At 37.1% G+C, this 138,814-nt stretch overlaps 14 protein-coding genes across 18 annotated transcripts; 5 read left to right on the top strand and 9 right to left on the bottom strand.

Annotated features, from left to right (window-relative positions):
- Positions 1 to 14,800: 14,800 nt before the first annotated feature.
- On the top strand, positions 14,801 to 25,162 carry LOC116202729 (protein ENHANCED DISEASE RESISTANCE 2-like). Its single transcript, XM_031534337.1, has 22 exons — positions 14,801 to 15,541; positions 15,793 to 15,867; positions 16,427 to 16,480; positions 18,234 to 18,299; positions 18,537 to 18,640; positions 19,212 to 19,279; positions 19,395 to 19,511; positions 19,595 to 19,635; positions 19,800 to 19,900; positions 20,467 to 20,562; positions 21,374 to 21,438; positions 21,581 to 21,652; positions 21,750 to 21,905; positions 22,566 to 22,801; positions 22,905 to 22,944; positions 23,025 to 23,179; positions 23,274 to 23,375; positions 23,696 to 23,740; positions 23,835 to 23,975; positions 24,468 to 24,563; positions 24,663 to 24,764; positions 24,851 to 25,162. The coding sequence occupies exons 1-22, from the start codon at positions 15,404 to 15,406 to the stop codon at positions 24,956 to 24,958; spliced, it is 2,178 nt and encodes a 725-aa protein (XP_031390197.1). The 5' UTR covers positions 14,801 to 15,403; the 3' UTR covers positions 24,959 to 25,162.
- A 241-nt stretch (positions 25,163 to 25,403) lies between these two features.
- Positions 25,404 to 27,214, bottom strand: LOC116202730 (anthocyanin 3'-O-beta-glucosyltransferase-like). The gene has a single exon (XM_031534338.1). The coding sequence runs from the start codon at positions 26,972 to 26,974 to the stop codon at positions 25,490 to 25,492; it is 1,485 nt and encodes a 494-aa protein (XP_031390198.1). The 5' UTR covers positions 26,975 to 27,214; the 3' UTR covers positions 25,404 to 25,489.
- A 4,279-nt stretch (positions 27,215 to 31,493) lies between these two features.
- On the top strand, positions 31,494 to 33,335 carry LOC116202776 (UDP-glycosyltransferase 73B5-like). Its single transcript, XM_031534387.1, has one exon. The coding sequence runs from the start codon at positions 31,650 to 31,652 to the stop codon at positions 33,204 to 33,206; it is 1,557 nt and encodes a 518-aa protein (XP_031390247.1). The 5' UTR covers positions 31,494 to 31,649; the 3' UTR covers positions 33,207 to 33,335.
- A 201-nt stretch (positions 33,336 to 33,536) lies between these two features.
- On the bottom strand, positions 33,537 to 35,277 carry LOC116202777 (scopoletin glucosyltransferase-like). The gene has a single exon (XM_031534388.1). The coding sequence runs from the start codon at positions 35,193 to 35,195 to the stop codon at positions 33,771 to 33,773; it is 1,425 nt and encodes a 474-aa protein (XP_031390248.1). The 5' UTR covers positions 35,196 to 35,277; the 3' UTR covers positions 33,537 to 33,770.
- Positions 35,278 to 39,220: 3,943 nt separating this feature from the next.
- On the bottom strand, positions 39,221 to 42,831 carry LOC116202215. Of its 3 annotated transcripts, none has more exons than XM_031533662.1 (10): positions 42,716 to 42,831; positions 42,459 to 42,595; positions 41,513 to 41,671; positions 40,943 to 40,990; positions 40,791 to 40,830; positions 40,492 to 40,592; positions 40,182 to 40,374; positions 39,949 to 40,047; positions 39,707 to 39,824; positions 39,221 to 39,596 (listed from the first exon to the last, which is right to left on the bottom strand). In XM_031533662.1, exons 2-10 carry the CDS (start codon positions 42,531 to 42,533, stop codon positions 39,476 to 39,478), a joined length of 954 nt encoding a protein of 317 aa, XP_031389522.1. In that variant the 5' UTR covers positions 42,534 to 42,595; positions 42,716 to 42,831; the 3' UTR covers positions 39,221 to 39,475. The 3 variants fall into 3 exon arrangements, with proteins under 3 accessions (XP_031389522.1, XP_031389523.1, XP_031389521.1); XM_031533663.1 differs by having other exon boundaries at positions 42,459 to 42,598; positions 42,716 to 42,731; XM_031533661.1 differs by lacking the exon at positions 42,716 to 42,831 and having other exon boundaries at positions 42,459 to 42,694.
- A 269-nt stretch (positions 42,832 to 43,100) lies between these two features.
- Positions 43,101 to 47,518, bottom strand: LOC116202875 (bifunctional pinoresinol-lariciresinol reductase 2-like). Its single transcript, XM_031534510.1, has 6 exons — positions 47,271 to 47,518; positions 46,304 to 46,431; positions 44,920 to 45,265; positions 44,572 to 44,812; positions 43,798 to 44,001; positions 43,101 to 43,529 (listed from the first exon to the last, which is right to left on the bottom strand). The coding sequence occupies exons 3-6, from the start codon at positions 45,250 to 45,252 to the stop codon at positions 43,354 to 43,356; spliced, it is 954 nt and encodes a 317-aa protein (XP_031390370.1). The 5' UTR covers positions 45,253 to 45,265; positions 46,304 to 46,431; positions 47,271 to 47,518; the 3' UTR covers positions 43,101 to 43,353.
- A 10,860-nt stretch (positions 47,519 to 58,378) lies between these two features.
- LOC116202336 (isoflavone reductase homolog) lies at positions 58,379 to 64,155 on the top strand. Its single transcript, XM_031533860.1, has 4 exons — positions 58,379 to 58,797; positions 63,071 to 63,311; positions 63,410 to 63,613; positions 63,801 to 64,155. Exons 1-4 carry the CDS (start codon positions 58,468 to 58,470, stop codon positions 63,962 to 63,964), a joined length of 939 nt encoding a protein of 312 aa, XP_031389720.1. The 5' UTR covers positions 58,379 to 58,467; the 3' UTR covers positions 63,965 to 64,155.
- Positions 64,156 to 64,918: 763 nt separating this feature from the next.
- Positions 64,919 to 68,827, bottom strand: LOC116204970. Its single transcript, XM_031537370.1, has 2 exons — positions 68,115 to 68,827; positions 64,919 to 66,544 (listed from the first exon to the last, which is right to left on the bottom strand). Exons 1-2 carry the CDS (start codon positions 68,441 to 68,443, stop codon positions 65,272 to 65,274), a joined length of 1,602 nt encoding a protein of 533 aa, XP_031393230.1. The 5' UTR covers positions 68,444 to 68,827; the 3' UTR covers positions 64,919 to 65,271.
- A 19,079-nt stretch (positions 68,828 to 87,906) lies between these two features.
- On the top strand, positions 87,907 to 94,480 carry LOC116205361 (CSC1-like protein At1g32090). 3 transcript variants are annotated; one of them, XM_031537942.1, is made up of 11 exons: positions 87,907 to 88,405; positions 88,977 to 89,129; positions 89,710 to 89,845; positions 90,058 to 90,159; positions 90,285 to 90,404; positions 90,519 to 90,599; positions 90,683 to 91,023; positions 91,488 to 91,733; positions 91,915 to 92,239; positions 92,874 to 93,107; positions 93,728 to 94,480. In XM_031537942.1, the coding sequence occupies exons 1-11, from the start codon at positions 88,092 to 88,094 to the stop codon at positions 94,085 to 94,087; spliced, it is 2,412 nt and encodes an 803-aa protein (XP_031393802.1). In that variant the 5' UTR covers positions 87,907 to 88,091; the 3' UTR covers positions 94,088 to 94,480. The 3 variants fall into 3 exon arrangements, with proteins under 3 accessions (XP_031393802.1, XP_031393803.1, XP_031393804.1); XM_031537943.1 differs by having other exon boundaries at positions 88,281 to 88,415; XM_031537944.1 differs by lacking the exon at positions 87,907 to 88,405 and having other exon boundaries at positions 88,777 to 89,129; positions 89,727 to 89,845.
- Positions 94,481 to 94,984: 504 nt separating this feature from the next.
- Positions 94,985 to 98,007, top strand: LOC116204434 (plastidal glycolate/glycerate translocator 1, chloroplastic-like). The gene is made up of 8 exons (XM_031536504.1): positions 94,985 to 95,431; positions 95,507 to 95,822; positions 96,249 to 96,510; positions 96,621 to 96,736; positions 96,814 to 96,923; positions 97,009 to 97,186; positions 97,359 to 97,488; positions 97,698 to 98,007. The coding sequence occupies exons 1-8, from the start codon at positions 95,096 to 95,098 to the stop codon at positions 97,843 to 97,845; spliced, it is 1,596 nt and encodes a 531-aa protein (XP_031392364.1). The 5' UTR covers positions 94,985 to 95,095; the 3' UTR covers positions 97,846 to 98,007.
- Positions 98,008 to 98,192: 185 nt separating this feature from the next.
- LOC116204435 (phosphoribulokinase, chloroplastic-like) lies at positions 98,193 to 101,146 on the bottom strand. The gene is made up of 5 exons (XM_031536505.1): positions 100,419 to 101,146; positions 99,340 to 99,424; positions 99,158 to 99,242; positions 98,825 to 99,069; positions 98,193 to 98,649 (listed from the first exon to the last, which is right to left on the bottom strand). Exons 1-5 carry the CDS (start codon positions 100,964 to 100,966, stop codon positions 98,398 to 98,400), a joined length of 1,215 nt encoding a protein of 404 aa, XP_031392365.1. The 5' UTR covers positions 100,967 to 101,146; the 3' UTR covers positions 98,193 to 98,397.
- Positions 101,147 to 103,576: 2,430 nt separating this feature from the next.
- Positions 103,577 to 109,200, bottom strand: LOC116205349 (geraniol 8-hydroxylase-like). The gene is made up of 2 exons (XM_031537929.1): positions 108,230 to 109,200; positions 103,577 to 104,386 (listed from the first exon to the last, which is right to left on the bottom strand). Exons 1-2 carry the CDS (start codon positions 109,109 to 109,111, stop codon positions 103,781 to 103,783), a joined length of 1,488 nt encoding a protein of 495 aa, XP_031393789.1. The 5' UTR covers positions 109,112 to 109,200; the 3' UTR covers positions 103,577 to 103,780.
- Positions 109,201 to 114,239: 5,039 nt separating this feature from the next.
- LOC116203311 (geraniol 8-hydroxylase-like) lies at positions 114,240 to 117,422 on the bottom strand. Its single transcript, XM_031534999.1, has 2 exons — positions 116,508 to 117,422; positions 114,240 to 115,010 (listed from the first exon to the last, which is right to left on the bottom strand). The coding sequence occupies exons 1-2, from the start codon at positions 117,384 to 117,386 to the stop codon at positions 114,405 to 114,407; spliced, it is 1,485 nt and encodes a 494-aa protein (XP_031390859.1). The 5' UTR covers positions 117,387 to 117,422; the 3' UTR covers positions 114,240 to 114,404.
- Positions 117,423 to 130,143: 12,721 nt separating this feature from the next.
- On the bottom strand, positions 130,144 to 131,910 carry LOC116202976 (geraniol 8-hydroxylase-like). Its single transcript, XM_031534612.1, has 2 exons — positions 130,990 to 131,910; positions 130,144 to 130,873 (listed from the first exon to the last, which is right to left on the bottom strand). The coding sequence occupies exons 1-2, from the start codon at positions 131,875 to 131,877 to the stop codon at positions 130,274 to 130,276; spliced, it is 1,488 nt and encodes a 495-aa protein (XP_031390472.1). The 5' UTR covers positions 131,878 to 131,910; the 3' UTR covers positions 130,144 to 130,273.
- Between the last annotated feature and the right edge of the window lie 6,904 nt (positions 131,911 to 138,814).

Genomic DNA, 138,814 nt, shown 5'->3' with positions numbered 1-138,814 from the left:
AAGTTGCCCGATCTATCCATGGCTGTCGACCGAAATCGTTGGCTTTCACCTGAGTTTGTTGAAGAACTTGTAGATAGACTTGGATCTGGTGAAACCCGCAAGAAATCTGAGTTGGGAGGAGAATCGGAGGAAAAATTTGGACCTTTCTCCCCCTGAAGTGGACGGTGGACTTAGATCTTTTTCTTCCCCTGAAATGGATGATGGACTTAGACCCATGTCACTTGCAAATGGGCCCCCGAACACTGCCTTGATGGGCCGTGAAATCTCCATTGTCTGGTGGTAGGGGTGACAATTCGTGTCGTGTCGTGTTTATTCGTATTTATATGTGTCTTATTTGTCATCGAAGTCATAACCCGTACACGATACGATTATTAAACGAGTCAGGTTTTGGAAACCCATACACGACACGTTTATATCCGTGTCAACCCATTTAAATCCGTTTATCAAAACGTGTCATAATAAGTACACGTATACACGACACGATTATAAACGTTATCCAGACACGTTAACACAATTTGTTTATCTGATCAACTCAGTTACCCGGATACATTAACACGACATATTTATCCGATTAACTCGTTTTTCCGAACACGTTAACACAACATGTGTTGGATTGCGTGAAAGAAATGAAAGGAAATTAGGTTAGGGGCTTAGGAAGTTAGGATTACATAAGGATATTTTGGTAAATCCAAATACGTAAACGGGTTAACGGGTTACATGATTATAGTAACACGATTAAACATGTCTCGATAAATAGGTTTAATCGTGTATAATTGGGTTATACGGGTTCAACCCGATAAGACGCGCTTATTAACCGTATTTAAACGGGTTGGACCCGTTTAGACCGATTATCAAAAATGTCCAATCCAAACCCGTTTAACTCAGTGTCGTATCCGTGTCGTGTTATCATGTCGTGTAAAATATTGTCAGCCCTATTTGGTGGATTGGTTACTTGTCCTGTCTAGCTTTCTTCATTCAGCTCCATATTTCCCATAGGTGGATTGGTTACTTGTCCTGTCTGGCCTTCTTCATTCGGCTCCATATTTCCCATAGGTTCCCCCCAATTAACTAACTGTTGAGTACCCAATTCCAATTCAATTGAAACACTTTGATCTTTGCTAAATTTCCATTGGGCTTATACGGGTTTGGACTCATTTCCACTTAAAAGCTCAAGCTGATAAATTGTGGTATCTAAGTCTTATAAAAACCAATGGTTGTACTTTCATCTTTTCCATGTGGGATTTTATAATTATTAACACCCGCCCTCTCATGTAACGTGTGGTCTATTTCTGCCTACTCGTTGTCACGTGCCCTTAAACACTCGCCCTCAACAAATGACCTTGAGCCGGGCTCATCTTTCGTGCTCGGGCGAAGGAGAACTAACATGAGGCGCTCTTTTGGCTGCTCACGATATTGGGTCGCCGTAATGTGAGCCCACGTGAACACGCAGAAACGTAACCCGCTCTGATACCATATTAAATTTCCATTGGGTTTATATGGGCTTGGGTTCATTTTCACTTAAAAGCTCAAACTGATAAGTGGTGGTATCTAAGTCTCATATAAACCAATGGTTGTTCTTTCATCTTTTCCAGGTGGGATTTTGTAATTCTTAACATCATTACAACATATTATGCACACAATGCATTACTTTTGCTTCAGTTTCTCAAAAACTATGGACATATGAAACAAAGGGAAAAAGAAGAAAAGAACGAAACTTCTTTGAGCTGAAGAAGTCATCCTCATCGCCCTCCATATCCCTAAAGCTTCTCTTATTTCTTGCAACATTTACACACAAAAATTGAAGTCCATTCAAGCACGGAATAGAAAGGACTGAACTTCAATGGCCCAATTGTACTCATCAAATTACAGAATGAAAACCTGAAAGTTGAGCACTGGTGGCCCCCGAGAAGTCGCCCCCCCCCCCCCCCCACCTCGCCCCAAAAATCGTCGTCCTGGAGCAAGGATGCGCCATCAAGAATTAGCGCGAAAAAAAATTTACGAATTTGAAGGAGAGTAGAGAAACTCACATCGTCGAGATGATTGTGAGAAGCCATTTGAATCGGATTACAACCCTAGCAAGAAAGCATCTGATAGATACCCACTCTTAGCATAGAAAGCATGTACCTATTTACTGCTTCTAATTGACGCCAAACTAGAATTAACTTTCAGAATACCTGAATGAGAGTGAAGAAGCATCTTCCCGCGACTAGACCAATTGGGAGCGACCATCAGATCGAAGAACTAGGCGCTAGAAAACGAAAACCTACAAAAAACGAAATTTTACCTTGGCGGAGCGTAGGAGATGCTCTGGCTTGGAGCAGGGGACGGAGCAGAAGGCCGAAATTTAGAAGAGAGTGCGAGAGATAGAAGATGGAGACACTTGGGTTGGATTGGAGCTCAGCTCAGAGAAATCGAACAAGGGGAATGGAGAGAAGAGGCAGAGCGAAGAGAGTGAGAACGACTGGGGAGGCAGATGGGTTATAGTTTCAGACTTTTAATATATCTTTTAAATTAGTAATCTGGGTACCGGTTTCGGTTCTGAGTACCCTATATGCAATAACCAGAATCGGAACCGATTTTCACCGGTTTCTCATTTTAATACCTGAATCATATCCTATTTTTAATATGAACTACTCGGACTCTGCCCTAACAGGTAGGTTTTGACTAGTTCTGAGTATATCCGGTATCTGTGCACATCCCTACTTGGAGATACATAACTCGATGGCTACTGTTCATTTTGTGGATGCATGTCGAATTTGGTGTAGTAGTTATTCAACGGGCATTTCTTATGCATTTAATTCAATACCAATAAAAAAATCAATATGAATCGATTCAAACGGTTTAACGCTCGTTCTCCTTAAATAAAGTTTCGGATTTTAATATTTTGAACGGAGAAAATTTATAATTAGAAAAGTTTTACTCTTTAGTGAGCAGTAGGTCGAATTGAATTAGTCAGAGTTTATTAGTCTTTCGGATATTATAGTGCACACTGAAAAAATTTAATACTAACAAGATAAAAGCATTTATTCGACTGTAGGCTTGCTAAGGGCTAGAGGCTGCTTTATGCTGTTTATGAAGATTTAATCCAGGCCCATCCCAGGCCCACGATCGTGCATATGAATATGATATGGTCCTCCATGTTTTTATGTGCAACATAGCCATTTTGTTCTCATATAACTACGAGGATGACGGACCCAATCACATTAACAGTTAGCACAAGTACGAGTTCGTAATTCTCCTTCATGTGTGACTGCTTGTTAATAGACCGTTCGAATAAAGGGGGTGAATGTCGAATCTCTCGCAGCACACCCACATTTTTGTTTGCTCGTGAAATTTCAAATGCGGATGTGGGTCCTCGCAGATTATATTACATCTTAGGCCATTGGATTATTCCCGCTGTTGACAATGATCCAATGATTTTGATTACGGATTTTGATATTCCGGCTACCATGGAACTTCCACCATTAATGGTCAATTATGTGGTTGACTTTCACCATCAGCAATCATGGCTGGATTGAGGGGAGCAAAATGTCAACTTCTTCGATGGCTCCAAAAAATAAAAAAAAACAAGATATAAATAAAACACTAAAAGAAAAAAAGAGAAAAAGAGAGAAGGGTTTGTGAGGGGGCACCCCTCGATCTTGATTCTTGATAAGACCCCCTGATTATGGGCTGATTGGCAATTTATGCTCAATAAAGACCAGACATCACCAACCAAACTCGGGTAAACTACACTGGCCGTATAAAAATGTACTAAATGTAACATTATGGTATAAAAAGAATTTTTTGCTACAATTTAGTACAAATTCTTTCAATTTGGTTACAATAACGTGCATTCCGTCAATTAGAAACTGACGCCGTTATTATTTTTTTTTTCGATGTAGCATGGTACGTGTATTTAACACATCCGATGTAGCCAAATAATACAATAAAATATTATTTTTAAAATTTTAATTAAAATAAATAAAAAATTAAAATAGAAAATCCTCCATCCCTTTTTCTTTCTCCCATTGCCTTCCCCCTCTCTCTCCTTTCTCTTTTGCCATATTCTCTCTATGCCGGTGCCGAAGTTGTTGTCAGAGCCCTCCCCTCTCCTTTGCTCAGATCGCCGTTGTCAGAGCCCTCACTCTCCTCTTCTCCCGTTTCCGTCTTCTTCTTTTCTTTTGAATCTCAACTGTATCTGTGACCTGATCTCCCGTTTCCATCTTTCATTCTAAATAGCCTCTTCAACACCATTGCAAACACCCCTTCCATAGCAATCGAGATCTTCTTCGACTGCATCATTGAAACCGGCTTCCTTCAAGATGATTTTTTTCCTTCTATCTCAAAGAAAGGTGAATTACTCTGGTGTTTGAAATGTTGGGGATTTGCTAGTTTTCGGTGTAAGAGTAGCCACGAACAGGGAGAGAGTGTGAGTAGAGAGAGACAAATGAGAGAGAGAGAGAGAGAGAGAGAGAGAGAGAGAGAGTGTGGATAGAGAGGAAAGAGAGTAGGCAGAGAGAGAGAGATTCGCGAGTGAGAGAATTTGGGGAGATTTTATTTTATTTTATTTTAAATATATTTTTCTGCATTTTTATTATTTTTCAGTATTTTTTATTTAAAATTTTCATAATTTATATTATCATTAATGATATGGCGCCCTATAATTAGTTACATGTGACAAAAGTGATAATTAGTATCTACCACATCAATAATAGCTGACGCCATAAAGAAAAAGTTAACATAATGCATTACACTGAAACAATTCTGAAAATCGATGTACAAAATTGTAGCAAAAAATTCTTTTTGTACTATAGTGCTACATTTAACAAACTTTTTGTACTACATGAGTAATTTACCTTCCCAACTCACCACAAGAATTTAAACTCTCTCCCTCCCTCCAAAAAAAATTCATCCACCAATATGGTCAGTTTGTTGTACCATTGTTCAGTGTAGTTGTCATTTGGTAAGAGAGAGCTTTTGGCAGTGACGTGTTTGGAGGATATCAATGAAAATGTGGATAATTAAGATTACGGTATTGGATTGAGCCAAATAAAGATGAGACTGCTTCATCTTGATTTGACCGGACTTCTCCAGTGTCATTCTATATATTATTGAGAACTTCATCTTATTTTATTGTGGTCATTATATGTTTTTATTACAGTGAAGACTGATGGACTTAATATAATAAAAAAAAAATTTATTATTAATAAAAGGGTAAGAGTAGTCCCATTAAGTATCGAACCTGCAACCTCTTAACTAAGAAGCGAAAGCGTGCGCCACTGCATTATACCCTCTTTGATTGATCACTATATGTTCAAATCTTCGTTTCGACAAAAGACAAGGTGTACATGTATAGTCTATGAATTACAATGATACTTTCATAAACTAGCAAAAAAAAAATCAATTTTTTGAAGAAAGAGAATATAAGTTTGTATCCGCTAGAAGGGGAAATAATCTTAAATGTTTCATTTCAAAGTTGCGAGGGTAATGTTTGATGCAGAATGAGGTATGTTCGATGCAAAATGAGCTTATACATTCAAAGAGTAAAGGAATCTTTTGCAAATATATATAAATTGACTTTGAAATCTCTCTTCCATTTTTTTTCCCCCTTCGAAGTGGACATTTGTTCTATTTTTGTATTGTAGCTTCCAGTTGGTCGGATTCACTCAGCATCAGATCCACCAATCATTTGGATCCCAATTCCACCCATTGAAATTAGGCATATGAGAGAAAGGGGTGTAGTGTAACGGCTAATACTCTCGCTTGGTAACGTAGAGGTTTCGGATTTGATTCTTATCAATGAGACTACCTGTGCCTCTTTATTTAGATTTTTTTTTTATTTTCTTATATTAGGCCATAAATTTCTTTTTGTAACCGAAAAAAAATTACACATACGAAAGAGCCCACTGATTTTTTTCATTTTCTATCCGAAATTGGACCCATTCATGAAGATTGAAAAGTTACTTTCACTAACATAGAACTTATTCAGTGAGTTCCAAACGACGCCTTCAAACTGAAAATAGATACTGCGGTAGAAATGGTGGAGTACACAATGTTGTGTCAAAAGCCTTGGCAACAAAATCGCCTAACTCGGCCACTCATCCACTTTTCGGGACTACCATGCCAAATTGTACGTACATGTGATACGCACTTGACGTAATTAGTGGGTTCGCGTAAATGAATGCCTACAACATGACCTCAAGGAGATTTTAACTTTGGTAACTTTTGTTAATAAATATCCACTTAACTAACATCTTGAACCTGTTAAGATTACGTTATTTATTATTGTTTTTGAATTCATCATTTAACCTCCCATTTCAGACTTGCAACTATCTATCACTGTATCCGACATGGATGATTAATCTTTGAGGTTTCTTACTATCCACCTAACAAATATCGTAAGATACTCATAGAAAAAAATATATATCGTAAGTTGGATTTTAAAAATTGGCTTTTCTATGGTGTTCTTTTTTTTTTGTAAGTAAAATAGTGTGCAACAATGATATTAACCTTGTCATCCCCGCTGCGCAATGTTCGGACTCTCGTATTCAACCGCGAGCATATTAGACAAACTGAACAACCAACGCAAGCACTAGCTGGTATTCTCAAATCCAAGTGAATAGCGCACAAGTTATATTCCAAGACCAAGTTTTCTCTGGTGTTCTTAGCTATGAGATATAGAGCTCATTAACCTTCTTTTTTCTTTGGGAAAAGTACAAAAATTTCATTGTAGTTTGAGTTTGGAACAAATTAGATCCAATAGCTTTTTATAGACAAATAACATTTTGTGGTCTACTTCGCGAGACATAATCGACCTCACCATTAATTTTTTCATCACTTTTGATTCTCAAACTTTTCTTTTTGCCATTATTACACTCAAACTTTCAATTTTTTCAATTTGATCCTAAAATAAAAAAAATAAAAAGGAAGGGTTGGGGTTGGGGTTAGCGCCGCCGGTCGACGACTGCGGCCCTTCCATCGAGGTCACCTGCACCTATAAAGGATGCCAGCTACCATGGAGGTGGGGTCAGGGTCGCGATTGGCGCCCCCCACGCCAGAATCCATCGGAATCTCGATTTTGAGATCCCCGATCAATTCAAGAGTTGGGGCAACCAATCGGCGACCCCGACCCTACCCTCAAGGTTTCCAACATCCTCTGTAGGTGTCGGCAACCTTGGTGATGGGGTTGGGGTTGCCGACCGGCGGCCCAAGCTCCTTCCTTTTTTTTTTCCTCGAATTTTAGAATCAAATTGCAAAAAAGTTAAAAGTTTGAGAGTAATAATGACAAAAAAAAAGTTTAAAGACCAAAATTGACAAAAAAATCAACAGTAATGTCCATTATATTTCACGAAATAAACCTATTGTCTCTCGAAAAATTACATAATTCAATTTATCATAATCTCAAATCACAATGAGTATTTGTATTTTTTTATAGGTCTTCTTTCCTTTTGATAGGTAACCTGCCGCCAATGTGACTGATTGGACAATATAAATATATTAATATAGATATATATTTTTTCATTTATAAGACTCAATAATAATTTGTGAGCAATAATTTGTTCCATCCTAATCGGAAGATTCTATATTTAATATTTATGTAGGATTATCCATATCTCTTTATTAGATATATTTTATAATTTGTATTTCATTACACTAAACCCATGATCTCCCTTGTGAACGAAAAAAATAATTTATTTCCTAAGAATTGCGCATTTATTTTCTTTCAAAGATGGGATTTTCTTTTTCTTTTTTTTTTTAAAGGATTTATGGGAAGTGTTCATGTCAGTCCTAGCGAGTCATTGGCGGGGGCAGCTGATGTTGCAATTGTCTCTCGCGCATTCACAAGTTATATTCCAACCATGTGAACGATTTATACTTTAATTCTTTCCCCGCAGAGAAATAAATATTTGATCATAACCATGTATATATTTTTATTGTGAAATAAAATGTCTAATTTGAGGCATAATTATAACAAGATTCACTGAATTTGGATTCGCGGTACATCCTGACCAATTTGCTAAGTGGCCACCGCCCAAGCTGCTTCAAGCACGAGTTGGGAGACTTCTGCCCCTTCACATATCGGAGTTTGGGCTCCAATAACCCTATAAATCATTGCGCTTCCGATTGACCTGGTTATTGTCATATAACAAGCTAAACGTCACATTTATTTTTCATCTATCCTAAGTACACGTGATATATACATATACATTGATAAATCACCAATAAAAAGGATAATTGATGATTACACCAGATAAGTAATCCTTTATAAACGGTTTCATGTCTTGTGCCCTAAGCATCTGTGTGTCAAAGGTAAAAGAGAGCTCTCGACTTTTAACTTGATACGTGACGTTTCTCGAGTCAGTAAGTATTACTTTTAACTTGATACGTGACGTTACTTTACTTGACACCTGTCTTAGGTTGATTCATAAATCCTAATGTTGCCTTCTAAATACATTTTCTATTTTTTTTTCTAATATTGACCTTGAGGTAGCAGATTCGATTCCTAGTAAAACTAATCGTGCCCGTTTATTAATTATTAAGATTTATTTACATATGAATTTTTTTTTTTTTGCATTCGTGCACTCTAATAGTCACCGAAAAGATGAAAGAATGAGATTTTATTTATCCAACTAGAAGATTAAAATAGCTCTGAGAAAATGAAAAAGGACATACGCTTCACTGAATGAGTTTTAAATTATATAAATAAATTTAGACCCACAGTGACGCAAGCCATTCTAATTTCAGTATTATATGAACAAAGTAGTGGTTACCAAGAAAAGGAGCAATGGTATGAAAAATTAGTAAAACGTACGTGCCTTGATTTCTTACAATAAAAAATGTAATTCCCCTTAACATATCTTTATTGTATATCACATGGTATCTGATGACATCGGTTAGTATTAAGATGAAGTACTTCATCTATTATTGTAAAAGAATTTCATGATTATATTAGTTCTTAAATTAATAGACTTTATGCTTTACTTGTAAATCGGCTAATATTATACTAAACAAATTTATAGCAAGCTGGAGGCCGAAGACTTATGATTAAAACTTGGGACTGGAACATGTAATTTGCAGAAAGATAACAATTGTACAAAAGGAAGAAAAAAAAATCGAAGTAGGAATATGTGAATGTAATCAATCATTTCCCATTTTATTCTCCTATTATTTTGATATTTTCTGGAAGTGAGGGGAGGACGAGATTAGCCGCCTTTGGAACGTGGGATAATCATCATCACATCCCGAAGGATTCCCATTCACACACACACATGTATGAAAGTAAAATAAGAGGTGGACCTCACCATATGGCATTACAATATTCCGTTTCTGAATGAAATTTTCTCAGTATTTTAAATTTTTAAAATTTTCAATTATCTTTGATTATAAAATTAACAATAAATAAATAATATTTCATTTAAAAAATAAAAAACCATAGGATGTTACGATAATTTCCAATTGAAGGCAATATGAATTTTCTAAATGGACTTTTTAAGTTTTTTTAAAATTTTTAATTTTCGCAATTATTTTTAATAAAAAGTATTTTTTAAAAGATAACTCATCTTAAAATTTAATATCTTAATTTCCTTAATTTTGATAATTTATATATTATTTAATAATATTGAAATTTTTAATAAGAAAGTTAATATTTTATCCAATATGACCTCAAAACGATCTGTTTCTAAATGTAATTTCTTGGTTTTTGTGTTTTTTAAAATTTCAAATTATACTTAATTATAAAATTAACAACAAAATCTTCTAAAATAATATTACATTTAATAAAACCAAAAATTCTTTTGGATAATACGTGATCTCTGTTGAATGCAATATGAATTCTTTAAATGTAACGTTCAAGGTTTTTAAAAAAATTTAACTTTCGGAATTATTTTTAAGAAAAAATATTTTTTAAAAGATATCTCATCTTAAAAGATGATTTCATGATTTTTTAAATTTTTATAATCTATATATTATTTAATAATCTTGAATTTTTTAAAATAAAAAATAATATTTGATGACATAAATATTAACATCAAAATAAGTATGTATTATTATATATTCATACATAATATAGATATATTAATATGTGGTTATGTGGACAACTTTTAGTATATATAATAAGAAAAAATATATATGAATGACATTTTTTTTATAGATGTCCATTTTTTAAAAATAGATTAGATAATATTTTGTAGATACATGCAAAATTTTCTAGATTTTTAAAATATTTTTTTATTTTCTTAATTATTTTTAATAAAAAATATTTAAATTTCTTCATTTCTTTAATTTTTATAATATGTATAAGGTAATGTATTTGAAATAAATGAGAAGATTTTATTATATGTATAGATATTATTTAATAATCTCAAATTTTTTAAAATAAAAATTAATATTTCATAAATAAATGTTAACATCAAAATAAGTATATATATTAGTATATATTCATACATAATATAAAATATGTCAATATATGGTTATGTGGACAACTTTTAGTATATATAGTAAGAAAAGGTATACATGAATTATATATTTGCAGATATCTATTTTTAAAAATAGATTATATAATATTTATAAATATATATAAATTATATTTTCTTTTTAAAAAAATCAGATTTATTCATCGTAAAGAAAAAAATCAGATTATATTTTATCCATATTTTGTATGATAGTTATAAATATGAATCACACACATAAATATGAGCTTGTTTAGCTCACAAAGATTACGTCTACAACTTAAAGCGAGTTCTCGAAACTATGTCTCTTTCTAGATGTAAGTGAGTTAATTAAATTTATACTTTGATTTTTCTTTCATTTTTATTGAAAATTTTCATTCTTTTATTTATTTTTCTAATTTTTTGCTTTTTTCATTTTTTTAAGATTGGTCATGTAAGTTTTGTCTCTCAAAAAGTATGATATCCTTTCTATCACTAAACGCAAATGTTATTTATTTATTTATTTATTTTTGTTTTATTTTTTATTCTGCAAGCAAATTTTCTTTTTTCTTTTTTATTATAATTTTTCAAAAAAAAATTGATATAATTATCACGTGCAACGCATGGGCTTCACGGCTAGTATATATATATTTAGAAAAGAAAAATAAAGAAAGAGAAAGGGGGAATTGTATAAGTCAATGGATCTTAAGATATGGAGAACAAATATGGGGATTTAACGAGGGCCATCATATGGAGGCTTTCATTCTTACTCCATTTGGAATTTTGAACATAATTTCCTCATCAATGTTTTCAGTTTTTGGCTATATACGGCAAGCCCACAAAAAAAGATACGTTGCTGTCAATTAGCATCAGCAATAGAGTAGAGACCGGGGCAGTGAATGGTGCTGCTACTTTCAATGAGAGCCCCACAAAATAATTAAGGGTGCGTTTGTTTTTTGAAAATTATTTAACTCAACTTTACTAATTTTTAATTCAACATCACAATTATTACTTTTTTTTCATTTTTAATTTTTTTTAATCATTTAATTCAATTTTTAATATTAAATTTTATCAACTATTCATTACTTTTTCACAATTTAACAACACAATCATTATTTTCTCTCAATTATTTATTACTTTTTCACACTTTTTCTCATAATTCAACAATACAATCATTACAAACCAATTAAAACCAAAACTCAACTCAGCTCAACTCTAAATCCAAATGCACTCTAAGTCTTACTATATTACGAATGAAAAAGAGTAAAAAAAAAAGTAGGGAAAATTATTATTTTGGTCATGTACATTGCATCACTTTTCTGTCCTAGTCGTATATCTATTATTTTTTATATTTTCGTCCTTTACCTTTTGTTACTTTTCTATTGTTATCCTTTCGTTACTTAGGTTGTTAATATTGTTGACATGGAATTCGACTGGATGCCCATGTCAGACATCCTAACACAGGGATTTCTATCTTCAATTTAAAGCGTAAATCATGAAAATAAAATTAATTATAATGGAAGAAAGAAAAAAAATCAAAATAAATAAATAAGCCAATTGAAGCCATTGCCCCATCTACCCATCTTATTCAGCGGCTCGACCAAAAAAAAAATCGACAATAGGCCTCTGCTGGGGAGCACAAGTAAACAACAGATGGCGACCCAAATCAGACTTTGAATTGCCATCTTGGCCACAACAGGCCCGATATGACTTCAACCTTCACCGAATACAACTTTTCCCTTTCCACCCATCTCGTCTATCTTCACAGAAGGTTAATTTAATTTCTTAAGACTTGTTTGATCAATCGTGTATTCTTCACGAGTTTAATGTAATCAGGGTTTGAGGTTGTTTGATTGCTTGAAATCCTTTCATTGTGAGCTTCAATTTCACAAGTTTGATGAATTGTTTACTTGCCTGAAAGTCCTCTGATTGTGAGCTTCAATTTGGAAGGACCAAACGAAAAGCCAGTCAGGGAACAAATGAGAAGCCCAATTGTTCTAGCAACCAAAAGCAATATCATGATCAAGGTGCTCACAACACCCAACCTCATGAGAAGAGGACGGCCATGTCGCTGGAGTTATTTTCAACTTGGCTTACATTTTATGTTTTTTTTTATATATATTTTTTTCTTTACATGATTTTCCTTTTATTTAATGAGATGAGACATTCCTATGTCACAATGTTTGATGTAAGCATCCAATCGACTTCCACGTCAGCAATATTAACAATGTAAGTAACGAAAAGATGACAATAGAAAAATAGCAAAAAGTAAAGGACGAAAATAAAGAAAATAATAAAAATAGGACTAAAATAGAAAAGCGATGTAAGGTAGAGGATCAAAACAATACTTTTCCCGAAAAAGAAAGATAGTTGGGGTAATATTTTTTATTCCTAAAATGCGAATCACAAAATAAAATTATTAATTTAATAGATTATCAGAAATTAAAATAATAATTTAATTAAATCATGTTTTATTGACTACGAAAAAAACTTCTCCCTCTTCTTCTATACCCCATTTTTGTGTATGCTAGTTTTTTTCTTTTTCTCTGCTGTACTAGGCAGTAGGCATTTCCTTTGTCCCTATGGAAAAATTAAAAAGAAATTCAAGAATTTATAAGAGATTGTGTACTTCAATCTATTGGCTCGAGTTTTTGAGTTGATGATAAACCCAATCGCTTATAAATCCAGTGAAACTTTACCTTATGACAAAAAAAAATCTCTCTCCCCTCTGTTCTCTCCTCTTTCTCTCCTCTCACCGTTCCCTCCATCTTTTTTGTTCCTCCTCAACATTTCTTTTATTGATTAATTTTATTATTTAATATTAAAATTAATAAACAATCTTCTTTTAACATTTATATAATATTGAAAAGCCTGAATAAATACCGCTGATTACCAAAAAATATTGAAAAGAATGACCAAAAAGAAAATCGTGCTTATCACAGGTAGAGAGTATGTATATTTCATCATCAACATTGGATATGTATTAATTACCCATTACTGAGCCTCAGGTCACCATTAGCTTGGGCTGTTTGTGAGGACATGCTATGCGCAGAAAGTGTCCAAGAATTGTTTCCCATACTTAATATTTTTTTCTCGATAATTTCTGGTGTTTGGTATAACTTCCACGACTTGAAAACATTTATTTTTAACAAGAAAAATCTTCTAAGTTAAAATTTGAAAAATAGTTTATTCATATTTTTATGTCATTGTACTAAAATATACTAAATGAGTATAAAAATAATGCATCGGATCGAAGTGACATATGTAAAAGGATAATCATATCTCATGGACGGCGCAAAAGAAATAGATGACGTAGGGGAACATGCAAAATTGGTCTGGAAGTATATTAATATTATAATATATACGCTAATCTCATCTAATATTCTCTCTTATTAGTTACTCCTCTAATCTAAAACGATGCGGACGATTTGCTTATACGGAAGCTGGCATGAACATAATCTCACCATTATTGAATAATTTATATATTATTTTAAAAGAATCTTCCTAAAAGAATATCCTAGAATTTTGTTGATTTCACCATAATTAACATCAAATTAAATTCTAGAAATTGTTGGCCCGCCAAGCCAAGAAGAGGAACCACGAGCCCAAGTCATAACCTCCCCCTAATTATTAATCAACGCGATTTCATTTGATATTCTATATTAGGAAGCTGGACATTATCAATAGATCATTAATCGTTTAGGTGAGCATTAGGAAATTTTGTTGTGAATAATTAACAACACAATCAATTACGTTCCCCCGTAAATTCCAAAATGTTATTTTAACCGCAGGTTAGTCTCATACCCGACCATGATGGCTACTTACTCATATCTTGGCTAAAATTAAATTAAATTAACTATAATTAATTCACAAATTACAAGAAAGAAGAAAAAAAATATTGAGTTGAAGTTTTGTGAATGAAAAAAAATTCATATTAAGAGATTTTTATCACTTTATGAGCTGACCCGTCTTGAACTGGAGTTAAGGTATGTTGGACTTTTAAATACACATCAAATAAAGAAAGAAGAAAAAAAAATATTTGTCCATCACTCAAAATTTAGTAAAATATTTAAAAATTGCATGGTATGACACAATCTTTGTTGTTCGTGTTAAGTATGGCATGACATGATTTTTCTCTCAAATTTGATGATTTTGCTGACATTCATGGAATAATCGCGGGTGCTCATTAATATTATCTTAGTTGGTGTTATTTTTCTAAGGAATAGAATTAAAAATAAATCAAATATTAAAAAAAAAAGTACAGGACGCCACCTCCGTTCAAAATTTTCAATGATGGCGTTCACATTTACCAGCCAATGGGAATACGCCACGTCAGAAGATCCTGGGGAACCACCGCCTCTTCCACCGTCGTGGGATCGCTCGACTGAGTCAGTCAGGATCTCCCATCAGTCGAAGCTGTCGTCTGAACCCCGAGCACTACGTCGTCGTTTCTGGGCGGTTCCCTAACCTCGCCGTGTCCGGCGCTTCCCTTCTCATCTCATCTCCCCACCTCGTCCTCTCCTCCTTCAAAACTCAAATTTCTCAACAAAAAAAAGAAAAAAGGAAAGGGGGCAATTCATAAAGGCACCGCTTTTATGTAATGGAAAGCTCATTTTTCTCCCCGGAGCTGAATCCTTCTCAGCAGAGTTGAATCTTCGCACAGTCCTTTGTCTCCTTCTGTCTCTCTCTCTCTCTCTCTGCTCTGCTCTGTCCTACGTGAACAGCCGGCCGGTGGTGCTGCCGGAATCCATGCACGAACCGCGGACTGGATCGCAATGCTGAGTTCGTGACCTGAGCTGCTGGAAACTCCCGATCGAGCTCCCGAGCAATGAGACGCGGAATCCATGCCGCAGATTCGCCAATTATGAACGATCAGGTCACTTAGGTCCCGCTGATCTCTCGGAAGCGAGGATTTCCGCCGATCTTGGCTTCCAGAGCGCCGGCTGTCTCGAAGTTAGCTTTGTTGTCGTGATTTCTCTGATTTCGTGGTAGAGATGTCGAAGGTAGAATATGAAGGGTGGATGGTCCGGTACGGCCGTCGGAAAATCGGCCGGTCCTTTATTCATATGAGATACTTTGTGCTCGAGTCGCGGTTGCTGGCTTATTACAAGAAGAAGCCTCAGAACAATCAGGTTCGGTTCTGTCATGCTTCCAAATTCCGAATCTCCGTGCCTCGCAGTTCACAATTTCGTTTTGCACTTATTCTTTTTCATTTTCTGTCAAATATCTCCTTGTTTTACTTGATAAGTAATAGAAATCTAATTCTGGATTGTTGCTTACTATGGTTGGTCTTCATCGCTTCTTTCTTTCTGGTTTTTTTTTTGGCTGCTGATTTTTCATGAGAATCAAGTCTGAGCTAGAAGTGTTTCTCTGTGCCTGATAGGTCCCAATCAAGACCTTGGTGATTGATGGCAACTGTAGAGTGGAGGATCGTGGCTTGAAGACCCATCATGGACATGTAAGTGGGTCGTACTGTTCTTGGAGTTGTCATTCTCAGTTCCTTGTTATCCCACTTGAGTTGCTTCAGAAAATTATCAATGTTGGTGGATAGTCCAGTGTATGGTTTGATGATATAGATTTCAGTAACCATGCTCGTTTGTGTGAAGTTGGCCTGCTGAACTCTGATGATTAATTATTTTGATTTTGATGTTAAGGAGGATAACCAGAGTGATGTTCATTTTATATAATCTCTTAACTTTCAACTGGTTACGAATAATGAATTCCTTCCCAAGATGACAAATTTCATCTCTCTTGTGCGATTATAATTTATGACTGAATCTAAGACTATTATATTATGTTCAGCTGGACTTTTTGTTGAGCTAAAAGATAAGCTTTTAGCATGGTGGAGCTGGGAAGAAATTAGTGAAGTCAAATAACATCTTTTTATGCCCCACTAGATCATCTGGGCCTTCTCATTACTTATCACGCATTCAATGATTAATGATGCTTGCTTTTTTATCACTACACATTTCTACTTATTTATTTCTTATTTTACTCATAGAGTCTTTTGCTCACAGATGGTTTATGTATTGTCTGTTTACAACAAGAAGGACAAGTACCATCGGATAACGGTATGCCCCTTTTCTTTTCAGCTTTCTGTTTGCGTGTTCTCTTTCGATAGCCATAATCATCAGCAGAGAGAATTTTCCTTGTGAATAGATATGAGATTGCTGACTGAGAGTTCAAATTGTGGAAGAAGTCAAAATCAATTTTCAAATTTTTTTGTTTCTCCAGAAATATCTGGAGTTAGAGTTACTAGTAGGACTATAATTATGGCTTGAATTGAAAGAGTACTACGCTGAGCACAAAAAATAAGGGTTTATGAGTTAATGCCATAGTGGGTGTGAAGTCATCTTGGACTTGTGAGATGAGACCTCAAATGTTTGTAGTGTTTTAATAAATTCTGAAAGGTTTTGCGGAGCTTAAGGGTAGTTTTTCTCAAAATTGAAGTTGTAATTGATGTGCTTTATTGAAACTAGTCATTGGACCTATATATTTCATCATCTTTGTTTTAATCTTTGCAAATCTCCAATTTTATGCAATTTTTTTTCCACACGGTGTCTAAATTCTTGTGTGTAAGATATCCTATAAGCTAATCTAGACACCTCAATGGAATGATATATGAATGGAATCTACTAGATAAGGTTTTGTTGAATCCAAATCCTAATGTCATTCCGGGGGAGATTCAAGTTTTGATTACAAATGATAATTTTTGTTTTTGGTGAATGAAGAAAAATTATGTAATAAAAGTCAAGGCCACCCAATTGAGTTAGCTCTAGTAAATACTTTATTTATATAAATAGAAAAGTACAAAAAATTGATGCATTTGTACAATATTGTAAAATCAAGCCATTGCATATATTGAAACTTTTGGTCAATGAGTTTTTCCTTCTTTTTTTTTCTTTTTTTTTCTAGGAAGACTTTTTGTAACTTTGTTTAAGATTCTAAGAAAATTTTCAAGTTCCTAAAAAGCATTACATTATCAAGAAAATAAAAATGTATTTCTAGAGTCTAGTGTTGAGCTGGGCAGTGACATTTGATGGAAGAGAGTTAGTTTTAAGGTTGTACTGCTCCCGTTTCCTGCGAAGTATTCCCAAGCTCAAGCTTGGCTAGCCTTGAGGATATCAAACTTGATCTTAAACTTGAGCTTATGCTTTGTTGGATCACTCATTATAAGGTTTAGAACCAGGTATTCAAAAGGTAGGGGAAGATTTTGGGATTTTGCAGATTAAATTGAAGCAAAGGAATGAGATGGAGAAGAGTAGATGAATTTGTGTGAGTAGCGCGTGCCCCCATAACTATTTGGGTGGAACTTGCTTGTTGAGGAACGCAGTGTTTACTTTAAGGAAGCTTGATTAGGCCTATGGGCTATTGAGCTAATTATTGTTAAGGTTGGCTCGAGTATTTATCAAGTTGATTCCTAATATCTCATCATAGCAGGCCTGTCCATCTCCCTCGGCAAAACTTTATCATCCTCAAAAGTACTCTAGGCTTTATATATGTTATGTATGTATTGGTCTTTATTGCTTTTTTTGCTTTTCTTTTGCTAGGTTATTGATGTGCTTCTAATGTCAAGTTTATGTGCTTTATCACACACGCGCAGATATATATATATATATATATACATATATATATATAAATATACATATACTATCTTTTTAGAGTATCATAAGCTGCCCTTAAAGTCGATAACCTACAATATAGCTGTGGACCTGCGCAAATTGTGATCATGAACTTGTGTTAGTTGTGGAATCCAATGCAGTCCCTAATGCATTTTTTTTAATATAGTTTTGCTAAGATTATCCCTATGTGTGGTTTTCCCAGATGGCAGCATTTAACATCCCTGAGGCATTGATATGGAAGGAAAAAATTGAGTCTGTGATCGATCAGGTTTGTCTCCTGTATATTAAAGACATGTCTCGTCTCTTCTTTTCATGAAGCTTAACCCTAGATGTTGCCTGTTCATAGTGTCTTGAGTTCACTTTATCTTCTGAATGGAAACATACTCCTTCAAGTCCTTCCATAACAGTAGTGACGTCAAGCTGAACATTTATGCTGTCCTCATCTTGTCGTAGATCTGGTCTGATGTTTTGTTTCATGGATTCACTTCTTTTGTGCTCTTCACAGCATCAGGAAGCACAAGTACCGAACGGTAATAAGTTTGTTTCTTTTGAATACAAATCTGGGATGGACAATGGCAGGACAGGTTCGTCATCAGATCGTGAAAGTCAGTAAGTTATCAGTTTCCACTTTCTTGTTAGCTGGCCTTGTGTGAGTTAATTATGTTGATGCCTGTACTTTGACAGTTCTAATTATTACTTTTTTTTTCCTTTAATATGGAAAAGTTTGTCGAGTCATTCTTTTTCCGTACCACTGAGAATAATATTGTGATGATCACAACACTAAAAGAAATAATTATTGTTCCTCACCTGCTACTCCCTCCCTCTTCTCCTCTTCTCCTCTTCTGGAATTTAACTGTTGTTTGGGGAAAGAAAAATGGGTAGAGATGCAAAAGATATTGAAGTGAGGTGTTCAAATATTAGGATTGAAAGGTCAGGGACATGATAAGCTCAGTGCCCAGGATCAAAGGTGGAGTCACGCTGCGGGTGAATTTTTCGCTGTCTGGTTTGTTGCATGATTGGATTGGCTGTTTCTTTTCCATTGGTTTCTTAAACAGCTTATCTAGTTCACTTAAGTCTTCTCTCTAAATTTCATAGAAGTAGTCATGCAACTAGTCTTGTCTATGATCCACTATGATATTAAGTTCTTTTGGTCCATGATAAGAATTGTTTGCATTATCAGGAATAGTGCCCAGGAGGAGGAAGATGAACGTCATCAAAATCTGTTACGGCGGACCACAATTGGAAATGGTTCTTCAAATCTCTCTGCTGAATGTTTTCCTTTCATCTTTTCAGTTTGGACTGCTGAATATTTAATTATCACTACTCATTTTGCTCATTAAATATTCTGCTTTGTCAATGATAGGTCCTCCTGATTCAGTACTTGACTGGACACGAGATTTCGATGTAGACTTGTCACATCAAAGTAATGCCAACCAAGCATTTTCTAAAAAGCATTGGCGGCTTTTGCAGTGTCAAAATGGTAATTTTAGATTATGCATCATTCTATATATTATGGCAGATGATGATAAATCTAGTTTGCTCATTTTATCTGTCTACTGACAGGTCTTCGTATTTTTGAAGAGCTTCTTGAAGTTGACTACCTTGTATGTTTTTATCTCTTGTTTTCTTCCATACACACCTGTGATATTTAAGGTTGATTTTTCACTGATGTATCTATTTATTTATTTTTTAATATATGTATGCATTTTCTTTTTTAATTCTTTCAGCTGGTTTGCAAGCAAGTTCATTTGTAATCCATTTTGTGCAGCCAAGGAGCTGTAGTAGAGCAATGAAGGCTGTTGGAGTTGTGGAAGCTACTTGTGAAGAAATATTTCAGCTTGTCATGAGCATGGATGGCACACGGTTTGAGTAGGTGTTTTCCTTTTTCAACTATTTCTTATAAGAGTGGTCCCCGTTCTTGTGACATTGTGAAAAGATGAAAACATCCCTTTTGTTCTTGAGTAGGTAATTTTTTCTTCAGGAAGTATTTATATTTGCTAATTTGAGTGCATATGGTTATGGATTTTTAGGGTTTTATGGAGTTAACTATGGTTACATCTACAAGACATTTATGCATCTTTTATTCTATCACCGCAGTTTATGATAAAATGATGCTTTTCATGTGCTGTGTTAGTCGTACTAGATTTTCCAACCCTTAAAAGTGCTTTTCAGTAATGGCTTTATGATTGAAGTTACAGCTTTTAATGTAGTCATATCAGCCCAATGATCTTTGAGATATTAGTTAGGCATCAATTGCTCGAGTTAACTTTCAAACTCGATGTAGGTAGTGACAATGTCAATTCTGCACCTAAAGGAATTTCATTCCAGTGTCCAATATGGAAAGCTTGTGCTTTTAGAGTGTCCTTCAGACTCGGATGCAACATTCTCTCTCTTCCACACATCTCTGATATGTCTCAGACCAATCTGTCTTGTAGGTGGGATTGCAGTTTCCAGTATGGTAGCTTGGTTGAGGAGGTGGATGGACATACAGCAATACTTTACCATAGGCTTCAGCTCGACTGGTTTCCAATGTAATTTCTATTTAGTTACTGAACCCCTCCTATTCCGCTAATATTGGAATTTTCCAAATATCAGTGCTATTGTTGGCTTGGCTTTGAAATGTGAATCCCTTTCCCTTAATTTTTTCTTACTCTATTAAAGCATGACATATTCATATTCATGTTTTCCCCCCAACTTGTGCTTGCATTGATAGGTGCAAGATGACCAAGTTTTGTTAAGATAACCAAATGGTCAGAATTAAGTTGACGAGATGGAAGATAATGTGTTGGATAAGCTGTACTTGCATGAGCTAGCTGACATTGTTCAACATTCGTAACTGTCACAGAACTTCTTTTAGACGGATTATGCCACTTGGGCTGCTTTGTCCATAGGCATAGAATTTTGTTAGCTATAGGATTTTTTGGATAATATGCAACAAATTATATTTCTACTTTTATATGAGCACCCTCATTGGACATTGTAAAGTGTGAAATACTACATGTTGTCAATGATTTATTGAATGAGTTTACAATTTTGTGTGGAGAAAATTGCTACTAATGCATTAAAAATTATGTTGTGTGCTCTTTCAGGCTAAATGTTTGGTATGCTGAATATTAGTTTCACTAATTTATTTGAAGCCATGTCACTGAGATCACAAACTTGTCCTTGTGACTGGACTTGTTAGTTGATGGCATGCTGTAATATATCTCCCATTGTTTATAAGAGTGATCTTGCAAACTAGTGTTGCCTCTTACCCGTGTGCTTTCTTCCTTGGGCTCTTGGAGACTGATTTCAAATGTATGATCCATATAACAGAAACCAACCACACCAATATTTTTGCAGGTTTGTATGGCCACGGGATCTTTGCTATGTCCGTTACTGGCGCCGAAACGATGATGGAAGTTATGGTAATATTTTAAATACCGTTTCTTGCAAAGAGGTCCTTTATGTTGATACACTGTGGCAACAGGAGTGCTTGATGGTCTTGTGCAATGAGTTTGCAGAATGCCAGCTTTTCTTTTCATGACTTGTTTTGCTGGTTTTCTGCAGTTGTACTATTTCGTTCTAGAGAACATGAAAATTGTGGCCCACAACCTGGATATGTTCGGGCACACGTTGAGAGTAAGTAATTCATTGGCGGCCACAAATTAGTGTGCAAAGCATAACAGTGACAATCGAGCAAAGCAGAACACTTACAGTTAAGTGGTCTTATCATCAGGTGGAGGATTCAATATTGCCCCTCTAAAATCTCGAAATGGAAGGTCTAGATCACAGGTGCAGCATCTTATGCAGATTGATTTGAAAGGATGGGGTATAGGTTATTTTCCATCATTTCAGCAGCACTGTCTCCTACAGATGTTGAATAGTGTTGCCGGTTAGTTCCAACTTTTATTCTTTCCACCGTTAAATTGGATTTTTCATGATAAATGTGTTTATTTTAGAGGCTGTGAGATATACATTTATTTCTTCATTCAAACATCCTTTCCCTCTGTTTGCTTAAATTAAAGTCTTCTTAAATGAAGGACCAGCAGTCATCTTTGAACAAGTGACTGCTGGAAGCAGAAAATTGTGTCAACAAATAAAAGGTCTGCTTCAATGAAGGACCATTCAGTAAGCAGCAGCAGAGCCATTTATATGACTGTTGCTTACTAAAAGAAAAAAGAATTAATAAAACAGTGGATGTGTGCGCGACATCTTGAGGAGGCTCTATTAATGGATTCATCTTCATTCTTTAGTTTTTCTCAGTAAATCGGGATCCCTTGTCAGTCTTATGATTATGAAATTTTCTGAAGCTGTTTCAACTACACTAATTAGACCACTGAAGCTTCTCATAGATCAATTTAATTAACTTTCCAAATAGTTGCATGATGAATTTGGAATTGGAAGTCCTCATTTATCTTAACATTGTTGCAAGTGATAAAATCTGCAAGTTCCAAGAGATCATTTGGCCTTCTCATGTGGACTTAGCACATCTTAAAGGATAACTTTCATCATTATCTTCTTCCTGATTCTTTATTTCTTCCTTCCCATGTAGGGCTGCGTGAGTGGTTTGCCCAGACTGATGAAAGAAGTACTGCTCCAAGAATCCCAGTTATGGTTAATATGACTTCAGCCTCAATTTCATCTAATAGGGCTCTGAAACTTAATGGCTCTGCTGTTCCTCCTGGTCCTTCTCTTCAACAAATGACTGCTGGAAGCAGGAATTCTGTCATGATGGATGAAGAATCTGATGAGGATGAAGAATATCAAATTCCTGAATCAGATCAAGAGGTAGCCCTGGGCCTACTTTGTTCTGCATTCTGTCATTACCATTTGTAGGCAGCGCTTTTTATGCAACTGAAAATAAACTCATCATCTTTTGTTATTATTTCAGGCTTTCATCACTCCACCTGAAAATGAAGTTAAGAAATTTGGTAAGTCGTCTATTTTTATTCCTTTCCAGAGGAACTTGACCATGAAGCAAAAAGCTCTGACTTCTTTTCTTGAATTAAAGCTCTGGAGGAAGAGCATGTGGAGCATATTGATTTGTCATGCTTCTCTGGAAATTTACGGCGTGATGATCGTGATAATGCTCGTGACTGTTGGAAAATTTCTGACGGGAACAACTTCAGAGTTCGTAGCAAGCAGTTCTGCTATGACAAGTCAAAGGTCATTAATTATCTTCTTTTCATTTCCCTTTTTTCCCCCTCTTTTGCTCCCACTCATTCTGCTTTTCTAATATTTGGTTTTTCTTTTCGGATAGATTCCAGCGGGGAAACCTTTAATGGATCTCGTTGCTGTTGATTGGTTCAAGGATACAAAGAGAATGGACCACGTTGCCAGACGGAAAGGATGTGCAGCGCAGGCAAGAATTTTCTAATGTTCATATATAAGTCATACTACGGCTCATAATTCTCCTTTTTAGCTGCTGAAGGTTGATATTGTTGCTCTTTCCTTGCCCTTTGAAAGACAGAGAGCTGTTATTATTGTAAAGATCCATCAATAGTACTTATTTAGGGGGGGGGGGGGGGGGGGGGGGGGGGGGGATGATTTGATGACTACTCTTGCCTGTTCCCTTCATTTCCTAACCACATGAAGTGAGATTTAGATTTTCAGTTGACATATCCTCAATCTAATTTTATGATGCATAATCTCACTGACTCCTTTTGGCCCATGCCTAAATAGGTTGCTGCGGAAAAGGGATTTTTCTCTCTGGTTGTGAATTTGCAAGTAAGTGGCTTTCATAATTTTTGCCTTAGATGAATGTTCTATACAAATGCGTGTATGTTAACCAACTGTTATAAAATTCTTGTTCTTTGCACAGGTGCCTGGATCTACTCACTATAGTATGGTATTTTATTTTGTAATGAAAGAATTGGTAACTGGATCTCTTCTTCAATGTTTTGTCAATGGTGATGATGAGTTCCGCAATAGTAGGCTAAAGCTCATCCCTTCAGTTCCTAAGGTATTTCTTTGGCAGTTGGAATATCTTGAGTTTTTATGAGGATTTATATGTTGCTGCTTATCATACTAATGAAATCTAAGGGTATGTTGGAATCTATTTTCGGTCAAAAAGTTCTCAAGTCGTGTGTTTCAAAAATTGTTTAAAAAGGGTCTTTATCTCCATGCATTTCCAAAATAGTTCTGGGAACTACTGCTGACAGGAATGGTGATTTGTAACAGAAGTTGGCAATCAGAGATTCTAGGCAGCAACAGTTTGGTGAAAATGTGGAAATTGTATTTGTTTAGATTGGAAATATATTTTCAGAAAACGATTGCTTAAATAGTTGGAGAAACTTTCCTTTTCTTTTTCCTGGTATATGGAAAATGGAAAACTAATTGGAAGTTCGTCTGCAGGAACCCTGTAACTGGCTGTCCGTTGATAGCTCACCCTTTGATCAATAGCAATTATTCCTTTTACTATACATGTATTTTTAAACTCTGAACTGATGTGTAGGGTTCATGGATTGTGCGTCAAAGTGTTGGAAGCACCCCTTGTCTGTTGGGAAAGGCTGTTGATTGCAACTACATTCGGTGTCGTAATTACTTGGAAGTAATTACCTCGTACCCCTTTTCCTTCATTGGCCCTTTCCTCAGGTTGGTTGCATCTCTCTTCACAGTTTCTAACGAAGTTCTTTCTTTCTTTCTGCAGATTGATGTTGACATTGGTTCTTCTACGGTCGCTAATGGAGTCCTGGGGCTCGTAATTGGTGTGATTACAACATTGGTCGTTGATATGGCTTTTCTTGTACAGGTATCTTTTACACTTCCATCACCAAAACCTGAACTCTGTTTCGGCTACCTCATTCAGGACCGCCTTAATGTGATTGCATGTTTCAGGCTAATACCACTGATGAATTGCCCGAACGGTTGATTGGGGCTGTGCGGGTTTCTCACTTGGAGCTTTCATCGGCTATTGTTCCCGAGCTTCCCACTGAATCACCTTGACCCGATTTCTGATTTTTGCTTCGATTTGTTTGGTGGTATATAGATAGATGTATTCATTCCTGAGTTCACCTTCATTTGCAAGTGGGATTTTCCTTCCAAGTACAAATGAATTAGTTGATATTTGCTTCATGTTCACATTAACTCTCATTTGAGCTTTTGAGTAGTCAAATTCTCCGATTATTCCATATACCTTCCTTTTGAGAATTCTGTCGGCTACAGCTCAATTTCCATATCTAATTCCTTATCATCTTTGATGATGATTGCAGTCTGAAAATGCAAGAAATTTGCACGGCCTGAAGTTTCAAACGGAGGGCTAGCTCCAGTTTTATTGTGGTTCTCACATAATTGGGTTAAATCGTACGCTCTACCGTGGTTAAGCTCTCAACCAAATTCGATGTTATGGCGAATAGTTAATTTTTAGTCACCATTGATGAAGCATTGTTAATGATGAGAAAATGAGGACTTTGATACTCAAATGGAAATCCATTAGTAATGAGAGCAGATCTTGATGAAGACATATATAATAATCTTCTAGCATTTTCTTAGGATGAGATCCCTTACGAAAGATTCCATAGAAGCAACCGAGCTCTCAGGAAATCCTTTCTCAAACTTGCCTCTGAGTTCCAGCGACCTCCTCCTTATATCCTCATCGCCGATAACCTTGTCGATCCCCTTCCCGACATTGCCTTTCTTCACCATCCCTTCTGGGTAGGCCTCAGACACCATCGTCCCGACCCGAAGATAGTTCACCACCAACTTGGCATTGTAGTACTGATCCCCTCTGATCGGCCAGGCCAGGATCGGGACCCCTCTCACGATGGCTTCCACCGTGGAGTTCCACCCACAGTGAGACACAAATCCTCCCGTGGACGGGTGGCTCAGTATCAGTAGCTGCGGGGCCCAACCATGCACGACCAACCCTCTCTCGCCGACCCTGCTGTCTAGCCCGTGGGGGAAGTACGTGCTATCGGGCTTGCCCGGGCTCGACTTCCGCTGGATGACCCATATGAAAGGGCGTGCGGACTCCTCCAGTGCACTGGCCAATTCCGGGTACTCCTCAGGGGAAGGGCTGACCTCGCTCCCGAAGGACACGAGGATGACCGATCTAGGCGGCTGTTTGTCCAACCAGCTGATGATCTCATCATCGGTGTAGTTAGACTCTCTATTGGGCCGGATCCCCCTTTCCCGGAGCAATGACTCCGCGGACTGCCAGTACTGGTCGGGCAGGAGCGGGCCAACGCCCCATATGGGTTTACCAGTCAGGTTAGCCATGTAGTCCATGAATGGACGTTCGAGATCATCGCACGTGTTGACGAGGATAGCCGCCGCACTCTTCACTTCCTCCACCCACGGGGCGGGCCCACCCGGAAATGGCGGGCCGCCCATCATTTTTGGCTTACCGCCGCCCATCTCCTCCGGTGGTCCTCCTCCTCTGCCTCCGCTGCCGCCACCGCGGGGAGGCCCGGTCATCCAGTGCCGCCTCTGTTTGAGGTCCGAGTAGGACAGCACCATTCCCTCGGGCAGACCGGGCAGGGCACGGACCTCACCGGGCCTCATGTCATCGGGCCGGACCACCCACGCAGCGTGCTGCACCGCTGCCCAGCAGGCCCCGGAGGTGATGAACGTCACAGTTGGGATCCCGAACTTCGCGAACACCTCCTGAGCCCGGTACATAATGTGGTCGATGATTGCACAAGCCGGACGGGCCGAGTCGGGGCCGTATCGGGCCAGGAAAGCCTCGATGGCCCGGGCCATGACGACGCCGTGCTGCTGGCGGTCCAGAGGCAATCCTTGCGGGTCCGATTCTGGTGAAAGTGGGACCGACCCCGACTTAACGTCCAGGATGCGGAAGAGCGGGGATCGGAGGAGGGAGGATGGGACGGAGGAGGTGACGTCGGAGTCGACGAGAAGGGTTATGTTGACGGAGTACCTCGAGAGGAGGTGTTTGCAGAGCTCCATGCAGGGGAAGAGGTGGCCCTGCGCATTCTTGGGCACCACCAGAATCTCGCCGGACATGCTTACGAAGAAAGGGGACGGACGGACGGACGGATGGATGGATGCAGTCGAGACGGGCCGGGCTTTATTATAGATTCGATTTGAGTTGATTGAAGACGAGGAGAAGAGCGGGGCGAGAGGAGAAGACTGATCCTAAGATGTTTTGGTTGGCGGGGGAGTGACTGAGTGTGGACTGTTTGGTGGAAGAAGGCGACGGGAAAGTCGAAAGGAAAAGTAACGGTTTTCCGATTGGTCGGTGTAATGGGGAATGGGAACCCATTGTCAATCCTTAGATCATTGGTATCTACACCTACATGCAAATGCAAATGCAAATGCAGTGCAAATGCAATGCTGTGTATCGGAAGTGATTTTTTTTTTTAAAAAAAAATTATAAGTGAAGTCCATTAATACAATGAAATAGAAAGTTAAATAAATATAAAGAAACAGAAGTAGTTTTATTACCGCAAATTGAGTATGAAAATTTTTGATTATCAATTAAGGGTGTGCCCCTGTCAATGATGATAGATATTTGTCATCCGTATTCAAGAGCAATTTTATGATATGCATATGCATGAGTCGTAAAGCGCCAGCGTTGGATGGTGATCACAATGAGTGGTGATGTGGTTACCAACCCGACGTCACCCCACTCGTCAGAGGAGTAGACTGCCGACATTATTATTAATTATTAAATGGGAGTTCCCGAAGGGATGGGTGGTGGGGTCTCTGCCTTGTCTTTTCATATCCGCATCTCGCCAAATCTTTTATCCTCTGATGTCCGATGACTAATTTTTTCAGGCGAGATGGGCGTCACCTCTCGGGTCACTGAGCATTCAACAATGAACAGACTCCTGTTAATTGGGATATCATATTTCCTTTACTTTTAGTAAAGAGACATCCTGGGCATCACGTAAAACATATTTATTTAATAAAAATGCTAAATTCTTCTATAAAAATATGCATAAAAATTCTTCTAATACACTTGTAAGTCAATATGATTATAACTCATAGTAGTCTCATACCATCTATATATATATATATATATATATATATATATATATATATATATAATATAATTGCTGGAGAGTATGGCATTGCATGCCATTTCTTCAAAATTTTGAAATTAGAATTTCTCATTCACCAACTCTTCGATTGCTAAATATTTTCACAACTTTCACCAAAAAGATTATTATTATTATTATTATTATTATTATTAAATGCATATATAACTTTCATTAAATTGGATAATTACTAAGATGTTTTTATATCTATATATATTATATCAAAAATCGTGATTCTAAAAATAAAATTTTATAAGTTAAAAATCGAAAATTTTCAAAATTTTGAATTAAAACTTCATTACTAGAAGTCATTTTAATTTAGGATTTTTTTTAAAAAAAAAGTTGTTTGAATCGATTCAATTTTAACTTCTTAACACTAGGTAATATAGTTGTACTTTTAAGCTATAGTTTAATTTAAAAATAAGAGTCAACAAGTACCATTACTAGCTAACGAACTAAGAATAGATCCCATGCAACTCGAGCCTTATAGGCTAGTTATGAGTAATTAGGAGCAACTTTTAGAAGGACGGTTTGGAGAGTATAGCAAAACTGTTTATTTAACTACATAATAGTGTAACTCTATTTGTTAAATTACTCATCCAATTTTTACTAAGAAAGAACAACAGTAATTATAAATCTAACTGATACTTGCACATTACGTGGCAACCTCTTTATTCATTTTATATATCTAAAATCTATAATCAACGCCCGTGACACAAATGAATTTTAAATACTATAACTTTTGAGTAGAGACTAGAGAAGTGAAGATTCATGATGAGAAACAAATACTTACTCCAATTTATATGAAAATGGGAAAAGTATATATAGAGGGAGTAGATGAACTTGTAATATGTATGGTGCATACCAATAAGAGATATCGTGTAGGCTTACGGACAAATTAAAGCTACCAAAAAATGATGTATTATTTTTCATGTCTTCATTAATAATACATTTTGTATACCTATTATAGATATTTAGTTTTGACTCCTAGTATCGTACAATATGAGGCCTCGATTCATGTAATAATACTCCGCCACATCATCAGTTTTACAAGTTTAGGAGCCTCTCAATGATGGTTTCTTATATTCCAACACTTAGTTTTTAAGCTTCAAAAAGTAACTAAAAATATAAAGTGAGAATTAAGCATGAGTTTATTGGTGCTTTAGGGTTAGAGACATCGCTAATTGTGCATTGTCCCATGTTTGAAACTCACCCTTCAACTTTTCTCATATATATTATTCTTTTCCTTTTTATGTTTTATTTTTTTCCTTTTTTTTTGATAGATTAACGGGGCCTAAGCCCAGTACAAAAGAAGAAAAACCTGGGAACGACAAAGGTGGGGTATGGATACCCTAACTATCATTATTTTCCTTTTTTTGTTGCATGTTAGGTTCATCTTTTCGTCCCTTCTTCTACTTTTTGTTATCAATACATTCTCTCTTTTTTTTTTTTCATTTTCACATATGCCCTCATTATAAATAAAACTACCAAACTGAATATTATCATTAGGTAATTTACTGAAAGTTAGACAGCTTTCATATTAGAGATATATAGAGTTGTATAAAAGTAAGTAAATGTCTATTCTGTTATTAAATTCAACATATTTTATATTCTTTTCTTTTCAATATAGTTTTTAATTAAGTATTAATATCACATTTTCCTATATAAGGAGTCCTTGAATGTTGTATGTCTAAATCGATAAATGACTCAATATATAATTTCTTCATATTTTTTGGGTAAAGTTCTTATGGTATAACAAAGTTGCTAAAGCCATACGGCATAGCAAAGTATTTTATGAGAAAACCATGTGATACTATTAGAATTTTTTTCTCTTTTTTATTTTCAAATTTGAATAAGGTTATATACATTCTCATTACGAGAATGGGCCATTCGAGCGTATCTAAATAGATATTATGTTTACATATGGATCCCTACGTCGTTACATTCCATTTAGGATTAGGAATAGCATAATCGGACCCGCTTTTTAAATATCTCTCCTTATTTGGGTTGTGACCCTATTCAACTCTTTTGGCTTCTATTGAATCGAGAAATATGTATGATTGTCCATCTTTTTTATTTGATATAATATTAATATATGTAAGGCATCATCCGGATAATTCAAATCGAAACAATTGGATGTCTGACTTGGGCCTATATGACATGACCGATCAATATAAATACTCCAATACTCCACCTTTGTCATATATTCCATACATCACACTAGATAGATAACATATTCATGGAATACGATTGTCTAAATGTTGATTTGGTGCATTTTCATCGAATGGGCCCTCACGTTACACGATACTAGGGAGCGTCCTCCATTCAATTTAGAAGAGCCTTCTACAAAGGCTATTCCAGGCATCCTCATTGACTAACTCTTCGTGTCTCCGTTATTTATTATGGACATGAATTTTCACGATTAGTAATTAGTTTTGCATTTTCCTTTGAAAACCCGATAAAAAAATATTAATAAAAAGTAAATTTATATTGTCTTGAGTTCATGATCATATAGATGATAAATTCCCTATAATCAATTTTTAGTTCATGTTTTGTATGATCTGAACATGCTTAAATAAGTCTTCAAAGATAATCTTACTGGAATTGGATTTTAGCGGATTGTAAAATATTCGAGATAAAAAATAATTATAAAAGTAAATTTATGTTATTTTTAGTTCATGGTCATCTAGATGGTAAATCACCTATCACCAATTCTTAGTTTATGTTTTGCATGATCTGAACATACTTTTATAAGTACATAAAAATACTCTTATTGGAATTGTGTTTTAGTGAATTGTTAAAAATTCGAGATGAAAAATGATTATAAAAGTAAATTTATGTTGTGTTTAGTTCAAAATTCGAACAACCATCGGTGCCAATTGGTTAGGTCTGAAAGTATCTTATATCGTAATAAATTCTTCAGAATTATCGAGAATTTTTTTTAAAATTTTTCAAACAAATCTCATAATTATATTTCACTACATTAAGTAATATGGATGAATATTCCAAATTGATTGAATATAACATAAATAAAATGTGTAACTCCTTTAAAATGAATTTTTTAAAACATTAAGAGTGTGTTTGAATTCGCAACAATTTTCAACTCGACTCAACTCAATTCTACTTATTTTCAATTCAACATCACAATCATTACTTTTTTTATTTTTTAAATATTTTTAACCATTCAATTCAATTTTTAATATTAAATTCTCTAAACTATTCATTACTTTTTTATAATTCAATAATACAATCATTACGTAATCATTATTTTCTCTTAATTATTTATTATTTTTTCACAATTTTTCTCATAATTCAACAATACAATCATTACAAACCAATTAAAATCAAAACTCAACTCAACTCAACTCTCAATCCAAATACACCCTAAAAATATAAACAAACTCTGGTTCTTTCTACCCACATACATCCACCTAACAGTCAACCGTTGCCCGTCCGTTACAAACACAAAATCTACACTAACAAATGAACTTGCACTCTCTCCATTCCTAATCCTTCCCGATTAAGTTTCTTCTTCTTCCCTAAAACACTTCATTTGAAACAGAGCACTGCAAAGGCAGGGCAGAGGCACCGAGAGAAGGAAAGACATAACAGCTGCAAGCAACGCATAGCCAATAACAATGGCGTTGGAAATCTTGGTGGTCCCATTCTTCGGGCAGGGCCATCTCCTGCCCTCCATGGAGCTCTGCAAGCATTTCGCCTCCCGTAACTTCAGGGCCGTCCTCGTCATCTCCTCCAACCTCTCCTCCTCCGTCCCCTCCTCCCTCCGCTCCCTCCCCCTCGTCGAGGTCGTCGAGATCCCCTCTTCCCCTACTCCTCCTCCTCCTCCTCCGCCTTCACAGCCCGGCTCCGGCGACCTCATGGCCCAACACCGCAACCACCACTCCCAGATGGCCCAGCGCCTTGAATCCGTCCTCTCAGCCCGTGCTTCCGCACCAAACTCCATCCCGATTGCCTGCGCCGTGACCGATGTCATGATGAGCTGGACCGCCGAGATTTTCCAGAAGTTCCGGATCCCGCTGGTTGGGTTCTTCACTTCCGGCGCGTGCTCCGCCGCGATGGAGTTCGCCCAGTGGAAAGCCGGTGTGGACGGCCTCAAGCCCGGGGAGACCCGGCTCCTCCCGGGGCTGCCCGAGGAGATGGCTCTCACGGAGTTTGATCTAAAGAGGCGCCCCCACGGGCCTCCACACCTCCGCAACGGTGGCGGCGGCCCGGGCGGAGGAGGCGCGCCTGGTGGTGGTGGGTTCCCATTTGCCCCACCGCCTGGCAGGCCGGGTCCGAAGTTCATGGGTCCGCCTAAACCGGGCCAGGAGCCCCCGTGGGTCGACGATGTTGCGGACTCGGTTGCGCTTTTGTTCAACACATGCGACGATCTCGAGGGCCCATTCATCGAATACCTCGCTGACCGGGTTGGCAAGCCGGTCTGGGGCGTGGGCCCGCTTCTTCCGGAGCAGTACTGGAGGTCGGCTGGTTCTCTCCTCCACGACCGGGAGATCAGGACCAACAGGAAGTCAAGCATCACCGAGGATGAGGTGATCCAGTGGCTCGATTCGAAGCCCAGTGGCTCAGTCCTGTACGTCTCATTCGGTAGTGAGGTCGGCCCAACGATGGAGGAGTACCCCCAGCTAGCCCAAGCCCTCGAGGAATCCTCCTCGCCCTTCATCTGGGTGATTCAGCCAGGCTCGGGAAGGGGAGGCCCGCCCCGCACGTTCCTCGGTGGCAAACCCGATTCAGACCCAGACAAAGAGGGATACTTCCCGCACGGCCTGAAGGAAAAGGTTGGCGACAGAGGCCTAATCATAAGGGGGTGGGCACCGCAGCTGCTGATACTTAGCCACCCATCCACCGGCGGGTTCCTGTCCCACTGCGGGTGGAACTCCACGGTGGAGGCGATCGGCCGCGGGGTACCATTCTTGACATGGCCGATCAGGGGCGATCAGTACCACAATGCAAAGCTGGTCGTGGCCCATCTCAGAATGGGGCACGTGATATTGGACGACATGTCTCTGCCAATGAAGAAGGATGATATAGTGAAGGGTATTGAGAGGCTGATGGGCGACGAGGGTGTGAAAGAGCGCGCAGCACAGCTCGGGAAGAGGTTCGAGGGTGGTTTTCCGGCAAGCTCGGCGGCGGGTTTGGATGCATTTGCAGAATTTATCCGTCAGAAGACAAAATAGAAAATGAAAGCTAAGCTTTGGCTTCATATATGTTCAGGAAGATCATATTATCTAAACTCTGTGTTGCTGCTGAGAGCTAAAGAGGATTTGTTCACTTACACTGTTATCAGACAACATTTTTTGCTGATCTTCGTTTGTCCATTTTTCTCAAATTCTCTAATTAAATTTCCCGAAAAGAAAGATCGTACTATGTCTTAAACATCACTAAGCCAAGTATGTTGGACGAAGCTATTGCCTGTACTGGTGCAATCCAAAAACGTTTACCGTGATCTCTAGACTAATACTCGTTCGACGATCTTCAGTTCTTGAATTCAGAAACAATAGCCTTTTTCGAGAATTCCTTATACTTGACTAGCTCCTCGAGCACCATTCTTAGAATATAAATCTCAGCGTATACACAGTCACTATGGTCTCTTGGGGGTACAATTCTCACGACCGTCCGTGATCAAGGAACATGTCGACTTACGACAAAGGTCTCATCAACGATTCCAAACCTCCATTAACTTACAACACTCGAATATTACTTATACATACAATCCTCATATATCTCTTATCGTCTACAGATTAATAATGCTTATCCATTTTCTGAGAAACAATGAATTCCCCAAATGCATCCAGAGCGGCCATTGAACTTGCAGGGAATCCACTCCTGAAACTAGCCTTGAGCTGAGCTGCCCTCCGATGAATCTCTCCATCCCCCATCAGCCTCTCGATCCCCTTCGCTATGTCATCTTTCCTCACGATTTCTGATAGGTCATTCGCCACCCGATACCCGACCTTCAGGTGATTTACCACGAGCTTCGCATTGAAGTGCTGATCGCCCCTTATTGGCCAGGCCAGGATTGGGACCCCCCGCCCTAGTGCCTCTGCGGTCGAGTTCCACCCGCAGTGCGATAGGAATCCTCCGGTCGATTGGTGGCTCAGTATCAGCAGCTGTGGGGCCCATCCGCTTATCACCAGGCCCCGGTCCCCCACCTTGGTATCCAGCCCATGGGGAAAGTACCCCGACGTGCCGGACTTGGACTGGACAGCCCAGATGAATGGCTGGCCTGACTCCTCCAGAGCGCCCGCCAGCTCGGGATACTCCTCCATCGAGGGGGTCAGCTCGCTCCCGAAGGCCACATAGAGGACCGATCCGCTCGGCTTGCTATCCAGCCACTGGATCACCTCCTCCTCACTGTAGTTAGACGGGCGGGAGTGCTGCCTGATCTCGCGGTCTCGGACGAGCGTATCAGAGCTCTTCCAGAACTGCTCCGGCAGCAGCGGGCCCACGCCCCACGCGGGTATCCCCATCTGGGCCTCCATGTACTCCAGGAATGGCCGCTCCAGGATGTCGCAAGTGTTGAACATCAGCGCGACCGAGCCCTCCACCTGTGGGACCCATGGAGGCCTAACCCCGGGCACAGGTCCTCCGCCTCCGCCTCCGCCTCCACCAGGCGGCTTCGGGCCTCCCCCACCACCTCGGGGTGGACCTCCTGGCTTGCGCTTCAGATCCCAGTAAGTGATCGCCATCTCCTCCGATAAACCCGGGATGGAACGGGATTCTCCGGGTCGGAGATCGCCGGCCTGGGCCTTCCAAGCGCCCCACTCCATGGCGGCCGCGCACGCCCCGAAGGTGAAGAACCCGACGACCGGGATCCCGTACTTCAAGAAGGATTCCTTGGTCCAGCCCATCGGGAAGTCGACGATGGCGCAGAGGGCACGGGGCGACTCCGGGTCACTGGACCGGGCCGAGAGGTGGGCGAGGAGTTCTTGGTTGGCCTGCTGGGGGGCGGAGGGGTCGGGGGGGCCCATAGGTGGGGAGGAGATCTGGGCGACGGAGACGAGGGGATGGGAGGAGAAAGAGGAAGGGATGGTGGAGAAGAGGTTGGAGGAGACGACGAGGGTGGCGTGGTAATCGCGGGAGATGAGGTGCCTGCAGAGCTCCAAGCAGGGTTGGACGTGGCCCTGACCGTAGGCGGTGACGACAAAGATCTCGCCCGACGGCATCGTTGATCCCCGAATTGGTTAGGAAGGGTCTGATGTGTGCCCAGAGGAGTGAAGCTCCCCCTCCGTAATTATAGAAGAAGAGGAACGCCAGTAAGAGGAAGAAGACAAAAGCATGTGCGACTTCAATACACTCAGTTTGGGATCAATTTGATTTCAGTTCAATCCATTTCAATTTTATTTATTTTTCCGTTTAAAGAGAGGTTTAATACTATAAAATATGAATGCGTTTGTTTTTTAAAAAATTTTCAACTCAACTCAACTCAATTTCACTTATCTTTAATTCAACAACACAATTATTATTTTTTTTAAAATTTTTTTTAATTTTTAAATTATTCAATTAAATTTTTAATATTAAATTCTCTCAACTATTTATTATTTTTTCACAATTTAACAATATAATCATTACTTTAATCATTATTTTCTCTCAACTATTCATTACTTTTTCACATTTTTCTCATAATTCAACAATACAATTATTACAAACCAATTAAAACCAAAACTCAACTCAACTCAACTCTAAATCCAAACGCACTCATAAATTTTAATAATTAATGAAGAGGTAAGCCTCATCGTGAATATCAAAACTAAAATTTGGTTACCGAGTGAAAAGATACATCACTACGCTATATCTTTTTTAATTAATTCATTTGAATTTTAACTGATACCAATTTGTAGTGACCACCCATAAATGGTAAATTGGTGCTCCTGTCAAAGGAAATGAAAAGGCATGGTTTATCAAAGTACTGAAAGGGGTTTGATGTTGGCTGCTTCCCTTTTAAAGGACAATCTATACACCTAGTATGATGAAATATAATTTTAATCAAGAGAGAGAATAGTACAGTGGTGCACCTCTCGTCTGGTGAACAAGAGGTCTCAGATTCGATATTTAGTGGGATTACCCGTGTCCCTTTATTAGATATTTATGATTTCTATTTCAATGTACTAAGCCAATGAACATCCCTTATAATTAAAAAAATGTAATTTTAATATAAATTAATTGATAAAGTGGTAAAAGTAGTTTCACTTCGAAAATTAAATTTGAAACATTTTAATTATTAAACGAGATAATATGTTATTGCTCCACATTCACTTTCTCGATTCTGATCTTTATAATCCCATTGACATGTCTCCGTCTCCCCCTTTGTGCTGGCATACGGTGGCAACGGTGCCATGGTTATCAACCGTAAATACAACAAACTGAGTTTCAAGTCGAGGAGTTAGTAGTGTTTATTTGAAACTTTTATTCAGTGTTGAAAACTTAAAGACTTAGGTTGTATTTAAGTACTGAAATTTTAAACACTTACTAAAATAAGTACTTAAATTAAATGATACAATATAATGCGCTTGGTTGAATAAATAAGCAAGAACTAAAATTCTTTAATAATATATTTAAGTAGTAGCCTAATATTTTGACACAATAGTTTTATATTTTATGATTTTGTAAAAATTAGAAAAATGAATAAAAAAGTCAGATCATGATCGATTTGATAGCAAAGTGTGGGAGGAGCGACAAGGCTCGATTCTCGGTCATCATTGCCCCAATTGAGGTCACCGGCAACCCCAGAAGCTGTCGGCAACCTCGATAGGGCTGTAAGGGCTGGGATTGGAGCCCCAACTGCTCCAATTTCCCATCTTCTCTTCGATTCGAAGAGAGACAAGTGAAGTTCGGGACGAACGAAGATAGAGAGAGATGAGAGATTACAGGCAGTGAAGGCCTCGATCGGGGCCACCGTCTTCACAAACGAGGTTGCTGAAGACATATGGGTCCTTGGTGACCTCGTTTGGGCCGATCTTGATGGGGATCGAGGCCTCCACCGCCTCTTCAGCCTAGCTGCCCGTTCTTGTCTCCCTTAACCATTCATTGTTTATCCCCAAATGAATCAATTTGCAAATTGGAAAAAATTGGAGGCAGCATTGCAAAATGAGAAAAATTGTCTAATCTGCTGAGCGAATAAGTAGGTTCTCAATTACTCAATCATTAAGTACATTTTGGATTAAATCTATTAAGTTAAAGTATTTTTTGGTATTCATCAAACTAGTTAAATCATATTAAATGTTGAAAATTTAATTTAAACACTTCATTATCAAAGACACCTTACAATTTCAAGTGTCTAAGAAAATGAGCAGTTAATGAATTAAGTGAATTTTATTTGGTGATATAATTAGTAAAGATTTTAAAATTTTTGATATCTTTGTTTGATGTCCCAAGGTTTTTTTTTTAACAACTTTGACCTAACAATTTAATTTTTCAAAAAATTTTAAAAATTTTAAAGTAAAAAGTAAAAAGTAAAAGGTTGGATGATCTGCTAATAAGAGGGAATGGGTTGCAGTGGTTAGCGGTGAGCCACCACATCTCATATCTCCTTCCTACTCTCTCTCTTCGAAGAGAGAGAGAGACCTTGCTAGGGTTGTCGTGGCAAGCCGATGAGCCACCACGGCTTGGCACCTTTGCTGCAGTCATATCACAACTCCTCTATATCCTTTCTTTTCGTGCAAATGAGAAATTTTTTGCAATTATTCCAAAATTGAGGTTTAGCGGTGCAAATAAGTAAAAATCATATTTTTGTTGAGCGGATCCATCCAAAAATAAGTAGGTTTATATATTTATTGAATTATTAAGGCTTTGTTTGGTTTTTGAGTAAAGTATCGTACTTAACCTAACTCAACTCTATTTTTCACAAATTCAACAACATAATTATTACTTTTTAACATTTTATTCTAATTTAATAATAAATTATCTCACATACTTTTTTTTAACCATTTTTATTATCAATATTTTAATAATAAAATTTTCATCTATTTTAACATCTATATATAATAATTTTTTAATAATAAAATTGTCAACTACTTTAATATCTATATATACATTTTTACACATCAATATATCTATCAACACTTACAATCATTGCACAAAATCAAATTGAGTTGGATCATTATCCAATTCGAAAACCAAACACAAGCTAAGTGCTTTCTTGACATAGTCTAATGAGTTAAGTCATTTTTTTTTTGTATTTATCAAGCAAATTTGATTAACTGTTTAAGTGTTTAACTGGAGTAAACAAGCACATGCTTACTATCACACTTTTTTTTTTTTGCTAACCCGGGGTGTCCGGGCTTCGCCCGACTAATCCCCGGGGCTCCGTGAACCCCCGGCGACGCACGGAGCGGGTAATCACGCCAAAGGCGCTTCGGTGGCCCCAAGGGGATTGGAACCCGGGTCTCGGAGCAAACTTGGGTGCTCATTAACCATTAGGCCAAATCCCTTGGGGTTATGCTTACTATCACACTATTATCATCTCTGGAGTCCATAACACTAGATATATTTGTAGTGTTAAAACAATGCATAATCGGCAGTCGGACACTATTATCCGGTACTTGAATCGCTCTTTAGGAAGTAAGTGTGAATGTAATCTTGTTTTGTTCGTGCGACATCTTCGGATCATTGGACCCTTTGTATCTTTTCTGGGAGTAATAATGTGAATTGTGACATCCTTCCTTTCGTCACTCTTTTTTGTCTTCTCACAAATGTGTTTTGATGGTTATTCCTTCCTTAAGGCAGGGGAGTCAACTAATTCCGACCACATAGGGCGTGCAATGTAGAAGTTTATCCTACTTACGTAATGGGCTTGGATCAACCCTTTTGCAATTATTTTTCTTTTCCAAAATATATAGGATAAATATCGTAAATCACGTACTTTTTTTTTTCACATTTAACACGTAGTTTCAAAATTTCTATAAAATCATAACATTTATTTTTCAATAAAATCATAACTTGGTCTTACTCTGCCAAGCTTTTCTAGCGCGGGACGGACTCCCCTGTGATCTAACTATTTTTATTTCCTTGCTATTTAGTCTGGTTTCTCAAAATGATCGAAAATTGACTAGGAACAATGGAGACTTGAGGACGTTTTTTACACTATCCTACAAGAGTAAATTTCAATTTGCTCACTTCCGCGGCTTTTGGAAAGTGAAACTGCCGTATATGAATAATTCAGTCTGCTTAGGATACTATCGGGCAAACTTGCTGGTGAAAGACTGAACATAAGATGACCTTCTAAGGACAAAGGTCTCTCTGATATTTTACGGTATGCTATACAATAAGTATAATGGATGAGGGCTCAGTATCACACAGTACATGAGAGACTGTTCTGGGCCTTGCACTTAGGCACCGTAATTGTGGGAAATCGAAAAACTTACTTCTCCGACAAGGCGCTGGTTCTCGAGAAAAACTCTGGTCAAGTCAGTTTCTCTACACTTCAAATCAGGTGCACACCGGAACTTCAAGCTGATGGTAGAATATTCAGGGCAACTTCTTTTAGTGATGGCATCGTTTCCTGCTGATGCAGAGTCACGTATCTATTGCCGAGCCTCCTAAGGACTTTCCAAGGGCCAGGATAGCATCTAAAAGATTGACCAAAGGGGAAAAAACAATCACTTCATCTGCATTAAATTGAATAAAAGAATCCCAGCTTCTAGCAACTTGAACCAAATTGTTCCTTGTGCTGTCAAACCTGAAGAGAGTCCCTCCTTTCATTCCCTTAAAATTGTGAATGTAGTAGACCGTCTCCATCTTCGGGAAGAGTGTCTTTGTGAGTGCTGCCAGCTTCGGATAAAAGAACGACGGATAGTCTTTGGGCAGAATATTAAGGAATCAGCTTGAACTTCAAGAACAAACATGGTGTATTTTTCAAGCGAACAGTTCCTATTCCGAGCACTTTTTAGAAACGGGGACACATAGATGGGAAAAGGATACACCCCGACCTTATACGGTCAAGCTCCCCGTTGAATATGATAAGCTTCCGGTCAGTATTCACAACAGCATCCTTATAGAGCTCCTCGACCACGATCATCTCTGGAATGGATCGCACATTAGAACCCCAGCATAAAACTATACTGAGTGATTTCTTCTTTCAAATTCTTCTCCTTTTTCTGGCCTAGTCTACTGAGTGCATATTTATAAATAAGACAAGATCCTCGCAGCTCTACCATTAACATTAAAGTATGGGTAGGCAACAAGGAACAGCTCATCTTCAGGCTTCACCCGGTCCGTCATTTTTACTTTCTCAACAAAACCAAAGTCTTCGAAAAACGATGGTTTTGTTAGGTAATCCAACTTAAGTGAAGCTCCTTCAAAGGCCGATTTTCTCGCAAACTTGACTTCGTTGGCCTCAGGAAAAAACTGAAATGTTCGGATAAAATGTTTTGATAAGAATGATTTTTAGCCCTATGTTATTATCCATCGTCATAAAAGCAACAGAAATAGAAAATAATGAACTTGCAAGCAAAGTTCACTTACGATTCTTGTTCGTGTAATCTTCTCTGGTTCTACCAACTGGTCACAAAATTCACGGATCAACTGCATGCTTCCTGTCATTTCTATTCCCCCTTCACCATCACCTAGAAACATACGGACACCAATCAAGCTTATATTGTGATAATTCCAACTCCCACTCGGAGACAACTTTGACGCCTTTGACCTTTATAGTTCGCATTAGAACAAACTCTCTTGGAACAGTCACCTTTATAAACAAAAGCACACATGTGATGTACAGGTAGGCACAAAAGGATAGTGCAGATTGCAAAACTAGAGTGAACCTGGTACGGAGCCTAGTCCAGATGTTGGAAACTCAATTTCCTGTAAGTCGAAGTTGATATTAATTCATTTGACATATGCTCAAGTTGACAAGTATAATTTCATTTTATCCTGATCATCTCGAGATCCTACAAAACGCAAAACAAGAACTCACCATCAATTGCTTGTTGTCCTTTAGAGCCAATGCGGTCGCTGTTGTAGCCTGTCCTTGGATACATTAGCGAAGTAGAAGTAAAGTTTGGAATCAAAAATTCCATCTTAGAAGTAGATACAGCAGCGCTTTTAGCACAAAGAAATTTCCTCTGTATAGATGCTATTAAATAAATGAAAACGGGGGTGGATCTTGCAAGGCAAGCATTTTGTTGAAATAAGAAATTAACAAACTTAAACAGTCGACACATAGGTTTAGAGCTCAGGTTTTTTTTGGATAAGTGGTGGATTAGAACTCGGGATTAAAGATCTGTAACAGCTCATTTCCACCCCCTTTAACCCCCTTTAACATGAATTTTATCATTATCCAGTACCCACGAGATGTGGAGTCTAAAATATGAAATTCTGAATGAAAGAGCACCACTGATCTTTTGATCGATTGAAAAAATATCAAATTATAAGCCGCTGACATCCTTTAGAAAGCTTATGCCTTTGGATCGGCGAGCTAATAGAAAGAGTCAAGTAACAATTGGTTGAAGCCAGGCACACGGTGATAGAAAAACAACATGCTTACTTGTTCGAGTAACTCGTCATAGTCACTTGGGAATGGGGCATCGAGTTCGACGGAGCTCCTCGCATTCTTTGATGCTGAACTTGGCTCCGGTCGTCTTAGTATAAGATCTACCCCGGTGGACTTTCTCCCCTTCGTCCAAAGACTTGTGCACCGAACAAACTAAACAAGGAGAAGTTCTTTTGTTAGCAATTGTGAAGCAGCAGGGGGATGCTCGAGAATAGTTTCGATCTTTCACAACAGGGGCATTAAACCTCAAAATGTCATAGCAGATCACTTCTGACCAAAACTGGGAAATTAAAAGATTCTTTTCTCTTGCATTTGGCAGATAGAGAAATACCATTACTAGTTCCTAGAGGAAACACAATCTCAATGAGGATGGAAATGAGATGGCAAGCAATCGCCGAATAAAATGATCTGTTTTGTATGGCAATATTCCTTACTTCCTTGTATTCATTCCACTGAACCAAATGCAGCGTAATGTGTATTTAGTTACAGTGGAATAGTACGAAACGGAATGTCCTTCAAGTATATATAGTCAATAAGCACAATGGAGGACTAGACATTAGACAAGGCACAAAGATGACAAACCTGTCGACAAGAATGTGAATTGCCAGGCGGGTTGTTAGAAGGAACAGAAGAAAAGTGAAACAAAAATTTGAACAGATAAATGAAGTGTAGAGAGGTGAAAGTTCATCGGTCCCTCTTGCCTATCCATGCTGATGTTCAAGCTTGAAATTCAGACGGGGCATTGGATTAAAGCCAAAATCAACATCAACAACATTGTACCCGGTCTCAGCCTTATCTTCCATCAAATTCCACAAGCTATTCAGCCACAAAGAAACCAAGGACAACTGGTGGCTTGAAAGAACAGTGAGGAGCATAACTTTTACTTAGGGGAAGCAAAACGATAAACCAAAGAAGAGAAAAAGAAATAACAGAGACCGACCTCTCTGGAAGAGGAAGGAGGAGGGCTAGCAATCGGGAGGGCTGAAGCCAATGGAGGGGCTTTGGATAATGGCATTCTCCCTCCCTCGTTCTTGCACCACTCTGCTACTTCCTTCCCCTGCTTCTGCTGCTCTACTTCTTCTTGATTCTCCGACCAGAGAGAGAGAGATTTATTTATTTATTTATTTATTCAGATCATAAGAGGCTTACAAATCCAGTACAATAATAGAAAATTAAACGAAATAAAGAAGCACATACATCTTATTAAAAAGAATTGAACTCGAGATCTTTTGATCTGGTCTCGAATCGGCGTCTTGGTGAGAAAGAGAATCCTTTATGTGGCATGGAAAAACTTTGGGCCCATCTTTTAGGGACCACTTGATTTTTAGTTTAGAAAAATATGACCCTTGTGTAGTATATATATATGTGCACCCCCAGAACTTTGCGTTTTCCTCTTAGGGAGCAGATTCTCCGTCACGACTAGATAAAAGCCTCAGTTAGCACCACCAACATATATGTAGCCTCGGTGAACAATTGAGAAGCAAAGCAGATCCATCCGTATGCTAGAATATACGATACACCATGTATGTATAAGGGGGACAAGTCGAATTAATATGATTGTATATGTACTGATTTATTCCACTAATGTTGAACTTTGTATATATAATATATATGTAACTGATCTTTACAGTAGGTTAATTAAACCCCGCACACCGTACCCCAACAATAAATATTTGCACGCTATTTCTTGGAACGTAAAACATAACTGATCTTTACAGTAGGTTAATTAAACCCCGCACACCGTACCCCAACAATAAATATTTGCACGTTATTTCTTGGAACGTCAAACAAAACGAGAGCTTGATAATGATCACATTGGCTGCTTGGTGCATTGATCATAAATAGAAATATATGTAGCGCTTCATGTATTGCTCCACCGTAGTATAGTTGACGTCGGGATATAGCTCGCAGGCTTCTACTCCGCCTTCTCCAATCTCGAAATTTGCCAGGCAACCCTCATAGCAAACATGGTAGTAGTGCACCAGACCCACTTGCTCTGCATAATCTTGCCCTGATAATTCCATCATCAATCAACCAACCAACCAAAAACAAAGGCCAAAACAGAAACAATCAGCGAAGAAGAACACATATTATAGGCACTTGATTCAAATTATTAATTAGTTGGACACATCGAAGTTATATATTGTGATACTAACACTTACTGTTAGTATCATATATGTATACATATATATATGGATTCATAAAGATGTCTCCTTTGTATTATCTTCCATCTTATCCAAAAAAAAAAGATTTTTTTTTATTTATTTATTTTTATTTACCTTTCATGAGAGCAAGAAAGTCTTCCGCAGAAATGGAGGACTTCTTGAGCTCTTTCCCGATTAGTTTTTCCCAAATCTTGACAACTTCTCCTTGTGAGAGGATATTCTGAGGTGGACGAATGTACACGGTCTTGTTGAGAGTCCGAGGGTCATCTATGCTCCTGATCGTATACATTGCTATATCATCCTCATCAACATAAATTGCTGCACGAATTCAACACCAGAAGTTACGATGGTTTAATTAATGCAAGCCCTCAACCATTTATAGGTGTCAGATACGAAGGAGTACACTTTCCTCAAGATAGGTATAGTGAAAATTGAGACTGGCGACAGATTATATATACATTTTACATGGAGATTAGATATTAAAGCTGCCAAGAGGCAGATGAATTTGTTGCGTGTCGCATTACGAACAACTTGCCATTGATTAATAAACAGTGAACCCGTACATCGGGATTAGGGATTACCTGAAACTCTTATACCACTTGATGATTCCCATGTCCAGTACGTGTAAACCTTGCTAGTTATGCGATTTCGCCTTATCATGTCTATTTGTATTGTTTCCCTTTTCCCTCAAATTAAGCAAGAAAAACTCTTCGAAAGGTATGGCTGTTATAGTCATATCCACATTTCGTGTGCAAAGACATTATACTTTTAATCTATCCCTTTGCTTCTGTTCTTCTAAAAGAATTTACTAGAAACACCTCGCAGAACAAATTCGGAGACGTTTTACTTTTCCATGTTCTCCTAATATTGCAAAAGGATCCCTTATACCTTTCTGGTTACCATCGCCCAGTAACATGACGGAGTCCCTGGAGGGAAGGATGTGGCCGGGCTGGCACAGGCCCCCGAGGAAGTAACCAGCGAAGCAGTTCGCAGACACGTAAGTGTGAGGAATCCGTGCTTCCTCTATTGCTTTCCTGACGACCATTTTGTCGTCGAACGTCACTCTGCCTGGTTCCATCGCATTCTCCATCCTCGCGGGGTCCGTCCCGAACTCAGAGGGCAGGAATCTCTGCATGCGCAATCCATAACAGATGTTACTCAAGCCTAGCTACCTTGTTCAGGATACAAACTCGTGTACAAAAGATGTCTGGCGACATGGTTTTATTGATCGCTAACCTTGACGTTACCAGCTTCCTTAATAGCATCCACGAGCTTAAGCTGGAGTAGGATGTGGTGGCTCCTAATGTGCACGCCGGAGATCGCACAGATGACGACATCCACCAGCTTGACAGCCTCCACGAGGCTCCTATGGTCTTCGAAAGAACCAGTCACTAGCTGAGCCCCCTGTTGCTTTAACTCCAACAGCAACTGAACTTTCTCAATGTCCACACCAATCTCAGGCCTGTGAAGGATGTAGGTCTCGTGCCCCTGGGCCAAGCTTGCCCTCACCAGCCTCTTCCCCAGGTACCCGGTTCCGCCAACCACCAGTACCCTGCTCTTTATCGTCATTGTCGTCTGTCTCCTGGATGATCAAGTATTGGCTAGTGATCCTATTGTATATACATATGAAGGAGATAGAGCGGGCCCTCAGAGGCGTTCCCTAGGATAACTAACGTTGGTGAGTCTTAGAATCCACCCAGGCAGGGGGATTTTGCTTCTGTGTGAGAATTGCAGCAACGTACAACTAGCTTTGTAGGCAATCTTTGTCTAGTGTTGAATATATATGTATACCTATGATATATAGAAAAAATCGATTTTTCTACCATATGCCTTTAATACATACGATAAGAATTTCTCACTTACTATGAATGTGTTTATCAATTTTAGAAGGATATAAATGCTCGTTTTAAATGGTACAAACATGCTAAACAGAGTTGTGATTTTAGAAAATTCACCTTAATTATTAGTTCTTATCCTATGTCTTTTTCTCTTTTTTTTTTTTTTGGGTTAAGTTATCTTATGTCCCTAGGGCATGGGTTAGAAAAATCCTATAAAAATAAAAAATATATATAGATAAATATATATTTTTTGGCTAGAGTGGAGGCACAGCACTGTAGAATAAAATGTGTGTATATATTTAATTAAGGGTTGTTGCTTTGTTTTAAATTCAAGGCAGCATTCTAAAATGTTTTCTTCCAATGGGAAAATATATAATATGGAACAAATTGGGCGGATGAACACGGCGTACTAAGATTGCGTTTTTGGGAGTATACTCAACTGAGGCTTCTCAACCACTTATGTACTATTTTTAATTATACCATTAGATATTCGGAAGTCTGATAGATCCTAACTAATCTAAATTTGAACTAAGTCGACTCATTAAGGTGTATCTATTTATTCACAAGTTGAAATGTAAATCTTATTTAAGTGAAATAAATGTCGAACTATTTGAATCAATCTATGTTAATAAACTACTTACCTACTATTTTTAAAGCATTCTTTTTTTCCTTAGTGCGAAGTGCTCACTTTTTTTTTTTTGGCTCACTTTGTTCATAAAACTTAAGATCAATACCGAGAAACATTTCTAAAGCAAAATTAGTGCTAATTTTGGGGAACTTACCATGCGTTGCATAAACGATTCGTGAAAGTCCCATGACCGTTTGATCAAACATAGGATCCCCTTCAGGATGTCAACCCAACGACCACTGATGATCATCCATTACACGGATGGTAACTGTTTCCTCTGATCTGGATATTAAAAAAATAATTTAGGTTGAACTCGATGACAAGGGAGGTTATTTCTCCCCCTTTAATGGATGGTAACTGTTTCCTCCGATCTGGATATTAAAATAATAATTTAGGTTTAACTTGATGACAAGGGAGGTTATTTCTCCCCCCTTTCTTTGTCGGTGTACGCAATCGCCCTTTTCATTGTCTATTATATATATACACACATATAACTTGGCGTGAAGCAGTTCCACCAATTAAAAAAAATTATAATACAAATTAAAAAGAAAAATTACTTGAAGACTTAAAAAATGAAATAAAAATAATAAAATAAACAATATTCGCATTTAGTGGTAGACGAACTCACTTTTTGAGAGCTTACATATATGGGCAATTATACTTTTCAATATATAAAACTCATATCACCAATCTTAAAAAAATATAAAAAAAGAGTAAAAAATTAAAGAAAAATCTTCAACAAAAATGAGGAAAAAATCAAAATATAAATTTAATCAACTGAGAGACAATTTCAAGAGCTCGCATTTAACTGTAGACGTATTCTTTACGAGCTGCATAGGTTCCTATTTATATATATGATAATTTATATTTATAACTATCATATAAAATAAAATATAATCTGATTTGTTTCCTTTTTTTGGCGAACAAATCTAATTTTTTTTAAAAGAAAAGGAATTTTAACACTAAATCTTCCATGATTTGATACTTTTTTTAGATCTATCTCATGATTTAAAATTTACTTAAAAAAGTCCAGAGTTTACATATTGTTTTAAATCTATCCCCACGTCACTTTTTTCGGAGACTTTGGGTGATCCATGTATGCGGAGCTATATAAAACTCACATTTCGAGGACGAACCCATGAACATGTGCGATGAGGAAAGGCATAAACGGTTGCATGTGTAGGCCGTGGGGAGAAGCATCCAGCGGCGGCGCTATAGTGTTGATTGGTGGTCACGTGTAGTGGGGCGACATCTGTGAACTACGTTGGTGGTCACAGCAGTGACAAGGGAGGAGACAAGATGGGCGGCGAAGGCCGAATGGCCTGACGGGGAACAGGCGGGAGGCGAAGTCGTGGGATGAGTGATGGAAGGATTCCATTAAAGGAGCGAAGCGAAGCAATGGATTGGAGAGACAGGGGTAGAACTGGAATTTTAAAAGTGTCAGACTGATGTCAGTCTGAAGTTGCATTTTTTTTAATTGTGGGGAGATTTTTAAACTATTAGATAAATGTAAGAAAAATGTCAAATCAATGGGTATATGATGTCATTGACCCAAAACAAAATATAATTTATATGTATCTATAAATATAATCTAATCTATTAATAAATATCTGCAAAAATATATAATTCATATATATATATATATTTTACTATATATATTAAAGGTTATGTACATAATCATATAGTAACTTATTTTATATTATCCAAATTGAATTTCCGGATATCATGATTCACATCGAATAAAAACTTATTTTATATTATTATGAACATATACTAATATATACTTATTTTGATATTAATTTTTATTTATGAAATATTAATTTTTATTTTAAAAAATTGAGATTATTAAATAATATCTATAAATATAATAAAATCTTCTCATTTATTTCACATATATTATGTTGTATAGATTATAAAAATTAAAGAAATCAAGAAATTGGATTTTCCATATATATTTATAAAACAATATAATTCATAAATACATTTTCTTATTATATATACTAAAAGTTATCCACATAATCAAATATTAATATATCTATTTATATTACATATGAATATATAATAATATATATATTTGTTTTGATGTTAATATTTTTCTGATGAAATATTATTTTTCATTTTAAAAAATTCAAGATTATTAATTAAATATGTAGATTATAAAAATTTTAAAAAATCAAGAAATTGTATTCCATGATGAGATATCTTTTAAAAAATATTTTATATTAAAAATAATTCCGAAAATTAATAAATTTTTAAAAACTAAGAAAGTTTCTTTTAGAAAATTCATATTGTATTTAATGGAGATCACAGTATTATTCAAAAGATTTTATGGTAATTTTAATTTTATTAAATAAAATATTATTTTAGAAGATTTTGTTGCTAATTTTATAGTTGAGTATAATTTAAAAATTCAAAAACTCAAAAAATCAAAAAAATTCATTCAGAAACGAAGCGTTTTAAGGCCATTTAGGATGAAATATTTTCTTTCCTATTAAAAAATTTAAGATTATTAAATAATTATAAATTGTAAAAATTAAAGAAATCAAGAAATGAGTTTTTATGATGAGATATCTTTTAAAAAATAATTTTTTATTTAAAAAATTCAAAAAATTAAGAAATTTTAAGAAACTAGAAAGTCCATTTAGAAAATTCATATTGCCTTGAATTGGAGATCACCATAATATATAAAAGATTTTTTTTGGTATTTTGAATTTTTTAAATGGAATATTATTTCAGAAGATTTTGTTACTAATTTTATAATCAAAGATAATTTAAAATTTTAAAAATTCAAAAAAATCAATAAAATTTCATTTAGAAATAGAGCGTTCTGAGACCACCTGAGTGTGCCCACCTTCTACCTTACTTTTATATATATATATATATGTATATATTCATAAATTCAATATATCTTGATTTATCCAAGTTTTAATTCTATAGCAAAACTCACAATATGAATTTTTGTATTAATAAAATTTGAACCTTAATCCTTATTTAAGAGAAATAGATATTGAAACTTTTTTTTTTTTGGGTAAACGGATCAACCTCCATATTAATTTGAGCAATTGATGATTCGATTCGCTTTCTTCGACCATTCTTATTTCTTAATTTGTCCCTCTATTTTGTCCTTGTTATCTTTATTTCCCTTTCCTCTGCATTCTTGTGTTTTACTGCCCATCCACCCGTTTTCTTTTTCTCCCGGAAAAGAAAAAGTTGAGTTGAGTTTTAATTTTAATTGAATTGTAATGATTATGTTGTTGAATTATGAGAAAAATGTGAAAAAATAAATATATAATTAAGAGAAAATGATGATTGTGTAATGATATTGTTGTTGAATTGTTGAACAATAATGAATAGTTGAGAGAATTTAATATTAAAAATTGAATTGAATATAATAGAGTTGTATATGAGTTTATATATTGAGCCCATATTTTTGAATTGAAAGAATTAATTTTTATTATGTAGTGAGTAAAATTAAAGTTAAAATTAAAAATTTTAAATTAGATCTTAAAATTTAACGGATGTCACTTCTTTCATCTCATTCTTTTTTAGAAGAAATTAGACCCGTGACGGCACTACGTGTCAGATTGTTAGAAAAAATCTAAAAAATAGAAAGTGATATGGAGAGAAAGGGGTGAGAGTGGAGAGAAAACATAAAAATTTTGAAAAAAAAGTGAGAGGAAGAGATGAGAGTGGAGAGAGAAGACATGAAAGGGGAGAGAGATAAGGGGGAGAAAAAATAGAAATTTAAGAGGTGAGTAGGTAGTTTGTAAAGTTATTTTATTATTTTAATCCTAAATGGACAGCTTTTATTTAATTTGAATATATCTGTGAGAAAAATGGGAAAGTAAAAGTTAGTCAAAATTTATTTTCTACTTTCTGAGTATTATAGAGATATATATATAGAAATTTATAGACCTTTTCTTCCAGTTCTTTCTCTCTCAAATCTCTCCTCTATGATCTTTCTTGACGTAATTCACAATATATTAGATTGAACAATGCATATATTATCCTACCGAAAAAATGCATATATTACATTTAAGTAAATTAGGTGTAATTTTTCAAATGAATTACTTGCGTTGTTTTTACATAATTTACTCGAGTTACAAATGAATTATTTGAACTTTTTTTTTCACAAATTACTGATATATATATCGTATATGCATTTAAACTAATATTTAATAGATGGTAAAATTTTCATCTTCGATAGCCACATTAAAAGGTCAAATCATTTCATCTTTATCCTCTCCTCTCCTCATCTTTCCATCATCTTTTTGTCACATCCAATCTTCTTTGTTGGCTTTTATCTCTCGGAAGATAATTGAAATCGAGTGCATTTTAATTGTATATCTATAATCCACGCTCCTCCTCTCTTTTTTTCCCCTTTCCTTTTACGGCTTACGTTCATTCCATCATCTTTCTTCATTCCATAGTCAATAAGTACATCATTTTTCAAGTTGAACCGCGGTATAGGGAATTCAAAATATCAGTTAGAAAATTCAAATACCGGTTGTAATGGCCACTAAGCTGATATGCAGCCGTTACAACCACTACGCAGAAAAAAATGGAGTCTTGACAAATATATTTGTCTTAATGGTTATAAACCTAATCAATACTATTATATCTCGGCCATCACGGTCATCGCGGGCCATTATTCAATTCCTTCCGGATGACGGTGCGGTGGTTCTGGCGCAGAGCTCCAGTCCATATAGACCCATTAATTAGAAGGACATGGTCGATCTGATTCCCGTGGCCAGCTGATCAGAAACTCCTGAACTGCTCCAACTGGCAAGACCGGGTTCAGAGAGAGGACCTGCATAGACTGGCTTAGCGAGTCGAGTCGATCTTGATGGTTGATCGCCCCTTTCACCGCCTAGAAAATTATCTTTGATAATAGGCAGAGACTGGAGAAATCTCAGGTCAAGATCGTCATCTTAGGAATCTAACGCTCCTTTGTGAAATGCTGCCAGGGAACGTAGAAGATGATGACTCTTAAAACATCTTTGATGGTGAAACTAAATCTCACATATGTGTTCAGCTTTAAAATACATAAAATAAATATGTTTCCACATCCACTTCCATTTAAATTTTTTATTTTATTAATTTTGTTTATTTCGTTTTTTTACTTGCTTGCTTATTTTAGGAGATGAATTTTATTATTTGAATGAAGTTAAACTTATCTTATTCAATGTAACTCCTTAATATGCATATATATGTAACTCGACAATAATAACATACCATGTGAATCAAAATGACGCTATGATCGTCGGAAGGACATTTGAATGCATGCCTCTCCCCTGGCGTAAGTTTACAGCAAAATTCTTATATTTATATATAATTTTATATTTTGTGAAACATACATTATTTTTTCACAATCTTATTATCGAGTCTCAGAATAGTTATTGCAGACCATTCGAGGAATGAGCTATATCCTACAATACCAAACTTGCCCCTCAATCTCATATATATATATATATATATATATAAATTTAACTTACTCTCAGAAAATTCTTCCGTGCATGTAATGTCGGTCGCTTTCCACATAAGCTTATTAGATTCACAAAATTCTTTCATTCGTGCCCCTGGCTCGCGGTTAATTATCTCTTCGAGTCTCCCCATTAATATAAACTTATCTTTTTTCAATTTTTTTCCAAATCTCAATAATATATTTTCAATTTTATTATATATTCTCAATGAGAGTTTTACAATTTATTCAGAGATACTAATTAATGTAACTATTCTCAATGTTTTTATTTATTTATATTCTAATATTTAATATTATAAAATTAATAATATTAACAATATCAATAAAGGTTTGTGCAATGTGCGGATTATATAACTAGTTTCTTTTCAATTTTAGTGCTCATCACGACCTATCCTCTTGTTTATTTGGCATGTTGGTCCCAATATACCCAATAAATAAATAATTAATTAACTAAAAACCAAGAAAATATATAAGAATCAAAATTAGCAAGAGAGAAAGTGACTATAGCGTAGTAACGCACTCATTCATCTATTAACCAATAAGTTGAAGGTTCAATTATTATTTCACATCGTGGGGCTACTCCTTTATTAGCTATTAACATTTATATATATTTCATTATATTAGACTCATGAACATCTATCGTAATCGAAAAAATTAATTAGTGAGAACCATACAAATAAATAAAATATTAATTGCAGAGTCCCACAAAATTATATAATTTTTTTTGGGGAATCAAAATTACAAAATTATATAATTAACAACATCATGCTATTCTATTCGATGCATCAATTATGGAGGTAATATATGTATGTTACGTGAAAGGGACAGGCCTAGCACGCCTTATTCATCAGCCAATTTTATATGTCCATTCGTGTCTCATCAGATACCATGCATTATGCGTAGCATTAATGTTCTTCTCACCAACCATTTAATGAGCTGTGGCGTACGAGAATGTGCCGTTGGTCACGTTGATCAATCCCGGGCTCCCCAAAACGACGATGTAACCGATCGCTAGTTAAATTATCATTGAACTACCATTCATGCCGGGCAACTTCGATAATTGCGCCGCCAACTTTGACAATTGTGTCGCCTCTGCCTCAGTCAAGGCTTCCTGAATTTCTCATGACTCTTCTGGTGAACTTAGATCCGGTCAATCTGGTATCGCCATGGTCCGATCTAAGGTCCTTTCTATGTGTAATCTCATATCTAGAAATCTAATGAATTCTGATTAATTCAATTCGAGTTGGGTCGATTCATTAAAAGGTAAAATTTAACTAGACCTATACTTATAAATTTGTGAATTTCTATTTAATTTTTTCGTGTGGGATAATATGTCTCAAGAGCTCTCATATCTCGAAATCTAATAGATTCTGATTAATTCAATTCGAATCATGTCGATCCATTAAAAGGTAAAATTATTTTAATTATGAATTTTCTTATTTACAAAACTCGAATGCGAAATCTTATTTAAGAGAAAAAGTATCAAATCGCTTGATCCTACCTAATGTTGATCGGATTTAACCTTTTTTAGCTCAAGATTTGGAAATGAGCCAAATCCTCGCCGCCTTTATTCTTCCTTTCTTGTTTTAAAAATCATTTTTCATTTTTAGAAACTATGAGAATTGAGAAATATTACGTACACCAAAAGGAACATATTGCACCGAATTAGCTGCCCCTAGGGCTGCAAAAAGAAAAGAAAACTAGATTAAATTAAAAGAGAGTGTGGAGCAGTAACGTATGTCATCGTATGTTAATTTAAAGGTCGCAGGTTCGATACTTAACAGACTATTCATGTACATTTATTAGTTATTTAAATTTTCTCTTTCATTATAATATGTTTTGGGCCTCCTTTATAATAGAAAAAAAATTGGATTATTGATTAAAACATCTCAAACTTTTCATATTTTAACGATTTTAGTACGATTTTTTTCATGAAAAATCTCAAATTATTGATTTGATGATAATGTTAGCATGATGTCAATATCTCCATTAGTTTTAACCAAAATCGCTGACGTGTACTTGAGGTTGCCGTATGACTCACGGTGATTGGTCGAGTGTATCCCAAAAGTTTTTTAATAAAAAATTATTATGAAAAAAAATATAGAAAAAAGAGAGGAAGGGGAGTGCTGGCTGGTGGTGGGAGCCTGGCCGCTGGCCACCAACCCCTCCAATTCGAGGCCCCATCAACTCGTTCCGAATAAAGAAAAGATACTAGGTTCAGAATTTTTCAAAGAAAAATTGATTTTAGGGCGGTTACAATTTATAAGTTAAAAAATCGCAGTTAACCATTTCACCTTGGATTATAAATACACACATAATTTTCTAGATATGTATGTGATGTAATAGGATATTTTTCTAGAAATAAGAAAGGGCGAAGCAAAATCCCTTGTTTTTTCTTCAAACGAGTAGAGTTTCGTTTTTCAACTGTGAACCGCCTTGATCGTCATTTAAGTCGATGATTAAGCATGGTTTTCCACATTGTTGACTATTAACGCAACTACTGTAAGGTTTTTCAAGTGCTGGAGCTCGAAGTTAGTTCTGAAAGTTTACTTTTACTTTTCCTTCTTTTTTTTTCCTGACTTGTAGAATTTTGATTGTATGAGTTTTTCTTTAGGGCCGTTATTGAGCTGTGGATGACATTTGGGGTTTGCTATTTTAGATATTGAGTTATAACTTTTTCAATATCGGCACTTCTTCATTAATTGAATCGAAAAACTGATCCTAATTTAGAATGGTTTTATTCTTATAACATGGTTCCAAACTTTTTGAATACAGGCACGATTTGATTAATTGAATCGAAAAACTGATCCTATTTCGGGATGATTTTATTCTTATAACACGGTTCCGACTTCGGTTATGTTTAGCAAAAATTATGTCTGAATATTCATAACAAATATGGTTCATGCTGAAAATCATATGAAATTGTCCCCTGCCACATCAGCAGCGTAAAAAATGGTGAGCGTCCTATCTTAAAGGAGAATAAATTGTTGTCATTTTACTAAATTATAGAGAATGTCACGTAATAATTTTACCCCCTACCCATTTATACTATTATAAAAAGCCAAAAACTCTCATTCTGTCTCCTTTTCAACTCTTCATAATATTGTTTTCACTTGAATTTCAATTTTTATTGGCCACTAAATTAAGGTTATTATGGTAATTAACCAACAAATAACTATCCAGCCCCGCTATCCATCTCCCCCTCTCTCTTCCCACTACCCTCATCCCTCTTTTTAGGCTTGATTTGGAAGTGTTATTGTTGAAACAAAGTGCTAAAATATTAATTTCTGAAAAATAAGTATTGATTTGAGAATAGGTAAAATTATTTTGGAGGTAAAATTTGAAACTGTCAAAATTTATATATATATATATATATGGATTATTAGGTCAGATATCACACGGTATCACTCGTTTCTCAAATCTATCCCATGATTTAAAAATTATTCAGAAAGGCTGGTTTATATCTGGTTTTAAATCTATCATGACGTTAATTTCTCCGTCAACATCTAATGATGTTGCTGACATGAAACGTAAGTGAGCTCATTTTTGTCACTGTGACCCTTTATCCATGATAGATTTGAGGAAAAATTAAAATCATGTGATAGGTTTGGAGCCTACTTACGTTTCATTAACGGATAAATTAACGGAGGGATAGATTTGGAACAATATATAAACCATAGACCTTTTTTGAATGTTTAAAGTATGAGATAGATTTGAAAAAATGGTAAAATCATGGGATATATGGCGTAATAACCCATATATATATATATACACATATATATATATATATAAGCCGAGGCACGCTTATGAAGAGCTGCCACGACTCCATTTTTTTAAAGCCCTCAACTCATGATTTATCGACTTGTGAAGTACTCAGTTAATTTAATTTATAAAGAGAAGATTCATGTATTTATTAATTACTTAACTGAAAATTGCCATCTCAATTTCATTTAAATGAATTTTTACTATATTTTATTCGTATTGTATTCAATGAATCTTGGATATTTGTCTATATTATTTGTATGGAATGATATACAGATAAATAAACTTTTGAAAAGTAAAATATTTTCAGGATAATTAAAAAGAATTTCTTGATACATGAGATATAATTTCAAGTTCGATATACTAAATATTCTGTAAATATTGTGTATCTCTTCGTTTGTGTGTCTTTCATGATTAATGGAAGATTACGAAGCCAGATTTGCAGCCATAAAGAATGAGAGATGAGGAAGATATCGACACGCAAAGAACATGAGGAACATGGGGGTCATGGAGTTGTAGGCCTGGAAACTGTTGGGCAGGTTAGAAGAGGGAGATAGAGTTTCAATAGGCTTATTATATTGAAAATCAACAAAATCATGGTTTTAAAATAATTCTCCAAACACTATTTTGCTTAAAAATTAACAACAAAAAAAAGTCACTTATGAAACCGCCATGGCACTCTCAAACGATAGTCCCTTCTCACAATCATACATAAAAGAACTGTTTTTTTTTATCTTAAATTGTTATCATACAATTTTTATTAAATTATTGAGCATTTTGATTATATCATTACTAATAGTTATGTTGTTATTTCAAAAATGCAGAGTATCTAATATAGCGTAGCGCGTAGAGCGGGCACGATCTCTAATATGTTATAATCCAAAGGCAATTTATAATATTTTCTCTTTTCTTTTCGACGAGATCAATCCCAATATTTTTCATTCCATCCAATCAAATAAAAAATAAATAAATAAAAACTCAGTCAAAATTTCAATCTTTTTTTCCTCCAGTGATTCCTACCACGCTTCAAGACCCATTCCAGCATACCAACAAAAGTTCTAGAAGCAACGGAAATTTTTGGTGAGCTGGTGTGATCATGTGAGCCGCTGGAGTTCCGACATTTGGAAGAAGAGAACAGCGTTTCAGTCAAGGAAACCCACGAGGCTCCGTTCCGTTTACGATTACGTAATTAGAATTCGATGATTTGTGTAGGATGTCAGATTAATTAGCACAACAGATGCATCACCTAAACATCTAGAAGCAAATGCCCGTTAAATACTGTGCAATCAAGCCATAAAATATGGCCAAATAACAAAAAAATAAAAGACAAATAATTAATTACGCTACCCTGCCAACTATTAATTGCTAGTTGTTCTCACCGCCGATTTTTCAGTTAATATAAGAACAACAAAAACTATATAAAAAAAGTACCTAAAAAAAAGAGTCCCAATGATAAGAATTGAATCCAAAATCTCAAGGTTTTGAGTTGTTGATTTATACCGCAACACTAAATCTTATTTCTTACATTTCTAAGTCGGAGATAAATCCCCGTTGCATCTCACCAGTTACCGACAATGATGCATGATAGAAGCCCAAGTTAAATTAGTTACATAACATGGTTCAGATTTTTCAAAGATATAAAGGAACCCACAAATTTTCAAAAACCACACGTAAAGCAAATTAATGATTTTCACCAAATTATGCCAGACACGTCACAGCAAAATTTTACTTTCTCTATATCAAAGACATTGTAGCGTAGTGATACATACTTTCATCTAATAATCAAGAGATTTCACGTTCTACATTTGTCGTGAAATTACTTGTGCTCCTTTATTAATTATTAGGATTTCTATATATTTTATTATACTAAATTCATGAACCTATCTTGTAATCAAAAAATGAGAAATGGTATACTGCAGCAATGCATGTTTTTGCATGTTAATCAAGATGTTTTTGGTTCGATACTCAATATGAGATTATCGGTATCCCTTTTATTAACTATTATAATTTATATTTCAATATACTGAATCTAAAAATGTCCTTTATAAAAAAAATATTTTTTATCATTATTATTTTTTTGCAATTATTTCACGTCCCTTTTACATACTTTTCCAACGGAACTTTTCATGATCGTCATTTGCTCCTGATAAATTGAGATGATATGGAAGTTTTACTCCCTACGAATAATCTTCAACTGGAAGCTATGAAAAGACTCGAGTATAATGCGAATGATAGCGCAGACATAAATATCGCATGGACATTTGTTGAGCTTCCAAATATCAGGACATATACCAAAAAATATCACTTGGACAAAAAGAAAAAAAATATTGACACTAGTCATAAAAAAAATGTGCATAGCATTTTTTTTTCTTTTTGGGTCACTGAGATGACTGATGTGTCTACAATAATGAAATAGAAAGTTAAGAAAAGAGGTTCAGAAAATTCTCATAACGAGAATCAAATTCAAAGCCTCTAGAATATGCGGCATGAACATGTGCTACTATTACGACCCCTTTCTCTATATGCAATAGCATCTTTACTGCTATAGCTCTCAGTCGTAACCACACGTATGCATACATCGACCCCAGCATGAACTCTTTCGATGCCACTGGTCGCTAAACTAAAATTTCCATGGGTCCAATCAAGAGTTTCTTGGTTAGGGATTGCCCCTATGATCCACCTTCAGTCCATCCTTTATTTCTGCTCAATCAAAGGATCCCATAATTTATTTGAGATATGTGGATCAATGGCTAGTTAATTTCTCTCATGGGTTTATAAGGAAAAATTTGTTAGTTGTGACGAAAAATGCATGCCAACGACAAAAAAGAGAATTGTTGACTCCTTAGGGCACCAACCAAAGAGTAACTTCTAAGCCTAAATAGTGTATATATATATTTCTATATATATATATATATATATATATATATTTCTATATATGGGACTCATGGCGTCGTACGTCACATCCTCGACAAAAACCCTCAGATAACCCGCAGTAAAATTACTAAAGGGTTATATATAGGAGAGAGCCAGAGCGAGCTCAGAGCAAGTAAACAACCATATATCATCATTTATCAATGGCTAAGAGTAAGGTATTGGTGGTTGGGGGCACGGGGTACATCGGACGGAGGATCGTTAAGGCGAGCCTGGAGCAGGGCTACCCGACCTATGTCCTCCAACGCCCTGAGATCGGCCTCGACGTCGACAAAGTCCAGATCCTGCTGTCGTTCAAGAAGCAAGGGGCACGTCTTGTCGAAGGATCGTTCTCTGATATCCAGAGCCTCATAGAGGTGGTCAAGCAGGTCGATGTGGTCATCTGCACCATGTCGGGGGTCCATTTCCGCAGCCACAATATTCTGCTCCAGCTCAAATTGGTCGAGGCCATCAAAGCAGCGGGAAACGTCAAGGTACGGGGTTCGTATCTCTTGGAGAAGATATCGATACGTTATTAATTTTTGCACTTGGGAGTAATATGCATGGCTTAACATCGAGAGGTAACAAGAAACCAAAAGTTTTCGAGAAAGATAAGACCTGGTAACTTGAGTACAGCCTTTGGACTGTTCGTCAACGAGGAGCACGGCATACTTAACATGTCTGATTGGATATGGCATTGGTCCAAAGCGGTTATTTATCGATAACGAACGAAATGAATTTTGTCAAGGAATAGGAGATTGTTGAACTCGTATAAAGCATTAAATGTTTCCTTTCATTCCCCCCCCGGCAATAACATCAAACTTAAAATTAAAAACTTTATCTTTAATAGAGCCATCAGTTCAAACTAGAATCGGAGTTTATTAAATTTCCGGATAACATAATACATTTCGAAAAAATCAATTGATCAATTATTGAAGATTAATGAATTCAAGAATTGTTGGATAAATGAAAGAAACTTTTGTGATATATTTTTGTATGTTGTAGAATTTTCATAAGATTTCTACATCTAAAAGAGAATGAATTATCCGGGTAGACCCTCACGTAAGCATAAGATTTCCACGTCAACAGGGTACCGGTACCTCCTAGCAATCACCATTTTATTTCAATTTATTACTGAAATATGAATAATGCGGCAGGCACCTAGTTTGACCTATCTTCTCGTTCATCAACTCTTATTTACATACCTAATATAGGGATTTGACTTTAGAGCAAAATGATAGGGCAAACGATGTCTTATTTGAAGAGAATAAATATTTTATCATAGAAATTTGATTCTCGGGACGTCTATCATGCTTTTAGGTAGACGAATGCAACTGTGCCCTTATGTCATGGGGCCTATGTTTTTTTATAGTAAGACTCCTTCCCACATCACATCACATCTCACCGACAAATTATCTCAATTTGACGTCGGGGATGTGTTTATTATTTTATCTTGCTATAAAGGCCACTCTCTCTCTCTCTTTTTCTTTTTTTCTTTTTTTCGGGTGGAAGAGGAGGTCGAAGCTTAGAGTAACATATAGTCTCCGACCTTGTCAATCCGTACAGGATAGACGAGTCTCAATATATGAACCTCTAGAACGTCCGACATAATAGAGTTATCCACCTTCATATATGGCGGGAGGTCAAATATATAATATACCACGAGTTCCTGACATCTATCTCTTGCCATATCTCGCTAAGGCATGTTATCAACCAAGTTGGCTTCATAATAACTATGCATTATGCAAAATAAAGATTGAAATCTTCCTGCAATCAGATATAAACAATATAAGTATATTATGAAGTATAAACTAAGGATGTAGTGTTTACTCAATGCTTTGAGAATTATAGAGATTTAGTTATATGTACATTCAAATTACAAGTATAGATGTATTTTAATGGTCTCATCCCTTTGCCTTTTCAAGATTGTACTCATGCCACATAATATTTGTGAAAATGAGCTCCACTACATTAATAAAGAACTAGGGAAGAATAGCCAAACCTCCCCCAACCACCTTTCTCTTTTTCACCCGCTAATGATGTCTTTTTCTCACAAGTCCCCTTAACTACGCGTACCTTCCGCTCTCCATTAGAAACTTCTATTCACTTCCATTACTTTGATTTTTATTAATTTTTTATTAAATATAATATGCGTTTTATTTTATGCCAAAATATCTTATTTAGTTAAAATCATAATCTTTGTAATGAATAGTACATCCTCTGCCGGATCAGGGGTTCAGTAATTAGACAAAATACCAGTCCTCATGTGTTTTCTTCTTTTTATTTTTTTCGGTAATAAGGGAGACACACAAGTTTAATACAATAAATAAAAATAAATTGAAATAAAAAATATATAAATCTCACAAGTGAAGATCGAACCTAAGACCTCTTGATTTTAGGGGGCGCCTTATGCCACTATATTAATATCCATTTCCAATTCTCTTCTTTTTTTTAATCTAGCCATTAATTTTCAGATATTCTTCTAAATTTTTTCTTTAATTTAATTGTCAATGTCATTCTATTGTCAATTACTTGCCCGCGAAGATGAACAGAAGAGATTTTGGTGTTACATCCAATTTGACTAATTTATAGATGTAATCGAGTGACACCAACCTATATCTATGTTGCTGGCCTACAAAGATGATACGATCAATTAATTAATTGAAAACACAGAGAGAGAGAGAGAGAGAGAGAGAGAGAGAGAGAGAGAGAGAGAGAAACCATTGCCGTTGCTCATCCGATTGTTTCGTGGAGCAATAATTAGATTACGCGATGTTAATTATATTTTTCTATTCAGGCATTCTATCTATAATGTATTCCACAATTGAATAGAGGCATGGCAGCATGTGGTGATATGAGCATGACATGTGCGAACCATTTTCGTTTCTTATTTGTATCCCTTTACTTATATATCTTTCTGATTTTCATCTACATTGTTTAAATAATTTCATTTTTTATGCTCTTCCATAATATATGTCCTCTAAAGTAACTTTGAGAATATCACTTCTAATAAATTATAATATTTATATATTGTTATATTTATAAATATTAATTTTACCATAGCTTTAAACATATGTGTATCTATTTAGATGTGAGGTTTGAGTGAATTACCAAGAATTGCCCTTATTATTCCTTAAAAAACTTGATAATTCTCACGAAAAGCAACATATAAATAATCAATCAATTAATTAATTAAAAAAATGCCAACTATATCTCTGATTCCACTCCCATATGTCTCTGATTCTCCTTCTCTCCTTCCTTTTGCATATGATATATATTTTTTTCTATTACAAAATAAACTCATCAGTTTGAAACAATAAAATAAAAATTTTAATCTAGCTAATAAACGAGTACGGATAGTCTTACAACGAATATCAAATCTAAAATATTTTGATTGTTAGTGAAGGGATGCATATTACTATACAGTTTGTACGTAGACCACTATTACACTATATTTGGTTTCATTAAGCAAGGGAAGGGGAGGGGAGAGAGCTAGATGGAACGAACACCACCTGCATTCTAGAAATGTATAAGTTATGCGTAGTAGGATGTTAATTTACTTTGTTCAGTATATAGAATACTAGCACTGATATTCATTCATTGTTTTAGTTATTTTTATTAGTAGAATTGGTTGCATAAATTAACATATGTACTAACAAAATCAAGTGTTGAAATAATTTTTGACTCGCAAAAACATGCGGCTTCTTTACCTAGTAATTAGTAACTTGTGGGAGTTGTAAAGAGATTTATCATTATTACAAATTGGAGGAGTTAGTCCGGGTAATATTTATTTTTCAATATTACCCATAATAAAATGAGATAAAAAAATTAAAATTAGTTCGTACATACTAAATCAGATGGAAGTTACGAATAAATTAGTTCATTCATACTATCTTTTTTTTTTTTGTTATAAGAGAGGTCCGTCGACTTGTGTGTGTACGTATGACGGGAATAATTGGGTTTGGTACTTCAAGAGGCCGGTTCTATTTGCTGGTAGACCTAATAGCCAAATGCTTTGTACCGTTTGGGCCTAATCCTCTGATGCTTTTTAGGCGGATAACGGGGATTGGGACATAGCCCACACACCTATCAGGCGGAAATGATGAGAAATTTGTAGACTGAACTGAACTCTTTTTTCTTTTTCTTTTTCTTTTTAAAGATAAACGAGGCAAAAGTGTAAGACAAATTAAAAATGACTAAGCTGGGTATAATTACTGCCTTCCAGATTATTAGTAGTCATATTAATTTTAACCCTACGTAGCAATCCCGCTGTTAACCTCTGGAACATAATTTAATATAACTTGGTAGTTAAGTAATTGAACAAAAAGAACTATGTTTTGTGTTGGTTGGATCTACTAATTGAAGGGATTTGGATACGCTCAAATCCTTGCCTGAAGAAGAGGTGACCCGATGAAGAAGTTTCGATAAAATTCCTAGACATAATTAGATATTATTGCATTTTTTAAAATTTTTTGGGTGAATATATTATTGCACATTAATCACGTGTTTAGTACTCATACACTTAACTCGAGGAAGATGTCTCAAACACGTGCTTAGTGCTCAATTACTCCTTGTAATTTTATCGGTGCTTTCTCGGCGTCATTCATGAAAAGCTCGCTTGAAAGTAATCTTGAATATTGATTCTGTGGAAAGATGTTTTAAATTTAATGTTTAGAAAAAAAAATTATAATCGAAGAAAAGAAAAGGATCGAGTAAAAACTCTCGATGGCCCCTGTTAATTTGTTATATACTTTTTACACATTGCAGCGGTTCCTGCCCTCAGAGTTTGGGATGGACCCAGCTAGAATGGAGCATGCGCTCGAGCCGGGACGGGTCACGTTCGATGAGAAGATGATTGTGAGGAGGGCAATTGAAGAGGCTAACATCCCGCATACATACGTCTCGGCCAACTGCTTCGCAGGCTACTTTGTCGGGAACCTCTGTCAAATGGACAGGCTCACTCCTCCAAAGGACAAGGTTAATATCTACGGCGACGGCAATGTCAAAGGTGATCAAGACTGTGATTTACTAATTGACCTCATCTGAAACTTTGATACGAACAATCTCCTAAAGACATATGTTTCCGACTGTGAATTCGATCTGCAGCGGCTTTTATGGATGAAGACGACGTGGGGACGTACACGATCAAAACGATAGATGATCCCCGGACACTGAACAAGACAGTGTTCCTGAGGCCCCCAGAGAACATCCTCTCCCAGAGACAGCTCGTGGAGAATTGGGAGAAGCTTTCCGGGAAGAAACTACAGAAGGTTACCATCCCTCAAGAAGACTTCCTTGCCTCCATGAAAGGTGTGTACAATATCATTCCCGAAAATCGAATCAACGGACAGCCCCGTGTAGTTTGGACACAAGAGTCATCTCGTTTTCCCAATCTCGTATCTTCGGAAACATCTAGGAAACGATGAAATTAGCGATCTTGGCAGGATCATCCTGCATGCCTTGTACTGAATTGTAATCGATTTGTGTAAAACTGCAGGGCTGGACTATCCAAGTCAAGTGGGAGTGGGGCATTTCTTCCACATATTCTACGAGGGCTGCCTAACAAACTTTGAGATCGGGGAAGGCGCAGAAGAAGCTTCCCGGCTCTACCCGGAAGTTCGCTACACCCGCATGGAGGAATTCCTCAAGTTATACGCATAAATACGTCAAAAACATACACCTACAAAATAAACATGTCATATGTACCAGCCAGGTGATCACTTTCGTATAATAGAAGTGTGTAGTGTTGTACTCTCGTACTATGACCTCCTCACCAGGACATGCAAAACAGAAGTTCTTTTGACATTTGTTGCCTTTAATATAAATGCTCGGTTTGGTTTGATTAGCGCAAATGCTTTTTTTTTTCCTATTATTCCACGGAGGGAAAATGCATTCGGAGATGGAAAACTCGTGTGTTACTTTTTTCTAATGGAAAATCGTATGGAAAATCCATTTAAAATCGCTGAATAAGGCAATTCTTGTTGACAAAAAATTCGTTTAGAAACGAAACCGTGCTTGCTGGACACCCAAGATTACTTAACTCCACGCTGAAAAGGAACAAGTGTCTTGTATGTCCTTAAGAGGACTAAGGGCACCCCTTCCTCGAAGAGGCATCTTTGAAAAGACAAAACTGCCCAAATTGCGGGATGTCAAAATGCATCGGTAGGAGAGGGTTCCGTCACATTGTGGATGAAGCGGAAGCGAGTATGTCCGCACGAATAACACAAGATCAGGCCGAAAGACGTATTCCCATGGACAAGAAATAAAAAGTCTTTAGTGTAAGACTGTAAGAGCACACACTTCCTTCAAAAGACACCCTTTTCAAAGGACAAATTCCGAAAGCCAAGCCACGTTCAAATCGAACCTCTCTTTGAACAGGCCAGTTTCGTATGAAGAATCTTAGACCACGTGATGACCCGACATCATCAGGTGCTGAAATTAAATCATCACAGGTAGAATCTCGATGTTATATGATCATGATTCAGGACTGTCTTGGCCTCTTTGATCTGCCGGAGCTTGTCAAACGAAAACCTGTCATAAATCCGATTCGCAGGAAAGCAAATGAACAATAAAGCCATAACGCACAGCAAGCCAACACGGTTTGGAACTGCAACCTGTCAAACGTCAGACAAGACAAGATAATACAGTTTGGTTGACTATGAACAAACATTGCTGACTCCCCCAACTATCTAAAAATTTTTGCCTTTCACATATCAGATCACATGGAATCCGAAGAGCGTATGTAACTGAACCCTAAAAAAACAGAAAAACAAAAAAAAAATCGAAAAAAAAGAATCTAAAAATTCAATTTTTTAAATCACTTACAGGCCCACAACCAAATTCTTGCACAAATTAAATTAATACACACCATCACATAACCCCAAATTACACTTTAAATCTTTGCACCACATCCGAAGAAGACGGTTAATCGACTTATCTCCTACTCCTTGGTCCTTGTCCTTGATTCGTCAAGCTGTATCTCGATGCGCATTGTCCTTCCCGATGATTTGCCTGTCCAACCCGTGAACGGGCGACCCCTTCTCGTTGTCGTCCTTCACGTTCCCAGCAGCCAAGGCCCCGCCGAAATCGCTCACGTTCCCAAACACCAGCATCACTGCCCCAATCAACCCGATGCAGAAGGCCACCCCGAAGGAAGTGCTCACGCTCCCAGGGACAGCCGAGGCGATGGCGAACCCTGCACAGGTCCCAACAGCCCTTGTCCAGGAGAACCATGCTGCAAACACGCCTTCCTTCCCGCGTGGGGCACAGTCAACCACCAAGATCCGTCCAAAGGCGTACAAAATCCCAGTTGCGATGCTCTGGATTGCTGCTAGGAAGAGCACATGCCCTTTGCTCCAACTCTTCTTCCGGAAATAGAACCCAACTCCAGCTGTGACCATCGAGAGAAGGAACCCGAGGAGCTTCATCTTCACAGAGCTTGCCTTTATGAGCTGCTGGAGAGGCTGCAGCGCCGGAAGAGCGAGAACCGGGATGAGGAAGTAGACCAGCCAAAAGAAGAGCACATCCACCGGCTTCAGGCAGAGCTCGCCCGCCAAGTAGAGCACTGCCCCCGTGAAGATGCACATGGTCGTGAACGAAGAGAAGAACACACTCACGAGACTCCCTATGGCGTGGGGGTATCGGAAGACTGATAGCACGTACGTGTGCGCTGCCGGAGGGGCGCAGTCCTCCCCAGGGCGGTAGGTCGTGATGACATATAGGATTCCAGTGAGCCACATGATCCCGCTGAAGATCGAAACAACCCAGAGGCTGATGAATTTCTCCTTCTGCTCGAGCATGTGATAGGTGAAGGCAGAAATCATTGCCGAGCCAAAGCAACCGGCGGCAGTAGCATAGAGGGAGAGCCACCCAGAGACGGATCTCCTAGCCTGGAATTGGTGCCTGAGGAGGGTGGGCCCCGAGTAGCCACGGATCATGAGGCCAAGGTTGCGCGTATGAAAGGCAGCAGCAACACCACTAGCAGCTACAATTGGGGCAATGTACAAGGGGAAGATCCAGGGTGTCCGGAAGAAGCCGGTGGGCAAGCAGAAGAAGGCCCCTGCAAGGGTTGCAGCCCCAGCCAGGAGCTGTTGGGCATGACCATGGTCTAGGTGGACAGAAACGAAGCTAAGAAGAGGAGCGGACAGGATCAAGCCAATGAGCCAAGAGATGGAGGTCCATTCCAGAGGAGATATCCCTGAACTGCCAACCTTGACGGATCGGTGAACCAGAGCTTCATACCTGCATGAAACAATCATATAGATGCACTAAGAATCTTCTGTCAACTCCTATAGCAATAACTAAAAGGCTATCGGAATAATAGCAAAAGGTGGTTCAGTCCTCGTGTCAAAGTATAAAGTCGCATTGGTTCAGACATTTCAAAATTCAAATTTTGAACTGACTGGACACCAAGAGAGTGTCCGCACCCTATTTCAAGTAGCAAGAGCATGAAATATCAATATGTATCAGTCATCACATAGAAAGTCAATGATCGCGCAATGACCATGACTGATCTCGCAAAAGGCATACAGGGCACGAGTTACAAACAGCAACTATGCACACTACATTAATGAAGCCTATCCATATATATAAATGGAAACCCCATTATAGAAGTAAAGACCTAACAATTGAATACAGCAAGGACCGAAGACTGAGCAAAAAAGCAAGGATAGGCTCGACGTGAACAATTGCAGCTAGAATTACATAAAAATGGAAACAAAGGCTGCATTTTCCAATAGGAAAAGCCAGAATGACCATTTGATCAGACTGTTCCTGTGAACATTACTAATGAAGGCAATTAGCGGCTGCTAACTACCAATTTAGTTAACATATAGTGGCCAATGTGCCGGTTGTGGACCAGACCGCGAATTACGCAGAAAGTATTGGTCCCTGGGGAAAATTTGTTTCGTGGCCAACCGCGTCGACATAATTTGTCCGGAGTAAGGGACTGGGATTCCCTAAAAACAAATTATCAGGTGAATTCTGATAGGCCCACGTCCACCATGGAGGCTGCAATTCTGCAAGGTGGTCCGGTGGGACCCTGTAGATCTAGGGCGGACCAAACCCAAACAATATATCTGATGCCCATCCACCATCTCTCATATATGTATATATATATATATGTGTGTGTGTATATATATATATATATTTACATACATCAAAAAAGAAAAAGACACAGATGTCACGGGTAAATAAATATGCGAGGGGGGTGGGGGAAGGGAAAAAAAAAAAACCTTACCCCCATGAAAACGAGGGTTTCTGTAGGAAAGGGGTAAAGAAAGAGATAAAGAGGGTTTGGCCTTTTCAAACGATGGGTCTGGTTCTTGGGGCAGCGTTTGACCAGTCGTTGACCGGGGTGGACGGGGCCTTGACTGACCTTGACCCGACAAAGCCAAAGGTGGTCGGAGAGGTGGGGGGAGCAAACTGCATGACATTGCATGACCTTAACCCCCCAAGAAAGAAACACAGAAGATCGGGAAAAAGAAACTGTTCTTATCATTCTCCAGAGCAGATGAAAACAGGTTTTCCAGCAAAAATGTTTCTCAGGGACACTAAGCTAACTAGGACTAGGAAGCAAGTAAGAGCACTTGCTTTCTTCTTGAAAGTTCAGAAGCTAAAGCTAAGAAGCAGAGAAACCGAGCAAACGCCAACCCTAAACGATATAAAAGAACAAAAAATGTTGAAACAGCAGAGGAACAGAGCAAGAGAAGGCAAAGGAAGAGGAAACTCGGTTTTTTTCTTCTTCTTCTCCTCTTTTTTTTTTTTGGGTTAAAGGTTGCATGAGAGAAGGGGCTAAACTACTACTACTCACAGTCTCATCTCCTTTTGGCTGCAGGGGAAGCCCCGGGAGCTGTGGGTCCAGCCATGAGCCGGCTCGGGGACGTCGGAGACAGTCTGGCTGATAATGAGTGGGAAGAGGACGGGGATGAGGGTGGTCTGGACGAAGTAGGTGCAGAATCCGTAGAGGTGCCAACCGAAGGCCTCCGCCTTGGACGGCTTCTCCTCCACGGCGGCGTAGTCCCTGTACGCGTCCCTCGCCCGCTCTATCTGCTGGCCGGTGCGGTGGACGTCCGCCGTCGCTCCTATGACCTTCCCTATGGACGTCGGCCCGGAGCCGCCGTCATGCGTCGAGGCAGCCATGAGGGGTTGTGTGTCTCTGAGCGAAGCCGCGCTGCTTTAGCCGGGGGAAGCACTGTGGCTCCTTTTTGCAGCAGAGGACGGGAGGGGAGGGGAGGGGAGAGGAGAGAGCTAACAACGGGAAGATGTGGCTATGGTGACAGAGGGACAGAGAGAAACAGAGGGTAATGGGAAAGTGCAGAGAGGGGAGAGTAAAGCAGAGAGAGAGAGAGAGAGAGAGAGAGAGAGGTGGCAATGGGCAATAAATTGGGGGTAGAAAGGTAATAATGGTGCTGGGGGAGGCGTGCAGATCAGTGAACGACCAGCTGGTTTTCGAAACTATCGAGAGGGAAAAAGGAAAGAAGGAAAGAAACAGAGCAAGAAGAGATAGAGAGAGAGAGAGACATAGACAGAGAAAGAGAAGTGTAAGTGTTAGAGGGAAAGAGAGAGAAGGGAGGGGGACCCCGGTTTGTTCAGTTGTATATAATATATAATAATTATTTAAAAATAAAAACTAAAAATAAAAAATTTATAATTATAAATAAAAAATACTATTAAGAGTTGATTCAAACAATTCAATAAGTATCATTTTTAAGTGAGATTTCGAATTCAAATCTTATGAATGAATAAAATTTTTTATTTTAAGAGATTTATTTTTTAATAAATCGAATATCGTTGAACTCTTTTGATATCATAATACTTTTTCAATGAAAAGAAAATAAAAATAGAGAAAAGAAAGTGAAATTACAATTGGGTCGGGGGGGTCGGGGGGAGGCATGATTCTCCATGAGCTTGTCTTCTTGCCCTTACAGAAACAAAAGGTTTACTATGACAAGAGCGGGCCCCACCCTTTCTTTGATTTGCTTTCTCCTTTATCCCACCCCCTCTGCTCTCCCTCTTTTTCCTTTTCTTTTTTTGTGTTTTAAATTTTTTTAATCTCTATATTGATGATATCTTTTGCTTTTTTTTCCGTTTAAAATTGGATTAGGGGAAAAAGAACCGATGAGAGAAGATGGAGAATTTCGGGTAAAAAAAAAAGTGTGATCATGAGTTTGAGGGTTGAAAAAAAGGAAAATCTTGAACGATTCTGCACCCGTCGATGTGCTGACAAATGATCACATTGTGACCCTAGTGATGTGGTAAAATTATGTTCCACTATTAGCAGGGTTTTACCGACTATTTACTCGTGCACTGTAATCTTGTTATTGCTTTTTCATTGTGACTTGATGAGACAAGAATTCTGACGATAATTTTCATCAAGATATATAACTATTTTAATGTGAATTCGAAATAGGAAATTGTCAAAAGTTGTGTCATATTTCACAATATCGGGAACATGACTTTCCCGAAAATTTGGAGAGCATGCATGTGGTGTTTAAAGAGCATTCATAAGGTGATTTGATTGATTTCAAACGGATTTTTTTTCTTGGCTCAGCAAATTAATGAATGGTCATTGATGAATAAAAACATATATAATGTAAAATGTTCAAGAGAATTATTACAATGATAGAAAAAAAATATATTAAATCACTGGGATCGCTGTAAATGATTTTTTTGTTATACCTCTAGCACATATACAATAAGGTGCAATGAATAAAAAACAAAAATGAAAACTTAGTAAAATGTAACGACTTTTCAGTGGCCAAAAATTAATTATTGTAATTACTTTCATTAAGAAAATGTAATTACATTCTTGCATTGTTCATTAGAAAACATGCGTTTACTATCATGGTTTTGCCACTTGCTAGGTATAACAAGAGAACATCTGACCCACATTAAAAAACAAACATAGATACGCACAAGGACGTTAAATTGGACTAGCTTACTCTGTTATTATCATTAAATATGTAAAAAAATTCATGATATAAAACTGTAATAAAAGTTCATCTCTCTTTAAGAAAAGCGAGTGGCACATTGCGTTATATTTACAGCCGGTTTCGAAAACTCATCGAATTAATTAATGGCGACTTGGACACACAGGCTGAGAAAATTTAATGAGACGAAGGAAAAGAAAAACACTGACATTACCGTTGCATTACCGTTCAGTAGAAAAAAGTATGTTGCTTTCGATAAAAAAAAAGATAAAATTAACATTATGTTTTTTATTTTCAGTCTATTTATTTGTCTAATGGCACAAATGACGAGACCCTGTGATGAAAAAGAAAATGCAAAAGAAGCTGCCCGTAGTAAGTTTTGGTCGGAAAAGAAGGCTTTTCTGATTATTAAAAGGAAAAAAAAATTAAAGTTACCCTTTAATCATGGATTAGGGCAGGACCATATCCTCTTTTATTTTATCGTAAAAGTCCTGAAATCCCGTTTCTGCTACAATGATTATCCGGAACGCAAACCCTAATGTCGCAATAATGCTGTTAATTGTAATTGTCTCTCTCAACTTTAGGTCGAGGTGCTATGTGCCTCTAGACTTTAAGTCTTGACAATTGAGCCCCCTTAAGTTTAGTCAAGATGCGATTTATTTTTCGACTAAAATTTGAATTTTTTTTTGCTGAATAAAATTTGAATGTTGCCGATAAACCAACTTCTTCACTGGTGTTATTAGGCAAATTACTGCCCCGATCTACATGTAATTTTTTTATTATTTACGTTTATATTTATCAAATTTAGGTCTTTAAAAGAAATAATTTATCTTATACAGTTTTTTTTTACCATGTCATATAGAATTAATAAAATAAAAACGCACGATCTTTAGTCAAATTCCTAATTCTAACATTACCTTTTAGAAATTGCATAAAAAAACACCAAATTTTGCTTTAGTTTCAAATCTCCATTTTTTATCCAAATCTAGCACGACCCTTTAGAAAATCGCAGAACATGCATGACCTTTTGATTTAGTTTCAAATTTAGCCCGACCTTTCGTTTTTGTTTTAAATCTAGCCCAACTTTTTTTTGCCACTTGCACAACGTGACAAGACGAGTAAACCGTACATTTTTTATTTAATATAAAATTATTCTGAAAATTAAAAAAAAAAAAGAGAAAAGGGGTCATGGCTGATGAAAAAGGGGGGAGAAGGCCGACAATGGTGGCCTTGATTTTGGCCACCCCAATCAGGGTCGGTGGGGATGATAGAGGTCATTGCCGACTCGACTAGGGGGTGATGGCCATAATCGTCTCCCCCGTCATCAAAATCGAAGGAATTACAGTAGCGGTAGGGCCCCTGATTGCAACCACCACTCCAATTGGAGTCAATGACGACCTTTGTCATTGCCGCCGACCCTGATTCGGGGGTGGCGACCGCAATCGGGGCCACCATCGTCTGCTCCTTCCCCCATTTTCCTTAGTCGTGGTCCCCTCCCTCCCTTATTTTTAGTTTTGAGAATAATTTTTATTGAATAAAATATTTGGGATTCACTCGTCCAATTATGTTGTGCTACGTGGCACAAAAAAGTCGTGCTAGATTTAGAACAAAAACAAAAAAGTTATGCTAAATTTGAAACTAAATAAAAAGGTTGTGCCTTCTGTACAATATCTAAAAGGTCGTGTTAGATTTGGAACTAAAACGACGATTGTATTAAATTTGAAACTAAAGTAAAAGGTCGTGTCTTTGTATGCGATTTCTAAAAGATCATGCTAACAATAGGAATTTAATCAAAGGTCCTGCTTTTTTATGTCATTAACCTTATCTTATAAAGCTTTAATACCATCAATTTTGCACATGCTAGTAGCTATTAGCTATTATGTATTTGTTATTTCTTTTGACAATTACTATTATGTATTTGTTGATAACTATAAGAGTCAATTAATTTTGCATATTTCTTACTCTCGATTTCATTCAAAATACAAATAAATTTGATGCTTTAAACAGTTTGTTTGGATATGAGAAAAAAAAACCCTAAAAATCTAAAATATATTACTTTTCTTCTCCTTTCATTCTTTTCTCTCCGATTTCTTGATTCAAATGGAGGCTAAGAGAGAGAAAATATATCATAGAGGTCTTCCATTTTATCCATAGATATGGGCAGAATGAGGCAATCGAACTAGCACGCAAGAAATTGCAACAAAATGTAGTATAATACTTAATTATATGTGGTTAAAAGTGAAGGGATTAATATTCCAAATCACAAGTCAATTGCCAAAATTCGAAATAATTTAGGGGACAATCTGCAACTAACATTAAATATAAAGTTGTAATCTTCGAAATATGGGGTTTTCAAGAAAGACGGATACCACTTCGAGCCATCATAGTTTGGGGGAACTTTTGTAATTTTTATATCTGTTGATTATAAATTTTATTTTGCTCTTCATTAACGACAAATTTGGCAAGTACAAACAAACACATGTTATTATAGTTATCTGCGTCTATTAATAAAATAAAAAATTATCTGCCTGCGTCCTTATGGATGCAAATTTTTGCACAATTCTCTAATTCTACTCATACTGGGCTTTCCTTTTCTTCCCCTTTTTCATTTATTTTTTGGATAAATTTATTTTAATTTTGGATTAATTTCAAAAAAATACATGCTTTTTTTTTTCTAATTATAGCAAGAAGAAAAATAAGAATTACAAGTAATTAAAGGCACGAACTTTCAAAATAGTGCTATTTATAATCACTTTTAGCTTCCATTAATTTTTCAATAAAAAGCATCTTTTAGAAAAGTAAAAAAATAATTTTAGAATGTACAAAATTGAAAAAATTGAAAAAAATCGAAAAAGAGAGGATCAGCAAGGGGCAACGATGGGGGGTCCGATGACCATTGCCACCATCAAGATTCGGTGATTTTGTCCTGATGGAAGGAGGACAAAATCATGGTGTTATTTTGCGGACGCGGCCATACCACCTGAGAGAAGTCGTGTTACCCTCGACGTGGTGCTCACATTGTCCCTCTCTCTTCCTCTTCCTCTTTCTCTGATATTATGTATATTTTTATTGAATTAATTATTTTTTTATTACTGTTTCATTTTTAATTTTTTAAATAATGAAAAACTAATGGATGTTCGAATAGAAACGGAGATTTTAACAAAGAAGTAAAAAATTTAACGAAAACACACAACTGGTTATTAATAGAATTATTTTAAAAGTACATGCTTTCATTATTTTTGCTATATTTAGATTGTTATATATAAAAGAGAAGAGATTAAAGCATGTGTTTTTTTTAAAATTAGTCCTTTAATTTGATATATATTTTTTGGTGAAATATTCTGATATATATACATATGACTGTATATGATGTATGTACTGATTAGGCTATCTATCATTATGTCTTTACATGACCCTTGCATATTTGACCATGTCTACATCCGAACCCACTATTGGTCCTACCACCACGCCGCATAATTTGAGCATGTTCTCAAATGGTGTGATATAAACATATAAGTGATTCAATTTTAAGTTAAAAAAAAATTTATCTTAGGCTATTTTAACGAATCACTTAATGATGCATGTAAGCTTAACGATGTTTTCAAAAGTCACATTTTATCTATACATCTCTTCGCATGCCAAAGATGTATGATCAATCATGTCGTTTGGTGGACTTATTAGAGAAGCCCATGGGATTTCAAAATATTTAGCTTTTGGATAATTTTCGCAAAGGAGTTCCACAAGTTTCAATAATTGCAACTGCTCTGGTCCCTTTCGACCTTAAATCTTACTTTATATTTCTCCATACCTTTTGCTTTCGGCTGATAAAGTACAAATTGCGGATTAGTCCAAGTATAAAACGCCCATCTTCCTTTCTATACACTCCAGTAGATGCTATCGAAAACATAAAAATAAAAACAAAAATCATGTAGACAGCAGCCATTCATATTTTCCAAAGAGCATGGACCTCTTTTCCTTCCTTCTTCTTTTTTTTTTTTTTTTTTTTTGTTTTGAAATTTCATTTCTTCTTGGGTCCAACAACGAGGTGTCCTTGAGCTTCATCTGAATTAACACTAATTTTAATTCAGACATCGACTTCGACTCCAACCACCTACTTTGAGCACATATCGAACTCCCTGTACTGTTAATATAAAGTCTACACACGTGAGTGCAGTTTAACTTTAAACTGGCACCACATTTGGTGTTTTTTTTTTATAATTTTCTTTTAGTAGATGCACGAAAAGATATTAATATAGTAAAAGAGGGAAATTAATATTCCATGTCCCTGCAGTTATAATTACTCCGTTGTCTCTGTGTTTTGTGGACACTGTCAGACAGATGAAGCAAAAATGGATGCTTCTAACTTTTACATTCATTCTCCACTGCTTCGTGCATATATAATGCGGCTTATCCTGTAATATATGGCTCCAATGACTATACATAAAGTTTGTCCCTGAGAAGACATCATAAATGAGTTCTTATCATCCATCCAAAATAGACATAATGTGATGTTCCACTATATATATATATATATAGAATCTGATGTTCAATTGAGCCCGTTTGACTTCGGAGGTAAATCCTCCTATCCCTCTCTAATCGTGAAACTCCCATCTGCTTTTGATTTATTTACAAAACTGCCGCGTGTCTCTGTTTGGCAGGGCCGATTTCGGAGGCTCCAGCATATTACTCAGTTATTGATACCGATAAAGGTCCAAATATATCAAACAATTACATAAATCTCAAAGTTCTCGAAATAAACGGTTATGTGGTGTTTGATAACACCAATTAAGTATATTTTATATAAAATCTCTGCACTTAGTTGTCTTTATCTTGTTTGTTTACGCAGAAAAAGAAATTAACTTAATAGGTAAAGTACAAAAGAAAAAAAGCATTTAATTATCCAGTAAATGCGAACCTACTTATTTTTCTATTTAATTGCTTAGTCAAAACTTTTAATTTCGAATTTTTCAAGCAGTATTACCGAAGTTTTCTAATTTCCAAACGATCCCATCTGAGACCGTAGACCGAGGGGGGTGGGTTTTAGAGAAGGTCGCTGGTGATCTCTTCTAAGGCGGAGATGGCCGAGATAAGGGCCTTCAGCACTCTAAATTTCTCTATTCTCTATTTGGAGAGTTTCAGGCAGTGGAGGCCTAATCCCAGCCAAGGCCGTTGGTGACCTCGTACAAGATGTTGTTGGCCGGGATCGGGAACTCTATCACCCGAAATCTCTCCACACTCTCTTTGAGATGTTGGTTAGGATTAGGGCCTCCATTGCCTCCTCCCCCTTGCGCGATCAGTCAATCGTGGAGAGCTTTGTCCCTTTTTTTTAAAAAAAAAAATTTCAATGGCAAAAACTGAGTTAAAAGTGAAAAGAAGGAAAATATCGGGCTGACAAGTAATTACTACTTAAAAAACTTCAGATTTTTAACACTCTACCAAAAAATTTAATCGATTAAATACTAAATTCATTGAGAGCTTAAAATTTGAGCAATTAATTTTCAGCACTTAATTAAAATTAAGTATAAACAAACATCATGTTAGTTAATCAATATCATGATTTATCCTCCCAACTTGTGATTCATGATTCAGTATTAGATATTGCTTACATGCAACATTTTAATTCCACATAGTAAGTGACTCATCGAAGGACTTTCTTTTTAGGGGTGAAATACTAATGAAAAAGAATGCTATAACTATCAAAAGATGGTGTATAGCAGTGGCGCATACAGTCACCTTGTAACGAAGATATTCTAGGTTTGATACTATTAATAGGACTACCCGTATCCCTTATTAGCTATTGGGATTTTTATTTCATTGTACTAAGTCAACAAGCCTCCCTTGTTATCGAAAAAAAAATACTATAATTAAGCTTCAAGATGTTTAGTTTGGTGGTAAGGAATAACATATATATCCACTCCATCCTAAGTTCGAATCTCCCTAGAGCTAGCCTACACGGCTCTTGGCCGGTTTACCCCATTTGTGCACTTGTAAGCCTACGTCAGAGACTGCAAGAATTAGTCAGGTGACGACCGAATAAAAAAAAAATCCATGACTAAGCTTTTGCATAATTTATTGATCAAGAAGTTATGACCTATATCCAAAACCACTCATTGGATTATTTTTTTTCTTTTGGTTAGAAATTGAACTAATATTTTTATCTTGGTAAAAATGAACAAATTATGTTCAAACACGTTAGTGTCCTAAGCCATTTCTGCTGATCGAAACTCTCGCTTGTAGGAAACATTTAAAAGAGAAAAAAGAAAAACACCCAAGGCTCTCTAGGAAGTAGTTCAACTTTTCTCATAATCCGTGAAGTTCATGGATAAGGCATACATACCCTAATTTTCTGATTAGTTCTGCAGTAAAACTATAACCGGTAATTGTTCAAAACTCAGTTGTATGTTGTACACAGCATTGTCTGGATTCAAAAAGCTTTGAATTTAAATTTTACCAGTAAAACTTTTATGTGCTTTTTATTTGACTTTTCATTTTCATATACTAGATTCATGAATTTATTTTGTAACAAAAAATGACCAATCTTCCATTGTTTATACTTTGATACTAATGACATACGTTATATTTCAAATGATCGAACCTCTTTAACCAATTGAAGAAAGTGGTTCTTTTAAAATCGAAAGAAGAGTAAGAATAACTATTGTTTGCAAACTGCTATTTCAAGCTCTTTCTTAAATTTAAAGTGTATCATCGGGTAGCAAACGGAAGTTTGGTTCACGTCTACTTAACTACAAGTTGGAGCATCAATATAGGATGCACATACCAACCTGGATTGATTCAAGCGATTCGAAACTTGTTTCGCTTAAATAAGATTTCAGATTCGAGTTCTTGTGAATGCATAAAATTTATGCTATAATAATTTTATCTCTTAGTGGACCTACCCTGCTTGATTGGATTAGTCAAGTTCAATTGGATTTTCGGATCGAAAAAAAAAAAGGATGCACATATATATTAACATATATAACAATAACAATAAGACAAGAGAGAGGAGGGAGAGAGACAGAGAGAGAATCAATATCAATATGCATTGGTATTTGAATAATCAATGGCTTCATCATTTCTTCAAGTCTTTATACCGAAGGGAGGCAAAGGCATGCGTGCCCTTTGTGTTTCGAATATACAAATACCACCCCAGGTATGTATGTGTATGTATATATATATATATATATATAACAGCTTCGTATGATGTCTGTGTCTTCGGTTTGAATTTAAAATTAACCCAAATCAAATGTTGCTCGCGAATGGACTTGCTGCTAATAATTCATTATTATTATTATGGAAAAGTACAAAAATCCCTTTTATAGTTTGACCTTGAGATGAATTAAATCATGTGATTTTTCTATGGATAAATAATACTCTGTAGTTCGCTTCGTGAGACATAATGGACCTAACTGTTAATTTTTTATCACTTTTGATCTGTAAACTTTTTTTGTCATTGTTACCCTCAAATTTTCAACTTTTTTTAAATTTGATCCTAAAATTCGAGAAAAAAAGGGAAAGGGGCTGAGGCCATCGATTGGCAACCTATGACCCCACCACTAACGTCGATGTACCCATAGAGGATGTCGGCGACCATGGAGGTGGGATCGGGACAGCAAATTGGCGCCCCCGCCCCCAAATCGACTAGGATCTCGAACTCAAGATCCTGGTTGATTCGGGAGTTAGGGCCACCAATCGACGACCCCCATTCCTCCCTTGAGGTTTTCGGCATCCTCTGTGGGTATCGACAACATCGGTGGTGGGGTTGGAGTCAACGTTCGGCTGCCCAAGCCCCTTCCCCCTTTTTTTCCTAAATTTTAGGACCAAAGTGAATCACGAAATGTTATTTGTCCTTAAAAAAATCACATGGTCCAATTTATCTCAAATTCAAATCATAATAGGAGTTTTTGTACCTTTTCCTTATTGTTATTATTATTATTCTTTTTCTTTTTTTTTTCCCTTCAGCGAGCGTTATTATTAATTAGCAGGCATTGTTTTTAACTAACTTTAGAAAAACTTGGTCCACGACCAGCTTAATTAGCAATGATTGTTACATGTAGATGTGCAATTTCAGTCAAAGTTCAGTATATATGATAATATGAATATGAATTTCCAGGGTTACCTGCTGCCGGTTTGCGTAGGATTTGACAGTTTCTTGGGTTTTTTCTGGAAGCAATATGTAGAACCTGTTTCCATCAAGATACTAATTTATCATGAGGGGGGGAAGGGAATTTCCCTGTGAATAGTTTATCATGTCTACAATAAATAAACTTTGATCCAGACAATTGACTACACTATGCAGCCCCAGCCACAAAGAGAACCCCAAAATTTTCTGGGCTACACGGTTTTGATCAAGACACATTTGTTGAAGTAATTAAATTGATTGTTTCACTTGGTACAATGGCGTTCACCCGGAAAAAAAAAGAAAAAAAAAAGAAAGAAAAAACTTGTATAATAGTATATACATTTCTCAGAATTCTGGTTTAGAGATTTTGATTGATTGATTGATGCATGATATATACATATATACCTCAAGCGCTTGGTTAAAAACTTAAGAAAATTCTTACATAATCCCGTGTCATGTAACATGAGATCATCACAGCTGTCCGTCAGTGAGTGAAACATCGGGCCCATGCGGAGTTAACTGCTGTGATTCCAATGTCACGTGACTCGAGATAATGTAAAACCCTCTAAAAACTTAAAATAAGACACTATAAGAAATAATTAATGCATTATTTTCTGTGATTAGCCTAAAAGTCCAATGAGTTCTGACTAATTCAATTCGAGACGAATCGACTCATTAAGGAGTAAAACTTTCCTAATTAAAGATTTTCTCCATACACAAGATTTGAACTCAAAACCTTATTTAAGGAGAACAAACGCTAAATTATGTGAACCAATTATTGTTGGTTAATTAATGCATTATTTTGACGTTAAGGATAAGCCAATTCAAAACATGATTACTCACCAACATGGATTAGTTTAAGTTGTTTGATGTATGTTCTCCTTAAGCAATGTATCTGGTTCGAGTATTGTTAATGGTGAAATTCCAGGTTATGAGAGTTTTACCTCTCAATGGGCCGACCGGGCTTGAACTTAATTAGTCAGAACCCATTAAGTTTTTGGGGTAAGATAACCCGATTACTCTCATTTTTATTTTTCAATAAGGGGAGGTTGTCCAGGTTCTAGGATTTAATAAAGGAGAGATTCTTAGGTGGTTCTACCTTATTATATGGCGGGAGCAAGTATAAATTAAATTGTTTTAGATGAAATTATTGCATAATAAAAGAATTATTTTATGTTATTTCTTTTGTACAAAAACATTGAACAATGACCATTTAAGATTTTCTATTTTACACTGTCCGCCCAAGACATGGATTTTTGTACCTGGAGCAGGAAGCTTACAACTTCTTTTCTTTAAACGACAGAATATGAGGTTTTCTCGACAAAAATGGGTTTAAATTTACGGCAATCCGAAGCTTATCTATGCCAAGAAAGAGTTTGGTCTCTCTCGATCTGTATCTATGAGGGTTGGAACTATAGCTAAAGCTAACTATATATCATGCTAGGCTAATTGTTTAACCTATGCATCATTGTTGACTTGACTACATCGATCGATTTATAATCGTGGTGCAATTGTTTTTTTTTTTCCTATCGTTTCACAGCGAAGGGTTCTGGCCCTCACACTGGTATGATAAAAATTTCCTACTGTGCTTATTCGAGTGTCACAGGCATAAAGACGTTTGCATTGGGTGACTAGCTGGAAACATATATTGTGAAAAGTTGAACGGGCCATACCATATACCTCAAAGGAATCAGATCCTTGATCGGCCCTAGAAATAATACACAGATGGGTCCAAAGAGAATTTTGGGCTTTCCAAAATGCATGATATCAGGAAAACCTAGGCGTTGGTCCAAGCACATCATTTTTTGTCATATTTGTGCCACTTTTACATGAGAAAAATTATTGAGATTAGGTCATACCTTGTCAATGGACTGGAATATAATCAGAAGATGAAATGTAACTGCATTTAGACAAAATTTGTGATTTTGTCATTAACTTTTCATAAAGTAATTAGAAATCGAATCTATTCATCGATATGCTATTATGCGTATCCATTCTCCTTGATTGTTTTACTTAAATTAGTCGGATTGTTGAATGGGTATTCTTTAACTATTTTGAAAGATAGTTCATTGTATCGAGTTGAAGAAAAATGTTCATCTCATTAGGACATGCTTTGTTTATGTAAAATTGTTGTTCCAAATACGTTCAAACGAGTTTAGAATCACGAGAAATAGAAAAATATAGGTAATAAAACTCTCAAACGGAGGGAAACATTCATGAACAGAACATGAGTATCCACTAGATTAAAAAATATGAGATTACAACTGAGATATCACTCGTGTTTCCTAATCCCCTTACCGACTCCAACATCACTGAGTAGAGTCTTTCGTGAGCTCTCAATTTTCTCACATTTCTTACTCTAAAACCCTAGAGTTAAGAGAAAATATTACCGGGAGAATTCCCGAAAGATCTCACCCGTCACTCACCATCCCTCACAACGTTCTTTTTCTTGATACAAAACTCACTCCCTTTTATAGATACAAGACCTCAAATATATCCAAAATATCCCTAAACCACCTAGGAAGACTTTCCCTTTGAATAGATTCAGAGTTACGACAAAATCATACTGAAACGAAAACTGAATCACAAGATTATCTTGCTCTCGGCAAAACTCGCCATGACACACTTTGTTGATCGCCCTCTGTACTTCGTGCCGTGGCACATTTGGCATTTTCGCCATGGCATGATTTGTTGATTGCTTCCTTTTCTCCGGTCGATTCTTCGTTCTTGCTTTCGAGTCTTCGAGTCTTCCGGGCTTGGTGCGAGATACCTCTAACAAAACTATTAGAAGAAAAAACAACCAGATTGCAAGATGACAAGAAGGATGAGAGATTCATTTCTTTCCATTTCGTTCGATTATTTCCTACCTAAACTAATTATCTTGAGCAGCCCAAGTTTTATTTTTAACGTTCAAGTCTCCAAGACCTTTTTTTTTTTAAATATGTTATTTCAGAATTTTAGAGCTACAAAGATTATAAACTCAATTAAGGCCCATTTCTCATACTGCTATTTTGAGGTTTCGAAATAGTCTTTAACTGAGAAGGGGTTAACTCGCCCATATAACCAGAAAGGAGAAAAAGAGAGATGGAGATCGAGAGAAAAAGAAGGGATTAACTCAATTGACAGAGAAATTCTTCAACGATCCTACATCACCATTTGACGTAAGGAAGAACTAATTAAAATGTGGTAAATTGGTATATGAAGTGTTAATCACATGGCCAAGAGTCACAATTATTGCTCAATGGAAAAATCTTATTGTTTTGTTTTTTGTCACATCATTTTGAGATATGATTAAAAGAAAAAGAAGGGGTTAACACAATTGACTGAAAAATTCTTCGATAATCTTACATCACCACGTGACGTGACGAAAAAGCAATTAAAAATGCGACAAAGTAATTTATGGAGTGTTAATCACATGGCCAAAAGTCACAATTATTGCTAATTGGAAAAAGTTTATTGGTTCTTATTTATCACGTTATTTTGATATATGATGATTTAAAAATTTCTCCAATTGACACTAGCTCCGAACGCGAAGTCAAGAAGTTATGGATAATTCTGATCAATGAGATTTCTTCTTTTATTGTATTTCCCTCTTCTCTTTCCCTGACTAGGCCCTAAACCTCCATTGCAACCGAAGAAAACCAACTTAAATATGCTGATTAAATCGAATTGAAGGCAAGAACGTGCTCCATTTAGATGAAAAGTTACACAAATAATGTAGATAAATGTGAACATGACGACAATTCAAGAAGAATCATTTTGTCATTATTAGCTGGGATCCTATAAACTTTGTGCCAAACATATTCATATATAACTAGATGTAATTAATTAAGACGTGCTGAGATGAGGTGATCATTCCTTCATTAATTAAACCTGTATTTATCTCTTTAATGCAAAGGAATCAAAATTTCAAAAATGTTGAACTTGAAATTATACTTCCAGCAAATGAAAAGTTATTGAAATAATACTGATTTTGTGATAGTCATAAATTATGGACATTGGTATATCAAGAATTAGGAGATTAGTATGGGTTATGGTTTGGGTGCCTCTACCTCTTCTGTTCTGTTTCGGTGGATGAGATTGTTGCAAGACTACTTAAATTTAACGAATTATAGGGGACCTCTGTTCCCAATTTCTTTTCGATGTGAACCATTGTATTCGGAAACTCAATGGAATCTGACTAATCCAGTTGAGCGGATCGGCCTACAAAAGGGTACAACTTTCCCAATTAAGAATTTTTTCTATTCGTAGAACTCGAACTTGAGACCTTACTTAAAAGAAACAAGTGTCGAATTGCTTGAACTAACTCTCGTTGGTCTCAGTTTCCAATTTTCATTAGGAATTCTAGCAGTCGCATGGAATTTTAAATTTAGGCATTAGTTGGATAGTTATTTCAAGCGCATGGTTTGGGCTCTTTACCTTTTTATTTTTTTACGTAATCTGCCTTGAAGGATCACTTTAATCAGGGATGCTAAAAAGCTTTCAGAAAATCGAAAAATCAAATTGAACCAATCCGAAAAATCGAATATCTAAAAATATGGTTTGATTACGAGTGAATTTTCTTGAACTTGTGGATATGGTTAGATTTTTAAAGGTAAAAACCCAAAAAAAAATCCTAAACAGAAGCGTATATGTATAAAAATTATATTTTTCTTCCCTTAGGCTTTACAATCCCTATCTTGAAACAACTTTTATGGGTGTATTGAGTTATGGTGATTTATTTGGCTACTTCGAACTTGATTTATTTTGTTACTTTTCGTAATTATGAACTTTTAAGCAAATGACGGTTAAATTTGGCCTTATATTTCATTTTTTCTGTTGTTGCTTGGGATGCATCATGAATGATATTTTGTGACTTTTTAAGTAAATAAATGCGAGAATTAAATTGCTTTTGTTATATTAGAATTAGTACGACCCAAAAGAGTAATAGGTTATTCGGTTAACCAAACAAAAAAAAAAGAATTTTCATGGTTTGGTTTTATTTTAAAAATTGTGGTTTGAAAATGGATACTGTTTTTAATTTTCACAAAACCGAAATGGTTTGGTTACGGTTTAAGTCATAGTTGCACCAACTTGAAACTGAGCACCGGTAACTCTAATATCCTTTGTTGAGAATTTGCCGTCTCACAAGAAAAAATAGATTAAAAATCCATGAGTTTATAAAAGGTTGGTGTAATACGTATCAGTTCGAATTTTTTGGTTTGAGATGAGTTTAATCCTTTACAGGCCAAGTTAATATTTAACATGGTATTATAACAGATTTTATGCGTTTGTGCGCATGTGTGAGCTCACATAATGCAATATTTAATATCTCTTTGTCGAGAGCAATCGAAGTGCATCTGTCTTACCCTGGGTGTGCACTCACTAATTTATATATATAAAAAATAGATATTACAATCTATCAACTTTATTGTTCATAAATACATTATTCGTCTCACCCAAAAAAAAAAAAAAATCCATCTGCTCATAGCTGCCTGCCATTGGTGAAACTAAAAGGTACGATTGCTTTTACTTTATCATGAGGACAAATTTAAAGTTCACTATCACTAAAGAGTGGTATTGCTGCGTCCACTGCAAAAAAAATAGATCAAATTTCAAATCATTTTTATCTTTTTGGTGAAGTACATATAAATATAGACAGTCCTCCTAGCAAATCTGTAGAAGGACGTGCGCACCTCTGCAATTTTGAATTCGGATAAGTCGAGTATTGGTGAAACTGAGAAAATACAAATTACTCTTACTCTTTCTAACCTAAATAGAACAAATTTGACTAGCTGGCAAAGCAAAATAGAGTATAAGAAGGGTTTCTCCATCATATCCTCCAACGGTCCAATTGAAATGTAGAACGTAATAGTTACTCAGAGTAAAAAAGTTAACAATTATCAGAACTTTTTTTTTCCCCGTAAGCTAATTAACAGGCATCATGATTTGAAAAATAATAAATGCATATGCGTTAATTAGTAATGATCAAGTTAATAGGCACCCGGCAAGGGCTTCAACGCGAGAAATGTGATATACTACAAACTACCATATAGAAACAAGAGATTTTGCATATTATTAGAAATCTTTGGTATGATGGAATTTTTTTTTTCCCCGGAAGATGAAGGGGCGGAAGCCCAAAATTATTGAAAGTTATTTCCTAACTAGACTAGCAGCCCGGCGGGCATGGCATCCCTTATTAATTGACCGAAAGAGAACAAAGATTATCGCAGTTATATATATATATATATATATAATATTCGGTTAGAAGGGAAGCCTTAGAAGTTAATACAATGAAATAAAAATTCTAATAGATAATAAAGAGGCACGAGTAGTCATATTAGGTATTGAACCAGAAACGTCTTAGTTACCAAGCGAACACGCGCTTCAATACGCCACACCCTCTTTTGATTATCATGGTTATATTACGGTTGTTATAAATGACACTTTGGTATAGAATGGAAGATTTCCCACCTTCGGAGTGGATCTTCTTTGCCCTCGGTTTCCTCTAGTAAATTGATTGATACTAATGTTGCGTTTGGTTTTAAAGTAGGATTTTAAAATCAGATTTTGATTTTGAAAAATGATGGTATAAATGGGATCCACCCTTTAATTTTGTATGAGTTATTTTGTTTTGTTGTGGAAAAAGAGTTGTATAAATTGGGCCCATCCTTTGACTTTGTATAAGTTACTTTGTTTTGTTGTGGGTAAAATTAAGTTAAAATAAGATTTTAAAATTCTACTTTGAAACCAAATAAGCCATAAATGATCCTCAGCTTAGGAACCCTAAGCGATCTGAATTAATACACAAGGGCAGGATCCTCAAACAAGGCCATGGAGACTGAAGATTTGCGTTTGGATTAATTATTTGCCTCTGAGGATCCCTCAAACTTTTCTTCCTCTTGCAATTTCATCAAACAACCCGCAACATGGTATAAGGAATGATATAATTCTCATTATTATCAAACAAAGCGAATCTATACATTGCATTATTGTAACGAAATTAAGTTTGATTTAATTTGATTTAGTTTGAATTGAGAAAATGAAGACAAAAATAGTTGGAAAAAGTATGTGAGGGAATTTGAAAAAGGAAATAAAAAATAATTATTGTTTTGTAGAATTGAGCAAAAATGTTTAAATTGAGAAAAAATATTTAATAGTTAATAGAATTTAGTATTAAAAAATTAATTATAATAATAGATGAGAAAAAGTATGAGAGAAAATTTTAAAAATAAATAAAAAAGTAATGATTGTACTGTTAAATTGAGGAAAAAGTAAAATAAAATAAAGTTAAAGTAAATTTGATTTTGTAAATACAGCAGTATCGTAAACCATCATCAAGACGATCTCACCCATCATGTAAATGGCTGACATATCACACATGAATACTTTCCCATGTTATTGCTAGAAGAATTTTACTTTTAAAAGAAGTAACAAATAATTATTAATTTTTACGTATTACTACTTTTAACAATGCAAATATTCTAAGAACACTAATTGAACTCAAATCTTAACTTTATGAAAAAGATAAAATTAAGAGTGCCAATATCGTCATACGAGTTCCTCATCATATATATGTGTTTCAGATGAACTTTTTTTAATTTTATATAAATTTTGGGTATTTAGAAGTTATTTTAGTTTTTTTTTTGCGAATTGATTTTGGTATGATTTTTTTTGATCACCCTACTCCCCCTTAGATTTTCTTTCTTTTCTTTTCTTTTTTTGCCAAAACAAATAACAACTAGGCGCAACTTTAAAAAATTATTTATTCAAAGTTTACGCAGAAAATTTTCATTTTAGTTAAGATTTTATTTTTAAATATTGCGTGTAATTTTTTTTGGGATTGAAAAATATTTATTTCTTCAAGAAAGTATTAAGGATAAGATATGGACAAATACATGAATCTATCACAAAGAATCTATATATAATGTAATTCAAGCTACTCCAATGACATTCTTTCATGTAGGCATTTTGGTAAACCCCACTCAAGCTAAAACACCCCTTTACAATAAGGCATTAAAACATATATACAAATCTCAAGTCAAATTATACTTTTTCATTTTTATCCCATCTCTTTTTTCTTACCTGTTTTGATGAACTTAAATTTTATCATTTTTATCACATTTTTCCCTCACCAAGCCTGCTCAATGAGCAAGCAAAAAAGACTAGTTAAATACTCCAGAAAGTCGAGAAGACAATCAACCGTGAGTTGAGGATTTTCAAATAACAATTTTTCATAAACACTTCTTACTTTTATATATTTCAAGAAAGTATCAAGGATAAGATATGAACAACTACATGAATATATCATGAAAAATTAAATACTTCAGGCAATCGAGAAGGCAATCAACTGTGATATGAGAGTTTTCAAGTAATAACTTTTCATAAATATTTCTCTGCTTTTATATATTATAATATATAGTTCTCCATCTTCCATGAAAGCGTGTGACCTAATAGCCAGGGTCATAAACAGATGCTAATAAGGTTTAAAGAAAGAAAAGAATGTATCAATGTAGATTTGTTCAAATGATTCGGTGTTTGTTATCTTAAATAAGGTATTAAGTTTGAATTTTGTGAATGGAGAAAATTCACACCGTAAAAGATTTACTCTTTAGTAGGTCGATCCGTCTCAATTGAATTAATCGGGATCTAATTAGATTTTCAAATGCTAAAGTTTACATCGAAAGAGAGAAGAATGCGACCTAACAAATGGAATCACGAAACCAAACAGTCAATCAACCCCACGGCCGTCTTTCTTAAATAATTTCGTAGGACCTAATCATCCTTCCTCACATGCTGCCGCATGCACATGCCCTTCACCCGTATATTGATGATTGTGCCATCAATAAACAATATATATACCTCTAATCTATACCCTGTCATAATAAAAAACAAATCCCAAAAGATCATCTCAAACCATGATCAAAAAGAGGGAGAAAAAAAAACATGAAGAGCCACTTTGACCACCAATCCATTAAAACACGCTCTTCAACGAACTTTAGTAGATATTCAAAACCAATTGAAAATATCTTGTAATCAAGGTGAATTTAACGCTTAAATTAGGATATAATCTTATATGTAAATTTTGGATATGAATTATCTTCTCATTTGTGTATGTGAATATATATATATATATATTACTGAATTAGATATAAAAGTTATGACTTGTATTCAAAATTTTCATATACAAAAACATATCCAGTTTATTAGCTTAAAATATCCGTAATCTCGTAAAAAAAGGGCTAAACACCAAAAACTATGCATTCTCTTACTGCAGTGCATCAAACTTGAACATCCGAATCAATAAGAGTAATTAATTGAAACGGATAGCGACTGATGCAGTCTGCTACATGACACGATTTGATGATTCATTTTCATGCCAGTGTCTTCTCTTTGTCATTCATCTGTGTATGCGTGTATGTATACACATATACAATATTACGACAGGGATCCCGAGGATATCAATCAAATACAACCGCGCAGTAACGGAATTACCTGACAAAAAGTCTGCTCATCCTGTGAGCAGAAAAAAAGGTTGTCTTTTTTCCAATTCCTGTCCCGTAAACTTCGCAATTAAATAAAAAAGAAGGAAAGAAAGAAGCCAAAAATCCTTCTTTTTTCTGTCTTCCACTCCATTCCATTGCCCCATTCTTCCTTCCGTCCCTCGCTTGCACGCTCGCCATTGCCGTCTCATCTTCTTCACCCTTCTCCCTCTCTATCTCTCTCTGGGTCTTTTCGTTTGTGCTCGTTCGGTTCGATAATGGCGACCCTGCAGGACATAGGGGTGTCGGCGTTCATAAACATACTGAGCGCCTTCGCCTTCCTGCTGGCCTTCGCCCTGCTCAGGATTCAGCCCGTCAACGACAGGGTCTACTTCCCCAAATGGTACTTCGCCCGGGCGAGGAAGAGCCCCCGCCGGGCCGGCAACTTCGTCGGGAAGTTCGTCAACCTCAACTTCACCACTTACCTCACCTTCCTCAACTGGATGCCCCAGGCCATGAAGATGACCGAGGCCGAGATCATCGACCACGCCGGCCTCGACTCTGCCGTCTTCCTCAGAATCTACACCCTCGGGTCTGTTCTGGTACTTGTTGGGTCGTCACCTCCTCTGCTGTTGCTCTGTTTTTCTAATCAGGCCGTGGAAAGTGAAAATCTATTTTCACTTTTTCTCAGCCCTCTGCTTAATTTTACGTTGTTTTCAATGGTGAAAGCATAGAAGCTGAGAATCGAGACAATGGAAAATTTGCAGTTTTTCGATTGATTTCAGTCTTTGTCATGACTTATGGGTCCTTTTCATGTGTCACGAGAGAATTGACTTCGCTCTCCAGTACTGTACACGTTTTTTAATTTTATTTTTTATGGGTTATTTTAGTTTTTATTGGTGGGTTGATCTCGATTATCTGTTTCATCTTCTGTGGATAATTGTAAGTAATGATGATTTGTCTTGAAATTTCTACTTTCTCAATATTTTTCGGTTTCAAGAAAATTCTTATGAAAACATGATTTTCACTTTCCTGTTCCACAGTAGCATTCAGTTTTCAGCTTTGAATGTTTTCACTCTTCAATACAGCTAATCCAAGTCTAGCACAAGATTTTTGACCCCTGGGACATTTTCTCGGACTAATTTCTCTCTTTCGTTTTGCAGCTTAAAAATTTTCATGCCCGTCACAGTTGTGGCTCTCTTAATCCTTATTCCAGTCAATGTATCAGATGGGACAATATCTTTTCTGAAGAAAGATTTGGTTACGAGTGATATTGATAAACTATCCATCTCCAATGTACGCCCTCAATCGTCAAGGTAACAGTCTGGTTTTTTTATGTTTTTAATTTTTCTCGGCATGGATATATCTTAATAAGCTCAGTAATGCACATATGTTCCTTGTGGCATTGCTGTATGGGTTTCTTCAAGGTGAAGTACTGTGACTTTTAACTTGGTCAGACGTAACACTTTCAAATATGATGCTTCTACAACTATAATGGCCTTAACATATAACAGCTGTTTTGATTATGAGTTAATATTAACATGCATATATTTCATGTGGATTATTTTATTTATGTGATTTAACATCATGGCTTTCGGGTTGAAACTCCTGGGACTTGGAATTATTTTTATGGACCATGAGAACCGAAAATGCTTTTAGACTTAAATCTTCATGAATGATAACACTGCACAGAGTTTTCTTATGATTGCTGGTGGCCTTTTACTCTTGGAAGTTGCTGTAATTTTATCGTGCTTTCCCACTTTGTCTGGTTATCTGAAAGAACTTGATAGGCAATTTTATGGCAACAGGATTTTGAGGTTGAGATTCAAATACTAGTTGAACTGGTCAAGTTGCTGGATTGTAACATCCTGGTTTTCTCAAAACCTAAAATTTCAGGTTTTTCATTCACATAGGATTGGAGTACTTGTTCACAATATGGACCTGCTTCATGCTCTATAAGGAATATGATAATATCGCCTCGATGAGGCTACGATACTTGGCTTCTCAACATCGACGAGTTGACCAATTCACAGTAAGTCAATTTCAGTAGTGCTGCTCTCTCTACTGGACTAACCACTAAACTTTCACCAATTGAAAGATGTTTAAACTATAATCTGATTGATTGGTGAGGACCCCATTCGGAATTCTGCTGTGTGCATCACGCGATTTGAAATCAATTTGTCTGTTATATTCTCTGTCTCATAATAAAATTTTAAGTTTTTCTTTCAAATGTACCTTATGTAGGTCGTGGTCAGAAACGTGCCTCATGCTTCTGGCAAGTCTGTGTCTGACAGCGTGGATCGTTTCTTCCAAACTAACCACCCGGAACACTATCTCTGTCACCAGGTGATCAACTTACACTTGTTGTCCTCTTCTTGGACCCGTGTCTAAATGCTTACTTCTTTCTGCCCATAAAGGAAGGATGTATTTTGATTTATGAAATTTATACCAATATCCTCATCTCATCCCAGGCTGTCTATGATGCAAAAAAATTCGCTAAACTTGTGAGGCAAAGAGAGAGGCTGCAGAACTGGCTCGACTATTATCAACTTAAGTTTGAAAGACACCCCGAGAAGCGACCAACTAGCAAGGTGAGCACTTATATATTATACAGTGACAATGAAATGACAGTTCGGGCCTTTACCCTTCTAGAGAAGGATTTGGTTTGCTTGTCCATATTTTGATGGTTTATACTTCACTTCCAGAGAGGCTTCTTGGGGCTGTGGGGTGTGCGAGTCGATTCCATCGATTACTACAAACAACAAATAAAAAATCTTGATAGAAGGGTACCTTCTTCACTATTTACAAATGTTTTTCCTGCAACTTTCTCTTCTTTTCTCTAATTTTTCATTTCTCATATTACGTTCAGATGGCTTTGGAGCGGGAAAAAGTTATAAAAGATCCTGAGTCTATTTTGCCTGTTGCTTTCGTTTCCTTCAACTCCCGGTGGGGAGCTGCTGTTTGTGCTCAGACTCAGCAGAGCAAGAACCCCACCCTGTGGTTAACAAACTGGGCCCCCGAGCCCAGAGATGTGTATTGGAACAACTTAGCCATACCATTTGTTTCATTGACCGTCCGAAAGCTCGTGATATCATTATCGGTGTTTGCTCTGGTGTTCTTCTACATGATTCCTATTGCCTTTGTGCAATCTCTTGCAAATCTCGAGGGTCTTGAAAGAGTTGCCCCTTTCCTGAGACCAGTGATTGAGCTGTAAGTAAGAATTATCCTTTTCTTTAGCTCACATTAAGAATGCAAATGCCCAAGCAATGTTCTGGCAATGGCAATTACAGATTCATCCACAAATGGGAATTTCTACTACTTTGGCAAATTTGTACCTTTTAGAGAATGAAATGGATCTTTTTAACCACAAATGGGAGTTTATGTGGTCTTTCCTCAAGCCAATACTCTGCAGCAGAATCAATCTGGTCCTTTGGTCTCATATCCCGCATGCTATGTGGAACATATGTTGTTCCTATTCTCCAAGTGTGATGTTTATTGACCATTCCGTCGCTTACAAATCATGCCTTAAAAAATAAAATAATAAAAATAATTACCATCAAAATGTTCTTCTCCTTTCCTTTTGAAAATCAGATATTAGGACATTGAACTTAAGCTCTACGGCATAGTGGTTTTTCTTACTTCATCCTTGTAATACTGGTACTACTGATTTGCAGGAATTTCATCAAGTCATTCCTACAGGGTTTCCTTCCCGGTCTAGCCCTCAAAATATTCTTATACATTCTTCCTACAGTTCTGGTGATCATGTCAAAGATCGAGGGCCATATAGCAATGTCAATGTTGGAAAGAAAGGCAGCTGCCAAATACTATTACTTCATGTTGGTCAACGTCTTCTTGGGAAGTATAATTACTGGAACAGCATTCGAGCAGTTACACTCTTTCTTGCACCAATCGGCCACCGAGTATGTTTTCATCTCACATAGTCATTGCTGCAATTTTCTCGTTTTTGAGTTTGACATACTTAAATAAACTAAGCAAGGCACGAGGACTGTTTTGATATAAAAAGAACATTTGGTGTCCTGTTAACTGATTCTATCTTCTTATCGGATCTCCTCCTTTTTTTTCTTCCCCCCCACCTTGCAGGATCCCAAGAACCATCGGGGTTTCAATTCCAATGAAAGCCACTTTTTTCATCACGTACATAATGGTTGATGGGTGGGCCGGAATTGCCGCTGAGATTCTCCGCCTGAAGTCATTGGTCATATATCACCTCAAGAACATGTTCTTGGTGAAAACAGAGAGAGACAGAGAGAGGGCAATGGACCCAGGAAGTGTAGATTATCCTGAGACTCTCCCGACCCTCCAACTATACTTTCTACTCGGGATTGTTTATGCTGTTGTTACTCCCATTCTTCTCCCCTTCATTCTGGTGTTCTTCGCCTTAGCATACCTTGTTTACCGTCATCAGGTCAGTTAATTCAAAAAGTTCCATTTTTTTTTTATTCAGTAATATGTTATTTTTGTTGTGGTCAACTTTCACAAGAAGTTGATAGATCTGTAGATTCTTCCAGTTCGAAGATCTAGTTGAAGTTGGTATAGATATAAAAACTGATAGTAAAAATTGTAATTTCTCCGTAAAATTTAAATGGAGACACCCCTTCCCAGTCATAGGATATGGGAAAAGTCTTAGTTGCACTTAGAGTTGCCCTAAAATGTCGAGCTAGATCGAATCCACCCTGGATATCTTTATTCTTCATGGAGATGAAAATGGAGAACTATAAATCTGCTTCCATTCTGCAAAACCGAAAGGTTCCGGCATTGTACACCAGTCACCTGTTTGCGAGAGAGGAGCAATTCCATGAAACAATTTCTTTTCCTTGGAATGATTTGCTAAAAATTGAAGGTTTTCAACTGACAATAGTATGGGAGCTAAATCTCGAAACTTCTTAAGATTGCATGAGTCTATTCATGATGTCTGGCATCGTGGCTGCTGAGCAAGTTAATGAAACATTAATGGAAAAGTTGATCTCTAGTGAGAAAATTACTTTTTTCTTTAAGATTCCCTTATTTTCCGCCTTTTCTGGTTCATGGGTGTTTTGCAGATAATTAACGTATACAATCAACAATACGAAAGTGTTGCTGCCTTCTGGCCACATGTCCACAGCCGCATTATTGCAAGTTTATTGATTTCACAACTTCTTCTGATGGGTCTGCTCAGTACAAAAGAAGCTGCTAACTCGACTCCTCTGCTTGTTATTTTGCCTATATTGACCTTGGCCTTCCACAAGTACTGCAAGAGTCGGTTCGAACCTGCATTTAGAAAATATCCACTGGAGGTAATCCTATTTCCTACCTGAAATAATCATTTCAGTCTATAATACGGGGCATGGAATGGCAACATTTAAGGTCGTTTAAAAGCCTGACTCGATTCCAGATTGTTAGATGGCCGACTTTTCCTGAACGCCAAAACTAGTGGTGAGGTGCAACAACAATGTAATCTCCTAATCATTTAACAGGCTCTTCACCAGCAACTAGGCTTGACGTTCAAAGAAGACTAGCAATAATAGGAGATTACCACCAACGTGGGTTGGCTCAAACAGTTCGACGTTTCCTCTGCTTAAGTAAGGTCTCGGGTTCGAGTCCTTGTAAATGTAGAAAATCCACACTGTGAGAACTTTAGTCCTTAGTGGGCCAACCTAGCTTGATTGGATTAGTTGGGGCCCAATTGGGCTTTCGAATATCAAAGTTCACACCAAAAAAAAAAAGAGAGGAGATTACTGTTAATTGAAACTAGAAAGTCTCCCTAATATCATGTTAGGTGAAGATGCATCTTTGAATCTATATCCGGGTAGTTTTAGTTAGAGATTTATGTCGGTAATTAAGCTTTATTTGAAGATTGGAATTTTTTATTTATAGCTATCATTTGATGTTTGTCTCATTACCACTCATTCAACAGGAAGCTATGGCCAAAGACATTGCAGAGCGAGCAGCAGAGCCCAACCTCAACTTGAAGGCATACTTAGCTGATGCCTACTTGCACCCGATTTTCCAGTCCTTCGTGGTAGAGGAAGAGCAGGTGATTCAGGTACGGGTTGATAAGCACCAATCTCATCATGTCAGCCCTTCGGGTTCGGGAAGTGAACTCAGCTCCCCTTCTCCTCCCCACCATGTCTCCATCTCTCAACATCAAGTCGAGCACAATTATGAGCAGAATTACGAGCATAGCTATGAGCACAACTACGAGCACAATTACGACTACCAATACGAAGCCGAGCACAGAAACTACTATTCATACCACTATGAGGGTCAACCCTGAAAATAACAAGTTTCAAGTTGCCTAAAAGAAAATGCCTAACCTATTCTTCTCCAGTTATAGATAGGTTTGATTCCTGATCTTTCGGTCCATCAGTTCGGTTTTTCTCTGCAAAATGTATATTCAAGTAGTTGCGAGATTTTCAGTGGGAAGGGTGGTCTATAGCTTCTTTCGTATTTCGGGCAGTTGTTTCTGGTGTCGTCAGCTAATAATCTCTCAGCTTGTACTTCTTTTCCCGTGCTTGGTTTTCGTACGACTTCTTACTCTGCTCCTCGCTTACTTCTTGTGAGCATCGGTAGCTGCAATGGATTCTCTCTGTAGATGTGATCGTCTTCATGACTTGTAAAATAACAATTCTGAGTATCATATCCTTCTCGTTTGCTTGTTTTGACTAAATCCGCAATAACTGCTGTAATCTATATTGAAGTTGCCTGAGATACAAGAAAGATCATTGCAGTGTCCCTTGTCCTCCGTCCAAACTACAAATCCATGCTTCAGCGAGCAAGGCGATTGGATCGCTAATTACATCGAAACATCCAATTAACTATACCCCAACTTGGATATATAGACAATCCGACCGAGGACGTAATTATCTCAGGCGTTGCATTGCAGACTCATTGGCACCTCTATAAAAACCAGAAATGGTAACATCGTGTCTAAGTCCATGCCATCAAGTTGAACCGAAAGAGCGTGTTCCGACGGCCAAAATCACGCGGAGAATTCCCCGTTCCATTTGAGAAGTGCAAACATATATAGATATATATTTTTTTGAATATAAAACATAAAAAGCCAACATGTTATTCCCTAAATAATTCCTGGGCGAAGGAAGGTCGTAGTCGGACAGTACAAAGCTCATCTATCCATCTTCATCTTGAACGTTGTCTTGTCGTCCATACAAAATTTCGGAAGTCATCCCCACCTGAAAATTGGAAAAGGAAATAGAGCAGCGATGGGCCCTTTTCCTTCTCCGGGACGAGGGAGGCTTCCATTCACTCCTCCACACCTGCTGCCATGGCCGCTCCTTCTACGTCTTTCGCTCTCTCTGCATGTCTTTTCAGTCCCCGCCACCTCCCCAAGCCCGAGTCTTCAAGCACCCTCCACCATCACTCATTTCCCATGCTCGGAAGATTCCGATCTCCGCAAGCTTCCTCTCTCCCCTTCAAGAATGTCGGGGGCCCCTCTCACAGACCGTCCCCTGCCCGAAAATCATCCTCATCCATCGGAGGGATGGGGCTCAGTACGAGGTTCCTGCAAGTGGGTTCTGATGAGGTTCGCTCCGATCGAATAGTTTCGGTGAAGTCAGCCGGAGCTGAAACCGGCGGTACTGCTTCTGCAATATCTCAGAAGGTAGCATTGAATTGAACCGAATCGAATCGAATCGAATCGACTGCAGTTCATTTTGACAATGTTCGCATTCATTAGGTGTTTGGGTTACTGCACTTGCTCGTGTCACTCGGCATAATCCTGGCAATGGACAAGTTTCTCAAGAAGGCATTTGTCGCAGCCGCCATCAAGTTCCCCAGCGCTCTGTTCGGGATGTTCTGCATATTCTCTGTTCTGCTCATTCTGGACTCGACCGTCCCGGCAGCGGCTGCTGGCTTGATGGGATTCTTTGAGCCAGCCCTTCTGTTCATCCAGAGGTGGCTCCCGCTGTTCTACGTTCCATCCCTGGTTGTCTTGCCGCTTGCAGTGAAAGACATTCCGGCCGCATCCGGACTCAAGATTTGCTTGATCGTTGGTAATCGACTTGAATTCAAGCTTTTCCAAAACTCTGGAGTTATTTTAGTGGTAGTTGAATTTGAAGCACTACGCTTTGGATGAATGCAATAGTGCATTGATTGTGGCGGTGAATCTGGTGATCTCTCGTGAAAACCCGAAACATAGAATGCGAAGCTTAAGTACAAAAAGCAAAGTTCTTCTCCTGAAAGAGTAGAGGCGAGTGCTCTCATTCCTGAAAAGCTGTTTTATGCTCGGGGATGCCCATGGGAATAAACTAAGAATGGAGAACTTTCTGGATTTGATTTAGGCCGAATAGCTTGTTCATAATGTGGTATCTCCTGGATTCACGTACTTAGTTTGATTAACTGGTTTTCTTTTGCTTAAACAATAGGAGGCAGAATATGATTGCTACATATGAGTTACTGAGTTCCATTCACTTATGCAGCTGGAGGCTGGCTAGCTTCACTTACCGTCGCTGGTTACACAGCAATTACTGTAAGAAATCTTGTAAAGACGGAAATGATTGATCCTGAGCCGATGGCCAAGCCTTCACCATTTTCCTCTCTGGAAATTTGGTCTTGGAGTGCGATATTTCTTGCATCATTTGTTGCTGCCCTGTTCTATCCTACAGGACTGGGGACACAGGCGAGAACATGCCTTCCTTTCCTGCTTGCATCCACTGTGCTGGGTTACGTGGTTGGTACCGGGTAAATACCAAGGCTCACTCGTGTTAACTGATTTTGCACTGATGATGTCTGTGCTACTCGTGTTAAAGTGAAATTTAAGAAAATAGATATCTGACCATTTCTCCTTTCAGATTGCCGTCTGGTGTGAAGAAAGTGTTTCATCCAATTATTTGCTGCACGCTTTCAGCAGATCTTGCTGCCTTTGCTTTCGGTTACTTTTCCCGCTCTGGACTCAATCCTGTTCTTGGTGAGTCTCTGTTGTACATTGTTGTCTTCTCTACTCCATTTTTCACCATGCGATAGCTTATAGCATCTCTTTTTCAGGGTATTACCTTACAAAAGCAGCTTCGAATCCTGGAGCTGGTGATATATTAATGGGATTCTTGGGATCCGTTATTCTCTCCTTTGCCTTCTCGATGTTCAAGCAAAGAAAGGTAGCATAGGCCATTTTAAGTTATCCTGAACCTTATTCTCGTGGAAAGATTTTCCTAACTGTCATTGCTCTTGTTTAATTTGCAGCTTGTAAAGAGACATGCTGCTGAGATTTTCACATCAGTCATTGTCTCATCAATTTTCTCATTGTACTCAACTGCTTTAGTTGGACGTCTAATCGGTCTTGAGTCGAACTTGACCGTATCAATCCTGCCGAGATGCATAACTGTGGCATTAGCACTTAGCATCGTGTCTCTATTTGAAGGTACAATAACTTCTTTCACTCATCTTTTTCTGATTATCGTCCTCTCTTCTGCGGCATATTGCAAAAATAAGATGTGAATGATGAAAATCAGTTTTGCATAAAGATTCTTTTTTACTTTGTTCGGTTTGTTTTCATTTATGAATTGTAGAGTTTCCTTTTGAAATGGTTTCAGGTGCCAATTCCTCTCTGACTGCTGCTGTGGTGGTGGTGACTGGTCTAATTGGTGCAAATTTTGTGCAAGCAATGCTTGACAAGTTGAATCTTCGTGATCCTATTGCTCGAGGAATAGCAACTGCGTCAAGGTTGGTCTTTTAGAAGAGTTGATATCGTAAATGTCAAATTGATAAGAAAACAATCTTACTAAGATATATTGCCGGTAAATGAATCAGTTATATGAGCTCTCGTCTGCAAATGACCTATGAAATGAGGCATATTGCTGTCTATAGGCATTTAATTGTGCAATGGCATCTAATCATGTCGTTCATTGATTTTCTATTGTGTACTGTGACAGTGCTCATGGACTGGGGACGGCCGCGTTGTCAGCAAAAGAACCCGAGGCTCTCCCTTTCTGTGCCATTGCCTATGCCCTCACCGGCATATTCGGCTCCTTGATATGCTCTGTTCCAGTTGTGAGACAGAGCCTGCTGGCAATTGTGTAGAGTCACATAGGTACACACAAAAAAAAAAAAAAATTAAAAAAAAGAGTAAACCAGGGTCGGGGTGGGGGAGGCTGAGGTGCTCATGTGGCTTTCCAGCTGAGTGTAAAAAGGATATCTTTCTGCAAATTTTTCTGTTGAAATATGGTTGTGGATTCTATCTCAGTTTCTTCATTCAAATAGTTCTGCGAATCATAATACCACCCGACAACTGAGCACGGTGATTGCTGGTTTCGTGTTAGAATGAGTTGCAGGCTGGGTCCATTCAACCGAAAGTGAACATTGTTCTCCATGTAGGATGACTCCAGCAGTTGTTTCTGATGCAAGAAGCTGAGGCGAGTCTCCATTAATTTCCTCTTAGCTGAATATGATCTTTTCTATTATTATCTTATGATTATATATGACATAGCTAAACAAAAAAGATAATAAAAAACCAAAGAGAAGTAAGTACATTGTAAACCGTCCTCATCCATGGAGGCGAAAACCTAAAGCCCGATACCCGGACATGCCAAAACGGTCCGTATTCGATGTCGGATTATCGGGTGATGTTGCTTCCTAGGCCTTGGATGCTTGTAATGGGGCAGAGGCCTTAGTGGCAGTTATTTGCTCGTACAGATCTCTGATCTTAAGGCCTACGATTGTCTGGAAGAGGCCGGTCCCATTGTTGCTACCCGGGAAGTCGGCGTGCTTCAGCATTTGTTGGGTCACTTCGCCATAAAAATTGGTGGAGAGGTTGCTCAGGTGGCTCTCCACATATATTAGCTCGTCTAGTCTGTCGAATTGCCCATCCATCTCGAGCACCGACACCTATTTAGTAGCAATGAGGAAGATCTAGGATCAGTTATAAGCGATGAATAGAAAACCGCTTGTCTATTCTGAGCCTTCAACGTGGGATTGTTGGATTGTTTGTATCCTGTCAGCTGGTTTATATTGGTACGCTCAGAAGGTCGAGAGAAACGGTAACAAATGGATGCATAGATACCTCGTGGCCATAGTAACTGTCAGGGCCATAGAAGAACTTGATGCCCGGGTAAGAGCAAGTAAGCTTTCTCCCGCAGGGAATCCATGAAACGGTTGAGCCCTCATCGAACAGGTACACTGGGCTAAAGTATTTTACTCCTTCCTTCATGATCAACTTGACTCTCAAAATCTTCCCCTCGTTGTCTCCCGGAATGAGTTGTGTTGGCAAAACTTCGATCACGGCATCGGCGTATTGCTTCTGTGGATCTGCAAGACTCAGAAAGAAACGGATATTTTCCTTGGATAACCTTGGAAAATGGAAGAACACAGAAAAGGAGCTCTTAAGTTTGGCAACCTATGTAGGCTTCGAAGTCAGGTTTTCGGGCCTCAATGCTAGCTTTGATGCTTTCGAGACTGTGTCCTCGCTCTGCCATGTCTCTCTGCAATTTCACTGGCACAGCTTAGAGAACAAGAAATATTAATTACGGAGGACTGAAACTCGGGAGCTGGTATCGATATCAAAAGATGGGCAAGCACCTGAATTTTCCATGCGAATTTCACCTCGTTGCTGATGTCTAAGTAGATGCTGAAGTCCAACAGGTCCCTGACCCGCTGATCAAACCTACAACAATTTGTGACTCAGAAGATCCATTGTGTGACAATGTTGAAATGCGGTGTTGACGATTGACCTGTTCGATGTCTGAAACACTGAAGGACCACTGCCAACTAACTTGAAAAGGGCTTGATTTATGACATTTTATTTAACACACTCCGCACGCAAGGCTGGAACAGTTATGAATTCCAAATACATTCGAGTGATATATGATAGGCAAATATACATATGGTCAGAAACTCGAACCTGGCTCTAATGCAAATGAATGAAACTCGAAAAGACTAGCCCGGCTTATCTAAAACCACAAACATGAGGAAGATGTTTTAGTGCAGTATTCGGCATTCACTAGTGGGGCGGGCAAGCGTCCCTTTCTTTCGCTTTATTTTCTAGATTAAGTACTAGGGATGGACTTCCCCTATGATGGATAAAAAACCTCGAACATATTAAATCTCAAGAAGTTTTATTACGCAATCACGGTATGGTAAAAGTAAGGTCATTGATCTCTCCTCGGCAATCCGAAGTGAGAAAAGATTATTGGGCCCAAAAGGGGCCCAGCTATGGTCAAAGATGAAATGGTCCAGAAAGTCAACAGGCTTCCCCCTGCCACAGAATGCAAAGCTTAGCTTATCCTTGCTTTGTATTCTTCGCCTCTTCCTTTGCACTCTGAATTTTCAAAGCTCCGCTCATGTCTTTTGCTCAGTTTCTTCTACTCGGAAAATTATAAACCACTCGATTTGAAACTGCCCGAACGGATTCGGGAAGAGTTATATGTATATTCTACATGCCGGATTCGATCTGTTCCATCTTCATTCTACTAGACCTAGCAGACGTGGTCTAAAGACTGCAGTACTGATCTTCCCAAGTGCAACTCAAAGCCTTATTGGGAGACAATATTAAAACCAATGAGAGGCTTTTTCTTATCTAAAATTTCAAAAGGGCCACAAGAAATAAGAATGTTGTGTCTTAGGCATGATATGTTTCATAGGATAATATATAAACTTACATTGGGTGGAGACCTTCAATGACAAGGATCTTGGGGGGGTTGATGAGCTCGGGAGGGTCCAGCAGCCCCGTCACATGGTTGTAAATCGGCTTCTCCACGGCCTTCCCTTCCTTGAGCTCCTTGACCTGCTCGTACATGAGGTCGAAGTCGTTGGCCCTCGGGTCGAGCGCCGTCACTCCCTTCTCCTTCCTCCCCGTCCGGTCGAGGGAGTGGTAATCATCCAGACAGATCACTGTGGTCGTGTCGCTGATGAGCGTGTTCGAGTCCGGGTTCCCTCCCTTGGGGGGCTCCGCCGCCCCACCAAACACGCTCGTGAGCCGCCTCATGAAGGTGCTCTTTCCGCAGCCCGAGTCCGCCGCCAGGCCGATTACCACCGTGTCTCCGACCGAGCACGTCACCAGGCACGGCCTTCTCTTGGAGGCGCTTCTCCGGGAAGCGCTGCTGTAGAGTAGGACATGGTGCCTTTGCTGCAGGGGCTTTGATGGGGTTGAGGAGATGGAGCTGAGGGATTGAGTTGTTGTGTAGACTGTACAAGCTGAAGCTGCCATTATCAGATATAGCGAGGTTATGAGTCTTGCTGGGTTATTGCATGCAGTGCCTAAAATTTGTTCTTTTTATTTCCTTTATCAATAAAAAATGTAGAAGAGATTGGGAAAATGTTGAATGAATGAAGATGATGGTGTGTGAAGAAGAAGAAGAGGCTGAGGTGTCCTTATGATTGTGGGATTGTGTGACTATCCTTATTCCTTTGCCTTGGACAAACTTGGTGGTAACTTTGAGGTGCAAACTGGCTGTGGTTAATCTTTTTCTTTTTCTTTTTTCTTTTTGTGTTTTTTTTCCAATATTTATCATGGTATTCAGAAGTTCAACGTATTACGATTAATTTAATTCAAGTCGGGTTAGCCACTAACGCGTTAAAATTTTCACAGCATGAATTTTCCTCATTCACAAAATTCAAATCCGAAACTTTACTTAAGAAAAATAAATATCGAATCACTTGAACCAACCTATATTATACTTTTCTTTTCTTTAATTGAAGAAAAGGGTTTATAAAGAAACTATGCAAGATATTTTGTGGTTTTATTAACCATAATAATTGGGAGATGGGGGATGCATGGGACATTGATGTTTCTTCATTTTGTTGATAGAGAGAGGCTGATGGTGCCTGTGATAAACCCCATACATGCACACAGGGCATGGAGGAGGAGCTTGGTGGTGACTTGATGCACAAAGGATATTTTGGGTGCCACGTGGCATGAAGGGGTTGGAGGGTTGGGGATGAGGGGTGTAAGGTGTAGAATGGAGGAATGGCATGGAGCCTCAGATTTCATTCTGAAATTTCTAATTGGATAACATGATAATTAGACAAGTAAGCAAATTCAAGATTAGTTTGTGGGCAAGTGGGGTCCCTATTCCTATTTGTAGATGATCCGCCTCAGCTTGGGTTTGTGTAGAAGGAAAAGTTACCCTGTGCTAGGACAATTAATTACATTGCAAACTTACATCTGTATAATACTGATTCAGATCATTCAAATATTATCAGCTATGATCGGATCCTATAGAGGACGGAGACAAGGACTCGGCTTCCATACTCCTCTCTAGAAACCATTACAATCCTCTCTAGGAATTGGTCACTTTGACACTCCTCTCTAGGAATCCGCTGTTCGCATTGCTTCGTAGGAGTTTGGGCATCATCGTATTCCTCTCCTCAGTGTCGACCACGAGTACCACACTCCCGTAGGAGTCAGCCATCACCATAACATGCTCCTCTATAGAAGTCCGCCTCGGCCTTTACCACCTTAATTATGAGGACATCACCATACTCTGCTCTAGGAAACGGCGATCGCTATGCTCCTCTCTAGGGGTTGGGCACTCCCTCCTTTTAATGATTTCGATGTCTTTCTCCTCTACCATGTAAACATCCATAGCTATTACTGATTTGATCATAGGAGGGCCAAATCGGACACCCAAACCCCTCATATTGGCTTCCCTCACTGGTCGTAGGTCATCGGAGTAGCTAAGGATGACTCGGGAACTTGAGAAAATTTCATCAACATCGGTATCTGTGTTCATGATAAGTTGCACTTTCGAATTGAGATCAGAATGTCATTTGAGCAATGGGTTTCGTATCAATGGGCCATGATATTCTTTTTACGAGATTATATGGGTCGTCAGTCATAGTCCGGGGTATCCAAGTTTAGTTTGTTGGCATCGTCAGTAATCTTTGGTACTGGGAGAAAGCAGTTTGCAATCCTTGTGTTAAACTGACAAGAATCCATATCTATATCTATAGTAATTTAAAGTACTCTCAATGAGAATTTTTAATTTGTTTGTGGAGATGCTTCCACGTAAGCGTTCTCGATAAATAAAGAACTAAGGGTTTATATTGACTTTTCTAATATTTACCCTAATTTCTTCCTTTCTCTAGAGGGAACTCTCCAATAACATTTTTAATGAATTTTGAATTTCTGCAAAATATTTTTTTTCAATAAATTTATAACCTACTTAAGCGTCTACTTAAATTTAATAAATGTATATATAAATGTGAAAGTAAATGATAAATTTATTATTAAAAAATTAATTATAAAAATGATTTAAAAAATATATGAGAAAATTTATTATTAAATTAAAAAAAGATAAAAAAGTAATTATTATGTTATTAAATTAAGGGAAAAAAAAGTTGAGTTGAATAAAATTACGATGTAAAAAACAATAGAAGCGGCAACTCCTTTCTACCCTTCTATAGACAGTCATTTTCATGCCTCAAAATGTAGGTTCTTCCATTCGTGTCTATCAACCATACTCACATATTCCCCGACAATATTTAGAGAGTTATTCATGGCAGAGACGGAAACAAAAGCGACGTCAGAGTGATGGTACAGAGGCGTTTGGCTCGTGGATAGGAAATTGAAGGGGATTTGAATCGGCAAGGAATTGGGATTGGGAGGTATTGTTTTAGTTCTATTCTTTCGTTTGGTCAGACATGAGAATAGGCAAGAAATAAAATAAATCGGAAGATTTCACTAAAAGAAAATCGGAAGATTAAAACAAAAAGCCTAGAATGCCCTAGTGTAAATATTTAAAAGATACAAAATATTTTCTCTATGTTCAAACGTCAAGACATATTTTGTAAGACTTCTAAGTCCAACTATAAGAAAAAAGTTCAGAATGTAAAGGCTTTTCGCACTTTTTTTATTTTCATTTTCCGTCTCTCGGTGAGTGACACTTAATCTCATGGTCTCTTTATAACCCAAAAAAATAAAAATACTATTTTTTAAAAAAGGAGTGGCCAAGGACATTAATATGATGTAGAGCACAAAAGACCCAAAAAAAAAAAAAGAAAAGACGATAGTGCAACGGTTTCATCCCAAAGTTGGGATAGCACAAAGAGGGGCAGCTTTCCTCAAAGTGACCCCAAACTGCTCCTCCATGTTCAAGTCCTCCGGCAACATCCCATCGGGCAGTCTCCAGTTAAAAGACAGGACAAGCGAAGCCACCATCAGATGAACCATCCTGACTGCAAGGGGCAAACCCGGGCAGATCCTTCGCCCCGCCCCGAATGGAATATACTCATAATCTCGCCCCTTGTAGTCCACATTCGACCCCAAGAACCTCTCAGGCCGGAATTCTGTGGGCTCGGTCCAGTAGTCAGGGTCTCGTCCGAGGGCCCACGCATTGACGAGCACCTGAATGCCCTTTGGGATGACATAGCCGAGAACCTCCGCATCCGTCTTGGCCTTATAGGGCAGGAGAAGTGGCACTGCAGGATGGAGCCTCATAGTCTCCTTGACAATCGCTTGGAGGTAAGGGAGTTGGTGGATATCTGATTCTTGAACTTGTCGTTCGGTTCCGATGACGTCAAGCAGTTCCTGTCGTGCCTTTTGTAGCACAGAGGGCTTTCGAAGAAGTTCAGCCATAGCCCATTCGGTTGTTAACGCGGACGTATCACTTCCAGCAATGAACAAGTCCTACGTTAGTACAACGAAGATGTGAGGAATTTATTCATTCATGATACACACTCACATGGATTTCAAATTTTGTGGAACTAAAATCTAATTTTATTAATGTTTTTCCCACACTGACTGGTGTATGATAGGTGTAGGAGTTCAACTCTCTATTACGATAATTAGAGTAAAAAGTAATTTGCCCCATGACCTTGGAGAGTAGACAATATTTGCTTCACGACCTTTAAAAAGTTACACATACTTTTTCAATCTCTGTGAAAAATAAGCACTTTGCCCCGTTCGATTAATATTTTGACCAAAATCATTTTTTTACTGATTTAATAATAATAATAATAATAATAATAATAATAATAATAATATAAATTTAAAAATAAAAACAATTTACACATAACAAGATCTACGGAGCCGGCTAGGGATGTGTATGGATACTAGGTATATTTGGAACTAGTCGAAACTTACCCATTATGATAGGGTCCAAGTAGTTCGAATTGAAAATATGATGGAATTCGTGTATTAAAATAAGGAACCGGTAAAAACTGATTCCAGGTATTGCATATAGGATGCCTAGAACCGGAATCGGTACCCGGACCCAGATTCACTAATTAAAGGAAAAAAAATCTACTAAACTGAAAGTTTGAAACCAAACCTAACCAAACCAGTACCCACCTATCGTTCTCTTCTCTGTGTTTGAGCTCTCCAAACATAATATGAGCTCGATCTCCCCCTTTCTCCTTCTCCTTCTTAATTTCTAATTTGAGCTCTCCAAATCCAATGGTTGCTAGCAATCTTCTCCATTCCCGATGTATTGTGAATTAATTTAAATTTATGTCGACATTCTGTTTTGCGTGATTCATGATTATGGATGAGATATTTTCGATTTTATTTAACGAGAAAAAAATTACAAGTTCCAACTGGATATTCGGAATCTGTGTTATGATATAAGTTTCAGATAGGTTCCAGTTCCAGGATTCAACTGGGTAGAATCTGGTTCCAAAATCTTGAAACATATCCCTTACAGGGTAGAGCCCGGATCGTGAAAAAAAAAAGATACTCGAACCCGAATACCTCTATTGTCGGCGAGACCTCCCCACCCCGAAGTTTTCCCTTTCCTTTACAACTCAAGCGCTTTCTTTCCCATCTCTATTTGTTAGCTTCGTCTCTCTCTTTTTCTCTCCGTCCTCCCCTATTTCTTTTCTTCGTCGATCCTATCTCGAGCTCCATTCAGGTTTCTCTTTTCTTTCTTTTGTTTTCTCCTTCTCTAAAATGCTAACGAAATATGAGACACATGGGGGTGGCAAATATGGGGTTCGAGGCTGCTCCGCCTCGGTCACTGCCACCGCGACCATAGATGAAGTGATGTATAAATTGCTTTTCCTTTTTTTAAAAAAAATTATCATCCTCATTATTATTATTCATGTTATTGAATTTGTAAAAGTGATTTTGGCTGAAATATTGACCGTAGAGGCAAAGTGTTTGTTTTTCCTAAAAGTTAAGGAGTTATGTGTAATTTTTTAAAGTTCACGTGACAAATAAAATTTAGTGTCAAAGGTGAAGGAGTAAATTTTTTTTCCTATAATAATTAAATATTCATGCGTAAATTATTGCACTAGTTGATTAATTATTGTTTTTCCTAAAAGTTAGTTGATTAATTTATAATCGGGATAAACTGTCAATGTCATCACCAAATCTTTTGACTTTTGTTATAAAATATAAATATATTCTGACACGCATAAAATCCTGTCCCCTATTATCGGATTTGCAACGGCACCAATTGGTAAAATGTCTTTTTTTTTTCCTTTATATTTTGCTATAATATCCAAAAATTTAATGTGTTTCGACTTAAACGTATTCAAGCTCTAAATAGCTTATAAAAGATAAAATATTTTTACTAGTGATTTTTTTTTTCCATACGAAAGATTTGATAATGACATTTGATAGAGTTTTTATCTTATAGTCAATCATGTTAAAAATTTTATTGGGTAACAATATTACAAAGCCCAATAAGGATGAAAATATATCAACTGTTATTTTATTTTATTTCTTTTACAAATGGTCGCAATTACGAAAATACTAAAAAAAATTAAAGAAAGTGGAACGACGAGGGAGGAGGAAATCCATGTGTTAGCTTCTCAATAGACAGAGAGAGAAGACAGTGATCATAAACGACCAAGGACACCGAGGGTTTAAATATAAAAAAATCCAAAGTTCTGTTAATTGTAAAAAGTGAAATATTTAGTAATATAAAATATGAATTTTTAAATATTCTCAGTATCTAGCTAAGTTAACACCGTCATCTATTATTTGCTGTCACGTGTCACTGTATCATCGGACGAATTACATTTAATTTAATTCATTCATTACTTTGGAAAATAAGAAAAGGAAACAAAAGTTAAAAAAATTTAAAGATTAAAGGGTGAAGAAGAAGAAAACTGGAGGTAGCCGGTCGGCGCGTGCCCACAACTGATCAGTGTGGTTCATCAACGTTCAATGGCTGTTTCCAATTATAATTAATAGGCCACCTCCTATTCTATGGATAGAATCTCCGTCCCTTCTAAGGAATTAATGGAAAATGAACTCCCAATTATATCATCAAAAAATTTCAAAATATCATGCAATTTGATAAAATTAATACGATATGCATGTTATGTGGTGAAAATTTTTAAAATATCGAGTTGTACGGTGAAATTTATTAAATTATAGAAAAATTTCTTGACTATCGAAATTTTTTCCATATCACATCCCCTCCTCACTGCACAACCCCTTCTTTCTAAATCGTTTGGATTGTGTATTTATATCCCTACTAATTTCAATGGCGAGATTTGATCTTAAAATTTCAACGTTGAGGATTCAAGACATTTATTGATTGAGATTTAATTTTATTTTGGTGATGAAAATAAAATGATGATAATTTATTCTTTTCTCTCGTTTGCCCTACTTAGTATTCAAGAGTCCAATGGATCTCGATGAATTAAGATTTGAGTGTAACCAGATTATTAAAAGATAAAATTTTTTTAATCATGAATTTTTTTAATTCACGATATTTAAATTTGAGACCGTACAGGTAAAATAAATTTACTTTTAGGTTATTGTACGGTAGACCGTATTTAGCATTTCTACCCGTTTGCTTTGCAATTGACTGAAGGGACTGGGAAATCTATAAAGTACAAGTTACAGAACTCTCATTTATTTCCCATGTCTTATTGGGAAGTTAGATACTTTTGTCTTTTCTCCAAGCAAAGAAAAACAAACTCGTCTTTTCAAAGTTTCTTCACATTATTTTCTTTTTTTTGGGTGAACTAGGGGCCTTCTGCACATTTTTTTTTCTTCATAAGAGTTCTTTATGCTAATTTTTCCACAGATATTATTCCTTTTTTCTAAAGTCCCCTATAATCCTATCAACGTATCAAAAAAATCAACATTCTATTTTGATTAACAAATTGTTATAATTGTATGCAAGCACATGATCTATATAAATTTATAATGCCTTGATAGTTTAAAGAAAAAAACAATTCGTGGTACAACGTAAAAAAAAGTAGAAAATTTGCGATTTTTGATGTCATTTCTCCAAATTTAAATATTATTGAATTCTCAAGCATCATAATATAATATAATTCATATATATATATATATACTGATGATTTAAATTATACGAGGAACATTAATGGAAATTATGTTATGAAGAGTCATATAAAACATCTTTAAGAAAAATAAAATAATTAAAGTTTAATATAATTCGGATTAGTTTGTAATATGTATAAAATTTTATTATAAAATAATTCGTAGCAACGAGCGGATATGTTTTCCTAGTACATAACTATAGAAGGGTAGTGACGCCAGTTTTCTTACCAGGATCAAGGGCTTGATAGTTTGCCGGTTGAAACCCGAACCCTCCTCTTGGCACTGATCCAGAAGAACATCTAAGAAATCTCCGTTCCTCGTTGCGGACGCCGACTGTTGCGCCCTGCCTTTCAGACGTTTCTCAATTATATCATCAAAAATGTCATGCAACCTTAGGTATGAAACTTTGATGTGGCGCTTAATCCCCTGCAGATCGAACGGCCGGAGCACTGGGAAGTAATCCGACAGGTTCGCCTTCCCCGCATCCTCCATGATCCGCCACACCACGTCCTTGAACTCCTGGGCTGTCTCAAACTCGGGGTCCACCATGTCAATCGAGAACAACGTGCTCGATATCAGGTTCAGGGTTGTCGCAAACGCCACCTGCCCGATATCCACTGGTGTTCCCGAGATGCTGTGCTTCTTTTCGATGTGGCGGATGAGCTGGCAGACCTTCTCGTGTCTCAGGTGCTGCAGGGCGTCGAGGGGCTGTGCGGCGAACATCTGGGTGGTGCAGATGCGCCGGCGGTTTCTCCATGCCTGGTCCCCCGGTACCCACGCCAGGGTGGACTCTGGGTTGGGTTGGGCCATGATCACGTCGGGGATGAGCCGGTCTGAGAAAGTCTTGTCGTGTTTGCCGAGGACCTCCTTGGCGGCCTCGGGAGAGGAGGCCACCACAGTGGTGACGAACCCCAGGCGGAGGGTCATAAGAGGGCCGTGCCGCCTGGCCATGTGGAACAGCGACTCATGCGGCCGAGCTCCGAGATTCAGAAGCGAGCCGAGGATCGGAAACCCGGAAGGTCCTGGTGGGAGTTTTGATCTGTGGAAGAATGATTTGGTGAGGAAGAGCAGGAAGATGGATAGGGGAATGAGGTAGTAGATGGGTTCCATTGATGTGGTGAGTTTGCCTGAGAGTAAGGGTGTGGTAATAGCGAGAAATGGGAAATAAGCTCCCCTTTTTTCGGTAAGGAAAATAAGGTCCTCTTTGATGTTAAATAGTGACGTCCGGACCTAACGAAAAACAAAAAAATAGTGATGTTGAATAGAAAAAATCTTCTGGTATGACCTTCTGACCTTCTGATATTACATAGAAAAAAAAACCTTGAATAATCATAGTGATTTGATTTTTTTTTCAGTATATTCTGATATACGAAAATCCAATGAAACCCGATTAATCTAATTTGAGCCGTATCAATACACTATGGAATAAAACTCTCATAACGCGAATTTTTTACGATTCACTATACTCAAATTTAAAAGAAATAAGTATCGAACTATTTGAATCAATTCATATTGATAAGAAATAATTAATTAGATTATCATAAATAAATTTTGCATGATTAATATGTATTTATTCATTTGCAATTTCTCACTCACATGACTAGGTAGGTTTATCTGGGTTTTTCTTTTTCCTATGTTAAACCACATGAATAACGTTAATGCTGACATATGAAGGTGTAATTCGTGATTTAGTATCTTCCAGCGAAGACAAATATCGGATATAATTGAAAAAGAAAACCATATAATAATATAGATATAATTATCTATTCAGTTATAACAATGGCTTAAATTGTCGTTTATCAAAATTGAAATTTCGAAAACAGCATGTTCCGTATAAGAAGTTCTGCTACCTGCTCATTGAAAGAGACACCCGATCGACCTATCAGCTGGCGTAGCCGGCTGCATAATCTTTCTGATTTACTTTCTCTTTTGACTTTTGAACTTTTTTTTTTCATGGAACATTTTGGAGTCCAAAAGTTCAAAAGATTTGATTAAATCGAGTAGAATCAATTTAATAAGTAATAAAACATTCTGAACGTGAATTTTTTATATTCATATGATTTTAATACTAAATTTTAAAGGTAAATAAGAGTCGAATTATTTGAATTAACTTTCTTAGTTCATTTTTATATTCTAAGTGCAGTAATTTTTGTCAATCTCATTCGTAATCAAGCTTGTAGAAGCAAGGCCGTCAAGTTTGAAAGGATGTAAATTCGGTGGACGCCCCCATAAACTCGTGTTATAGATTCATATCATAAATTGGTAGAGTGTAGGTACCGGATTAATTTATCTATAAATAATTAATACCCCTTTAATATAAAATGAATCTTTCAAATTAAGAAATACCAAGCATATGTTCCCTGCAATAGCACAAATATGAAGTTCAAAAGCCAAACTTACAAATATGAAGTCCATAACATGTCAACTTGTGGAGGAGGTGGAGAGGACATGCGAAATTAGCTGAGAGTCATGGAGACAGGAGAGCGGAGACCACCCAGCAGAACGCAGGGAAAGGGAAAAGACACCTATGTCCCGACTCCCTAATTTTGGTCAACGTTGGAAAACTCTTGAAGTCAAAGACCCAGATTGAGGCGGATATATCTTGGCCTGCAATTGCATGGGCTAAACCCGTTTTTTTTTTTTTTTGAAAATTCTTGGAGATTTATGCTTGGACCGGACTCGGGAAAACTCTTATGATTCTACTGAGTTTACCCGGTTTATAATTCTATGCGCGATTCCATCCGAGTTTACATAGACTTGCGATTCTGATATGAGATAACACGCTTTCATAAGATGTGTAAACTCGTATGATTTTATGAGTTAAATGGCGAATTTAACAACCTTGCTGTAGGAGGACGAAAAGGAGGACGAAAAATCTTGTCAAAATTTCTGAAAAAGATTGTTTTTCAAATTTACGAGAACCTAGTTAAGCCACACGCAGTGGTCTTTTCCAAGTGTCCTTTGTCACTACAAGAATGAAAAACTCAAATTTGACTTTAATTTTTTTTCTATTATTTATTCGTACACTATATAGGTTTCATATTTACCATAATAGAGTTTTTGGAATTAGTAATGTTCCACTTTTATTAACGTCATTTGGCCAACAAATGTGTTCATAACCTGTGTAATTTACGAGTCAGTAAAAATAATAACTCCCCAATTTTGCCCTATGGCAACATGTCTCTAACTCCTCTCCTCCTCGTATATCATATTTATAATTTTCTTCAGGTGTAACGGGTAATGGTACTTTCAGCTGTTTCTAGGGACACTGATCAAAACTGGTGTGTCCCATTGGATATGGTCAAATTGAAACTTACTCATAATTTGCAGTCTCCCTAAATTTTAATATTCAAAACCTGATGTGAGCATAAAAAATCTATCTCAAATATCCAAACTTTGCAGTGATTGTGTGCATATGCATGGTTAAATTTAGGCAAGCAACGGGTCGAGTGAGTCCAAGCATATATGCATGCCCGGCTAAAACTTTTTTGGGCCTTATCGTGTTTCGATTGAGCTATCCCAAGCACCCAAAGGCCGAGTTGCATGCTGTCTAGCTCTCGCCATTAATCTGGCCATGCCAAATGAGGCTTTAGATCTAATAATGGGCCAGCTTAAGAACATGGATGTGCCTAATTTGCTTATTTCACAAAGCCTAATTAACTTTACCTCAATCCAGCCCATATAAACATGACTCCCAATTTCATTCAAATTATATATGAAATTTAAAACTACTTTGACTTTCTTAAATATGTTATATTTGACTATTCGTAACATGATCTCCACTAACATTTGTTCGTATAATTCAAATCATCCAATACTTGCATTATTATATCATGGTATTTGAGTAATAAATGAATGACGCTAAATGAATTTAGTTTATGTTAAAAATAAAAGACAAAAGCTCAAAAAGATAAGAGACATAGAGCACTTAAATTAATATAGTTCGTACATGCATAAGATTATAATAATTTGTTGAGAACAATATTATATAATTTTTTTTAACATGTTGACAGAGTTATGGGACTTTGCGGGGAAAAAGAAACACACATTTGTGCGAAAGATAGATAGAAGGACTTAATTGAAGAATGAAAATCATGTAGAAAAATTTTAGGGTAAAAGACAAAAATATCTAACCAATAAGTCAATACCTCATGTTGAGTAAAAGAATTTCCGGTTCCGGTTCTCCTTCAGCTTTAACTATATATTAACAGTGATATACCCATACAAGAAGGCTATCTAGCAAGATCAAGCTTTGCCAAGATCCATCCCACCTTATGTTTCTGATATGAGCCTAGGCTAGCCAAATCCCTACACACGAACTTGGTGATATTGAGCTCCATCAACTTTGCTGTAACAATGGATGTGTAGTAGCCAAGGTAAAATCGAGTCTCGAGCACGTGGCCCTATTTTTAACATAGGAGTTGTCCCTTCCTAGCCATAAATCTACTTATTTTGAGGTTGGTCAAAATATTAATGATGTCGTGGATGGGTGTTGCTATATGACCACTCACTCTGGTGTTCATCATTCGACCGATTGGGTTCCCCCATGTTGTGTTCCTTTCATCCTATATATGTTTGGATGGAGAAAATTGGATAAAGGAAAATCATAAGAGAGCGTTCATATCCTTCCATCCGAATCCTTGCATAACTCGGATTTTTTTTTTGGAACTCACAAGATACCTAATCATACCTTAAAAAAATAAAAGGGCTTTCTTTAATAAGAGGGGGATGACATGGGATTTGCAAATCTATGGATGTCCAATACCGATCAAGTGTTTAATGAATTATGATTGAGTTATGTAAGGGAAATGATCATGATATCCCCACAATAAATATTTTGTTTAATTTCTCAAAATAAAAATAGTTTTCGGAAATTAAGAACATAGAAGATACCAACGCGGGGACGAAAGGGAGGCGATGGTGCTGTGGATAAAATATTGAGAAGGACAAAATGGAGAATAGAAGTGTGAGCAAAGACATTTTGAGGAAACTTTTTTGATGATAGATAATTCTCGGCAATGTTGCGGCGCATTTTCAACGGAATTATCTAACACTGGGATACAATGCCCAAGAGAAGTGAACATGAATGTAAATAAGACACTCCCTCACTAGAACCCAACCCGAAAAATATAAAAATATATTGTATGAATAAATATAAAAATTTTGTGCTCTCGAAAAAAAAAAAAACACCGCACTCTATTCTCTGCCGCGTTATTTATATATAGAGCACACAAATATCAAATATAATTGCAATTAAACTCATTTGACCATGCAATTTAATTTTCCATCAACGGCCAAAAGAATAAAAGTTATTAATCCAAATGAATAGCATTTATTGATAAAGACTTAATTCAACGGTCATATTAAAATAGTCAAGAGTCAACAGTAAATCAAATATCTAATATCAATTAGCAAATATATTATTAGTAATACCTTAATAATGAAATTATACAACAGATGCATTTGATGGTGGCCCAACGCCAGCAACCACCACCTCTAGTAGGGAGATATCAATTCATAATTCTTAATTAAAATATCTTTCGGTTTTTTTACAAGGATTTCTTCAAGTATTTAAAAAATTATATAAAAATTCATACACCTTTTTCAGAGACATCTTAAAATAATGATGTAAAAAATTTATAAACACGGCATATAGCCAGATGCGCAATCTAGTCATGATCTATGAATGAGCAAGGTTCTAGCATATAGTGCACATGTAGGCATCTGATGTATGTGCATCTCTATGTATTGTTTAATGGACTATTTGGGAGTTTTTTAAGATTAAGTCCTTCGGACTTTTGGAACGTTGATAAATTTTGGTTGACAAAATAAATCCGTTAATTTGAATTATTGGCCATCACTATTAATTTGCTTACACAGATATTGTACTGCGTGCACAAGCTAACTAATGCAAGGGCGCCTAGACTTGTGGGTCGTCCAAAACGACTTTGTGTAATTATATATCGAGGATGTGTTTGAGGCATCTGATCGTCTATCTTGGTCAGGGTCAAGCCATATCCTGGCCAAGGTCAGACCCTGCCTCGTGCTGATATTGCTCAACCGAAGCCAAACCGGCCCAAGTACTAGAGTTGGCTTAATCTGGGCCTACCTCAGCCTCGGTTGGCTCCTAGATTGTTTGCACTATGATCTCAATTCATGGTTATATCCAGGTTGAACGCTTATAATTGAATATAGAGGATGGCCAGGGTTGTGGTCTAGTGAGAGAAGCAACTTATTTTGCAGAATCACTCTTTTCAACCGTACAGTAGAGAGTAATCTTCGCCTTATATTTTAATTTTACACATGCACTATAAATAAAATAAAGGAAAATTAAGAAAAAAAAGTATGATTAATACAAATAACGATTTGGTACGATGATCCTCTTGTACGGTCTCTCCCCCTTTCAATCTACCCTAGGGATGGCGCAGAGAGGGACAGCCTTCTTCAACGTGACACCGAACTTCTCCTCCATGTCCAACTCCCCCGGCAAGATTCCTCCCGGCAGTTGCCAATCAAATGCCTGAACCAGCGAGCCTACCGTCAAATGAACCATCCTGGCGGCAAGCGGCATCCCAGGGCAGACTCGTCGACCTGCCCCAAACGGGAGATACTCGAAGTTGCGTCCCTTAAAGTCAACACTTGATCCTGTGAATCTCTCTGGACGAAATTCCATGGGTTCGATCCAATAGTTCGAATCTCTTGCAATAGCCCATGCATTGACGAAGACTTGAATACCCTTGGGGATGACGTAACCGAGAACCTCGGTATCGGTTTTTGCCCTGTAAGGGAGGAGAAGCGGCCCCGCAGGGTGAAGCCTCATTGTCTCCTTGACAATGGCTTGGAGGTAAGGGAGTTTGTCGATGTCGGATTCTTGAAGTGGCCGTTTGGTTCCTACGACCGTGAGGAGCTCTTGTCGTGCCTTTTGGAGCACGCTGGGCTTCCTAAGAAGTTCGGCCATTGCCCACTCGACTGTTATTGCTGTTGTATCGCTCCCAGCAATAAATAAACACTACAAGAGAAAAATCCAATAAGGGACAATGAAATTTATTTTAAAAAAATTATAAAATGTAATAAAAGGCATAATTATTAGTACTATTGTGTCAATTAAACTTGCCTAAAACAAAGAGATACAACAACAGTTTTTTTCCTCCTAAATCGTCCTTTATTTATTTATTTATTTATTTTTTGCAATTAAATGAACCTAATTTCAATTGACTCCAATCTCTATATCTTTTTATATTGATGCCTTGAGCAAACTCCAGCACTGAACTTAGAGATTCTGAGTCTCCCGCGCTTAAAATTTCTCCACCAATAAATGTCTGAATTGAATTGCACCTCATTTATATTTTATACATTAAATAGTGGTGCAAGCCTCTCTTTAAATACGTATAACTTCTATTCTTATTCGTCTTTGAACTGCGATAGAGTTTATAATTTAAAAGTAATATATTCTAACTGTATTAAGGTTTTTGGCCCAGGGTGATAACTAGAAGATCCCTCAATTATTATTATAGTATCATATTAAAACACAACGGAGGATATAATCTACGCAAAAAGAAAAAGGAAAAAGAAAAAGAAAAACTATTACTTGCTAATATAAATTTTTTTTTGGGTTGATACCTGCCAATATAATGTACAAAATCAGATATTTATCAAAAAAAAAAAAGCACAGAACCAGAATGATGTAAAACCAATTAATTCATATGAAACAACATATTTTTAGATACACAATTCACGATATATCGAAATTCTATGTTCTTGTCCAGTGGACACGTTCATGACTTAGTAAAGCTGTGTTAGAACTCAAAAGTGATGGCATTAATTGATTAAGACAAAGGATTGAGTCTATGTTTTATTGTCTAACTAGTATATATATTAGGATTTGTAAATGAGATGAAAATCTCATAAGTAAAATAAAGAGATAACATGGTCTCAACATGCCTGCTTGAAAATATGAAAGTCAAACCAAAAAAAGGAAAGGATTAGAAGGAGGAGATGGGCCTCAGTACAATATATTAATTAAGCTTCTTAAAGAAATCACATCCCCATGTAATTAATTTGTGACATCATACAGAAGCAAGAAAGTTGATATAGACTGACTAAGGTTTTTTCATTATGCATAGCTAACCGCTACTAAGATCAATCTGGGGAGAATTTCAAATGAATCGTTCCCATTTTTAACTGAAATTGTGAACACATGCGAGACTAGGCATTTCGAATTGATCATTCCACATACATGCAAAGAAGATCATGCAATATGAGGCATAAACCATTTCTTCTACATGTTTTCGTCCATCCATTGGATCTTCCAAACAAAATAAAATTATCTTTTGGGTTAAAAGAAAATTTAAGAAAATTAGAAAATAATGAATAGCATATTACGTTATATATATATATATATATATATATATCCTGTGGAACTTCAACCATAACTATTTGCTATTAAAGTTCGATGTGATCATTGGCGTGTATTTTTAACAATAAAATTTGTAAAATGATCTCTCACCAGAATTAGCGGCTTGATGTTTTGATGATCGAAACCCGAGCCCTCCTCTTGGCACAGATCCAAAAGAACATCCAAAAAATCATCGATCCTCGTGGCGGACTTGGCTGCTCGATCTTTCAAACGCTTCTCAATTATCTCATCAAAAATCTCATGCAACCTCAAATAAGAACTCTTCACATGCCTTTTTATCCCCTGGAGATCGAACCACCGGATCAGTGGAAAATAGTCCGACAGGTTTGGCTTCCCAGCAGCCTCCATGATCCGCCATACAACATCCTTAAACTCCTGGGCTGTCTCAAATTCGGGATCTATAACATTGGCTGAGAACAATGTGCTAGATACCAGGTTCAGGCTCGTAGCATATGCCACTTTCCCAATATCTACGGGCTCTCCGGTATTCACGTGCTTTTTCTCGATGTGACGCAGGAGTTGCTGGACCTTCTCCTGCCTGAGATGCTGGAGAGCATTGAGGCGGTGCGGTGAGAGTAGATGGGTGGTGCAGATGCGGCGACGGTTGCGCCACGCATGGTCCCCTGGTACCCAAGCAAGGGAGAACTCTGGGCCTGGTTGGGCTGAGATTACATCGGGGACCGGCCTCTCCGAAAACGCCCTGTCGTTTTTCCCAAGGATCTCTTGGGCAGCCTCGGGGGAGGATGCCACCACAGTGGTGATAGCGCCAAGACGAAGGGTCATCAATGGGCCATGGCGCTTCGCCATCTGGAACAACGACTCATGCACTTTAGGGCCGAGGTGGGGAAGGGAACCGAGGATTGGGAATCCGGCTGGTCCAGGCGGCAGTTTCCGGTGGCTAGATTTGTGGAAGAGTGATTTAGCAAGGAAGAAGAAAATGGGGAGAAGAATGAAGTAGCAGAGTTCCATTGCTTTGGAAAGTTTTGTGATTCATGGACTCGTCGATGGGGTGTTAATTGTGAAATTGGATGGTGACTTTTATTTGTAATTGCGAACTGCGGACCTTTACGTGCCATCCGATGTTTGACAAATGAACTAAAAATAATACTTTATGACAAATGAACTAAAAATAATACTTTATTTCAAGTCACGTGGCAGCATATGAAGTGATTAATTTTTTTCTTGATTGGTGTGTGCACCACTTTATCCGAAAGTCTAAAATGCTCTAATTAAAATAATTCAATTAGTTGAGTTAGATAATCTCATTAAGGGGTAAAGTACTTCAAATCATAGATTTTCTTCATTTACAAAGATTTGAAATCGAGACTTTACATAAATTACGTTAATGATTAATTATTATTGACTATGATAGCTTGCCTGAAAGTAGATTAATCTGACTATCAAAAGTAATCATATTAATCCATCTCTTCCAATGATCTTCTGTGCCGATTAATGTTTGGTGTAGTCGGTGAGGATTCCCGGGCTACAAATTCCCGGGAAGGGGGGAATCTAATTTCTACTGTGTTTCTTTAAGGTTAAGATCAGAAAATTTTTCATGGGGCTTAGGAAGAGGATAAGGAAAGTAAAAAGGGAAGGGATCTCAAATTTTTATTATTATTTTTTTTATGGGTGAACGGATCTCAAACTATTTTATATCACAATGATATGCTGAGAAAAGACTATATTATTGCCATTTGCAATAGTTATATCAAGCCGTATTGATGAAAAAAAAATAGATGAGATTAATTTATCGAGATGATATGTATAAATTTCAATCTATCAATATATATAAGATAAATAAGTATTTGTGAGTTTCATAGGACAACGGTTCTCAATGAAAAGTTACATATCATAGTATATGTGTTAGTCTCATGTAATATACTTCTTTGTCACACAGTGCATCAAAAATATCCAAAAATTTCTCCTAAAAAGACCCCCGAAGAGAATTATGTGAATCTAAATCCCGTTATTTAAGTCAATCCCGTAAGAAGAAAAGTACAAGTCCAAGTCCTATGAAATGAACTTGTTGGGAGGGGAATAACCTTTAACATTCGATCTTTCGGAAATTGCGAGAGCAATATTTTCTATAATTTTTTCACTAAAAAAAATCGTAAAAAAGACTCATTTATGAATATTTTTGGGAGACGGGACTACTCTATTTAGGAAAACTGACGTTCAAAGTCAACTATATTAATTTGTTAATCATCGATCAAAAGTTCACCAGCAAGCTTCTATATATAGAAAGATTTTCACATAGATTTCATTTATTTTTCCCCACCCATTTGTATGGACTACTGTAACAGCACATGTTAGTTTTTATTTTATTATTGAGGTAGCATACATATTAAATTACATCAATATATGCTATTAACAACTGAGGACCCAACGCTATAAGTCGAAGAAAGAGATGAGGAAAATACACTGATCAAAATAAGCTAAAATATATAAATTCAATGAAATAAATTCACAAAAGCACTGTGACATAAGCGTAGACAATCATGCCAACATATATAGAGCAAGCAACAGACCGTAAATTGGATTCATAGAATGCAGTATAAAATTGTAGATTTTACAATATAATTTGTCATAGGAAATAACTCTTACATTAAGCACAGAGATTGTTGATAGCCAATACTTGTAATAAGACAATTCCGAGGGTAGAAAACTACAAACCGAAGCATGTTATTAAATGGATGTTTATAAACATGTATGCCAAATTTCAGGTGTTCATATGAGCGGTAACATAACAGTTGCTTTCATGGACCTGCATTCAACAGAAACTTGGGCCTGTTTGTTTTCAGGAGTAAAATCACAAAAATTTTAACTTTAACTTTAACTCAACACACTATACAACAAAAATACACATTTCCCAAGTCAAAATTTTTAACTTTAACTTTAACTCAATACACTACACAACATTTGTTCTTTTCCACAATCAAAATCAAAGTTACTTTAACTCTGAAAGCAAATGCACCGTTATTAACTGACACAGATCAAGAAAGTATTAGGAAAGCGCAAGCCGTGGAATGAGTTGGAAATCTTAAGACAAATCACTAACTCAACCTATACATATACATCCATCCATCCATCTACAAATAAAACTAAAACTCTTGTTTGAATGGACACATGTCAAGCTAACAAATTTGTACTCTTTTTATATTTTGATATTAGTTTATAATCTCATCTAAGGCTTCTATTTTAATAATTTATTCACCTAAATGTAAAATTTTTATTTTAAGTCACCACTAATTTTCAATGAAATGCAAAGTTACTCCAGCCTATTGACAATTGTCGCTTGGGTTGGTGTGGCCGTGAAACGCTTTAAATAAATTTCGAAGGCCACTTAAAGTTAACGAGATTCTCAATGATGAATTTTCAATTAAATTTGTACTTAAAAAAATTATAATATTTCGTATTTATAGGTTTGTTTTATTGTTATAGTATGGTGCATGTTTTCAAATGCTATAACACACCCCATATATATATTTTTTCTTTTTGTTATTAAATAAAAGAATCCTCATAATTTTACTCAAAAATAAAGAATCCTCATAATATTTAAGTACATTCTAGCATGTTATCATATCTTAAAAAGTATCGGATCAAATGAAATATGTTGCAATAAGGACAAGCTACAATAATAACATATAAAAAATATGAGATACTTAATATAGAGGAATTTGGTAGAATTATATGCTAATAAATATAGTGGCAATTCTATGTGTAATACAGATAGATGTGGTATAGTTATATCTATAAAACATGAATTAATGTTTTAATTTTAATTATATCTCTGTATTTAATATTTCATATAAATTTTCTTGCATTTTTACACTTTCTTATCATGCTATCTAATTAAGTTTCTCATTTTTTCCTTCCATGTCTATATGTTTATTAAACTAAAACAATTTCAAATATATAGTTTTACATCAATTTTGAAATAAGTCATGCGATATTAATTTGTTAATATTTTATACTTTCGAATATTACTAATATCATTTCTCGTACTTCTATCATATGAAAATATTTTTGACTGAGATATTTTTTGAAGACCTTTGACATCGTGCAGGCCCTTTGATAGTATACAAATATAATGGAAGGAGAAAAGGGCCAGAAATAGAATGCTGGGAATTAACATGTGATAAAGTCTCTTTGAATCGAAACACATTTTGACAGCAAACATTTTCTAAAGGATCATGATTGAATTCATATGCAACGACATATCTCTTTCAGCTGAATCCATACATAACACTTTCAATTCGCAGACAACATTTCTTTAAGATCGATTATAATCCTATGACAGGTATTCAATTTACACGCTCATTTATTGAAAGAAGCTCGTGAAATCATTTCTGCTATGGATAAAGGAAATTACTTCACGCTCTTTCTTTTGCTGGATGGGAATGACTTAACAGTTAAGTGAAGCTTACACCTTGCAAAAAAGCAAGCGAGGATTCATCCTCCAAGCTGTAACACCATGGACAGCGAGAGACAATATACAATTGATATGTCTGCTCAAAGAATTCAGCATCTAGTTTCTGCATGGAGAAAATCAGTAAGTTTAATTAAATAAGCTATTGGCAAGTTCCAGGATGTCCCAACATAGTGTCATATTGAAACGCTAAGCTTTATGGGATCCAAAAAAAAAGAGACCTAGAGACATCACATAAGAAGAAGACGTTTCCTTTCTTCTTCTTCTTTTTTTTTTTTTAAATTTTATTTTCATTTCTCTTTAACACGTAGAAAATGATTCATAAACTCTTGAAAGACTAATGTGGAAAGCTTCTCGAAACATACAAAATCCCTCTAAAAATTGCTGAGTACTGCTCAAACCATCTTCCAATCTAACCACTGATCACTAATAATATGAAGTTAAACCAAAACTTTTTTCATGATAAAGTCATTGCAACATATAGCTACAAAGTAATACTACCTGCATAAAAGCTTGGGACTAATATTTCATGACATATACACCTCCAGATAAAATGTCGATACTAACTTTCATTCATGGTGGACATTAAGTATAAGCAAATGCATGTGAGTCTAAGGAGTAGATTACGTACAGTCCACAGATCCTGCTGACTGCCTTTGCCTTTGAAGACCTCCATGAATAAGATCTTGTCCATTGGCCAGAGGATTAGTAAATCCTCAATGCAAAACTTGGAGCAAAGTATTTTTCTCTTGAAACATGCCAGAATAGGATTAGTAAACTTGGAGCACGCCTTCCATTCACACGCCTTCTCGACTTGCCTTGCCTTAAGCCCTTGTTCGACATCGGAGTATTGACTCCTCTTCGAACAACTTCCAGGTCTAGGGCTTTATTCCCCTCACAGAGAGCAGAAGCGAGAGAAGAAGGACTGGATGGTGCGTCTTGGGGCTTGAGAGTGCAGGTCCGGGGAGATGGAAGGGAAGCGAGTCTACGCCCGGCCTTGCAGCGAGCGGCGGGTGGTGGCAGCGAAGAAGAAGCCTCGGTGGTGGTGTAGTGGGCGGGATGGGTTCGTCAATAACGTGAGGAAGCTCCAGAGGCGCGAGATCAATTCGAAGCGTGACTGCGCCTTCTCCATGACCGACGCCCGAAAACCCCCAAGTGAAGCAGTTCCGTGGATGAGGTGCCATCTGTACAATGGCGTGGTGACCACAAAAAGTCACCAGCAAGGGTGATGCCATGGCTACAGAGTTTTCCACGATTAATAAGAGCTTCCCTCAATTCTCTAGGCAGGTTGAGCCTTTTGCAGCTCCAGATCAGGTTGTTGAATTCGTCCAATGTCCCTAACACAATTTCGGATCCACGTTCCACCAAAATGTCCCAGTCATCAATTAAAGTAGGACGTCCTTGGAATTCCATAGCACATCCTACGATATGAGATGCCAGTTCCACCGGGAAGGGAATCATTCGAATAGTTTCCAAACCAACATCGAATGCTAACAAAGAGCCCTCATGATGTTTAGTATAAGCAATACCATAAATGACACCATCAATACATAAACTACGATGTGCGAGTATAGCAACAGAAATCCTGTGTATCCTTCTCGACCGATTCTTACCCAGAGTCAACCCATGGGCATCTGTTTCAAAGCGACCTCCTTCTGGCCGCAACTTTGCTCCGTGCAGATACTTGTACTTCTTTTCAACTGGATCAAACCCAAACAAAAAATCTGTCGAATATGGTATAAAGCAACCGATCAAAGGAGTTGTAATGTTAACACACCCTCTGATGCTAGGTTGCAAACTAGTACAGCTCCATCAGCCTTAATGCAAAGCATGCCACCAGAGACTGCGAGACGCAGGGCCCCGTCGAGCTGATTAGGTCATGAAAGGTCGCAATCTGCGGCTGATGCTCCAATTGTAGAGGAGGGAGGAGGGTATTCTGTCGAGAAGAGAAGTTATCCCGTATCGGATACTGAAATGAGAAGCTTCGGATGAGCTGATGAGTGAGCGAAGTGGGCGGAGACGAATTAGGGGTTGGAGATGATAGAGCGCCAAATAGTGGACACGCACCTGAATCTGCAGAGCGATTTCACCGGAAGCCTCACCAATATTTCGAAGATGATCTCCGGCGGGAAGGGATTGTCCATTCTATCGCTTTCCTCCATCTTCTCTGGGCCAAACTTGAGCTCTGCTCACTAGATAAAGTTGATGGGGGAAGAAAACGGGAGGGAAGATCGGACTACGGATTTGAGAATTTGGGGGGAAAATTGCCAACGTGGAACTTAACGTTCCAGGTCATCACTTAACGGGCATGTCAGCGGTTTCTGTCAGGGATGAGTTGTGAAAGGGAATGGAAGAATTAACGTGTTCTAACGTTTCGTATGGAAAAACTGATTTATCTTATCAAAATCTTTTAGGGACTAATTTGTATACAAAGTTATACAAAGTTGAGTAGAGTTGAGTTTAACTCAACTCTAAACCAAACGGGCTATAAATTATTCTAGAACTGGGATCCTTAGGCCGTTAGAGGCCTAAGACTCGACTAATTGGATCAAGAAAATAACCACCTGAGTCTTATGTTGGTTTTGAATTGAGACTTTAGTTCCAGTGTTCTATTACGAGTAAGGAAGCTCGCAAGCTACACTTGTACAGATTCGCTGCTTGGCTCAAGGCGAAAGAGCCCGAGCTTTTCATATTCGAGCTGGGATCTTCTCAGGACTTCGGAAGGTATCAAAGGATGGAATAAATGCTCTAACCAGAGAAAACAAGTTCAGTGGACTCCCTCTCCTAGTGGATGGTTAAAATGGAATATTAATGGCTCGTCACTAGGCAAGCTAGGGAGATCGGGTATTGGAGGCGTCCTCCAAGACAGAACCGTCGACTCTTAAATAGTTGTTTGAAGAAGTCAGTTTCCTCCACATTCGTAGGAAAGCTAATGGTATTGCGGATATATTGACTAAACAAGCTACGAGTAGGAGTTCCAAATTCCTCGCATGGATCAATTAAGTGAATAAGTCTAGTCTTACGGATGGCTTTATTCTTGCTTATTATCGCCTTCCGGGTGCTGTCTTATTGGTTTGATATGTAATAAAGGATGTGCGCGTATTCGATTAAATAAGCATTGTACATAACTTATCTAGGAAAGTGCATAAATGTGTAATGATTACATGCCTAATATACAACAAGTATAAATAGAAAACTATGATTGCATATTATCCTTTATTACTCCCTTGCAAGCCGAACGGGGATATCTTCACGTAAAGCTTGGATCGAATATCAGCAAAGCGGGATGAAGATATTCCCTTTGTGAGTCCATTTGCTAGCTGATAAGAGGAGTTGATAAATCGAATTAGAAGTTGCTGGCGTAGGAATCTCTCTCTCACAAAATGATAATCAATCTCAATGTACTTAGTTCTGGCATGAAGATAGGATTCGCTATAAGATAGATCGCCGAAATGTCATCACACCAAAGAGTGGGAGGGTGATGCTACGAGATTCCCAATTCTTTGAGAAGAGACTGTAACCATAATATCTCAGCAGTGGTATTTGCAAGACTTTGATACTCAGACTCAGTACTGGATCGAGCAATAGTCCGCTGTTTCTTGGAGCTCCAGAATACTGGATTGGATCCAAGAAATATCACAAAATCACTAACTGAGCGCAATCATCAGGCTTCCCAGCCCAATCTGCATTAGAAAAGCCATGAACAGATGATGTAGAACTGAGATGAATATGAAGTCCACAAGTGATGGTTCCCTTTAGATACCGTAAGATTCTTTTCATGGCCTGCCAATGAGTGGTGGTGAGACAATGCATGAACTGACAAACCTGATTAACTGCATAGGCAATGTCAAGTCTAGTCAGATAAAGATACTGCAAACTGCCCACTCCACTTATGTAGAACGAGGGATCTTCGAAAGAGGATCCATAATGAAGAGACAGTCGAGGCCCTGTAGTGACAGGTGAGCTAATGGGCTTGCATTCTAGCATAGAAGTGCGAGCAAGAATATCATGGATATACTTGGACTGAGTGAGATAGAGTCTAGTTGAATTCCTGCGATCTTCCATACCAAGAAAGAAATGAAGTGGACTAAGGTCTTTCATAGCAAACTCCTTATGTAGGGCAATGATTATGGACTGAAAAGGTGCTCTCGGAGTCCCTGTCAGAATGATATCATCAACATAGACCAAAGATAGACAACATATTGTTTTCCCCAGAGTATAAATAAGGAGGAATCGGCTTTGGAATCGGAGAAGCCAATATGCTGAAGATAGGAACTGAGTTGCTGAAACCAAGCCTTAGGAGCTTGCTTAAGCCCATATAGAGAACAACGAAGTCTGCAGATGTGATCAGGACGAGAGGGATCAAGAAAACCTGGAGGCTGTATCATATAGACTTCTTCGGTGAGATGTCCATGAAGGAATGCATTCTTCACATCCAGCTGTCGAATTGGCCACTGAGAGGAAACAACAATAGAAAGAATTGTTCGAATAGTGATGGGCTTAATGACTGGACTAAGAGTCTCTGAATAATCAATCCATTCTCGCTGATTGAAACCCTTTGCTACTAGATGAGCCTTATACCTATCAATGCTGCCATCGGCCTTTTGCTTGATACGGTAGACCCACTTGCATCCAACTACATTCTAAGTTGGTGTCGGCTGAACAAGATCCCATGTATGATTGTGAAGTAAGGCCATATATTCCTCGTGCATTGCTGCTCTCCAATGATGATGTTTGGAAGCCTGAGCAAATGTCTGTGGTTCCTGCAGATCAGCAGATACAGTGAAAGCTGCAGAATAACGAGAAATAGTAAAGCGAGGAGGAGGTAAAGTCCCATCCTTAGACCGCGTCACCATCCTATGAGTATTATGTGCAGCAGGCATGACATCGATACCCAAAGCACTCTCAGACAAGACTGCAAAACCTGTAGACTGTTCATGGATCTCAGGAGCAGGAGCTGTATGAGTAGAGTTATGAGATGCAAGAGGTTCGGATAAAGTTAATGGGACTAGCATGTGGGCAGTGGAATTAGATGAAGAAGGAATAGATATACAAGGAGAATTTACTATAATCATCAAGAAAATGAATATAGTAATGATGACCAATATGGTATCAGAGTTTCATCGGGTAACTCCCAACTAGGTGGCTTGCTTCCGCTCCTTCTACTTAACTCACCTATCTCTCGGCACAAATGGCTAAAAATTCATCCTCCTCGACTCTCACCACTCTATCCTCTTCTTTCTCATTCTCAACTGTTCTTCCTACATCCTTTCTTACAATTCCTGTCAAACTCAACGACAGAAACTATATGTATTGGAAAGGAGTAATGACTCCATTACTCATTACCTATGGACTGCTTGATTATGTCGAAGGCAGAGTCATGGCACCAGAGAGAACAACTATTGCAATAGATGGAGCAGTCATATCTAATCCCGAGTATCTTAGCTGGCAATCAAGAGATAACTCTGCTCTTACCTGTGTTATGTTGGCAATCACAGAAGAAGTCAGAGTGACGATCCTCTCTGCGAAGACATCTCATGAAGCCTAGATATCCTTGGCCACCGCATTCCTGACCCAGACCGCAGCGCAAGAAGATTTACTCGATCAACAGTGGCGAGACCTAAAGAAAGGAGATTAATTAATGGCCAAATTCATCGGCTCAGTTAAAGAACAAGCCTTGAAATATGCTCAGATAGGAAAACCCAAATCACTTGCTGAAATCAACCGACGCATATACACGGGTCTCGATCCCGATTGGGAACCAATCATGCTTGCCCAGTCAAAACGGATGCTCACGATGAGTGCTGACGAGCTCCAGTCCTTTCTAGTCGGCCATGAGGAGAGACGCCTCTATGCGGCGACTCAAAATCTGCCGATACCTACACCCGCTCCTCTCTCGAGAATTCTTGGCTCGGCTCCAGAAATCCACTATACCAGTGGTCGAATCAACCGAGGAGGATGCGGAAACGGAGGTGGGAAGGGAAACGACAAAGGAGGGAAAGGAAAGGGCAAAGGAGGTGGCTCACACGGTGGGAGGAACTTCTCTGGTGAAGGGTCGCACAAAGAAGGCAACGTTTACCCTAATCAGGTGTTGGGTAGACAAGGTGAAGTTGTCGGGTCGGACGAGCAAAAGTTTCAGAGCTTCGGACAGGTTGTTCATTCCGGATTGGGTCAAGTACACACCGGGTCAGACTCGAGACCCGCGCCTTCTTGCTGGGCCCTTTTCAAACAGGCCCAACTTTGGAGTCCGCGGCCCAATTCCTTTTAATAACTCCTCCTTCGGCCCAGCCCAGCATTTTGGGTCCAGATCTGTGGTTCTCTATCAGATGTGTAACGGCCCGGTCATACCGCGCCATTTTGTCATTTTTCTGGAACTCAGGCTCATCTGACCCATGGTTCCTCTTCAGGACTTCATGACCTTGACTGGTACATGGACTTAGGTGCAACTCACCATGTGACATCTGATTTTTCCACTCTTAACCGTCATGATGATAATCCCACTTCGGATCATGTCTTCATAGGTGATGGTAAAGCACTTCCAGTTCTAGCATCTGGTTCTTCCATCATTAAATCTTCCCAACGTCCTTTACACTTGAATCATATTCTTTATGCACCGCATATTTCCAAAAATTTAATTTCTATATCCAAGTTTGCCAAGGATAATAAATACTTTTTTGAGCTTTACCCTGATTGTTTTCTTGTGAAGGACCTCCATACTCGCCAGGAGCTCATGCATGGACCGGTTAAGGACGGCCTTTACTGTTTCCACCCGAGAGGCAGGCATTCCAACAGTCCTCAGGCTCATCTTTCCACTTCTCGTTCCAGTGTCCTGTGGCATCATCGCCTCGGTCACTCATCTTTTCCTGTAGTTCGTCATGCATTAAATTCCTTTTATTCCCTTAATAATGATCATGTTGATCATGTATGTTCTGCATGTCAACAAGGAAAAATAATAAATACATCCTTTTTTAATATGTATGATGTTGTATTTGCGGGATTTGTTTGTGAGAAAAATCGGCAAGGGTTACCGTCATCAACGCCTTCTCCCAAAAGAAAAAGTCCAGCCCCCTTTTCTATATGTGCGTGAACATATATAGATATATGAGTTCCCAAAATAATCTCGCACAACCCTAAAAATATAGCCCAAAGCAATCTAGATAATTTGACTAAAAATATATTGGCATGTGACTCCTCCTAAAATAAAGCAATCAAAATCATCTTCTCTTCAAAATTAAGGTAGTGTTTGGTTTCATAGTAGGATTTTAAAATCAGATTTTGATTTTGATTTTGAGTGGTATAAATGGGGCACACCCTTTGACTTTGTATGAGTTATGTTGTTTTGTTGTGGGAAAAAGTGATAAAAATGGGACCCACTCTTTGACTTTGTATAAGTTATTTTGTTTTGTAGTGAGTAGAATTAAGTTAGAATTGTGATTCTAAAATACAATTGCGAAACCAAACAGGCCCTAAATCTTCACAATGCTCCCTCGCCCATATATTCTCTTGTAATAGCAACCGCCATGACTCCTCATGCATGGACCATAGCCTGGCATAACAAAGAGATCCACGTGCTCTATACAATGAACTCGTCCTCTTGAGCACTCCAAAACCGTGAACAACTAGGCCAAAATAAAACCCGATTTAATAGCATGCAATTCATAGAAAGTAATCGAAGAATAACTTGGAAAAGAGATTAAAATACTAAATGACTTATAAAATAAAACTAAAACTAAGAATTACCTAAAACTGTCCTAAAACTCGACTATCTCAAGGTTCTAGCATCAATTCTTAGCTCAAAAGTGCCTACCTTAACTCGATTTTATGAAGTTATCAAATGTAAACAAAAATTCAACCACCGAAATCTATATATATATATATATATATATATATATTAAATGATCGTAGATTTGTTTTTACAAAAGAGAGATTTGTAGAATTTTTTTTCTATTTTGAGTTGACCCCAGCTTTTACTCCCTTCTTCATATGAGAGAGTCGAAGAAGAAAGTGGGTTTAATTTGCATTAATTTTGCACCACGATTTTAAAAACTTTTGAGCACTCCTTGGAGTAAGATAAAAAAGCATTTACAAGTATAAGTACCCTCGCATAACTTTTTTAAAGATTTAGCGGGTCAATTGACCCCACTAATTGTATATCGGATCTGCCCCTTTGGGAATATCTTCAATAGAAAATGGGGTATGTGTTGGGTCTATGCCCTGTACACTGCTTGAAGAGATTTAGCCGGAAGGACTTTAAGGTAACATAGATTATCCAATGAATGACGCAAAAGCTTTGTCTTTCATCTATCTAAGGGTAAGGAAATCTAATCTTCCTAGACTCATGGGTGTTACATTAATAGAAGCATGAAAAATCATGAAAAATCAAATTGGAGGCTATCATGCGATAATAATCTCCATCAAATTACCAAACTTATATCAAAAGAGGATGTAAGTGGTGTATGCTCTCGTATGATAATTAAATTCGATATTCAGTGGCACTGCAAATGCTCGTTTATTAGATATTAAGATTTCAATTTCATTGTACTAGACCCACAGACCTCCATTGTAATCGAAAAAATTTACAAAACTTATGGCGAGTGCTTGAAAACTCAGGCAATATTACAAGAAATTGGTTGACAATCAATTGGAAACAACTAGGATACCGTGAGGATTAGAGGATCGTTTAAAAGTTTTTAAGGAACTTGCCAGCTGGATTCTAGCATGCAATTACTTATATCGAAGTATCAAAAGATTTATTCACCTACTTAAATTCGGTTGAAACGTACGAGAAAAGGATTAGTAAATCCTCAATGAAAAATTTGGAGTACACCTTCCATTCTAAGATAAATGTTACAATGCGAAAATCTCAAGTCACTCGAGATATCAGGTGGTATTTTAAAGTGCCATGATATTAAAAATAATTTATTAAATACGAAACATTAAAAGTAAATTATGTGAAAAGGCCTTTACTTTCTTGATTTTTCCAAATATATTCCGACTTTTTTTTTTGTCCTTTCAGATTCTTTTGTATCCCATTCCTAACCTATTACGAGGCCCTACCATTAAGAAAATTTAAATTGTCCCTTTTTTTTCTCTTTGAAGTTAATTCTTAAATAGGTCCCCTTGGTTATAGGAAATAGGAATATTGCAATTCCTCTCACCATTTTTCTTTTCAGCGTGAATCATGATATTCGGAAATCCAATCTCTCGCCATTTTTGTATATTTATATCCCTTATATGAGCACGTGCCTACAGTTCTATATTATTAAATTTCACCACACATGCAAGTGGATCGGTCCGGGTCCAAGATTCTTCACCACTTTTCAGAACATTATGTAAACAGAAAAACCTGAAAAACACCACAAGAAAAATATATAACTTTAATGCAATGATTCTCTTCTATGCTCAGTTGCCCTTTTCAGTGGACGCACTAGCTAGGAATGGCACAAAGAGGGATGGCCTTCTTCAAGGTCACACCGAACTTCTCCACCATATCTAACTCCTCCGGCGAAGTCCCTTCTGGAAGTCTCCAACTAAATGCCTGAACGAGCGAGGCCACCACCAAAGGGACCGTCCTAACTGCAAGTGGCATCCCGGGGCAGATCCGACGTCCTGCCCCAAACGGGATATACTCAAAGTTAAGTCCCTTATAGTCGACTGTCGATCCTGTGAACCTCTCAGGACGGAATTCCATAGGTTCGATCCAGTAGTTCGAATCTCTTGCAATGGCCCACGCATTGACTAACACCTGAATGCCCCTTGGGATTGTGTAACCGAGAACTTCGGTGTCGGTTTTGGCCCTGTAAGGGAGCATTAATGGGCCTGCAGGGTGGAGCCTCAATGTCTCCTTGATAATGGCTTGGAGGTAAGGGAGTGTGTCAATGTCAGACTCTTGAACTGGTCGTTCGGTTCCTACAACTGTGAGGATCTCTTGTCTTGCCTTTTGGAGCACACTGGGCTTTCGAAGAAGTTCAGCCATTGCCCACTCAATTGTTATTGCTGTTGTATCACTTCCGGCCACGAATAATTCCTGCCAACAGAATTTAATCTACCAATGAGTAATGTAGGGAATTAATCAACCACACATGTTTATACATCTTATGCCCAAAGGAGTACAATACGATGTATATATGTTCTCTTAATTACCACTATCAAAGCCTTGATGTTTTGACGGTCAAAACCCGACCCTTCCTCTTGGCACTGGTCCAAAAGAACATCTAAGAAATCATCGTTCCTGATGATGGATGTTCCTGCTGCTCGATCATTCAAACGCTTCTCAATTATTTCCTCCAATATTTCATGTAACCTCTTATAAGAACTCTTTATATGTCTCCTGATCCCCTGCAGATCGAACCATCGGAGCAGCGGGAAATAGTCAGACAGATTTGGCTTCCCACCATCTTCCATGATATGGGAAACAACCTCCTTGAACTCCTGAGCCGATTCAAATTCTGGATCCACAATATCGGCTGAGAATAATGTGCTTGATACAAGGTTTAAACTCATACCAAATGCCACCTTCCCGATATCTACGGCCTTTCCAGTGTTTCGATACTTGTTGACATGGTTGAGGAGCTGCTGGACCTTCTCGTACCTAAGATGTTGGAGAGCATCAAGGCGGTGAGACGAGAACAGATGGGTGGTGCAAATGCGTCGGCGGTTTCGCCATGCATGGTCCCCACTTACCCAACCAAGGGTGAACTCGGGGTTTGGTTGGGCTGCAATCGCGTCTGGAACTGTCCTTTCCGAGAATGCATAGTCATTTTTCCCGATGATCTCTCGAGCAACCTCGGGGGAGGATGCAACCACCGTGGAGATAGCGCCAAGACGGAGGGTTATCAATGGGCCATGGCGTTTGGCCATATGGAACAACGACTCATGCACATTGGGCCCGAGATGGGGAAGGGAACCTAGGATAGGGAATCCGCGAGGTCCAGGCGGCAGTTTCCGTCCGCTAGGTTTGTGGAATAGTGATCTGATGAGGAAGAAGAAAATTGGGAGAAGAATGTAGTAGTAGTAGTCGTAGGGTTCCATTATTGCTTTGGAAGGTCTTTTGTTCCATGCACTTACTGATTGTGCTTGTGATTACGAAATTGATCTTAATATATATACTGAAATTTGGACATAATATTATATTTGAAATTATTGTAAAAAAAAACAATTTCTGCCAGCCACAGCCACTTGCCATTGTGTCCGACAACTTAATATCACGTGGAAACATGACTCTTTTATTGCCTGAGTAGGAAAGCTTATCTGAAAATAATACATTGTCTTCTTCTCAATAATAGCAAGAGAAACCGAGAGTGTAATGAAGTGACACATAGTCGTTTAGGAATAAAGAGTTTTCTAATTCGAATTTTACAAGTGAAAGTAGTTGTACTCCCGGTTTTACATTTATGAGGCCCATGGCCCTACTTGCAATTGGGAACAAAAATGCACATGATAAAACGTTTTACGTGATTCAGGAGATTTCATTCAACGAATGATAGGGCAGCTGAATTCAGCATTGCCGACCACTTCTATATGGCTATTTGGTAATTACATGTAGAATCATGACCATTTACTAGGAAGTCTAGGATTTTCTCGCGAAAATGTTTTTGAGAAAATCACTTTCTTTTTTTTTCGGTGTGAACCTTGGTGTTCGAAAGCGCAATTGGGTCCCGACTAATCCAGGTGAGCTAGGTCAGCCGACCAAGAGGTAAAACTATCTCAGTGTGGATTTTCTCCATTCATAAGACTTGAACATGAGATCTGCTTAAGAAAAACAAGCGTTGAACTGCTTGAACAACCCACGTTGGTAAATCACTTTCCTTTTCTTTCTGTAAGGGAAGTCCACGGGTTTATTATAATGAAATAAAATTTCTTCTAACTAATAAAGGTGCACGATCAGATAATCTCAACACATTAATCAAATATGCAATCTCTTGGTTGACATAATTGACAGTCGAGGACGTGCATTACTGCGCTATCCTCCCTTTCTCGAGGAAAATCACTTTCTCATTTCACTATGCGTGGAACAAGTTTTATTTTTCTATATGGTCAATCTCTATGGCACATTGAAAATGGATCTAAAAGAAATCATAAAAAATAAAATCAGTCATGTGTAACTTATGCAACATCTCGTACTTGCTTGCTCCGTCCATATACAGTTATTATCCATAATTAGTTACTTGAATATATAAATTTTGAAATGATCTTTTCTTGAACATAGTTTCTTGAAAAATGATACTGTGTCTAACAGTATATCACGTGGCACTGTGTCACAAGATATATAAAAAAAAATCTCTTTTTACTAAAAATAATTTTTTTGATGATACTAAAAACCAAAAAGAATTAGGGAATCTTATAATGCTCCGTTTGGTTTCGCAGTTAAAATCACAAAAATTTTAACTTTAACTTTAATTCAACACACTACACAACAAAAATACACATTTCTCAAGTCAAAAATTTAATTTTAACTTTAACTCAACACATTACACAATCATTTGTCATTTTCCACAATCAAAATTAAAGTTATTTTAACTCTGAAACCAAACATGCCATTAGGAGCTGTTTGTTTTGGGAGTTAAAATCACTTTGATTTTAACTTTAATTTTAACTAAACACACTACACAATAAAAACACACATTTTTCAAGTCAAATTTATAATCTCAACTCATTTGTCCTTTTCCACAATCAAAATTAAAGTTATTTTAACTCTAAATTTAAATGCACTGTTATTGACTTGCAACATCCCCAAGTGATATACTCGTTACATATAACACTTTCTTTTCAAAATCATCCACATGCATGAACGAGACCAGCCACGTGCCTGAATAAATTAATGGAATGTCTTTAATAATCAATGGATGCATTATGGGTGGAGTCTCACATGGCGGGCGATCGCAAGCCCACAAATCAAGAGGATACAGCTGGAGTTAGTTTTTATTATGATTTAATGTGATACTGGCTTTCAGGCCTAGATTTGATTTTCCTTGTATACACGTGTATAAGTACTCTGATATATATATATATATATATATATATAGTAAAACTTCCCACGCTTCGCAGCGGAGAACAAATTGTTTGTATTATATACAATATCAACTCCTTAATACTGACCGGAAAAAAGTTAGTTAATGATGTATAAATAGAAAATGATATGATTTTCAACAATTAAATTAGTGATAGTTAACAATTTTATTGAGAAATTGATACAATTTGAAGTGTCACGTTATTTAGAACTTTGAATTATTGTTTTATATATCATAATTTAGAAATTGGCAAAAAAAATTCTAATTTAGATACATATATATATACTAAAAAAATTATCAGATTAGATTCTTTTTTTTTGGGACTCCTGTCTATTATTTTAATGTGATTGAATCTCTCAAAAAATAACATAATTAAATTTATTGTTCAATATGAAATTCTCCTTATTGACATTTAAAAAAGTGTCATTAATTAAAAAGTAATTTATTTCAAAAAATTTAAACAAATAGTTCTTAAAGTAGAAATTTATTACCATTTTGAAATATTAAATTATTAAAATCCCACCGTCAAATCTTTATTTTTTAATATATATAGAAGATTTCTTTTTTCAAATAAATTAAAATTGTATATTTCTTTTATCTTGTGAATGACATGTGGAGGCATAAGAGAGCACTTTGTTACTCTTCTTTAGCCTAATATATATATATATATATATGTATGTATATATGTGCATGAAACCAATAGTGAATGAATGAAAAATAGATCTCCGCCAATTCTTTCTCGTCTCTGACTTCAAGTTGGGATCAGAGCTTCCTATGAGCTTTAAGGCATTTTCCTTGCTTCCGTGGCCGATGAAAGTTTGCCTTCCCTGCCAGCATTCATGTAGCAAATTTTGTTATATTGTGACTCATGGATAACAACTACTTGCTTATGGAAGACGGGGATATTGTCTCTGGTTGAATTAAGGTAATTAAAAAAATCACATTCTTTTTAGATACTTTGTCCCATTTTCAGAACAATGGAATTTGGTCCTTTTAAATTATTTTACATCCCATCCCTGTGACCTATTAGGAGAGGTCCAATCAAACCGAGAATTTAGATCAAAATATAGATTCTTATCCCTAATTTTAATTCACTGCCACTTCTATAATCCTGGGAAAATGCCCGAACGCTACACAAAGTATTGTTTGGTAAAAACTAAAATTTTTTTTTAACAATCCGGTACAAAAACTTTTCAAGATGCTACAATTTGTTGCATTGCGTCACAAGTCCATTAGCTTGCGTTTGGTTTTCGAGTTGGATCATGATTCAACTCAATTTGATTTTGCGTAATGATTATAAGTGTTAATAAATATATGGATGTATGAAAATATATATATATATCTATATATAGATTTGAAAGTAGAAGGAGAATTTATATTAAAAATTAATTATAAAAATGGTTAGGAAAAAGTATGAGTGAGAAATTATTATTAAATGGAGAAAAAGATCAAACAATATTGTATTGAATTTGGGGAAGAATAGAGTTGAGTTGAGTAAAGTAAAATTTTTCATCCAAAAACCAAACAAAGCCAATTTGTTGACATGGGGTGTCCTAAGTGCCACTTTTACCATGTGGAACTAATTATAGCCGGAAACATCTGAAAAATACGGAAAAATACTAAAAATGTAGAAAAATATTTAAAATGAAAAGAAAAATTTACAAAATCCAAAGAACTTAAGAAATTTTTTTCAAAATTCACAAAAAAGACTAAAAAATCATAAAATTAAAAAAATTGAAGAAACTAAAAGAAATTATAAAGAAATAATAAATAATTTAGAAATAATTTAAATTAAAAAGGAAAAAAAATCATAATGACAAGGAAGGATGGATGGAGGGAAAGAGATCAGGCTTCCGCTCCAGCCAAAGGCTTCATCTGAATGTGATTATTGGTGTCCATATCTCGATCTCAATTGCAAGCAAATCTTCACAGAATCCCAATCTGAATCCGGGCACCCTTCCCAACAATTGCACAGATCACAAACGTGACTTCGATGGCGACGAAATTCAATATTGTGATATGAAAAAATATTACAAAATTATAATAAAATAAATTATAAAAATATAAAAAATATTACACGAAAATACAAATTTATTTAAAAATTAAATAACGTGAATATAAATAAAAATATTTTAAAAAATTAAAATAAAATAAATAAAAGTTTAAACTTAAAAATTACAATAAATTAAATTGAAAGAAATTAAAAAAGATATATATATATATATATATATATATAAGAAATTATAATCACAATAAAATAACATAAGTTTCCTTAAAAATTAAAAGAAGATAAAAATGTAAATAAGAAATAAAAAATAATACTTAAAAATTATAAAATAATAGTAAATTATTAAAAAATTAAAATAAGATATATAAAAATTAAAAAGAGAGAGATTGAGAAGAGGTGATCGAATAAGGGGGAGGGGGTTTCCCTACTAGCCATCAACCCTAGGGCCAAGGTCACGACAGGTTCAAACCTCGCAGCATTAAGGGGAGTGGTAGCCAAATGGGTTGCCTCCACCCCTACTTTGATGGGATCAGGCTAGCGCTTGGCGAGGCTGCCCTACCCTCTTCTCTGATCACCTCTTCTTAATCCTTCTCCGCTTTCAATTTTTATTTATCTTATTTTATTTTATTAATAATTTACTATTATTTTATAATTTTTAGTTATTATTTTTAATTTCTCGTTTACTTTTTTTATCTTCTTTTAATTTTTATGGAAATTTATGTTATTTTACAGTGATTATAATTTCTTATATATATATATATATATTTTAATGCTTTCAATTTAATTTATTATAATTTTTAAGTTTAAATTTTTATTTTTTATTTTTATTAATTTTTTGAAATAGTTTTGTTTATATTTATGTATTTATTTTATTGTTAATTTAAAATTTTCACTTCCATCGCCATGTAAGAACCACATCCTCAAAACATGAAGCTTTTTACAAAACATACGTTATTTTAAATGTTTTTGTAAATTTATACTTTTTTATTAATGTGGCGAGCTATAATCGGTACCACATGGCAAAAGTGACACATAAGATGTGCCATATCACTAGTTAATGGACTTTTGACTATGCACCAATTTGTAGTATCTTGGATAGTCTTTTTACCATTTTGTTACGAATTCTCATTCTTTATTAAACGGTTCAAATTCAATAATTTTTGTACTATTTGGGCATTTTCCCCTTGCTTGCGACTGCTTTTTTTTTTCCCCCGGTGAATTATGATCGCGAATTTGGACTGGGGGATCAATAATTGTGAATTATGATTCGTCTAACGAGTCAAGGGGGAATCTATTGCATGATTCTGGGAAAGCATCTCTTGCCCAAAAATCAAAATTATGTTTAGGGCTGGCAATAGTCTTGTGCCTAAATTTAACGGTTTATATCATAGAGATTCGTACCGAAAACTTGGAAACATGAATATGGTGACAAGAATAATAAATAGGTCAGGATTTTTAAATACGAACAAGACCCATTCAATTCTGAGTTGATACGAATACGAGACTTTTAACCCGGTTCATTAAGCATGTCTAAAATGTGTTACATACCTACACAATATGATACGACTAAATAAATATAAATTCTTTTTGAGGTGATGGGCAAAGAATAGGAAGATTATGTTACTCTTTATAGCGATGTTTCTAGAAATGTCGCTAAAAAGAGTCGAAGTGGTTGTGGCGCGGTTAGCAAACGTCTCCAAAAGTCAGTCTCTTACGACGTTTTTCTAAGGGTCACAAAAAGAGGTTTTGGCGACTTTTTTGAAAAGCGTCACCATAAGGATACATACGGAGACACTTTCATAGCGTCCTCATAGTTGAGCTTTAGTCGACACTTCCTTAGCCTCGCCCCCATATTGAGCTGTTAGACGACGCATATGTAAGTGTCGCCAAATGAGTCCTTGGACGACACCTTTCTTATCGTCACCAAAAGTATCTTCTAAACGTCGCAAAAAGTGCACCTTCGACAGCGTTTACATAAACATCACGGTAGAGGCACCTTAGGCGGTGCTTGTTAGGCATTGCCCAAGACCTCACATTAGGCTACACTCAAAGGCATCAATAAGGGTACAAAATTTAAAAAAAAATGTTGAAGTTTGAGTAGGAAATTCCTCTCTTTTCCCATGTGACATTTGAAAATAGATGAATACATATATTTGCATCTTCTCTTTCTCTTTTTCCCTCCATAACTCCAAAGTTCCTCCTGCTTGCTCTCGAGATGGAGCTTCAAACACGAGGATCACTCCCATGAAGTTCGATCGTAGCAGCAAGGGACTCCGCCAATCAAGGGCCGAGAGATTCCAGAGAAGAAGATGCCTAAGTTGACAGTGCAGGGGTTTTACAAATTATTGTCTTCCTCGTCTCTGAACGGAGTGAAGCGGTGGGGCTAAGAGGCTGCGATGGCAGCATTCCCGATTCTGGTGAAGCTTTCAAAGAAGAAGATATTTCCAACTATTTCAAGTTAGCTACTTCATTAGATAGTTCTTATTTAGTTGTTTCTATGCTCAATTTGTGTTTGTCCATTATTATGCAACATCTACGAGACTGTGCAAGATGTGAGGATCCCGGACATGTTAATGAACTAACAACATGTTGTGAAATTTTGGAAAGCATGTTGTCAGACAAGAGGATGCCGAGAATGAGCAACAACAACATTCAACCCCAAAAGAGGCTGCCAAGGAGGAGGTCGAGAAGGAGAGGAAGACCAACAACATTCAAGGCGGAAGAGTCTCAATGAAGGAGGAGGAGGAGGAATACTAGTTTGATGGAACACGATGATGTCATGGAGGAGGTGCAGTGAAGCAGGCTGCTGCTTCCTCCTACCTTTGTTCCTTTCTCCTCTTTTTCATTTAAATGCTAGCTACTTTGTTTTCTCATTAAGCGGTGCTTAATTAAGAACGATTGGGAGAACATATTGTAAAGATTTGAATGGTAATAGTATGAGTTATCTTAT

The sequence above is a fragment of the Punica granatum genome, chromosome 4 (assembly GCF_007655135.1).
Source record: "Punica granatum isolate Tunisia-2019 chromosome 4, ASM765513v2, whole genome shotgun sequence".
Taxonomy (NCBI): domain Eukaryota; kingdom Viridiplantae; phylum Streptophyta; class Magnoliopsida; order Myrtales; family Lythraceae; genus Punica; species Punica granatum.
Note: the sequence above shows the minus strand (reverse complement) of the source record. Positions and strands in the feature narration are given on the sequence as shown.

Coding starts and splice junctions, on each gene's coding strand:
- LOC116202729 (XM_031534337.1), top strand. CDS start 15,404: ATGTCGAAGGTAGAATATGAAGGGTGGATGGTCCGGTACGGCCGTCGG. Junction 15,542..15,792: donor AGAAGCCTCAGAACAATCAG/GTTCGGTTCTGT, acceptor TGTGCCTGATAG/GTCCCAATCAAGACCTTGGT. Junction 15,868..16,426: donor TGAAGACCCATCATGGACAT/GTAAGTGGGTCG, acceptor TTTTGCTCACAG/ATGGTTTATGTATTGTCTGT.
- LOC116202730 (XM_031534338.1), bottom strand. CDS start 26,974: ATGTCCGGCGAGATTCTGGTGGTGCCCAAGAATGCGCAGGGCCACCTC.
- LOC116202776 (XM_031534387.1), top strand. CDS start 31,650: ATGGCGTTGGAAATCTTGGTGGTCCCATTCTTCGGGCAGGGCCATCTC.
- LOC116202777 (XM_031534388.1), bottom strand. CDS start 35,195: ATGCCGTCGGGCGAGATCTTTGTCGTCACCGCCTACGGTCAGGGCCAC.
- LOC116202215 (XM_031533662.1), bottom strand. CDS start 42,533: ATGCCATTATCCAAAGCCCCTCCATTGGCTTCAGCCCTCCCGATTGCT. Junction 40,991..41,512: donor ATGACGAGTTACTCGAACAA/GTAAGCATGTTG, acceptor ATCCAAGGACAG/GCTACAACAGCGACCGCATT. Junction 40,831..40,942: donor AGGACAACAAGCAATTGATG/GTGAGTTCTTGT, acceptor TTCGACTTACAG/GAAATTGAGTTTCCAACATC.
- LOC116202875 (XM_031534510.1), bottom strand. CDS start 45,252: ATGACGATAAAGAGCAGGGTACTGGTGGTTGGCGGAACCGGGTACCTG. Junction 44,813..44,919: donor AGGAAGCTGGTAACGTCAAG/GTTAGCGATCAA, acceptor TTGCGCATGCAG/AGATTCCTGCCCTCTGAGTT. Junction 43,530..43,797: donor CTTTCTTGCTCTCATGAAAG/GTAAATAAAAAT, acceptor TGGAATTATCAG/GGCAAGATTATGCAGAGCAA.
- LOC116202336 (XM_031533860.1), top strand. CDS start 58,468: ATGGCTAAGAGTAAGGTATTGGTGGTTGGGGGCACGGGGTACATCGGA. Junction 58,798..63,070: donor AAGCAGCGGGAAACGTCAAG/GTACGGGGTTCG, acceptor TACACATTGCAG/CGGTTCCTGCCCTCAGAGTT. Junction 63,312..63,409: donor CGGCGACGGCAATGTCAAAG/GTGATCAAGACT, acceptor TTCGATCTGCAG/CGGCTTTTATGGATGAAGAC.
- LOC116204970 (XM_031537370.1), bottom strand. CDS start 68,443: ATGGCTGCCTCGACGCATGACGGCGGCTCCGGGCCGACGTCCATAGGG. Junction 66,545..68,114: donor AGCCAAAAGGAGATGAGACT/GTGAGTAGTAGT, acceptor TGTTTCATGCAG/GTATGAAGCTCTGGTTCACC.
- LOC116205361 (XM_031537942.1), top strand. CDS start 88,092: ATGGCGACCCTGCAGGACATAGGGGTGTCGGCGTTCATAAACATACTG. Junction 91,024..91,487: donor CTGAGACCAGTGATTGAGCT/GTAAGTAAGAAT, acceptor ACTGATTTGCAG/GAATTTCATCAAGTCATTCC. Junction 92,240..92,873: donor ACCTTGTTTACCGTCATCAG/GTCAGTTAATTC, acceptor GGTGTTTTGCAG/ATAATTAACGTATACAATCA.
- LOC116204434 (XM_031536504.1), top strand. CDS start 95,096: ATGGCCGCTCCTTCTACGTCTTTCGCTCTCTCTGCATGTCTTTTCAGT. Junction 95,823..96,248: donor CAAGATTTGCTTGATCGTTG/GTAATCGACTTG, acceptor TCACTTATGCAG/CTGGAGGCTGGCTAGCTTCA. Junction 96,737..96,813: donor TGGACTCAATCCTGTTCTTG/GTGAGTCTCTGT, acceptor TCTCTTTTTCAG/GGTATTACCTTACAAAAGCA.
- LOC116204435 (XM_031536505.1), bottom strand. CDS start 100,966: ATGGCAGCTTCAGCTTGTACAGTCTACACAACAACTCAATCCCTCAGC. Junction 99,425..100,418: donor ATTGAAGGTCTCCACCCAAT/GTAAGTTTATAT, acceptor AAATTGTTGTAG/GTTTGATCAGCGGGTCAGGG. Junction 99,070..99,157: donor TGACTTCGAAGCCTACATAG/GTTGCCAAACTT, acceptor TGAGTCTTGCAG/ATCCACAGAAGCAATACGCC.
- LOC116205349 (XM_031537929.1), bottom strand. CDS start 109,111: ATGGAACCCATCTACTACCTCATTCCCCTATCCATCTTCCTGCTCTTC. Junction 104,387..108,229: donor CTATCAAGCCCTTGATCCTG/GTAAGAAAACTG, acceptor GTACTAACGTAG/GACTTGTTCATTGCTGGAAG.
- LOC116203311 (XM_031534999.1), bottom strand. CDS start 117,386: ATGGAACTCTGCTACTTCATTCTTCTCCCCATTTTCTTCTTCCTTGCT. Junction 115,011..116,507: donor ACATCAAGCCGCTAATTCTG/GTGAGAGATCAT, acceptor TTTCTCTTGTAG/TGTTTATTTATTGCTGGGAG.
- LOC116202976 (XM_031534612.1), bottom strand. CDS start 131,877: ATGGAACCCTACGACTACTACTACTACATTCTTCTCCCAATTTTCTTC. Junction 130,874..130,989: donor ACATCAAGGCTTTGATAGTG/GTAATTAAGAGA, acceptor TTCTGTTGGCAG/GAATTATTCGTGGCCGGAAG.